The sequence below is a fragment of the Pithys albifrons genome, chromosome 1, assembly GCF_047495875.1.
Source record: "Pithys albifrons albifrons isolate INPA30051 chromosome 1, PitAlb_v1, whole genome shotgun sequence".
In the NCBI taxonomy this organism is placed as follows: domain Eukaryota; kingdom Metazoa; phylum Chordata; class Aves; order Passeriformes; family Thamnophilidae; genus Pithys; species Pithys albifrons.
Window position 1 is genome coordinate 89,814,811 of NC_092458.1, and position 140,953 is coordinate 89,955,763.

Sequence of the window (140,953 nt, forward strand, 5' to 3'; positions counted from 1 at the left end):
ACATCCTTTCAGGTAGTTGTAGAGAGTGATAAGGTCTCCCCTGAGTTTCCTCTTCTCCAGGCTAAACAACCCCAGGTAATTAACAAGAGAACTATATAACTTGTAGCCAACGAACACCAATTCCTTTGTTTGCTAAAATGTAGGAACGGTAAAAAGTTTTGATAGTTGCTGTGCTTGATTTGTGGAATATCACCGAGCATCCAGGCTTGCATGACTCTGAAACAGAAAATCCATGTCTCTCTTGAGTGTGCAATTATTGCCTTGTTGCACACAGGGTGACAAATCCGACGTTTGTGGATGTCACCACAAAGGACTGAGCCTCTGTTCTCTCCACTGCGCAAGCAGGAAAAAACATCTTAGGTGGCTGACCACAACTTCCATCATGGAGCCTGGCATGGAACAGAAATCCAGTCACTTATGGCTCTTGCTAGGACAGCGGTGGGTGCTGACACCCACTGTCCGCTCGGCTGCTGACACCAGTTTTCGCCCTCCTGACTGCTCCCTCCCTTCCTTTTTCTTTCTGGCTCGTTCAGTACCAAGCATCCCTGAAGCCTGTCACTTTGGGCCCGTTGGTGTTGCCATGGGGTGACAGCAGTGCCGCCGCAGGGGGAGTGCCCCAAACTCCATCTCCCAGGCTCCCAACTTCATCTCCCAGGCTCCCAGCTCCATCTCCCGGGCTCCTAACTCCATCATCCACCATGGCTGCGGGGGGAGTGCTCCCAACTCCATCTCTCAGGCTTGGAACACCAATCTCCCAGGCTCCCAACTACGTCTCCCAGGCTCCAACTTCATCATCTCCCAGTGCGACCTTGGGGGGAGTGCTCCCAACTCCATCTCCCGGGCTCCCAACTCCATCATTTCCCAGCACGGCTGCGGGAGAGCACTCCCAATTCTATCTCCCAGACTCCCAACTCCATGTCCCAGCTCGCCAGGGGGGGAGCGCTCCCAACTCCATCTCCCGGGCTCCGAACTCCATCTCCCAGGCTCCCAACTCCATCATCTCCCAGTGCGGCCGCGGGGGGGGCGCTCCCAACTCCATCTCCCAGGCTCGGAATTGCATGTCCCAGCGCGGCCGCGGGGGGGGGCGCTCCCAACTTCATCTACCCGCCTCCGAACTCCAACTCCCATCGCGCCTCGGGCCGGGAAGGGGCGGTCGGCGGGGAAGGAACCATCGCTTTGCCCGCTGGCCGAGACACCAGAGCCGCTCGCCATGTCGGCCGTGGCCGCAGCCAGCTGCGGCAGCGAGGGCGCGGGGGAGGCGCGGGCGGAGAAGAAGCCGCTGAAGCCTTGCTGTGCCTGCCCCGAGACCAAGAAGGCTCGGGACGCCTGGTGAGCTCCGAGCTCCGCGGGCAGGGGGGACTGGGAGCCGCCCCCACCCCGGGCACTGGTGCTGGAGCATCCCAGGGAGGAGGGAGAGTGCGGAGGAGAAGGAGGAGGGGAAAATGCCTTAAAAGCATAGTTTAGAAATGAAGAGGTTAATAACTCATAGCCCCGGTTTCAAAAAGGCCTCAGACAGCAGCTTTTAGTGCTGCTTTGCATATCTTGACTGCTGATGACTGACCCAAGCAACAAAGACCCGCAGGTGGTAACTTCCTTAATGCTAAATTCATTATAAATGATGGTCTCTTTTAAATAAAGCAAAACGCTTTGGTTTTTGGGTCTCAGAGGATGGCATTTATCACGGAAGTGCACAATCTGACAGTGACGTTTATAGCTGGTTTTGTAACTACAGACTTAGTCATGGTCACAGGACCTGCCAAAGAGCCTGAAACACACCTGTCACCTTTGGCTGTGACCGTGAATCCTGAAAGAACTTTAATCTGCTGACCAGATTGGGTTTTTTTTACCTCCCAGGTGATATAGATGGTGTTCAGTACGTGACATAATACTGAACACGGTATTTTTGCTAAAGTTAGGGGTGCATGTCCAGTTACCCGGTAGGGTGAAGTTGAGTCCAGGGCACCCTCAGAAAAGGATGGTATAAGGATGCATGTTTCTGGTCAAACAGAGTTGCCCTGGGCAACCAGGAGGCATGCCCATGCTCTTTGTAATAAAGCCTAAGGAGAAAATTAAAGATCAAGAAAATTACATATTTTAGTTATACACTACTTGGTAATTTCTTTCTTTGGCAGCAAGAGTAGTATAACATGGTAGATGAGGGTTGATCAGACCTGTGAACAGAAATGTTCAGCCAGTCAGTTAAAAAGAAAGTCTGAACTGCTTTTGCAGTATACATGATATACCAACAATGGTAGGCTCTTATTTGGAGGGGTGAGTAACATGAAAAGTTACCATATGCAATAAATACATTTTTAAACAGTAGCTAGACAGGGCGGGTGGGTGTTTGCTCCAGGTTCCTAAATATCAGCTGAAGTTGAACTTAAACATAATTTACTGGTCAGCCTATTCTGTATTGTCTGTTACTGGAGAAATTTTGTTGTTGCTTCCCTACTGAGTGAATTAAAACTGGTTACTGACAAGCTCAGCATATTCCATGAAGTGATGTGACAGCTTTGTGTTGTATAACAAATCCCCAGCTAGGCTTGCCCAGAATAGACCTTGGCCTGTTAATTGGAAGTTCTGCTGCATCTATTTATCAGAGTTCTAAGTGCACAGCTCCAGACTTAGGTAACTTTATAAGATAATTTTATACTTTACAAAACAGTGCCACCCTGGACAGGATAGGCAAAAAGAGCTATGGAGCCTAATAAGGACTCTTGGTTGTCCCTAACAGCTTTACTAACAGTAAGTAAACATTTTGTTGCTGAACCTTGGAAATCTTTTTATTTTGCAGCATCATTGAGAAGGGGGAAGAAAATTGTGCGCACCTAATTGAAGCTCACAAAGAGTGTATGAGAGCTCTGGGCTTCAAGATATGAGTGAGATGAGCAGGACTGTGAATGTGGTGAGTACAGCCTTCAGGACCTCTGCCTCTGAAGAGCCCTGGCACTTGAGCTGGTGCCACTGGAAGGCCCAGAGTACAGTTTGTGATGGCAAAGGTGTTATCCTTATGAGAGGGAAGGCAAAGTGATCCTCACTGACACTAGAGTGAGCACTGCTGTCCTTGTGAGGGTGGTGAAGCCTTTGGCAGTAAAGAATGGTGCTGCCTCTGTTGTTTTCTAATAGATCCAAACCTCAATTTAGCTTTCTGATGCTGGGGCAGTGTTGGGGTTGGTTTTTGTGGGTTTATGCTGGGGTTTTTTTGTTGATTGTTGAACTGTCCTTCAATATCCAGTGGAAATCCATGTTTTGTGAAGCTGTGTTTCCTCTCTCTTCTAGATGATGTCTGTGGTGTGACTGTTTCTGAAAAGCTGCAAAATAAATTATTTCTGCAAATTACTTCAAAGAACAAATAGAAACAAAGAATCTATTTATAAAGAGTCTCTAATGATAGACCATGCATCACATCTGTAGCTTTTCCACTGTTAGCTCTTGACCTCTGCTTTAGAAAATACATTTTTTTCTCTTAATAAAAGTCTGAAAATGAACAATGTTCCTGACTTCTATTTCTTTTTAAGTAAAGAAATGACAGTGCCTTTCTTATTTAAAAGTGTGCTGCAGGAATGGAGAGAATGAGAAAAGTCTGCCTGATCATTAACATGAGACCGTTGATTACTGTGGTGGTGTGCTTGAACAGAGAGGACTTTGGTGGCTTTTCCCACTGATGCAAATTGTGAAATCATGTTAGAAACGTTGCCCTCTTACTGCTTTCAGCAAAGTCATGCTGAAGCTTGTAGTGTAGTCAGTGACAGTAGTTGTAACTATGTACAAAGGTGACCACAATCATAAGAGATTAACTTTCCTTACAGTCAAAACTGTATTTGTTTTCTCCTATTAGAATTCTTCCAATGTTTTTGAATAGCTTTACCTGAGGATTCAAGCTTCATTTTTATAATGAGGAATTAAGTACTTCGCACATCAAACTCACTTGAGCCAGTAGTTCTTCAAGGGAGAGGGAGCAGAGGACTTGTGCGTACAGGCCACTTGCCTGAAAGAAAAGCCTTTTTTAATGCCCGATTTTTGTTGTGTTGGTCTTGTGCTAGGCACACATGGGCTTTTATTTTCTAGCTTCTTTTTTCACTTGTATGGCATGACAGTGGGAGGGTTGTTGTGGTCTTTGATTCCTTCTTACAATCTAGAGAATAAAAAGGTGCAGTTGGTAGCTTGTTACACATGTGGAAATTTTTTGAGCTTCATTACAATGTAATTGTGCAACCCTACCATTGTTGTTCTTCCTGTGATGAGTTAACTGCTGAAGGCAGTATCACTAATTGCTTCCTCTCCTGATGAGCTTTCTCTTCAGAAATTGAAGATACAAGATTTGTGCTTTGTCCTGATTCTTCTCTTGGCTTAGATCCCGCTGGAGGGGTGGGTGCAGTCATGATTGTTTCTCTGCCAGCAGTGCCCTGCATATCATGAGCTAACAGTGAACAGGTTGTGAACATGTAGTATGTGGCGCTTGGTGCTGCCTCTGCTTCGACTCAGAAGTTGTGGGAGGAGAGTTCAGACTCCCCTCTGGGAATGTTTTGGGAAGATCCTGTCCTGAGGCAAGAGTTGTGCCCGTGTTGGCTTTCAGCCTCAGAGAATGGAGACAAAGTGTATCTGTGGCAGAAATTCAAAACTGCCTGCAGCACTGTAGTTGTCTGAGGAGGAGGACCTGGTGATCCTCTTGGTGTTTATTGTTGTGTTGAGGTAGAAACTTGAATAAAGTCATTTATGTTATTATTGCATGTCAGACCTTGAATTGAAGAGAATGATAAAAGATGGATGAGCACCAGCTTTGTGTTGGCATGCTCGGTCTGGGTAAACTGTGGAAATGGTGCCACAGAATAAAGCAGGGCAGTGGTCAAGTGAGAATAGAAGTGCTGTTTATATCAGGCCAAGCAAAGAAAAAAAATGGACCTCTGCACAATGTTACACAAGTTCTATAAACATAAGAAATGGCACGTCTTGACCTCCCTGAGGGTAAAGGCATGGTAGGTATTTTAGAAAGTTTTTGGGAGGAAGATGATGAGTGGAACAGTGACATACCTGTGTGCAGCAGGCACAGAAAGGATACTGGACAACTCTATATTTAAAGCAACAATGGAAAAACCTTGTAGTCAAATCACATTTCTTTCTGAGCGACTTAATTTCTTGCTACAATATTCCTGTGGAGTGGATTCAGGGCTTGATTCAGGAAGTGGGAGTTCCTGTGTTACTGCTTACCAATAGTGCTGGTGACAATCACTGCCCTGCACAGGGTGTTTGGTGTCCATGTGACAGTGTGAAACATGACAGTAGCAGGAAGCTTGACTAAACTATATGGCAGCACAACTAGATACAGTACATGCCATCTTTCAGCATCTGTGATTTGCTGAGAGCTTGTCTGGAGCAGGCTTGAAACCTTTCCCAGTAGCTGGAAATAGAATGTGTATACTTTGGAGCTACAGGGTTTATTAGTGTGTAAGTAATAGTTTGGCAGACTAATGCCAGCAATCCACTATGTACCAAATCAAAAAGGAGATGTCTGATTATGCCCTCTCTGATTTTAAGCCCCCGAGGTCTTAGTGTCCTCAACACAGGTGATTGAACTAGTTTTCAGTTTATGGGATCAGTAGTGAATCTGTAAACTTCCTTAGAGTGGGCAAAACAACCAGTCATTCAGCTGCTGTGAGATTTGGGACTGATAATCTGTGTGCTGTGTGGTTCTCAAGGACAGAGGATTTATTTGCCAAACATAGTGCAGACTGCACCTGGATTGCATCATCGCCTGCCCCTAAATAGTAAGTGCTACTGGTGGGAAAATCAGTGGAGTACCTGTTTACATACTGCCCATTTCAGTGCTAAAAAGCTTGACATGTCTATTTTTCTTCTTCACAGACCCATTGTATTGTAATGCTTATGTATCTTCTTCCAGGGAAGGATCTTAATGCTGCTCCAGTGTTTTCTATGCACTTGCTGTCTTGATTCCAAATTGGTTTGGACTTTGGTATCTCCCTTTTAATGCTTGTGTGGCTTTCCCATTGAATCAGTATTGGCTTTTGAACTGTCTTCTTGAATGAACAAACATCCCTGGATGGAAGTCATGTAGTCTAATTCAAGGCAAGGCATGAAAATAAAATTTCTCTTTGGTAATAAGAGGTTTTTTAACTCTTGCTGTGTGGAATATTCAAAGTGCTGTGAAGATGATCTGTATGGCCATGGTACTGTCAAAGGAGAGAGGAAGATTTGAGCCTTGGTGGTTCACTCACTTTAGAAATCTTCCTTTTAAAATAAAGGTCTGGAAACATCTAAATTAATCTCTAGTATGTGCTTACCCTTGAAAAGGCTGTATCATTCTCTCTACAATGTCACATTGAGACTCAGCAGAAAAGTTGGATAGTTTCTAAAGAGAGCTTTGTGCTGTTAATGCTGTTGCTTGAAAGTTTCCTGTTTGTCTTCCACAGGGAAGTCATAACAGGTCACCCTCACCCACAGTGTTGTCCTTGGAATCACTGCAACACCACCGCTTATGTCCTGGAACATCCCAGAGGAAGGACCTTCTTTGTTCTAATTGCAGCCTAAAACTGACAAAAAAGCTTTCGAGACAATATTAGTATAAGTGGAGAGCAGTTCTTTAATGAAAGCTTTCAGGTGCATGGAGTACATAGATGCACATGCAGTATAGAGTGAAATTTATAACACTACTTAATTATCACATCTAATGGGCACATCCAACCCCAAAACCTTTTGCCACTAGTACCACCTTCAGAACTGCCCTGTTCGGGGCAGCCCAAGGGTTCGGGGCCTTCTGTCTTGTTTTGCCTACAATCTGTCTCGTGATTCTGGTCCAGGTGCATAAGTCCCATACCAGATGTCCCTGCTGCAATGTTGTCTGATGAAAAGACCTTTAAACAGAAATTCAGGAATGTGACACAAACAGTGAGAAACTATTAGAAACTGCTAGCTGCTGTCTCAAGTGTGAGAAACTGTACAGCTATATAAAAATCTACAAATATGTAAAATACTAAAATCTACAAATATGTAAAAATCCTAAGGCATCATAATGAATCATTGACATTGTGTTCCAGAGCATTTTCTAGCTCAGGAATTTACTGAAGAGTGAAATTAATAGCTTCATTTTTTCCACTTTCTTTGATGTTGCTGCAGAAGTTTTTTGGTAGAACAGAAGGGTGGGAGGAATTGCAGTGGTGCTTGTCAGAATGCTTCCTCTAATGTAGTTCTACATTTCTATTCATAGCAGTTCAGTTTTGTCTCATACATCTTATGTAAAGTATCTTTCTCCTAATTGTTCCCAATCTTGATATCCCAAATCCTCGTTATATCAAAATGACAGCTTATCTTGGAGAAAGGGCCTGTTATAATACAGATGTTTTTGCAGAGCCCTGAAGGTAGACAAGTTGTTGTTGGCATCATCTAACAAGTATATGGCAATGGTATAAAAAACAGAACCTGGATCCCAAGATTTTTATTGTAGTGCCTTGGCTATAAGATCATCCTTCCCTCTTTGCAGAGAATGTCAAGAGGCAAAGAGTTCTTAGATTCCCCATAACTCTTGCAAAAGTGCTTTGTTCTGCTTTGGTCAGTAGGATTTAATTCCTCACTTAATTAATGGGCCGCTGGAGACCAAGTTTCCTGTTTCGCTTTACCCTTAACAGAAAGCATCTTTCTGAGTGGATTGTACTTACCCTGTGCAAAGCTTAATTTGTCTTATTTCCTTTCCACGTGGCAACCTGTCAAGATGGTACAGCTCTTAGGAGCCATACAGCTCTGTACTGCACATGGCCTACTCATTGCAGACAAGAGATTGTCCTGTCCAAGGTCAGGATGAGTTCTTTAAGGTTGCCATAAGCGTTGCTTCGTCCTTGCCCAGCAGACAGTATTATTCCAGAGCACTTAGTGGAAGAGGTGATTAGTGTGTCTTTAAGTGAATGGTGCCAATGGGAATGGTATGTTAGGCAGGGCAGCTGCAAGCTCGGCCTGAAACACAACCACCCTCGAAACCCTATCTCTACTCCACTGACCCATGCAGGCTGACCTCATACTGTGTTGAGTGACCACGTGGGTTGCGTCAATGCCTGAAATGTAACTGCTTCCTGGCAGCAGGGCAGATCCTGCCTGTGTGACTGATAACGTGTGACTTGAAGCAGGGGAGAAATTGCATTTATGCATCTTTTCTGTATCTGGCCATGGAGGACTGAATTTGAAGGCTCCCTCTCTTGCCAGTGTCCTTTGTTACCTGAGTTGAAAGTGTTTGCTTTCCTCTTTGTGCTAAATGAAGGTCTGGAGTGGGTGATCCAGATAGGTGTTGAAAAAATGAAAATGTGAGATGTTGTTTTCCAAGGATGCTTCCAAACAGAGCCTGTTATCTGTGGGGTGCCAAAATCCTCCTTCAACTAGGATTTCCCAAAAAAACATGCTTCCAGGTGTTACGAAGTTTTTGGCAGGATAGTCTTCTCTTCATGACAGATTAAACTGAGCGCCAGAAGCTCTTTTAGTTTTATCCCTCGCAATCACAATTGCATGGCTGTGCAGAGGTTTACCTCGTGCCCCTTGATCTAAAATACCCCATGAGATGACGCTCCCTGGAGTAAGGGGAGACTGCTGTAGAGCCTGGAAAGCATTATTTGAGAGCCAGCATTCTTGTGCTAAGTCCCTGCCACTGCTACCAGCCGCAGTGGGAGAAGGGGGTGACCTTTTTTCCATTTTTGTGTTGGGTGAAAGTCACTCTCTTGCAAGAGCACAGTGGTTCAGAGCTTGCTGCGATAAGCTGGTTGTTTTCCTTTCTCCTTTCCCCTCCTCGCGCTGTGCTGGGCTTATCTGGACGTCTGAGTTATGTTAAGTAGCGGGTGCATGCTTGCTCTCTGTTCTCCTCTCTGCTTTTGCTCCTTGGATTTCAATTCCAAACATGGTTATCCATTTGGGGTCTCTCTCCGTTCCACTGCCAAGAGATACACATTCCACACTCAACACCAGCTCCCTCTGCTGCTCTCTCACAGTTGCTATTCCATTTGCTGAGGTGCAGGCAAAACAGGCAGTGCAACGAGATCTCTGTCCTGTCTGTGAGTTTTCCAGCTAATGGCCTCTACTCTATTCTTGACTGAGCTCTTTTGGCCTCACATTTGCCAGCTTCTTTTCTCATTGTTGTGGCGAAGAAGGGGGCCAGCCGACAGGTTGTGAGCCACAAAGAGGAGAAACGAGCCCTCTTGGAATTTTTGGGGAGCGAAAACGTTTGGCAGCACTTTAACATGTTGCTCTGAAGCGCTGCTGTGGGACCAGACGGTGCTCAAGAGGAGGAGGAGGAATAGCTACCCAGCAGCTCTGGTTTCAGACCTCTGCAGCACCCTTTGTGTATGACAATTCGTTTTGAGCGCAGGACGGCTGGGGAGGGTGGGGAGTGGGGAAGGATGAGCACAAGCAGCCTCTCTTGGGACCAGGCTCTTCTCCAGCCTCCGGTGTGTGATGCCTGGAAAGAGATTATGGAGGAAGCAGCATACCAGCTGGCCAGCTGCATCATCCTCCTGGGTTATATGGGGGGAAGTGGCATCTTCGGGTCCCTCTATATCTTTGGCCTCCTGGCCCCAGGCTACTTCTGCTATGCTCTGTGGGGCTGGCTGAGTGCTTGTGGGCTGGACATCTTCATCTGGAACATGCTGCTCGTCCTCATCTGCTTGCTCCAGCTGGCTCACCTGGCTTACCGGCTCCGCAGAAACACCATCCCACAAGAGTTTGACCTCCTCTACAAGACCATGTACCTGCCCTTGCAGGTGCCCCTGGAAGTCTACAAAGAAATTGTGAAGTGCTGTGAAGAGCATGTCCAGTTGCTAGTCAGAGACCAGAATTATGCAGTGGAGGGCAAGACGCCCATTGACCGCCTCTCGTTGCTGCTGTCTGGCAGGTAAAAGCTCCTCTGTTTCTCAACGAAGTCTGACAGCAAAGTGTTGTGGCTTATTATTTTATTTTCACCTTCTGTAAAAACTGGGGGGATTGTTTCCTTCCTCTGAAAGGGATTTGAGATATGCATCAGTTTGTTAGGGAAGGGGGAAATTTGGGTTTGGACATTGTTTTAGCTTTCTTTTATTTTTTCTAAATTACAAGTATTTCAGAGAAGTTTGCAGACTTGAGTTGTGTGCAATGAAGTCACCAGCTCAGTCTTGCCTGTGATACTGTTGGGGAATCCTTATCTATTTCTCCATCCTTTTGAAGTGATATTATTTTTGATAGGAGCAAGGCTGGCTGTGAGAAAGTGTTTCTCAAGGCAGGAGGGCAGTGTGTCTGGACCTGTGGTCTCTGGGGGTACCAGACTCACCTGTGTGATGTGAACTGCTGTGCATCGAGTACACTCAGTCCTCAGTTCACCTGTTCCTCCTGGCCAGTAGTGTTCAGGGAGAGGTCCTATCCCTGGTTCTAACACCCCAAAGCTCAGAGCTTTGGAATTTTTCACTTTGAGAGTCATTTCATCAAAAGAGATGGTGCTCTCCTGTGGTGGATCCTGCCTAATCAGGCCTCTTTCTTTCCCTGTGATGTCATGCATTCGCGATGTTCCTTCCTCTGGACCACCAAGGAGAACCTTGGGGACCTCTAGACAGTCACAATGGGGATCTGATTGAGTGGACTGTGCTGATCAGGTGCTGGCATTTGTTCCTGTGAGATCCTGTGGCATGCCAGCATATTCACTTAACAATTTGTAAAATCCAGCTGCATGCAAATAGTGATGGTGTTGGCTTCCCAGCTGCTATCAGGCATTTGGCACTAGTGTTAAGTGAGACTGGGAAAGGAAAAAGATCTGTAAATGTGTTGAGCTGCAGGAGGTGTGTCTCACAAGGATTTTCTTTTGGCATGCCAAACCCAGCATCACCTGGGGCTCATGTTTTATTGCAGTGGCCCACCCTCTCTGGAGAGGGAGTCTGCAAAGATGGGCTGACCTTCTGTTTTTTATGTTACTCTCTTTTCTAGGATGTGTTGAGAGCATCCTGGGACCATCAGGATGCTGAATGGCAAAGCACTGGAAGGAAATTTGGTATCTGTGTTTCCACTAGTGTTTTTCCATCTCTGTTGAGCTGTTCACTCTGAAATTTACTGTGTCTGCAGATAATGTTAATGGGGAAGAGTCTGTGCTATCTTGACCTGCACTGGATAATCAGATGCTACTCTTTGGGCATGAAAGTGTTGCAGCATACAGTAAGATGGTGCTGGTGGGGTAGTTGTTCTGCTCTGTTTTACAGTGGGAAGTATGCACTTTGGCTGGTACAGGATTCTCCGTGGAGTTGAGACTGGATTTGCATCTCCTGGTACTAACTCTATTGCTTTATGAGGTCTTGCTGGCCCAGCAGAGCATTGCTACTATTATAGTGCTCCCTCTTAAACTGAACAAGTGGGATCTTGGAAATGCAGAATATGCCTGGATCAGGAAACATGCCCTGCAACCCCTTATCTTTCCAGGCACACTCCCAGCTTTTGTAAAATCCAACAGTGAACTGAGTCTTGTAATTCCTGAAAACAAGAATTCACTTTGTGCAGCATGCAGTGGGGGTACGTGGTGACAGGGAGGCCAGAGGCTCCAAATCTGGTGATGCAGAGCTATGAACAGAATCCAGAGTACCCTGCCATTGCCCTTGCCTCAGGCCTGTGCAGGTCTTTCCCTGCTCCCACATCAGAGCTGAGTGCTTGCTTGACCTTGACACTGGCAGGCAATTGTAGCAAAAGTAGGGGAAAGTGATACTTAGGAGGCTAAGAGAAATTGAGAGGTAATGTGCAGCAAACTATGAGCTCACAGGGTAATCAGTCAGGAACCATGGCCAGCATGATTTTTCGGGGTTTCTGGGTTTAACAGCTTCCCAGCATGGAAGTAGGGAATGCCCTCATGCAACCCTGAGGACAGAAAGAAGTTACAAGTAAAAAGAGCCATGCGCTGGCTTAGAAGTACCTAGAAAGCTGCAGCAATCTTGTGGGCTGAGAAGTCCTGGTTTAGGACCAAGTATTGCACCTGTGAGGGCTGTCTTTGTAACAAGAAACAAAACAGATGGACTATGGGGAAGTGGCAGCAAATAGTTTCCCACACAGAAAGGAGGGATAGCCCCATGGAGCACGTGCAGCTGTCCCAGGAGGATTTGAGACATGCAGGAGACAAGAATTTCTTTCCTCCCTAGTGGGACACCCTGTGTGAGCTGATCAGGTTTTTGTGACATCTATTTTGTGGCCTAAACCCATGTACCTCACCTGTCCTCTCTGCAGGATTCGAGTGTGCCAGGACGGACAATTCCTTCACTATGTCTTTCCGTTCCAGTTCCTGGACTCTCCGGAATGGGAGTCACTGCGACCCTCTGAGGAAGGAACTTTTCAGGTAATCCCACACATCCCCACAGCAGCCCAGCTTCACTACTTGCTGCTTCATTGTGTGTCTGAGAAGGGAATGGAGAGGCCTCACTATAGCATTCAAAACAAACTGGGAATACTTTCTTCCCTTTCCTAGTGGTTTATCCAGCACAGGATGGTGTGATCAGCTGTGTTACATTATTTTCTACCTTCCTCTGAAGACCTCAGTGCGTGTTCCCACTACCAGCTGATATCAAGGAGAGGGGAGCATGGGTGCTCCTTCCAGTTTAGCAGGGAGCTGAGGTACTGGATTGCTGTCTCTCTTCCATTGTAGCATTCCCTAGTACCTGCATTGATACATGTTCCCTGAACATTGCTAACAGGGTGCATCCTCCTAGCATCAGGATGTCAGCCATGGCAATGTGCAGCAGTGATGTAAATCCATAAATATCCTGTTCCTCACAGAAGTTTCTGATGGTCATGTGTTTGGGGTGGAGAAGCAGAAAGGATGATTCATACCCGAATATGGTTCTTTCTGAGCAGAAGAATCCCTTGCTGAGGGGCCAGACCAATTCTTACTTGCAGCAACTAAGAGGATTTTGATCTTGCTGTCAACACTCCACAGTGGTTTTTTGGCTTTCCTTCTGGAGAAGCTTACGTAGGTCTACAACTCTCTGTCTTTAACTCACATCCCAAGACAGCCTGATACCTGTCAGGATGGCAATCTAAATTATGTCAATCAGGGCATATGAGGAGGGATTTTGCTAATCCCTTGAGAGCATGGGGCAGTCATGAGGGCACAATGATGCTTTCTTGTGAGGGCAGCCACAAACAGACTTGGTTAAACCAGTGTAGCTCTCCGAGTCCACTTTCCTAGGGCCTGAATTTTGCTCATGTGTGAAAGGGTCATGGCGATCACTCCTGAAAGCTGTGCCATCACCAGTGGTTATGGTCTTGAAAGTCAAACAGTTGCAGGAGATGGCTGATCGTGTGACTGTGGCACAGGGCTACAGCTTGTGAGCAGAAATAGGGATGTCAGGCCAAGGTAGTGAGTTACAGAAGGCAACAACAGAATGGCAGTGCTAGGGATGGTGGGATCTCATGTTTTGCACAGGTCTTCAGTCTGGCAGCAGACTGCTGCTAGCTCCTGGGCTGTATTCATCTAAGAGTCCAGCAGAGAGAATGATGGCTGCCCAGTACTCCAGGCAGGGAAATGGCCATCTGGATGGCACGCACCCGGCAAAGACATCTGAAGTGTTTTCTGAGCTATTTTCTGTGGAACTGAATGTTCCCACACCTCTGGAGGATCTTTATCTTGGGTGCATGGGACAGCTTTGGAGCAAGCTGGTGCCAGGCTGCACCAGCCCAGACAGCACAATCCTCTTGGCACCTGTCCTGCTCCGAAAGACAGGTTTGGTCAGGGATATCAGCTGTGCCTGGCACCAGGATGGGGAGGTAGAGTCCTGGGTGGGGAAGGGCTGCAGCTGAGTGCTGGAAATGCCTAAAACCCACAACTGGTTACTGAGAAGCGTGAAGAAGTAGCAGCCTGTGTGAGACCAGCATTCAGCAGGTGGGAGTTGACTAGTCTGTGTACCTGGCAGGACCTCACTCTTGATGACCCTGCTTAGCCATGGTGATATGCTGCTTTTGGCATCTGTTTAACCCACTAGTTCCTGTTACCTGAGCAGTGACCAAAATTATCTTTTACCTCAGCCTTACTTCTAACATCACAATAATTCTGTTTAAAAGTGCGTGCTTGACCCTGGAACTTTGCTGGAAAAGGGTATGAAAGGTTTTTATTGCCCAAGTTTTCCCCATTGCTCTCTGGATATAACAGTTTCAATCCTGAGCCCACCAAAAAATGGCAGAAGCATGACTTGGCCTACAAGGAGAATTGGTTTCCTCAAGCTTTAGGCTTTGGCAGTGTCTTCTTGCCACAGGGCTGCTGAGTCCCAGCACTAGAAGGAGTTACATTTCAAGGCTGGCACTTTCCCCCAGAAGGCTGAATTACAGGCTCTGCTGATGCTGGAGCACTTGTGTTGGGGAAGATTCATAAGTGAAATCTGTCTTGCTGTCCTGGGTGGTTGGCAGGTTTGCTTATTACATCTCACTTAATCCCTCACAAGAAGCAGAGGCTTTTGAATTGCTGTGCCAGAATTTGGTTAGGAAAATGAGATTCTAGTAATTTCAATTTCTGTGTGACCCTTCCTCGTGCTTGCCTGGCTTGGGAAAGTTCTCAGGTTTTATCTCCTATATTTCTTTCATAAGGCAGCTGTTTGCATGGCAATGGCATTAAATATCAAACCCAAGGACACACACATGCAGCCAAGCCATGTTCAGCTTCCCAGTGGCCCTCTGCCATGGCAGCTGACCAAGGAGACCCCTGGATACAGAATGAAAGGGAGCCCCCGAGATATTCTGGCTCTGGCACTTGTTCACATGCCAGTGTCTCCATTACACTCGGATGTTCTTCTTTGGCCCAGGGCAGTCTGACTCTTCCTGCATTTCTTGTCTTTATTATTATTATTATTATTTATTTTAATATACACTCACATATTGTATATTTTTTAATTGGAGTTAGTCTGGTCCTACAGCTAGAGGGGAAAAGGTCTCTGTTTACCTTGGCAAAACCCAAAGCAAAATGAAACGTTCTCTAAAATCAACACAATAAAACCTCTTGAGTTCTCTACAGATACACAAACACAATAAAACCTCTTTATTTTCTCTCTCACTGAGCAGTGCTGCAATGTCCTTCAAGGCCAATCAGCCCTACAGAGTCCAGCAGAGCTGGTGAGACAGGATGTCCCTCTCGTACAGGGTGACCAGGCAAGCCTTCCAGGTGGCCCTTCCAGCACTCAGGGCCTTCTTGGACTAACAGCTGTGCAACCCAGCAGCAGGATGTGTCAGCAGCCTGCCACAGGGCTACCTGCTGGCAGCTTGAACTGTCTGGGCATGCAAAAACATGTAGTGGGTCTGTAGAGGGATATGGATGTCTGTGCTACCCGATTCATCTCAGCTACATCATTCAGATGTCAAAAGGGAGCATGTCAAAAGGGAGCATGTCAAAAGGAGAGGCAAGAGGGTGAAACACAGCCAGCCATGTGAACTAGGTTAAACAAGGACATGCTACTAATGGCATTGGAAAATAGGGTCTTTGACTCCTTGGGGAGAGGAAACATTGGTGGGTAAGGATTTATCCAATTTGTCAGCTTGGATGATCTGGCTCTCCAACCCTGCTGTCTCCAAGGAGAACAGGCATCAAAGGGGCTGAGGGCTGTCCCTGGAGTGAAGCACATTGCCCCAAGGTGGTGGGACTTAACTCTACTGCCCCCTTGCCCCACAGGTCACGCTGACAGCTGAGACTGATTGCAGCTTCATCACCTGGCCGAGGAAGAAGCTGTATCTCCTCCTGAGGAAGGACCGCTACATTGCCAGGCTCTTCTCCTCCCACCTGGGCTATGATATCTCGGAGAAGCTCTACTCCCTCAACGAGAAGCTCTTTGCCAAGTTTGGCTGCCGCTTTGACATCCGCTTGCCCAGCCTCTACCACGTCCTTGGGCCAGCTTCCTCCGAGGGGGAGTCTGAGGACTGTGAGGAGCTGCTGCCTGCCTCTGGCCATGCCAGTGTCTCTGAGCCCCCTCCGCAGCCACCGCCGCCGCCACCACCGGCCCCACGCCCCTGGGCGTCACGCCCCGACAGTGAGCTGCTGGGTGAGGACTCCACCAGTCTTGTCTTGGAAGATTTTGCTGAGTTGCCGGGGTCTTTTATGGACTATGTGAGCGAAGGGGAGTATATGAAGTGAGGGCACTCCTGGCACGGGCACACCTCACCCTGTGTGGGACCCTCACGTAAGTACCCATTGCGGAAGCAAGTCTTTCCCGTGAAGCAACTGCCTGGGCAGAGCAGTGGCCTCCAGCCCCTCGCCCTCATTTGCCATGGGTTTGCTCCTCCGCAGTGTTTTTTTTTGCCTGTTGCCCCAAGGAATCCCCGAAGGTGGGTTCAAGCTGTGTGATTTTTTTTAAGGAGAAGCAGCAGTGTAGAGGCTTGACTCCAGACACTAACTGTACTCTGGAGAGAGGGGTCAGTAGTCTGGCCATAGGAAGCTCTTCCCTGCCCAGTTCTCTCCTCATCCCTCAGGAGAGGCAGGGAAACTGAAATGTGTCCAGGCTGGCAGCTGGTACATGAGTACTCACAGAGACCCCATAGGGCTCAGCCCACTTGCCATGAGGTAAAGCTGTGCCAGGAGATACTCCAGAATTGAGCTGAGGAAGACCTCTGCAGGTGAGAGAGTAGACATCCCAGGAGATGCTGACAGGGATAGAAACAGCTTCAAGTTTTCTGACAGATTGATACTGAGAAGTTGCTGTACACCCTGCCAAGTACTCAGTCTGGGCAAGGATGAGAAAGCTCAGAGTCCTTTCTCTCCCTGCCCACCCCTATCATCCCAGCATTTGCTCCATTCTCCTTGTTTCAGCTAAGCTTCATCTCTGCCAGATCAGTGAAGTATTGAAAAGTCTGCCCTATGTGGACTGACAGGCTAAACATTGTTTTACCTTGCCCCAAACTCTGCTTTCTGGTGAGGGGGGATGATGAGATGCCCTCTTCCAACATGACGGCTCCTTACTCTGCAATGGAAGAAAATTCCTGTGCCTGGTGGATATTGGGGCAGAGGAGCAATGCAGGTGAACAGAAATAAACAGGGGAGTGGCTCATGCTTGAAATTCAGATCCAAGTGGCCAAGAGAGAAATTCCACACTGAGCTCCTTTTAGCCAGTCACTGCATGCCAGCTGCTACACACCAGCTGCAGACCCCAAAATGTTATTCCTGCTGCTGCCCCATAATAATCCAGCTGCCAGACACCAGTCCTGCGACTAGGATTTCTGTCCTAGAAGTGACCACTCCATGTGTCCCAGTTGGATCTGCATGGCAGAGAGGCAGTTGCAGGACTGGGCTGGGGAGACTGTCTCCCACCAGTCAGCCTTGAACACAGTGCACTGTTGCGCCCTGGTCTCCTCTGAGCTTGCTTGGGTCTACTTCTTTTTGGGCTGTGGACTCGGTGTCAGGGAGCACAAAGCAGGGCCCATTGACTCCTGGCATGAGACCTGACAAGCCTGCAGTGTTCTTGTACTCTGCATGGAACATGTGTCCAGCTGAGACAGCACTTCCTACTTGCAGTAAGCCTCTGGTAGAAGAGGCCTTTTTTACTGTTTCTTCCAGTAGCTCTTAGTTTTTGAACAGTGGAACTGTTGGATTTCTCTGTTTTGTACAGTTCTGCTTTGAGTTCAGTCACATACCAGTTCCTGCACTACTTCCATGACTCCAAACTTAAAATCTGGGATATAGAAGTGGCCAGGGAAAGCACAAGTATATTTAATTTTGCCTGAATCAGTTAAAGAGTCAGTAAGAGTTTTGTTTAGGGTTTTTTTCTTGGGACTGTTTATTTGTTTGGTTTGTGTGGTTGATGGTTTTTTTTTAAGGAGGCACAGAGAGAAAAGTAAAAAAATCCTCATTTTTCCTAGGAATGAAGTCCCTGGTTTTGCTGGTAGGCTGCTGGAGGTACAAATTTGTTGCTTTTTCAGTTCTTACTTGGAGAGGCAGGAACATGGAACCTCTTATGAGACAGCCATCCTCCTATCTGTCAGGAATGTCTGTTGAACATATGCAATCACAAATGAAAACAGATAGTGTTGTAAACATGGTGAAGTCACTTTGCCTGTCCTTTGCTTGCATTTTGCCTTCTCAGAAGAAGGATATACATTCTCAGGTCATTGGTAGAATTCTCCTAGTTGATCAAGCTCGATAAAAATGGAATTTCAAATGCAATTTAAAAAGGAAGGCAGCAAGGAACACCATAGGTTTTTTTGAATGACTTCCACCTATTTTTGGCAATGAGTCAATACTGTAAACATACACACTAGAGGGGTGTGTGTTGAGGAAAGCTTGTGCAATACAACAGAAAGCTACTCTTTCTTTCACACAATCCTTTTAAAATATGTTGTAAGCTGAAAACTTTTGTCTTTCTAGGCCTTAGGACTAAGACAGTATCAAGGAGTGCTGATATTTGCAGCAGAGACCTGCAATAAAAGCCCACATTTTCAGAAGCTAGTATTTGGGGTGGAAGGGAGGGGTGATCTTCCTTGTATGTCAGTCTGGAAACAGTAGCCAGGGCGGTCTTTTAATTTTTGAGATAATTAGACAAGGAAACAGAAATGCTGTTTAGTGTGTTCGTAATGGTGGAATGAGCACTTCCCTGTTACTGTGCTCACCACTTGTGTATCCTGCTCCCATCACATCCCCCCAGCACAACAGCAATTTTCACATCTGGATGGTTTTCCACAGCAACTTGAGTGCATCACCACAAAAACTAGTGCTATAGAGGGAGTGCAGGTTTTCCCTCTGGCCAGGCACTTGTCACAGCTCAGCTAATGATCTTAGCAAATCAGCTGTGACTCACGGAAAGCACTTTCATAACTTTTCCCTTGGAAGTGGTGAAGCATCCATGATAAACAGGGGTATTCCCTGCACTGTCATTGTTCAAAGTAAGTGATAGCTGTAGTCCCTCATCTCAGAGCTTCTCTGGGGCTTTCCCCTGATCTGTAATTCATTTCCTTCCCCAGTAACGTCCAACATGAGTAATCACCTTTCAGCTCTCTAAATTTCCCATGCTGAAGTGCTTCTATGGGTCATGTTCCTTTTCTGTCACTGCAACAGCCACCTTGCAATACCACAGTGCAGGAGGGCAATTCTTGAATGCCCAAAGTGCTACAAAGGTCATACAGAAGAAAATCCTGGGAGATATATTAGCCTACTGTTCTTATCATTTAGTTCCTTGAAAGAGTTTCTAGTCTGCTTAAGAGTAAGATACAGCACATTCTTTCTCTGAGGAGGAGGTTGCCTGTTTAAAGGAGACAGTTTCAAAGGTTCTGTTAAAAACTTGCTTTAACAGTGTACTACTGTGTAGTGCAATACTCCAGAGTAAGCTAAGCTTCATTCCTTGCATGGAAATTCAAACAACCAAAAGCCTCCTGCTTTTTCCCCTGTTCATATTGCATTTGTTCTAGTTTGCTGCTACCAAGTGCTTGCAAGATGTGTGGCTGTTGCTGCCTGGTTTTAGACAATTACATCTTGGGGTTGCCTTTATATTTGTGGGAGAGGTGGATGGATGCAGGGATGCTTGATGGCCTGTAGCTTAGTATCTAAGTTAGTAAGAAGCATTTTAGACCTGCTTTGAGGCCACAATCAAAGAAGCTGTGGGCTTTGTTTCAGTGATATCACAGAAGGTGCTTTGGAGGGGTTTGTTTCTGAGGGGTAACAGTGGGTTCTGTGAAGTTGGTTTGAAAAAGTTTAGAAGTAAGATTTATTCCTGTAATAGTAATAGTGTTCTCTTTCTCTCTCTCTCTCTCTCTCTCTCTCCCCTCCCCACCCCTCTGTTCTCATTTTCCTCCCTCCTCCTCTGCTTTCCTTCTGCAGCCTCTGGAAACCTTCTCCGGAGTACTCCTCATCCTCTCTGCAAAGGACGAGCCCCTCTGGCTCCAACTCAGACTCCCGAACTCTAGGGAACAACAGGCTCTTTTGATCCCGAAGCCTGTCCAAGGGCACAGATGCTCACACAGGTTTTTGACCAGAGAGAGACACTCTTTAGCACACATAGATGTCTGCCAGCAGACATTTACACTCAGGAGCACATGAAGCACATGCTTAAGACTGCAGTGTGACACTCCAGCACCTCCCACCCCGTGGTTGTTCACCAGAGCTGCCTTCCCCAGTGTGCTTCCATGGTTTGTTTTTTAGTCCTGCCTCTCTGAGGTGTGTCGGCAGCTCTGTTACCAAGGTGCAGAATCTGTGTTCCCTTTGATTTAATGATTCCCATTAAAGTCAGAGATGAAACTATTGGTGTTTGAGGATTTGGAGAGGAAGGTAACTGCGGGAGGGAGGGAGGATTCGAAGAGGGAGATCTCTTGAGGTGATCTCCAGGCACAGAGTGGACAGGGTGAGGGAAAATGGGCTGCCTGATTGCTTTGTTAATGGGCTTGCAATGGAGAGTTTCTCATTTATGAAAAGTGCCACTTCTCAAAGAAGCTGATGAAAAAATGGCTTCTACTGAAAGGTGGTTTGTTTGGCTTGATTCATTTGGAATAAGAAAGGGAAGGAATTGGGACTGGGAACAGGTGTAAACAAGAAGGAAACACTTTTTTTTTGTGCTTGGTGGGGAATGACCTCAGGTTGCACACACACTGAGTGAAGAAAGGAATGAATACAAAACATCTGTGGAGAAAACAGCCATTGGTAGGAAGTACGATATCCTAATGAGAATAGTGTGGAGCTGGAAGGCCTCTTCCAGGTTCAGGTGCAACAGGATTTGTATTACGAGCTTTCCCAGCTATTTTTTCAGTCAGGGAACTGGAGATGGACGTATGAGGGGAGGACCAAGGTGCAACCAAACTGGACAGAGAGGAGCCTCTCCAGGGCAGATATTCAGGGAAAGAGCAAGGAGCGTCTGCCCATCTGTCAGCACAGGGTGCAGCATTCTTCAGTGCCTCTTGGCACAGACACACAAGGGCATGGCCATTCTGTGTGTGGGGCTGGCTCTTTGTTGGCCCTGAGCTGGTGGAGGCAGCCCCACCTGCCTTGCCCTGCTCACACGGGCTGTGACCCAGAGGCTGGTTTGCTGTGTCTTACAAGTCTCAGCTGGACAAAATCTGTGCCCTCTGGATCTGGCACTCCTGCCAAAGGCCTCTGGAGTGGTGGGTATGGGGGATCTGCAGCTCCTTGCACTGCTCGACTTTGCTGTCACACCAGGGCAGGGGAATGGGGCTGCCCCAGGCCAGGGGATCATCCTGCTGATGGTTGTAACCATGCTCTGTTGTTACATGCATGCTTCAGCCTGACCCCACTGCCCTTCACAGCTAGGAAATGTCTCCAGCAGATTGACATGAGAGCTGCTGGGCTCTCTTCTGCAAAGGAACTGAAATGTACAATGAAACTGGTGCCACCTGTTGTGGTGCTTTGTACACTTGCCTGAGGCAATAGACTGAAATTAGACACTGCTCTTCACAGCTGCCTGCTGAGTTTATATTACAGTCTTCAACATGAAGCTCCTTGGAAACTCTTCAATCATGGAATCAACTAACGTGGATCTCTGTCAGGTTGGCAAAGCCCAGCTCTATCCCTGAGCCTGTGTTGGAGATGGTGTTTTTTAGCTGGCCTTCCAAACAGCTACGTGCCAGGGCCCAAAAGCTTGGATGTGAGTTGAAAACAGGAGCTAATCCTGCTGTAACACTATCTAGTGAGGTAGTAGTGACAGCTCATGACAAATGACTTGAGGCTTCTTCGTGGCAGAGAAATGCCTTTAGGATGTCCCTCTCTCCTGATAATGGAGTTCATGGTGCCCTTTTCTATCACCCAGTGAAGCTGTACAGGGAACCGGAGAAAGTAGTTAATAGAAGGTGTGATTTGTTGACAGAAGTGATGAAAGACTTGTCATCTCTTTAATTTGCACACATATCAAGGTGTGGGAGGGTGAGGGCTGTTTCTATGCTCATGCATCTCATTGTAATCTTTCACCAATTATTTCCAGACCTCAACTACTTTTCCAGGTATAAAAGGCCATGCTGAGTTCCTGGGAATAATTTGTGTTAGGTGACCCCATAGCTACAATGCTCCATTTTCCTCTTAATACCTTCTATTCTATTCAGAGGGTCAAAGCAGTGCAAAATTGGATGCGAGAGCACTGTGGTCCTGGTCCTGGTGTCTGCTCCACTTCATCTGAGCTTCAGAGAGAACAAGCCAACCGCCAGAAGAGCTACTCCAGGAGATCCATTTTGATTACTTACTGGAGTGCTAACTTGAGATCAATAGGGTGTCACTCTGAAAGTGTCTTGTAGATGGGACTAGTCAGTTTCCCATTGCAGCACTGGCTAAGAATGACTCTTTCCTGTGCCAAACTTGAACCACACCTTTTCACTTTGCTGAGGAAAAATAATACCTCTCATCTTTAATATGAAGATTTCAAGACACTTTAATATAAAACACAAATGAATCATACCAATACTCCCACTGTAAAAAGAGTGATGTTATCTCTTCCTTCTTTCATACAGGTACAGACCTTGAGGATTAAATTACTTGCCTGTCTCACTTTCAGAGCTGGATACAGAACCTGTGAGATAAAAGGTCAATCCAGTCTTCTAACTGAGAGGTTTTACTATAACCAGTTAACCTTGTACTTGCTGATCTGTCACACACTTCTTTTTCTTGACATCCTGCCACTAATGCAGGGAGTAAAAACACATCCAGTGTTATGGTGAAAGTAGCATCTTGTGAGCAGGGAGCAGCAACAGGTTTAGGACTCTTTTCTGGTTTTGTGTATCCTGAAGGCACTGCTAGACACAAGCAGTGGGTAGGTCATAGGAGACGTCTGTTTTGCTGGGGAGGGTGAGGTTCCAGGGCAGGCATGACATTGTCCTGCTGTGAGAAGAGCACAGAGAAGTCAGGCTGGGCATTAGCAGGTGGAGGATGCTATCCTAACACAGAAGCAAGCAAGGTGCTTGTGGACCTTGTCCTGCTTTGCAAGGGTACAGTGAACAGGGTGCTGTGCCCTGGCTGGGATTAATTGGCTGGAACGGTGAGTATGGGATTGTGTCCTTCACCTTTCCACCTCCCCCTCATAGCACCATTGTTGTTCTGAGTGCTCCCAGTTTAGTGATAGGAGAACAGATTAAACCTGTGCAACTCTACAGCTTTCTGCCTCTATCAAAGCCAAGTGCAGTGCTTCCAGAGGTGCAGGTTAGCCCATACCTAAGGCAATATGCCAGCCATATATCTACACATCCATCCCAACTTTGGAGAGAAAAACATGCTAGTAAGGAATAGTCCTTATACCCAAGGAAAGGCCTCATATTTACATAGGAATGCCTTTTTTCCACCTATTTGGGCCTACTGGATATGTTTTTTTCTGCCTAGAGCTTGAGGTTCCTTACTGACTATCAAAACAGAATTTTAAGGTGAGGTCAACTTGGTTTCTGCTTCTGGTTTTCCTGGCTTTGAAGTATCCATGCTTCAGCCTGGATCCAGCATCTCAGAAGCAACGTGGACAGAGTGCAGTGTGTCAGTATAGACCCAGCCATTTTGTCCTGCCTGCAAGAAGTTTGGACATGCAAAATGCCTGGCAAGAATATTGTATTATGGAAAAGACCACTCTCTCTCTCAGAATGAAAAGGACTTGGCTGCATGTAGTCCAGAAAAGGTAACTGTGGCTGAAGGTACAGACTCTACAATGTCTGACCTAGAAGATGCCAAAATGGTTGGCTATAGCCTTAGGGCTTTTTAAACCTTGCTGTATAAGAAGCAGAAATATATTATTGGTTTTCTGTTGTCTCATCCTGAAAAACGTTCACCTGTTATGTTTCAGATGGGGACCCATTTTAGACAAGGGAAGATGGAGAGGGCAAGCAAGGACAAAAGGAACACATTTTAGTTAGTACAAGCTTTTGCTATGGATTGTGACTTAAGTATCTTCAAGGTGATGTGAACTGCAGCCATTTTCCTTCCATGGCACAATGCTTTTATCCTGGGGGAAGAATTTTAAAAAACTGCTAAAAAACTACCTTGTTAGCTTTTCTCTTTCATAGATAGAAAATTAGTTAAATAGGGACACAGAAGTGATAGGAAAAGCCTTTTCACTTGTTTATCTAAACAGGAAAAAGAATGCATTGTTTCGAACCACATCTCTAGCCTTAGTGTATCCCTGTAAGATATTCCTGTGACTTACCTGCTATTGAGAGGCAGTGGCACTACACAGAACTTGCCGACAATGGATGACTCATCCGTGCTCCAAAACCGATTTTTGGGGATAAACTTCAGTGCCACGCTGTTTATTTGGCAGAGGGGAACTTGGTGGCCCAGCAGCCGTTTGCCCATCTCCTGGTGTGTAGGTCTGCAAGATGGGGTGAGTGATGTGAGGGAGAATGTTCAGTCAACCTGCAGATGCAGGCCATGAGAAGATCCATAGAAACACTGGAGGAACCTGCAGTAGTATTGTGAAGCCCTCACAGAGTAAAATGGAGTGAGAAGACTCATCTGTCAAAACATGACCATCTTACTGGCTGTCTCTCCATGTTTTATCTCTGTACTCAGGAATATTTCTGTATAAATATCCTTCCTGCCATCACACAATTGCAACCACTCTTCTTGCTCTTGCATATAGATTGAAGCACTGCTCAGCTTGCTACAGAGAGGTAAGGGGTAGATAGGTCAACACCTGTGGAATCATGAGTGCCATAGATAGGGATCAGTTATTCAGTGTTTCTTCCAGTACATGAACTAAGGGTCATCAAAGAATGCTAAGAAGTGGTAGGTTCAAAAAGATTGCACACAGTATAGAGTACCTTTTAAGCTGTAAAAATCTTTGCTGTGGGATGTTGAGAAGGCTAGAAAGTTTACATGACTGTACAAGTCATGGAATGGGGACTTGAAAAGTTTGTGGAAGACAAAAGCTAGTAATGACAAAGATCTCACCTTTGGTTCTGAAAGTCCTTGAGATATAACTTAGACAATGGGAAACATTTTGGGGAAGTCTTGCTAAATGCTTACACTAACATTTTTTATACTCTTCTCTAGATATTTGCTTTTGATTATCTTGAAGGTGGGATGCTTGGATAGAGGGACCTTTGATGTCCCTATGCTCTTACCCAGGCAATATGAACTGAGAAATGACAGAGGTTTGATTAACAGCCAATGATCAGAGCCAAGTCAGCCATGTGCTACAGAAGTGTGATGTGCAGACATTTTAAGTCCTTTCTGTGAAGTCCATCCAGTGTGCCTTACACTTGATCTGCTTAGCACCTCTGAGAGACTGGAGATCATTGATTTCCTTGTGCCCATGAAGAGTAATATGTGTGTAGCTGACTTGGTGTGATCCCAGAAGCAACCTGGGTGACTGCCTGATTGTAAATGTGATGGTAGGGAAAGGGGAGAGATGAGAAAAGGTGGCTCCTGGGAGTGGGCTGACAGCTGCACTCACAGTGTCCTCCTAGGCCACAGCAGCTGAGCCACAGCAATACACCCAGCCCCTCCCTTAGACTGCAGTAGTAACTGCTGGGGGTTGTGTGTCTCTGACTGTGTCTGGTTGAAGCTGCTAAAAACAGGAAGCATAACAAAATTGTGGTTATAAAGGTGAATAACAGATAGCAAATGGAGGCCATCTCTCTATGTCTACTGTCCATGGGCAGGATGCAGCCCTGCCCCAGGACAGAGGAAGACAGGACAGAAAGTCACTCCTGAGACTGATACCTGCAGAACCTTTGGATGGATGTAAGTCTCTTGGCTGGCTTTGGAGGTATGTTTTCTTGGATATTGGGGATAATGTCGTATGATATGTAAGGAAACAGCAAATGCAATTGGGAAGTGTCCTGTGTAACAAGCTCCTTACGCAGGAGCCCCATGTCAGCTATTGAAGCTTGAGGACATGTCTCTTGGGGCACATGTGGGTTAACAGCATCCTGAAGAGTGAGATTGGAATTGATATTTGGGAGAGGAAAAGAGGAGGGCAATGTGAGAGAAGACACAACCATATGAGTTACTTGCTGAAGATTCAAGACTAGCTCAACACTCCCAAGTGAGTCCCTCTGCACTTCTGGGAAACTATAGGATGATACACATGTCAGATCATCTGAAATAAGTCAGTGATCGATCAGTGTCTGAACTGTGATGTGAGGATCTATGTTTAGATGCCCATTTGATACTCTCAGCTTGACTGCACTAGAAGGCTGAGCTTTGCCTAGAGTGGGGAAGTTTGCCCTTTGCTACTAGTGGAAGTTAAAAGGGGTATCTTCAGTTTTTTACTTTCAAAACTGTAGGTTTATTGCTGTAAGCAAGTTTTTCAGTTTAGCCTTGTACTCCTTAGGAAGGCATTTAAATGAAACACAGCTACTGTTCCCCCAGGGTATCTCTGTATAGGTTACTCTGCTGTAACTCCACTGCCTCATTAAAACTGGAGGGTACAGCAAAGCCTTGGGATTGCCTGCCTGGCTCACTTCCCCAGGCAGCCTTTCCCTCCGGTGTTCACATGCCTCCTGCTGGACACCCACCAAACCCTGTGTCCCATAACTGCAAAAGTGCTACAATGGGTCCTGACCTAACCTGGGCGTTACTATTTCCTCCCTTCTGCATCTGTGGGAAAGGCAGATTTGACTTCCAAGCCAGGAAGTAGTTGAACAGATTGAGTTTCACCAGGCTGGAGTACAAACTCCAAATTGCGGTGCCTGGATGAAAATCTGTGACTGAGCTTCTGTGTCACACTGGAGAGTTGCTCTAGAGTGTGGCTTCCCCTTCTCTATTTCTCACCTCTACTTCCTGGCATCACAGGACTGAAGCAGCAACATAGCTTCAGGTCACAATGTTTTGGCTTAACAGTAAGGACTGTGTGGGAGTCAGCACTGGAACCCCTCTGATCCCAGGAGAGCTGGCTAGGGCTCCTTAGCAGGCTGCTTTCCGCTTCCTGAGGCAGCCAGCAGCATGTGCCAGCTGCATTGTGGTTCCCAGTCCACAGCACTGTGCAAGAAGGTGTAGGAAGAAGTGAGGAAGACTTCTGGGGAACTTCTATGTGGTGGGGAGACGACCCACCCTGGGACAAAAGCTGTGGAACTGGAGTTTAGTCCTTTAATTCAGATACAGTTTGGAGGAGGGTGGGTGCTTTCCAGAGAGATTTTTCTGTCTACAGAGCGAGTCTTGGTCCCCTGCCCCCTGGACTTTTCCCTGCAAAGGGAGCCTAAGAGCATTGCTGCAGAAGCAACAAGCTACTGAGACATATCTGACTGTGCAGAGATGCACTTTCCTCTTTGCAACTTCTGTACTATCAGGCATCAAGAGAAATGTCTAAGCCACTAAGTCCATCAGTCTGGAACTTCTGGTGGAGGGGGTTTTGCTGTAGCCTTCTCTGTCAGGCAGACTAGGGCTAATAACAATCTGACAGTGATTGGGGTTTGAATTGGCACCAGGCAAAGGTATGGTGTAGAAAAGGAACCTGCATAGCCACACAGAAATGTGCAAGTCTGGGGATCCCAGAGTACTCCTACTGCTGTGTGCACTTGGGGAAGATGTGGACCTAGTCAAGGTTACTGACTAACCATAGTATGTGCGTGATTTTTGAGGGCATTTATGGTAAATGTGGAGGGACTCAAGAAGAAAGGTTGTGGTTCATTGCTCAGGGAAATAAGCTATTATTGTGCCTTTCTTGAACCAGGATAAATACCCTTACACATGGAGCTTAATAAAACAGGCCAGAAGCATGCACTGTCACTCACATGATGATCTTTGCTGTGTCCTTGGTGCTGTTGCTGAAGAAAGTGACCTCAATGCTGGTGACTCTGTTTCTTGTCTTCTGCAAGTGGAACTCAACCAGGCTGTGATAGACTGAGCAAAAAGCAAAGCATGTGGGAGTGAGGGCAGGTACTATCACTTGGACCTACCTGTGCCACAAGAGGAGCTCTAGCATTCATTCCCTGGCACCACTAGCAGAAAGAAGGTTAAACAGATACAAGAAAGAATCTAGTCTCTGTGCTATGTGAGGCACAGGGGGCATGTCTGTACAGTCCAGTGTCAACAGACAGGCATTTTCAATCCCCTTTACTTCAGCTCTGAAGCCATGTGGCTGTGTTAGCTCAGTGCAGTGCCTGCACTGATAAATCTGTGGCAAGGGCTTTATCATGGAGATGTGAATGGTTATTGCTCTTCAGCTATGTGTCTCACACTCTCTGGGCCACAGCAGATGACTCTAATGGAGACAGTGTATTATAACTACCTGAGCTTCCCAGAGGATCTGCCTCATTTGGTCAGCACCCTTCTGACTCATTTTTTCCTCAGACTACTCACCACAGAATGGGGCTGAAGAACTGGTCATTAAATAAACTTTCACTTCCTTGGGCAGCTTACTCATGTGGACACCTGCCTGCTCTAGCAGGCCTGTAGGAAGAAATAAAGCCAGTGCAGGGAAAGCCATGAATAACACAGAACAGAAATACAATTGGTCACCTCCACTCACCCTGCCCCACTCCCCTGTCTTGAACAACAGATCCCTTTTTTATTTCAGTACAAATCAGAGCAAGTAAAAGATTGTGGTGTCTGTCTGACAGGTTAAGGTTCCCTCAGAAAACCTATTCTGGCTACCCCTGTAATCATCACCAGAGAACACCTTGGTGGCTTTTTTCATTCTTCTGCTAACAAACTGTTATCAGTTGCATCTGTGCAAATGAGCAAGAATAAAGACTACCAAGTCAGGAAACTCAGTGCAGATAGAAATGACAGTACAAATGCAAGATGCTGGGAAATTTAATTCCTTGGTCAAGTGAGAATACCACTCTAACTTCAGGCCTGCACCATTGACTAGCTGGCAATATGGCTTGGTGAGATGGGGAAGGAGTGGCTGATCTGAGAGAATCTATACCAAAAGAGGCTTCTCTGTATGTTCCTCTGGTATCACACTGAAATTAGCACAGAGGACGCTTTCTGTCCTCATGGCACAGCCCAGTTTCAGAAGCCTAAAAAAGGTATCTATTACATTCTCCCAATCCAGGTGGTTCATCTTTGGGGTTACCAGGGCAGATATTTATGAAAGGAGGTGACTCAGCAACAATGAGTAGTGTAGAAGAATGGGACTTCAGTCTTGAGCTAATATTTCCAGCTGCTTCTCTAAACAAGACATATTTTTTAGCAAATTGCCTCCTTATTAGGCAGGCAATGCTGGAAACTCTCAACTTATATGTGGGCCTTATGAAATGTTTAAAAATCAGAAATGTTCAAGATTTTAGTCTTCTACAGGGCAATATATGAACTTTTATAATGTCTCTATAGAAGCCTGAAAATTAAACAGCTTCTCACTCTTTCCAAAGAAATGTAAAGCAAATCCTGCTCAGAGAAATGTGAACTGCATACTGTGCTCTGCACTGACACCCATCAGGAATGTATTGTCATCTGCTCCAGGAAGGTCATGGTGTTACTGTACCTATTCTGGGACAGGATGACAGGAAGGGTTCCACACAGTCCAGGCAATGACCATTTAAAAACTCCTGATGACTTGCACAGGGGAACCCAACGATTGGACAGGAATGTTTCAAGGCACTGATATAGAGATGTACTGCTCGCATGTGATCACAGATCAGGTAGTTATAGCCTGAAAAGAAAAATTTAACCAGTGAGAAGCAGCCATGAGCCTTTCTGTTGGCTTCAGTCTTTTTGCACATTCCCAAGGACCTGAGAGGGAAGGGACACTCCTACTGACTCTGCAGTGATCCCTTCCCATTAACAACATATTGCAGAGCATCTCTGTGACTACAAGCCGAGATCTCACTGCAAGAGAAGTTATGCAGAAAGTTAGAAGTGTATCTCCCAAGCTAACAGAGTCCCTCAAAAGAGGGGGACCACAAGTCTGCCATGTCTCCATCAGTGTCCCATCGATGTGGCCCCAAGCTCTCTGTAAGGAGGTACAGTAGCTTTGGCTCCCACATGCACTGGAACCCCAGCTATGGGAAGTGAGGTAACATAGGTGTTCTGTGTAACTTGACCCTCAATGAATGCAGCTGACTTGTATGAAACATTTGAATGTTGAATGAATCCACACCATTTGCTGTGTAAAGCTCTATTCTCTAGAAGGAGAGGGCAGTAATTGCACAAGCTAAGAGAGACACACCTTGCAGCATGAAAACAAAAAGAAGCTTTTTCTAATGGTACCTAAGAGCCTTTCTAGCAAAAGAGTCATCTCTACTGAAGTTTTTGGCTTATAGGGGAGCGTCACTAAAATCACATATCTTTACAGGGGTGCTGCCAAGATATTTGATCTGTGATTTTAATTTCAGCTGCTTTGTGTAATGCTGAGAAGAGATATGGGCTGTGAACACATTTGTCTCGCTTTGCTGTCTGCCTTGGCTGTAGCAGGAGCTGCTTGCCAAACAGCATTTTCACAGTGCTCTAAATGGACATGAAAGACCTTTCCTTGGCCAGAGAATGTTCTCACCTGCAGAGAGGAATCGGGGGCATCCTGGCTGATCTTTGCCTCCATTGACAAAGTAATCGATGTGGCCTACAGGAATCCGGATCCCGAAATCTGAAAGGAGATGAAATGCCACTTCATTCTCTGACTTGGCTCTTCTGCAGGCTTTACTCTACATATTTATGACAGGTCACAATAACTGGTTGAACATTAGCAGTGCTGGAGCCAGCTCCCGTGCTGGAGACATCAAGGCCAGATTTCCTGCTTCTACACACCTACATTGTGCAGGTTTGCTGCATGGATTAGAAAGTGCTCCAGGTCCTGCCTTAAAATGAGTGAGAACTGTGGCTTCACCACCACCTCAGAAACTGTTTCTTCATTCCACATAAAGGAAAACAAAACTGACCACAACCTTAATATGGGATTATGAAGTATAACTGAGAGTTATGTTGGTAGTGGCTTTTGTGATCTCCAGGCCAAAGGTGTGCCTCAAAGGCACCACATAATTCTTCAGCGTATGTTCTGTCTGTAAAGACCTTAAGTACTTAAGAGAAGTTACTTTGTTGTTGCACCAGCTGTTGGTTTGACTCTGTGACTTTCCAACAAATGCTTTTGGTGGTCCCTCTCATACATCATGTGGGAAAAAGCAAAGTAAGACTAGACATATAAATGCCTTTCAGGTAGTAAAAGTCATGCCAAGCCGGTTCTGCATAAACTCACTCTGCTGTAGCAATCTTCCTTGAAGTGCTGTGGGGCACAGTCATCATTAAAGCCTCTCTAAATAAGAAACTTCCTTATCGTGAGCCTGAACTCACGGTAATCTGGCAAAAAATGGACATTGACCGACAGACTCCTTAGGAATAATGACGTCAGGAGGAACAGAAGCCCAGGCCAAAGAAGATGGAAACCAGCTTACTGTCAGCATCAGTATGAATGGCTTCCACGAAGAGGGCATCCCCGGGATCCAGGCGTTCCTCAGGGCTGGCTCTGGTGTACTTAGGGCCTGCAGGATCCAGGGCTGTAACAAAACAAACACTTCAACAACAAGTACCCTTCAGCCCCTCTCTTTCTTATTTCTGGACTAGTTATTTTCTCCAAAACATTAAAAATGTAGCTAGGCAGAAGTAAAAAATTACTCCCAGGTCACGCTGATTATAGAATCATAGAATCATAGAATGTTAAGGGGTTGGAATGGACCTTAAAGACCATCTAATCCCATGCCCTCCATGCTCCAGTATAGTTTCTGCAACTGCTGCCTTCCACTACAGCTTCCTTGCCTTACCATCCACTATTCCACGCCTCTTTTGTAGTGTTACACCTCCAGTTTCTAGGCTGTAAAGCTGTGACTGAGCTTCAAATAGCTCTGACAGAGTGGTTACATAGTGTCTTTTGGATTTTTGGTGAAAGACAATCAAACTTTTAACACCTTCCCTAATTGTAATGTCATCTGTATTAGCACTACAGTCTGAGAAATGTCACTGAAGATCAGCACTTAGGTGATGAATTCAGCACCACAGGCATTAACAAATCCAAGCACTACCAAAGTTTCATACTATCAAACAATTTTAAAACAAAGAGGATTCTGAGCCCTCTATGCACAAAGAAAAATCTTTAGCAATCATCTGTATTTTGGCTCCTAGAGCAGCTGCTGGGGAGTCAAAGAAATACAGAAAATTATCCTTGGCAATACCAAGGAACAGGTTAATGATATTTTTTTGCTGAGGTTTATCCTATTGACTTTCTGTAGAAAAGTAACCTCACAAGATTTTTTTTTCCCTCCCCAGGCAAAAAGAGTTTAAGAAGCAGCTCTGCTGCACATGCCACTTAGCCTCAGGGCTGGTCTGTTTCCCTGCTTTGGACTCAGTCCAGTTAATTCTTTATGGAGAAGACAATACCAACAATATACAAACTGACACGTCTGCACTTTTGAGGGAGGAGGGAAGGAGGAAAAACACTTGTTTCCTATTCTTTCTATAAATAAAAACTAACAATGGGTCTTCAATGTTCATTAATCTTGATACATAGAAAAAGCTGAGAGGTTCCCCACCCACTTCTACGGAAAAAGTTTAGTTAAAAGTTTTAAAAGATACTGAAAAGTGTTATTTGGTATAGCTTAAAGTTATTCCTGAGAAGGGAGAAACATCTAACATAAATAGCAGACAATTCCAGCAGAGCTCCGGGACAAGCACCTTTCTATCCTCTATTCTCCATCCCAGCTTCCTCCAAGCACAAAACTGCATGAACTCCATTGAGATTTACGGCCTCAGCAGCTAAGAAAACTGGGCACTGAAGCTAAACAGTGTGCCAACAAATTCCTTAAGGCTTTTTAATTTCCTTTGAAATGAAACAAATTGCTCTGTTGAAACAAGTTGCTCTTTTCTGAGTGCTTCCTTTTGCATAAGAGCTGTTTGATGCCTGAATGGGTTTTTGATTTTTCATTTTATAGATTTTAAAAGTACTTGCAGCTGTAGCAAATGTAGATTTTTAGTATGCTAGTATTCTGGCAGCCTAAGTTCATTGTTTATATATCCTAATCCCTACCACAGATTAGTAGCTCAGATTCTTTTAGCTGTTTAGGCTGTCTTCAAGGCAGAAAAACTGAAGACTATCAGAAAGGCCTACAGAACAAGACCAAACAAAAACCAACAACCTTGAGTCTAAGAACGCTGGAAGAACTCCAAAGCCCAAGGAAGAGGAAAATGAAGAACAGAGGGTCTTGCCGACCCTAACCTCAATTCCAGGGGTCTTGGACCAGTGGTGGAACTGGGGCTGGACTGAGAAATGTGTAAAGTAATGATTGGAGGGATCATATTATAAGAGCCATGGAAACAAGTGTTCGGGGGGGAGGAGATGTCATCATGTATTCCTAAAAGCCCTAAGCCTGGGCATTAAAGAATGTACCTTTTTATCTTATCCCACATTAACTTGGCTCAGAGTCCTGTTTTTGGGGGCACTCACGGCATCATGTTTATTTCAGTTCCTATACAATTTGCTTTGTTGCACAGGGAGATACCCACTGAAACAGGCATAGGTTAAAGAAACTCACTTCACAAAACTAGTCTGTGCTCTAATTCCCAAGACTCACTCTGGTTTTGCTCCACACATCATTTTTTATTTGATCAAAAATACTTCAGCGAATTATGGCTCTGGGATCACATTCTGTGAGTGTATGCGTGCATGTGAGGAGGCAGGAGATGAGATCACACATATCTTGGATCTAATCCCACCTATCTTCAGGCTACTAAATTTGAACTGGAATCTGCAATGCTCAGTGGGTCTGTGAAATTGCAGGACAAGCAGGAATGAGAAAAATGGGTTGTATTATAGCAGAATTAAGAATTAATGGAAGAAATAAACCTACAGAGGTTTTATTGCCTGTAGATAACATAAAGGGAAAAAGTCTTTAACTTTGAAGTTAATTATCATGATTGCATGGGAACATATCTGCTTCTGCTTATCTAAGATGTTGCTGATCATAAAATCTTGGAGCAGGACAGTGGCTACTCCAATTTCCTCCTAATGTAAACTTTGATTCACACCTTAAAAAAGGGCCCAACATAAAACTCAGGTCCTCTTAAGAAATGCTGGTATTTCATGCAGCGTGAGTAGTTATGAAATGTGAAGGCTGAACCAACATTTCCCTGGACTGCTCTGTCAAGTGTGCAGTGAGACCCTTCTTGAAGACACCTCTGAGAGACAGACCAGGGCTGAGGCAAACTGGGAACTATGGTCACACTACTGGAGACATTATGTCCCTTCCTTCTTGGTGGCATTTTCCCTCCTATCAAAATGAATCTCTGTCCTTGGGTATTCCCAGAATTTAACAAAACCTTTAACAACCTAATATTACTTACAAGCCAGCTGTGCTTTGAGGAGGAGGGAGGCATGGTGGTGGTGTGTGGCCCAGAGACCCTCCAAGGTCACTTCTTACCTAAATATTCTGTGACTGTATTCATGCTCCATACCTAAAGGCTGACAAGGCCCTGAGTGGAGCAAAACCTCTAAATGACAGGATCAGCCTATAACCATCTTGCTCTCACTGCAATGTCTTCCTCACACCCAGGAGTCTGTCTCTGTGTTTAAGGTCAGCTCTGATTTGGTACAGTTGGGTGTCCTTAGACCAGACTACTGTGAAAAGAGCTGACTTGTGGGAGAAGCCTCATCTGGGCCCTCCTAGCATTGACTCAGGCTCTTGATTACAGAATCACAGACTATTCTGAGTTGGAAGGGACCCACAAGGATCATCAAGTCCAACTCTTAAGTCAATGGCCCACATAGGGGATTGAACCCATGACCTTGGCATTATTACAGCCAAGTTTTAACCAACTGAGCTAATCTCAGGGATTATGTTCCTTGGCTGAGCTGTGTTGGAGGGATGACATGCCAAGCCCTATGTCTTACTGGTCCTGCTTTTATCTTGATGGCTTGACTTTCCAGCTTCACCTTGGGCTTGTCTTATCACTACAAACTTGCCTAGCAATTGCTGAACTGTGGATGACCCTGGCTCATATCACTGGACTTGCTCTGCTTTTCTTATCTAGACATGACAGGACTGTGTCCCTTGTCAGTGAGGCCACTGTCACTGCCTACCTTGCTGTCCCCTTGGCTCTCACCTCATGTTTTCCTGTAGAGCAACTGACTCTTGCTGCTCCCCCCACAATGCATTGTGGGCTTTAATTTTAAGAACCACAGAGGTATATGTGCTGTAATCTGGAAGCAAAGCATGTGGATGTTGTGGGTTTTCATTAGTCATGAGGCCTCGTATTCTTCTAAGTTGGCACCAATTTGAAGAGTGGAGCAGAGCTGAAAGAAACCTTTGCCAAATACACACAATCTCTGGGCAGTGTGGAGGAGACCGACAACTGGAAAATCAGTCAGACTCTTCTGAATTTAGGAAGAAGCCCATAACCTTGGATCTAATGAGCCCATATGTAATTAAAAGACCACTGTGAATGGATCCTCCTTCCTTGCTCTTTCATTCTATCACTTAAAGAACATGTGAGGATCCAAGACTCAGTTTTATGATACCTGTTATCCGTCCCAGCTGACCACCATGGAAGTGCCCCACCAGGCCCCCGACGTGTGCACCAAGGCTTACCCCAATGATGTGTATAGATGTTCCTGAGACTCCCAGGGCCTGCAGATCAACAATAATACAAATTAAAGCTTCTGTAGCAGAAAGGTGAAATACCCTGTCCCAGACCACACAGCAGCTCTGTAATTCTTCTAATGAAGGATAGCTTTTGAGTTGTACAATGGAAAACCAAATAGGTAAGGGAATGATGAGTATTGCCTTTTCTGTTTTTCAGAGGCTTTGTTTGGGTCCACAGATGCAAACCCAACCCTAACCAGGTTGCTTGGATGCTCCTGTTCATAACTACACAGCCTGTAGCTTCTCTTTCCACATTTTGCTTCAGACTGTGCACAACGCGGTGCATATCCAGGACTCCTGTGCTATGCAGTCTGGGTCAACAGTGCAAATGTTCATGAAGTGTTTATGCATATCTGGTTAATATAAGGATTTATCACCCTCATTGCAGGAGTGTTGTTCAGCTGTGCTGTGCCCAAACAAACTGGGTGGGGCACATCTGGGTATTTCCAGCTATGGGGAAGTATAAAGCAAATATAATACAGCTTCAAACCTCATTCCTTCCAGCTTTCTGGACAAAAGTTCTGAGCAGAAGAAGACTGTGTAGTGAAGTATGGACCTGAGAAAACCTAAGGCATGCTTTAGGTTGATCTCAGGCTGGAGAGGCAGCTGACAACTGGGATTTTTTCCAGCAAATGTCAAAACTCAAGAGAAAGAAGCAGAACTGTCATGCTCAAGCCTGGACTGAGAGAGAGGAAAAAAAAAGAAAACTCTGAAATAAAAAGCCCACTTGTCCAGCTCCTGGAGACAGCAGGTTGGGAGCAGGTCTCTGGATCATTTGCATGAATGATGTTCTCTGGCCATGCTGCCCCACACTGGAAATGCATAGTAGCTTACCAGAAGCTTGCTGATGAATTGTGAGATGGAGAGGGCCAGTTGTGTGACATTTTCCACTGCAGAAGGGTAGGCTCCAGTAGACCCATAAACCCAGTCTACTGCAATCACATTGACCTGTCTTGTCTGCAGTATGGCTTGGACAAGACCTTCAACCCAGGAAGGTTTGGTACCCAAAGCCCTGTGGAGTCATCAGAAACAAGTATGTTAGATGTTTCCAAAGTTGGACACATGCCAGTACATTGTTCACTGGTGCTGGAGCTTCACGTGTCTCAGAGGAGGCTGACAGACAGTTGCTGAAAGTTGTTTCTTGTGCTAGACACCCACACCTGGAACTTTTTTTGCGGTGGTGTAATAACACTTTCAAGAATGCACTGATTCAGGAGGTAACCAGATATTTTAATGAACAAGATAACATTTGCAGCATTCAGGCTGAGATCGTGATTTTGCTGTGGTGCTTCATTCAGCCACCACAGAGCCCACACGGAGTAAGTGAGCTAAGAACACCTGGATCCTTCTCTGCCAGCAACTGGCAAGAAGTCCTTGGCCAAATCACCTAGTTTTTCATGGCTATAGTTCCTCATCTCCAGACAATTAAAAAAGTAACCTATACTGAAGAATTCAAGGAAAGCTGATGAAGCTTTTCCTAATACCGTCTTGTGAAAAGTGTGCTATGTCACATGGAGGCAACACTTGATTTTCTGAGAAGACCCTGCAGGAGACAACTGCTGTGGTTCCACCCTGGTCTTCTACGCACTTTCTATTCAGCCATTTGCATTTCAAAACAAATAATGGTATATGGTCCCACATGACTGAAAAATGGCACAGTAAAATAAACTTGCAGAATAACGGCAGTTTAAAAAAACTCTCCTAGTTCAGCAGGAGGGACCAGTTAACACTGTGTGGGGGTGATCAAAGCTGTGTATTCTACCCCCTCTATTCATTCCCCAAGGACAATGGACCATTAGCAGCAGCTGCCCAGGGAGCCATTATCACCTTCACACCCAGCCTGAGGGGGCGGAGTTGATAATGGGCCATCAACGGTTCAACAATACCCCCTGGCTCCCAGAGTTAATCACCCATTGTGTGAGTCCCCGCCCAGGGGGAGGGACTGGGTGCTCCCTGAGGGAACATAAGTGGTGGGTAAGAAGACCTCGGGAACTTTTCGTCAGATCCAGAGGAGTAGCAGGACCTCAACAGGAGGAGATCACCGCTCTCTACCAGACTATAGCCATCATCTGCACCAACAGGTTTCTCACTTCTTTTTGCTTTGGACTTGGGGGAAACCAGGCGGGTCTCAGCACCAGGGCTAACAAACCCCTTTGGGTTTGTGCCCCAGGGCACTGGGTTATACTGCTAGGTTTTGTGAGTGGAAAGCAATTTCTCTTTGTGTCACTGTATTTATTGTAATATTATTATTAAATTTTAGCCTCTGACTTATAATCTCTCTCGTGGTGAGTTCATTTTCCCTGCTGGTTCACCTTTAAACCAGGACAAAACCCCAGCTCCAATCCTTACAAGAACAGAGGTATGACGTGTCTGCCAGACCTAAATGGTTCATTAATCCAAGCTGTTGGACATGAACTCTGAGAACACAGTTTAAAGGAACAAGAATCTTGAAAAGACTTTGTAATTAAAAAGGTGGGAAAAGGAAAGAAATAGAGGTAAAGGAAGAGAGTGAGAGAATGAGAGTGAGACAGTGAGAGAAAGTGAAAGTAAGAGTGAATCCAAATTCTAACATTTTAGGCTCTAAAAAATGTGACGCACACACAAAATAGGCAAGTGGTCACAAAGAAAAGGACTTCAAGTAGTGTTGTAATGGGGGGTGTCAGCAGCATTTTCTAGGGCTCTGGCCGCAGCCCACCAACAGCCTCCCAGACAATCTCCAGGTCCAGTTTGGGGCTGAGCACCCCAGGCTCTGTTCCTAGCAGATGCTTTGCATGCAGCCACTCTGCTGGGGGAGATAAAGAAGGTCACATCAGGAGACTTCCATGCCAGCCCCACCCAGTGCTTGGGAATGCCCCAGCAGTGTTTAATTTACCAGTAAAAACTTAGTCACAGTGCTCTTCTTTCTCTTACCTGAAGCCATGGATTATGATCTTGGTTTCCAGGCTGCTGTTGAAGCTGCAGTTCTTGATGCCATCATCAGCTAAAATCAGCTCTCCACAGCTAGGGCTTGAGGAGGTGAACAGAAGAAACTGGACCTTGAGTTTACTGCCCCGTAGGAAATTAGCTGTCTGGAAGTCAGTGCAGTGATGCTCTGAGAGTCTGTCTGTATTCCATGGAACAAGAGGGAGTGAGTAGCATATTTAGGCTGTGTCTGTGTATTGGGAAAAAATGCACCTCATTCTAATTTATTAGGAAAATGAAGGTAACAAGCTCACTTCTAAAAACTTCCTAAAAAGTTAGAACATAAATTTAAATGAGCCTATTCTGGAAACTTTACCTGACTGATAAAGGTGTTCCTTTGCCCTTTGATGGAACTTCAGCACTGGCTGGGGAATATAACCATGGATCTCATGCTGGCTTTGACTTATGGGAAATGTGTTAGCAAGTGGTGAATGACATCCTGTTGAGTTTTTTGTTGCAAGTTGGCCACACACACCAGCTACTAAGTACATTTATAAGATGGCTATTAGATTTTTTAAAAAATGGTTGTCAACAGGTAGTCAGCATGGGGATGTTTCTGTTCAAATTTTGGTAGGCTTAGTAGAAGGTACAGGTCTAACTGACAGTTGTATCAAAAATCCAGAAATAAATGTGAGAATGCTGATGATAAAATATGGAAATGTTGATGAAAAAAAAGGGCCAGTGATATTTGCCAGTTTGATTCATTTACTGGATGAAAACGCTCTATGAGATGGACAAGGCACCTACTGGAAGGCACTTTGATCTAGATAAAACAAACAAACAAACAAAAACCACCCTCAAACCTGTAGTTAGTGAAAAAAAACCTGAGCAAATTTAGTCTAGAAAGCAAACATAGAAGTTTAGCAGTATGTATGACTAGCAGTATGTGTGTTGTTTTATGTGGCTTAGTTGCATCCTTCTGCAATGACAATGCATATACCTTCCCTTTTCTGGATTGGAGGAAGTGAAACAGCCTTAAATCTGCATATACAATAAAATATATAGTTATTTTTTAAAAATCAAACAACCAGCTTCCTAATTTCCCTTAGAAAATACTTTACACCAGCTAGGCAGAACATGGTCTAAGAGTCAGCACAAAAGGGTGAGATTCAACATTCAGATTCCACCTTGTGGGATGTGACTATCCCTCACTGTTGTTTATTTTGCTCTTCCTGTGGAGGCAAGGGAAAAAGAGAAGTTCTCAGACATCATCTTGGAAGAAATGTAGATCATGAGCCAACTTAACTGGCAAAGGCAGGTTCAGTGGAAGCATGGTGCATGTCAGAAATGTCATAAGATGAAGGGGATAGTAAAGGTCAGGCAGGGGGTGCACTGCAGCGAAGCTGCAGGTGATGGAGGACTGTAGTGGTGAGTTTCATTGATAGAAAAATTAGAGAGAAAAATGGAAGCATAGCATTTGTTTATTTCCTCTCAGCTAAGTTTTCAAAGCAGGAAATGCCCGTGCCAGAGGTCAAGTGGTCCCTCTTCTGCTTCCTCATACTTCAGGGTAAACCTGGATCATTCTTGTAAATCAGGTTAGTGGAATTAAATCACTGAGAATGATTGTCTCAAAGCATAGGAGAAGAAAGGACCAATTTTGCACTACCTTTTCTACGGCACCCAACAAGATTATTGCCAGAACCTCTTGACACACAGCTTGTTAAGGGAGAATTGAATTCAGATCCTTCTACATAAAACTTTTAATCCCTTGCCAGGAACTCACATTTTTCTTACCTGTTTGTGCTGAGCTGAGCAGCAAGAGGACAGCAAGAACAATGAGCAGTTGTCTCTTCAGATCCTCAACCATCTTCTAGTTAGTTCACGACGCATACAAGGATTGTACAGAAAATAAATAGCTATGGTGGGTTGCTTGATCAGCTTGACTCTGTTAATGATCAACGAGTCTGTGCTCTTTTGGGAAAAAAAGGGAACAGGCAATTACCTCTGCTCTTATCTAACCATAAGCCAAAGTCTGAAGCAGAGGCTTCACTGACTTTTTGGTTAAAAAAGATGTTGACACACTTTTCCTCCCTGCCTCCCCTTCCTCCAGGCAAAGTTTTGCTTCAGAAACCAGCTAGTGAAACCAGTCTCAGCAAGAGATAGAGTTACAGTGCTTTGTCCTTGCCACCTAGACCTTTCTGCCAAATTCTGACTGGGAATGCTGGTTTTTCACAAGGCTTCACAGTCAGTTCATGCCAGGAAGAATCATTCTAGCCTTGCATCTGTGTATTTCCCCGTTGCACAGAATCACAGAATAACAGACTATTCTGAGTTGGAAGGGACCCACAAGGATTATCGAGTCCAACTCTTAAATCAATGGCCCACACAGGGGACTGAGCCCATGACCTTGGCATTATTACAAACCAAGTTTTAACCAACTGAGCCAATCATTGCATTGTTGTCTCTCTCCCATATTTCTGATTTTGGTCAGATACCTATAACAGCCAAAAGAAGGGAAAGCAGTGGATTACTTCTAAAATGTAACTGGTGACCATATCACCATAACATGCCCAGACTGCACATTTCTTAGAGCGGGGACACTCTTCACTTTTCCTTTGTTTTGCATTTCAGGAATCACAGGAAATAAAAGAATGACCACAGTAATGCACCAGTATCAAAAACATGCAAATAGTTTTAAAAGGCCTTTGAACAAAAAACTTTAGTACTTTGATGTATACAGATGGAGAAGCATAAGTGCACAACCAAATGTGTAACCAGGAGTCTGTCACAGGACATCCATTATATGGTGTTACCATCTCCCTGGCTGTGACAGACTTTCAGGTAAGGACACACTTGTTTCCTAAGTCTCATCGATGTGTGTTGGTCCATCTTGCAGAACAAGACACATTTGCCCTTGATCGTGTTAAATGGCAGGAAGGGCAATGAGAAAAGGAACATTCCCTGTCCAGGCACTATTCTACAGTGGCTTTATTTGAACAACAAAATGAAGAAATTGCTTCAATGTGATCAGAAAGATGACCAAAAACATTTCAAAAAGCATCTTTACAGCTATTAGTGATAGCAGTAATTTCCTTACCCCAGTTTGCTCCAGCTGAAGGTTTGGGACTGTTTTAAGCAGAAGATAATTTTATTTCCAAGTATCTTGAGATAAATTTCTCCAGTTTTCACTGGGGAGTTAGGCATCAGCAGCTGCCTGGCCTGGAGGAATATTGTAGCCCTGCCTCATCTGCATCTTCCCAGAGATACATACACAGATACATTCTGATCCTGAAATACTTCACCCTGGGATCAAGCTGGCATATTGTCAGAGAATTAGGTCCTTAGTGTCCTTTGTCAATCACAAACCTGTGATTGAATTTATCAGCCAAATCAATATTCCAAGAGTGAAAACTGCAGTATGAACAGCCAGTGCCTGGCTTCCAGCCCACATTTCATCTTTCCATTCCGACAACTGGATGCACAAATTCTATGATAAAACCATGGAGACTCCAACAGGCCCACTCCTTTTTCATTATATCCACAAATTCCACTGATCTGGATAAAATCTCAATCAATAAAGAAGGAAATAACTTTGTGAAATCATACCATTGGCAGTGACATGTCCATAGAAGCCTTCAGAGCAACAGTGTAGTTGTGAAAATGACAAATTTCTTAAAACAAATTGGGGCACCTAAAGAAAACAAGCAAACATTTCTTTTTTTCTTTCTTTTTTTCTTAAATTTAAAATTATGGCAATAAGCACTACTCTTTGTTACAGGGTGCAAATATTAATCTTTGCCAAGTCCTATGGAAATTTTGAAATACCCCTTATAATATAAGGCAGGCACCAGTATTACAGTCGAATGAATTAAACAAAACTGCAGCCAAGATGTGCAGTTCTGGTTTAGTTTTATGTATTTGCAGAACTGTTAAACAGCTTCCTGGTATTTAAAATTTCTGCAAATACTGTTTTTTAAAAAGGAAATGTCTGCATGAAATTGAAAATTGTGTTTTCTAAGCAGGTGGGGTTTTTTTCTGTAATCTCAGATTTAGTAACTCCAGGAATTTTTTATTATTATTTCAGCACACTGTGGTGGTTCCTTATGCAAACAGCAAAAGCCATTTAGTTATTCTGTGCATAAAATGCTCTTACCAGGAAAAGTATTTTGATATGAAGGGTTTTCTTTTTATTTCTTGTGAATTTAATTACTGAGTAATTACAGTTACATTAGTTCAGAAACTTAATGCCACTTATAATCACTCCCATTGGGAAGTAAAATCCCAATGGGATCATTGTTGCAAAGACTTTCAAACCACTTTAGATTTCTTTTAACAGTCCCTTATAGCATACAAGCATGAAGCACAGTGTGATTTGCTTGAGAATGAATAAGGGATAATTAAAGCAAACAAATTTGATATTATGCACAAATTCTTTTAATTAAAATAAAAAATAAGAATTGCACTGTCTGCACATTCAAGCAAATGCTCAAAGTGCCCAACTCAGCTGAAAATATTGCCTCCCTACCCACAAAGCAACAGCTGGCAGAGGAATATAAGCACTGCAAATACCCAGTAGTCAAGAAGTCTGATCATGGGGAAATTCCCTTAGACTGGAAATCTGTTTGTTGATACTGGAAACAATGCAGTTGTGGTAGCAGTGTGGAACCTTGGGGGAAGCCAAGTGTAAGTTAAGCAAATGATGACTATTTAAAACCTTCCCCTGGGGCCTTTGCATTCGAGGTAGGGCATGAAATACACACAGAGCTCAGCCCACTGTCCATTAAGGCCTGGATCCACCTTATTGCTGGAATACTTGGTCTCACAGTATTTCTGTCCTTTGCTCATGGAGTAGAAACCAAGGCTCTGTGTTAAGTGTATAGGCTCCTGTATATTGTTGCCAAGATTGACAGAAGAATCAGGTTTAGAAATTCAAACTCCTGACTTTCATAAAAGTGTCATAACTATGTCAGAGCAGGAAGAAAATATTAAAGATTTTCTTGGGGACTGAGGAAAGGAAAACATGGGGAGATCTGATTGGGTACTCCTCAGTCAGGAAAGAAAGAAAACTAGTAATTTTCCTGTGTCTTTTTTGAGTACTTTATGGATCTTCTATCTGGTATGAAGGTATAAATAGACATAAGAAGGGAGAATATATCCTTGCATGTATTCCTGTAGTTTCCTGTAGAGGGGCCTAGGCAAGGCCTCCAGGCACCAGGTTCAAGTTTCTCTTTCACTTTCTCTGCCCCGTGAAGGCCTAATCATCCTCTACAACATGGAGTGAGCAGTACAATAGGAAGAACTTAGACCTGCTGTAAGTGCAGGTGGGGAACCTCCTGTGGGTTCCTCCCACCCTAAAATACTCTGTTTCAAAGTCTAAGTGTCTGTCTCTGCTTCAGATTTCTCTCTCCTAACCCCAAAGATTTCATAACCTAGAGGAAAGTTGTAATGTGCAAGCATCTTCCCAGCAACAAGATTCAAAGTCTCTGACATCTTGGGAGGGCATTTTACCTTACAAGAGGACTAGTCAGTAGTAAAGAACACGTGCTCCTGCTATGAGGATACTGCAGGAAGATGGCCACGTTATGTTTCTGGTGTAAATGCTCTGACTTGGAGCCTTTATCAGGGAGAGAGGTCCCTTTGACACTTGAGAATGATTGAGAACAGAGGGGGAAAGGAAAGAGAGGGACAGAAAACCTTGGTGTGGGTTTCTATCACTGAGCAAAAGGAATTTATAGGATGGGCCTGACACCATTTGTGAGTTATGTGTCACAATATTCCAACACAGCTATGGAAACTGGGTCAGTATTATTCTGTTTTTGTAGGAACTGAATGAGACAGCATTTCTCAGCCCAGGGTGCAGTGTCATTCCAGCTCATGCTGCAGCCTTCAGTGATGAGTTAGGGGAGCTTAAAGGGATTCCTAGAAGGAGTGGGGGAAAAAATCACTCAGCATGGGAACATATTAATTGTTCATTTTGGAAGGTCCTCTTGTTAGAGACCTCTGTGATTGCCAATTTTTTTTAATCTGTTGTGTGAAGAGCAAAGCTGAGGTCACTCAGTATGGGGGTGAATAGCCCAACACAGCTGCTCATCAGTAAGTGTGTGTGCCAAGTGCACTGGGAGAGAGCCAAGTGAGGGAAAAACCTGCAGTGAAAGCCCCACTGGACAGCAGTAGTGCTGTGCTTGTGTCCCCCAGGACAGGTACTCAAGCTCCTGGGAGCTGAGCAAGCTTTGAAGCTGTAAGGTTTGCAGCTGAACTCTTCTCAGCAAGGGTAATGCACCATGAGTGGGATACAGGCAAAGGAGGTTGCAGTAACCACTCGCAGCAACTCACTGCCATGGGACAAAAGCTGACTCCCAGCTGCTACTGGAGTGGTAGAGTAGCAATGTTTCAGCAGCTTCTGAATATTTATGTTTCCCAAACTGTTGTGGTATTTTCCCTTTCTTCCTCAAAACCACTTCACAATGTCAAGAGGCCAGTCATCCATGAAAGAGAATCTAAGTGTGTTTTACTTTTGTGAATGGGCTTCTGAGCAGCTGGTCTAGAAGGAAATCCCTAGAAGTCAGAGTTAGTTTCTGCTACACTTCTTTTCCTTCACGCTGGCAGAAGGGTCACCCTCACAGAGACCAACCTTGCCTTGGGAGGAACAGGTGAGCATGGCCAGGCTTAGCCTCGAGGCCTCAAAAGGAGATATTGTCAGGTGCTGCTCAAACAGAACAGTGGACATTTTTGGCAGCATGGGAGTCAAACACCAGGCTCCAGGGAGTACTAGGCATGGAAGGTGTCCCTCCCCATGGCAGGGGGGTTTGAAACTAAATCATCTGTAAGGTCCTTGAATCAGAGATTGCTATATTGCAACTTGCTTAGAGCAATTTGGAACTTTTTTTTAAGGAACCATCCTTAATCCTGTGAAAAGACAAACGTTTTCTGTCTGTCGTCTATCATGGATAAGCAGGAGATAAGAGTTTCTGAACAAATGGCAGTAAAACCATAAAACCACAAACCACAAATTTACTTAACCATGCTGAGCTTTAGACAAAACTTTGAAAAAGGTTAGTCCTGTAGTTATAAGACATAAATTAAAACACCTACCTATCCTAGAGACCTAAATCAGTAAACATTGCCTAGTTAGAAAAAATACATAGCCAAAAGATATGCAGCAATTAACTACAGAATGTACAGTGCCCTCAGCAAAATTCACTATATAAGCTGGCCGAAATTTTACTTCTATGAAGTAGCACTTGAAGGGTGCAGACCCCATGCACTTCCCACCGGTGTTAATAAAGGTACTTTGGCTTACAGTCCGGCTGTGTGTCGATTCCTTTGAATCCATCTTCTGACACAAACCATTCTGTCACCATTTTCTGAGGCACCAAGCTGCGTGCTACGTGCCGAAATTCATTCTTCCCCTAACCTGTGGGGTTATCACTCCACATTATACTGGTTTAATTTCAGCTTTTCCATTAGCACAGCTGATACCTCCCTGCTGTAAGAGCAACAAAATTTCTGCCGCCAGAAACATAACGGAAGCCCTCTGCTGAACCTCCGCCCCTTTGAACCAGAAACCCCCTTCGCAGCATCGCCTGGCACCCCAAGCCCCTCTATGGCAGCCGCAACCCACCGGGGCACAGCGGAGGCGGCCGCCGCGTCCAAAATCCCCTTCCCGACCAGCGGTGCGGACCTTCCCGAGGCGAATTACGTATGCAGCACCGCCCAGCCCCTCCTACCGGCAGGGCGGGGGCGCCGTCAGACACTTTTGGGGTTCCGCCCGCAGATCCGGCGGGCAGAGATGAGGCTGCTGCTGTCGTTTCTGTGCTTCGCGCCCCTCCTGGGTAAGCCGTGAAGGGGGGGGTGAGGACCCTTCCCGAGCCCTTCGCTTTCCTCCCTCCCTCCTTGGCGCCCGAGATACCATGAGCGGCGGGAGCGGGGCATCTTTGCCCGTCGCTCCCCAGGCGGCTGCCCGGGCACGTGCCTCGCCCCGAGCGGCGCGGAGGGGGCTGGGCAGCCGCCGGTGTATTGGGTGGGATCCGCCCTGAGAAGCTGCCACAGCCGCCCCTTCCCCGGGGGGTCGTGGCCGCCCCCGGGTCCCCGCCCGCCGCCTCCCCCTGCCCCCCCCCCTCCCCCCGCCGCCGCCTCCCCCTGCCCCCCCCCCCGCCCCCCCCGACGGGCGCGGCGACAGTGACTCCGTGCGCGGGGCTGGGCGGGACCGTACCTGCCGGTTTCCTGTCGTTCCAAGGGGCAGCAGCCAGGACCAAGGGGTTTCCTGTCGTTCCAAGGGGCAGCAGGTGCCTCCCTCCCGCATCTAACTTTAGAATTTCGAGTCAGCGGTCAGCACTCTTAGGAACTCTCCACCCCGCTCTTGCGTCCCATTTGTCTCAAACTTGTAAATGGGAAGGTTACGGTAGGAAGTGGGTGTGATGGTATGGCACTCGCTAGCGATGACTTAATTTCCTACTCCGTTCGGTTACCTTGCGCTGCGGCAGTAAGGTGCTCCTCAGCACAAGGGGCAGCCTCCTCGTCCTTCTCCTCCTCCTTTTCCTCGTGCCGGGGGCACCTTTGCCCCCGGTTCCTGAGGTGATAAGGAGCTCAGGAAACAAGCTTTTATTGCAGAAATATTCTTGTCATCCCTGTATATGAACGTGCTGTTTATTTTGTATTCTGTGTTCCTTCTAGCTCAGGGAATAATCGAAGTTCTCAATGGTTTTGTGTTGGGTTTGGGGTTCTTTTTAATAGTCAGCTTTTTTAAAATTGATAGTAACTGCTGGCAACATGCTAATCTAAGGTCTTCTTAGTTCAAGTTCCACCTGTATGTCCGAGGAGCATAACCCTCACACCCATAACCCTTGCACTGGGCTGTGAATATTACAAGCATAAACAAAACTCACTCATTTTTTGAAACTGAAGATGTATGTACAAACCTTCTCGTTGTCATCAGAGGTAGCTGCTATTGGTAGATGGGCCAAGAAGTGTGGTTTAAACTATGAATATCTTCTTATCATTCCTCTAGTCTAAGGGATTTCTTTTTTTTGCTTCAGGAGTTTCCTGGATGTGCCTAAAACGAGACTTGATGTATCCCTTTTTAAAAAAAGAACAGTCCCCCTCTTGCTTTTCCTGAAGGCTTTAAGCAGCTGGTTATGCTACTGAGTGTTCAGAGCAACTCTTTGGTATTTCCTCCCCATACTATTCTAGAAATCTTCAGCTTGTTTTGTTTCAAAGAGATTGTGACGTCCTATTCTGTAAGTGAGTGTTAGGATACCACTGGAGCAGCCAGGACACTGCATACCCTGTGTTCAGCCTTAGGTGCAATTTCCTTATCTCGTTTGCAGGGCTTTTGCAGATAGTTCTAAATGAATTTTACTAATGCATGATTTACTGAGTAGCCTCTTGAAACTTTTTCTGGGTGAAGCCACTTCATTAGCTTACACTACTTAACTTGGCATGCTACTGCTACTCTGAGCATCTGAGTCTGAATGCTATGGACTTATCCAGGAAACAAGATTTCAGGTTCCAAAGAACATACAGTATAAAGGGAGAGATAATGGTAATTGGACAACTGAGGAGGGTAATTGTGGCTGCAAGTATCACAATCACCTCCTTTAATGAAAAAAATAGCAAACTCTGCTGTCTTTTCTTCTGTATAAAACTTTCATTCTGAAGTGGTTGATTAGAGCAGGAAATCAGGAATGCGAGCTCTTTACTGTTGTTCACTAAATTAAAAAGGTGGTATTTTGTTCATTGTTTTTTTCCATGCTTGCATTATTGCTACTATGTGTGTGTTGACTATGTGTAAATGAGGATCCACCAGTAGCATCCTGGTGTTCACAACACCTGTTGTGAACACCAGGATGCTACTGGTGGATCCTCATCCTCTTTCAGTCTTCCCCTCCTGAATACTTGCCTTCTCCATCCAAATTCAAAGCACCGCACTTATCCCAGTTGTGTTGCTGAACGTCTGGAATGGGAGAGGGGTGATGTGCTTCTTCATTCCCCTGTGGGAACCTGTGACACACACAAGCTGCCTGGTAGCTTTGGTGTCTTCAGAATTTGTACTAGGCAGAAAGCGATTCCTACTCTTCACAATGCCCTGCCAGGTCAGGCTTTTGTCTGATAAAACCTTAGACTTGCAAATTAGAATGCAAAGCCTCACCTTGAGACTATGGAAGGACTTTGATTTTAGACCTACCAAGACCATGTTCCTTCTGTCCTTGGAAATTCAGGCCAAAGCTGTGCTCAGATTTTGGATCCTGGAGATTGTGTGTGGGTGGAAAAAAAAATCAATGTCGTATCTGTGGCCTAGTTTGTTGAGGGAACCCACAGAGAGGTCTTTGAATCCTCCCTGGATGAGGTGAATCACTAACACCACACCAGCAGGAGGATTGCAGAGCAAGCCACACTGGTGGGATGTTCTGATGCCCTGAAGACAGCAGCCAAACTTCTAGTAACTTTAGCAGAGTCAGGACTTCGCCCCAAAAGCAAAGGAGATATGGGAATTAAGCTGGATATGGTAACTAGAGCACCTAGAAACATTCTGTGTCTGTAGTGCTGCTCATCTGAAAGCCAGGCAACTCTTTCAAGGTTCTGAGCATCAACTCATTTTTATGCAGTATTATGGCGTTCTAGTTCTTGCATATTTTGCTGGGTTCCTTAATGCTTCATTTCCCAATTCAACTTATTTATAAACATGGAATTAAGCAGAGAAAACCTCGTTCACCTGAAAGAAGAGGTTACCATCTACAGTACTGAGCATAGACTGACAAATAATTTTTAGCAACTCTCAGGTTTTATTTCAGACTTCTTCTGAGTGATCAGCATAGAAACAAAATGTACCTCAATGTGGCTTTTTGTTTCTTTCTCATTAGGCTGTTTACCAGGTTTGGGCTGGCTTTTGTTTTTATTTTAAAATTTCCTCTCTTTTTAAATCTACACACAGAAATATATGTTCCTTTCTACATTTTTGTTGATCATAAAACCACTGGGATTGCTCAATATTTTTTCCTGTGTCTCTCAGGTCCATGGGAGTTGTTATGGGAACAACATTATAAGGCATTGGGATGAAGGGAGGAAAAACTGGACTTTTGACAAATTCATGTTGCTTGTAGAGTGTGGTTAGTTCACACATTGCAAATAGAAATGTTAAACACAGTTTTTAATGGTACGAATGGAAAAATCAGTCATCAGCTCTATGGAGCTGACACCCACTTTTATTGTCCTGTAACCTCACTCTTGAATCTTCCTGAATAAACAGAGGAATTTAGGAATGTCTCACAAAGGAAAAAAGATCAAAGCAAACCTCTGTCCTCTGCTTAAAAACTCTTGATAAGAGCTGAGGCTGTTGCATCACAGTAAAACAAAATAGAAACAAATTATTTTTACCATTGCTATTTAACACTATAGGATGAACACAGAGTGAAAAATGTTACAAATAGTTTCTTGGCTTAATGTAATTAATGGTCTTAGACCTTAGAAAGCCAGGATCATCTCTGAATTGCATACACAGACTCCTTTGATCTTGAGTGTGGTTAAGGGTGTTGGTCAAAAAAATAGTGTATGTAGATTTGTCTGTTTTCGGATTTTTATTCTTATGGCACTCCTGTCTGTTTACAGTCTATTGGCTGTGTTCAAGGTGGTGTGACTGTAGGCTGTTTGGGCAATACAGGGTTTGTAAGAGACGTAGGTTGTAGTTTGGAGTACATTTAAGCTGATGTTGCCACAGGACAAGAACAGTTCCTCTCTATGGCATTCATTTGTGCCATCCTTTGTAAATACAGAATTGCAAAGATGGTCTGATTGAAAATTAACTTGTTTGAAGGAAAAACATTACAGAGACAGATTATTTTCTCAGTCCCATTGACCACAGAATCTACAAAAAGACTGTACTAATACAGAATAGAAAGTGCTGCTATCTGGATGTTGGGAGTAAGTGACCAGAGGATTTAGAATCAAAGAATGGTTTGGGTTGTAAGGGACTTTAAAGATTATCTAGTTCCAAGCCTCCTGCTGTGGGCAGGGACACCTTCTACTAGACCAGTTTGCTCAAAGCCCCCTCCAACTTGGCCACAAACACTTTCAGGGATGGGGTATCTACAGCTTCTCTGGGCAACCTGTTCCAATGTATCTGGACTGCTTCTGAACTGCTGCTTTTTTTTTAATTTATTTTAAGTAGTTCAGAGTAGGCTTGAATGCAATTCAGCTCTGTCCCTAAGCAAAGCCTAGAGCACAGTGATCCTCCCTAACAGATCACCACTGCTAAAAGGGGTGATTCCCTGTCCTCTCTGTCCCTCCCTTGCCTCATGCTGCCACGTGTTGGTCTGGGCATTCACTGTATTTAGTGCATTACATTAATTGTCAAAAACTCCCAGCCGTATAAACTTAATGAACACTGTTGGCTCAGTCTGACAGATCAGGACTGTGAGACTGCAAAAAGGAGGGCAAAAGCAGGTGGAGGGGAGGGAAAGTGAGATGTCTGCACACACCCACCCATGTGTGGGATCTGGTATTTGCTTAATTGCCCTGAGCTAATCAGTTGTCCTGGGCAGGGGCCACAAGATTTTTAGAACAGGAGTTCTTGCATTGAGGCTCCCTCCGGAAGGGAGGGCTTTGTTGTTTATGTTCTTGGCAAGAGAACTAGGTAAGGTTAGGTTGCCTCAAAGTACAGGTAGTAATAGTTTAGTACATAAACCCTTCTGAAGCTGGAGTTAGGTGTTTAGGTTATCCTAAATTTGTCTATGCAGAGCATGTCATGTTACAGAACATACAAATATGTTTTTACATGCCCTCTTCCCATCAGTGCCCTATATAATGTCTCCACAGGAAAAGATTTGGATACCATGGCCCTGCAGTAACTTCTCCTCTGTATGGTGAATTCCCTGGAGTACTGCCCTGTTAGTGGACTCTGACTGTCGCAGAATACATGAAGTTTTCCAACTGTAGAACCATGTAAGAAAGACTCTTGTAAGGCAGAGATCAGTTTTCTTTTATAATAGGACCAATTAAATCGATGATCAGAATAATTTGTGACTGAATAATTATCAATAAAGTCATAATGCTGCTCAGAGGTAGTTTCTGGGGACTAAGAAGACAGAAGGAATATACAAAGCTAAAGTACTTGGGTTTTAAAGCTGCACTGATAGGTGAGTGATAGGAATGATGGGAATTCAGTTTTGTGCTAGATGGGTAGTAAGGAGCAGCCAGACAAAATGCATGTGGTTTGCTTAGCAAAAGTGAAACTGCTTAAACCAGGGTGATGATGAAAACTGGGTATAGGTGATGTTTGCTATTAATGTTGTATGTATCTAGACTGTTACATCAGAAATTTCCCCTTGCTGCTAACGGATTGTAATTTTGTGAAGGTTTTTCTCTTGCTGCTACCTTTAGTGTGGCCCTGGTGACTATGTACACATATCTTTATCCTGGTGTATGAACAGAGTTGCTAGAGATAGAATATTTTTGTTGATGTTTGTTTAGTATTGGATGAACAGACTTATCTGAAACTAACCTAAAGCAACACTTTGGAAAAAAGAAAACACCCGAATCAAGAAGGTGCCACAAAAATAAAAGCCCACACATTTACATTCAGAGAAAGGAATATCTTTTCCAGCTTGGAAATACAACCCACTGGGTACTTTTAACATTAAGTTTATTTAGAGGCATGTTCTTGATTTTATATTAAGAGCCAAAATTTTAAAGGTTAAGAAAATCTGCAAGAGCTGCACAATCAGTATCCACGTTGAGACGTGCACTGCACTCTTAGCTTCAGTTTCAGATCTTTGAAGAAGTAGACTTGAGCTGCAAAATTTTGGATTGGACAGATTCTGTCCTTAATTCAAAGGCAAAGATGTGTGGGTTTCAGTTGTGCTGTTGGGAACCAGATCCTCCTACTCACAGGAGAGTCAGAGGTGGGTAGATTCCTGGAAAGAAGTTGTGAAGCCAGACACAGGCACTCACTCCCACCCACCCTCAGCAGGATGGGGTAAAGAATGAGAAGGGCAAAACTAGGGAAAACTCACAGGTTGAGATAAAAACAGTTTAATAAGTGAAGGTGGAGGGAAACAAAGAGCAGGGGGCAACGAAGCGATGCAAAGGCATCACTCATCCCTTCCCATCAGTGAGCAATGGCTACTTCAGAAAACCTCACCCCATCATTTTTATTCCTGTGCATGACTTATGATATGAAATATCTCTTTGGTCAGTTGAGGTCAGCTGTCCTGGCTGTGTCCTCTTCCAACCTTTTGCCCATCTCCAGCCTACCCCTAGGACTGGGCAGAGTGAGAAAGAGAGAAGGCCTTGATGCTGTGCAAGCACTGTTCAGCAATAGCTAAAACATTGGTGTGTTATCAACACTGTTTTGGGCACAGATTTAAACCCCAGCACCATTGCTGGGGATGCTATGAAGAAAATTAACTCCATCCCAAGCAGACCTGGTACACAAGCCTGGGGCAGAAGGGAGCATGGAAAATAGTAGGAAGAATATGACTCGGCAAGTGATCTGAGGGCCAAGGGGAGCAGGAAAGACTTGAATAGGAACGAGAGTGGAGGAGCTAGAGAGATCTGTGAGGTTCAGCAAATGGAAGAGAAATGTAAGTGGGAACAGGACAGAGGAACTGAAAATTCTGGCTATTGTAAAAAACTTAAATATTTTTGGAATAAAACTTACAAAAGGTGTTGGAGATTTGCACTTTCCTCTCAGTTCTGGTGTCAGAGTCAGTTGTGTCTGACCTTGGTGGCACCTTTATTCCTGCATATCTGATGTTTTGGTCCTCTGCTTTCCCCATTCCTCAATTTCATTCCCTGGAATTACACAGGATTGCCTAATCCTTGTCATAGCCAAGCTTTTCTGGATCTTGATTCTATCTAAGTTCTGCTGGGATCCACTGAGTCCTTCTGAGCCTCATAGACTGAGGTTTTGATAACCATGGCCTTCACTGAGCTGTGCAGTGGAACATGGTCTTTTACTCTTCTCTTCAGGCTGTGCAGGTGTACAGTGTAGAGGGAGTTACAACATAGCTGGGACCAAGACGGTCTGGCCCAGTGTCTTCAAGGTACCGGTGAGAAGTTTTTAGACTCTTCAGTGGACAGTATATTTAATCTCTTTGATACAGAAAAATGTCTTGAACATGCGGCTTGTCTAGCGAGTTAAGGAGGAAAGGGAGACAGCATCTCCACCTCTGACAGCATTTTAGAAGACTTTACCTCTATCCTACAAAGGTTTAGGACTGTGGATGCTGAGTGGAGAGAGGCAAGTGCTCTCAGTGAAGTGTGTAAACATGGGGGAAAATAGCCCTTAAGATGCAGCTCAGTCCTCGTTATTTCCTGCTAGCTGTTTTAAGAAGCCTGCTCCATGGGGTGGGTGTGGTCACTGTGCTCTAAGCCGGCCTGTTGGCCAAGGGAATGCACTTCCTCGGTTCACTCACTTCTGATCCATCTCATGCATGAGCACTGGGGTTCCCACAGTAAGTCACATCTGGGAATTGCAGACCTTCTGTAGTGTTTTTGTTGTTTCCTGTGTTGGAGTGGGAGTGTGTGTCACTTTAACTTTTAGCAGATTGCACTCTCTGCATGACTATTTCATTGCAGGAACAGGAAGACAAAAAAAAGGGAGAGAGGGAGGAATGGATAAGTCATGTCCATGCTTTTGGTCAGCAGTGTAGTTTTAAAATTACTGGGTAAACCTTTGCATGGGAATGCTGCCTGTTATTAGGTCCTTGCTGAGGGATATGACTGAAGATAGGGGTTTTGTGGTAGGGAGGGACCCAGAACTGTTGGTGGTTGCCACTGTTGGGTCTTGCCTTTGCTGATGTGTAGAGTTCTGCAGATGTAGGTGGCCCTGTATTGTCCAGGGGTGGCAACACACATCTCTGTGAATGTGCTGCAGTAGGCAAGTGAAAAGCTCTGTTTCTTAAAGCTTGGTTGTAATAATGCCAAGGTCATGGGTTCAATCCCCTGTATGGGCCACTGACTTAAGAGTTGGACTCGATGATCCTTGAGGGTCCCTTCCAACTCAGAATAGTCTGTGCTTCTGTGATGCTACATGGGCTGCCCGGAGAGATGGTGGATGCACCATCCCTGGAGATTTTTAAACTGAGATTGGACGTGGCACTGAGTGCCATGATCTGGTAAACAGACTGGAGTTGGACCAAGGGTTGGACTTGATGATCTCGGAGGTCTTTTCCAACCCAATCCATTGATTCTATGTAGGATTTACAGTCATTCCTGCACGAATCTGATTTTATCTTGCAACAGCCTGGGTTGCTGCTACACCTTACTGCCATCTGTGCTCTCTCTCTCAGCTGGAGGTTTTGCCTGTGCTTTCACACCATGGCTCTAAGTGCTTTCCTGCTGGAGTTTGGGAAGTGGGTTGTGTTTATGGCCTGTGGGAGAATTAAGAGGAGTATTGGTCCTCTTACTGGTAAATATTCTGATAATCACTCTGAGCTAAACATTCATTTCAGGGTTTTTTGCACCTGGTGGTTTTGAGGGTTAGGAGGGAACTTCACTCTGCTGCTCACAGTTGCTGGGGGAATTCAGAGTTTTAAAAAAACCTAGGAAGGGAGTAGTTGGGAAGTTACAAAAAGTGTAAGAAATATCCACTATTTAAAAAGCCCGTCTCCTGAGGCAAACAGGTCTTTGCTACAAGCTAACCAGTAAGGACTTTTTTTCCACCCAACTTCAGCAGGTAGTGTGTTAATGTCTCATGGTACAGGGGACCCTAACTGCTGCTTGTATAGACCTAATATAGACATGTATGCATTTCAAACAGCTACTTGAGACAAATAAAACAAACAAAAGATAGTGTTAAAAATAAAAAGGCGAACTAACTTACAGATGTTCTTCAAAAGAACTAAGTCTTAGATCAGCTCCAAGAAAAGTAGTGAAGAAAGTCAAACTGGGTAGACAAATATAGTACTGAAGCATTTATTGCTGATAAATAGAGTATTAAATTCTACTTACTCAGTCTGAACAGAACATGGACACCTTTAGCCTGCTTAAATGAGTCAGAACTAGTCAGGTGAATATTAAAACTCAAGTACAGCACACTGGGTTGCATGGATCTGGCCGCTGGAGAAGTGGGAGCAGAAGATGATGTAGACAAGATGAGACACTGGATTTGCAGAAGAGGCTTTGACCATACAGTGTTGGCTTCTCTTTATCTGTGTCACTTCCATCATATGATTTGTTTGAAAGGAAAGAACAAAGGCTTGGCATAAGAAGGAACTTGAAGTGGGCTTTAGGAGATGCAGGATTAGGTGGATTGATGTTTCTGTAGAGGCTACTGGGGGTCTTAGCACAGCACTACTTTATTGTGTGAACTTTATCTTCAAATAATAGGATACAATAAGGAGAGAGGGAGAAAGCAGAGAAACATTCTTTTTTCTAGCCTTCCAAAAATAGTGTATGATATTTCCCCCTCTTTGCTCACAGCAGGGAAGCAAATGATGTAGAAAAGAGGGGAAAGGGTGCCTTGAAAATTCAGAACGCATGTCATGACACATACTTTCCTCAGAAGCTCAAAGATACGTGGTTGTGATTTTATGCAATATTTATGTATGATTTCCTTGGAAAAAAGGAAGCTGACGGCATTGAGGGGGAGTTTTCTTCACATTTTCACTAGTCCAGTGAAGCAGGGAAATAAAACCAGGAACTGGACATTTTTAGATGGGAGGAGGTGGCAGTTGTTCTGGAAAAGTAAACTTTCTATCGTCCTGTTTCTGAGAGCCTCAAGTTTCCTTAGGCAGGACCTCTTCAGCTACTTGCTGCCCAACATCCATCCGTCCGTCCATCGTTCCTTCCCCCCTTCGTTCCTTCCTTCTGTGAGAAATGCTCACATTTACCAATAAAATTTAGAGAGAACAAAGTCATCAAAGCAAAACTAAACTTTTATTTAACAAATTCAGCTGAATCAGGTGTGTCCCTCTGGCCTAGGAGACAGACCCCAAACAAAAAGAAACAACTTTTTATACTCTTTCCTGGCTGCAAAGGTTTCTGCCTCCCTTCCTATTGGTCAGTACTAGAAGGCTTACAGTCTGGCTACATGCCCAAGACCCCCTCCAAAGGCGCAAAAAACCTTTGGAAACTAAACTACCCCCTCGCCTATTCTCTTCTTTATCAATACAGTTCCTTTAGCTTCAGCAAACCTCTAATTCTGTTTCTAACACTTCTTTCCTTCTTTCCTTCCTTTCTTCATTCCTTCTTTCTTTCCTTCTCTCTTTCTCTATTCCTCCTTCCTTCCTTTTTTTTTCTCTTATGGTCTCCACACAAATGTTGGAGCTCATGTGTTCATGTCTTTTATGGAAATTGTTAATTGAGATTGGTGGAAAGAGATGCTCATACTGGAGCAGTGGGAGCAAGTGAGATGTCTAAATGGGTGTGAACAAGATAGAAGACAAAGAAAGCAGGTAGGTTGTGTTGTAAAGATGTGGGAGTGGTAGGTTAACTTGTTTGGTCTTAAGAGTTCCTGTGCCTGGAAAAGGCCACCTTGTAAGTGCAGACAAGAAGCAGCAGCAACTATAGTGGCACGAGAAGAGTGCTTTTATAGGTAAATTGTAAACAAACTGGTTATTCTGTAAAAAGTAAGGCATAGAGAAGACCTGTGTGTGCAGTTCTCTACCCAAGTGCACAGAACTGTTTCTCATTGCTTGTCTTCAGTGTCCTATCTGAGAAAGTCTCTTTGATGTGGCAGCAGGCAGGAGAGCTGGACACAGTACACTGACGAGCATTGCTCATTGGCAATGGGAAAGGAAGGCCTGGCTGACCTTCTATTTACTTTCTCACAGAAGGCATCTCCCTTCTGGGTATCTGGGCATGGAGCAAGATGGGTTTTATAGTTTGTATTCTGGACTTGTATACTGCAGCAAGTGACTTGGTGTGATAAGGCTGTATTGTTTGCATTGATTTGTGAACAGTAGTAAGTTTGCATACAATGGTGACATGAGAAGCAAGGGAAGCACAAAATGATACAGGAATTCGTGCATTCTTAATACTGTTTAGGAAAAAAAATCAAAACCAAAACAAACCCAAAACAGTAGCTGTCACTTGCAAACAGTTGGCTTGAGGAGTAGAAATATTTATGTTTTACCATGCACAGTTACTGTTTAAAGGGAAGTTTTACATGGTGCATGTTGGGAATGTTGCCTTAGTTGTAAGACCTCATTTATAAATGAATCATGCCCTTCCTTCAACTCAGTAGTAAAAAATTACCTGCTATCATGAAACTGTAGCCTCTGGAATAGAGTCTTTAATGCAAGTGTAACTTGAACTCAGTATCAACGTTTTTGGCTATGTCCACATAAATGTCTGCCATAACAGTAATTCTATGATTATTTTAGAGCTATTTGAAAGTAGGAGGTGATTGCTGAAGACAGAAGCAGGGACACAGAAATGTTAATGGTTAACATATCCCTTTCTGACAGCAAAATTTTGTCTGTTAGGTCAGTAGATTTTTTTTCTTGTAAATGTAGCTGGTTTTTGTAACACTTAGGGAAAGTCTCTGATGCCTCTTCTGTTCTTATGTGTTTATTTATATTGAATGTCTGGGTCTTTATAGCAGTTAAGGTTTTTGGACAGCTCCATTTCTTGCTGACAGCTCTGCTAGGTCTTAGAGGTTTGGATGCTATTTCACATATGTTGGCTGTGAAATAAACTTGCTTAAGTGACATTTTCAAGGGAAATCCCTTAGACCCCCATGATTTCAGAGCAGGTGCTTTGAAATGAGTAGCAATTTTGTGTCAGAAGCATCCTTTTTACTAACTGAATATTCATGCTGGAAAAATTATCTTATTTGCTCATCAGGAACTTCAGTCTGGATGTCCTGCAATAAGATGCTAAACCAGATTTTGCTGATGATCATTTCACCTTTTTTCACCAGACCATGGGCAGGAGACCTAATTAAAGTGAACAGATGGAAAGTACTAAGGATAGAGGGGCTTAGGATAGGGAATGTGCTGGTTTTAAGGTAAACCAGCAGGAGAGATGGACCCACCACAAGAGAGATTATAAGTCAGAGCTAGAATTAAATAATAATATTACAATAAATACACTGACACAAAGGGAAATTGCTTTCAACTCACAAAACCCAGCAGTATAACCCAGTGTCCTGGGGCACAAACCCAAAGGGGTTTGTTTGTCCTTGTGCTGAGACCCGCGTGGTTCCCACAAGTCCAAAGCAAAAGGAAGTGAAAAACCGGTTGGTGCAGGTGAGGGCTGTAATCTGGTTGAGAGTGGTGGTCTCCTCCTGTCGAGGTCCTGCTGCTCCTCTGGATCCAGTGAGGGGCTCCTGAGGTCTTCTTACCCACCACTTATGTACCCTCGGGGAGCACCCAGTTCCTCCCCCAGGACGGGGACTCACACAATGGGTGATTAACTCTGTGAGTCATGGGGTATCCCTGAACTGTTGATGGCCCATTAGCAGCTCCGCCCCCTCAGGCTGGGTGTGAAGGTGCTAATGACTCCCTGGGAAGCTGCTGCAAATGGTCTATTGTTCTTGGGAAATGAATAGAGGGGGTAGAATACAGCTTTGATCACCCCCACACAGTGATAACTGGTCCCACCTGCTGAACTAGGACAGGGAAGAAGATCAGGACAATGGTTCTACCTGGAACTGGAATGTAGGAACTGCATCCTGTTGCCGTGCTTGTCATATGATTGTGCCAACAGTGTGGTTTCGGGTCATACTTCACTAACATATGCTTTAGTTTGCAACATTGTGATGTGCTTTTAACCTAAATTTCAATGTGTCTTATATAGCTACAGTGTTAGTCAAACAGTATTTTATAAAACAATTGTTAAAGTGACTTTTTTTTTCTCTCCCTGTAGCACACATCCACTCTGAGGACCAGTTGTTTGGCATTGTGGGAGAAACTTTTACTTTTCCAGTAGAAATAAAGCAAAACATAGAGGAAATTACTTGGAAGAAAAACAAGGATAAAGTGGCTGAATGGGAGGGCCAAAACACACCGATATATTTTACTCCTCTCCGCAACAGGAGCACGCTTAAAAAGAATGGGCACTTGACTATATATAACTTGGAGAAAAATGATGCTGGCACATATGAGTTACACTACTGGGATTCTCAGAATGAGTATAATTTAAAATTCATTCTTGATGTATTAGGTAAGTAGAGGAAGAACTGCATAAAGAACGTGCACTACTTTATTCACTTTAAAAAGTCTAGCAAGGGGAATTGCTTAGTTCTTAAGGAAGCAAACAGAAACAGAGTGGGGCTGATCTTTGGCTCTGTTGTTAAGTTGTTCAGGCACTTTGAACAGATTTTTGAAGGTGGCATCTAATTTGTGTGCCAATCATTACTCACCTTGGAATGATTTTTAGTGTGCGTGTAGATGGTGGACTTTCAGGTGGACAGCCAAACTCTTTGAGCAAGCTGATGTAATTATCCCAGGCATTATGTGTCTATTAAAAATGCTCCTGCAGGCATGTAATATGTGCTTGAATATCTGTGGCATCATCCTGTACAGATCTACTCAGCTTCACTAGTAGTCTTTGGGAAATATATTAGAGCAGTGTACATACTAGCCCTATTGACAGTAAGCCATGAGAAGCCTTGCACTAGGCATGGAAGAACCACAAAGAGGTGGTTTGCAGGCCACTTTTAGAAACACATTTCTTTCTCATTCACATGTGCATGTGCACACACACACCTTACATGAACACTTTTGTCTGTGCATTCTCCTACTGCTTTTGTTGCTTCAGCCCTTGTCCTGTGCTAAAATTCAAGGCAGTTTATAACTAAACTGAATGTTTTCTCTCCTTTTAGATCCCCCTTCAGAACCTAAAATAAATTGGAACATTGAGGGTGATAATCTTGTGTTAAACTGTACGTCAGATTTCAAGATGCCTCTGAATTACACTTGGAAGCTCACTAACGATCCACAAAGTCACCAGAGTCAGGAATTTTCCATCCCTGTAAAGAATGTTGATGCTACCAAGAATGCTACATGTTTCATTACGTTCTCACAGACGGAAAAGAGCTCCGAAATCTCTTTGTTTGAATGCATTTCAGGTAAAAAAGGTAATGAATGTGTCAGATTGCAAACACAGGTCTGAGAGGCTTGGTTGGGAAGCAGCATGGACTTTGTAAGATTTCTCCTGACTTCCTGGGAAGTTGAATTTAAAGGGTGAAAAGCATCAGATGTGCTACAAGTGTGTATATGTGTGTAAGGTTGGTGAAAGGTATGAGATTGACAGTTTGATCCCCCTGAAAGATATTTTTGGCTGGGATCTCAAAAGAATAAAACCTTCAGCTGTGACTTGATTGAGTAATAAGAAAGAGGGAGACCAACTAAATCTCTTCTGAACTTTCTGACCTTGTGTTACTAATGCTAATAACTTGTGCTCTCCATGAATTGGAGTGAAACTGTTCAGTCATTTCAAGTGAGTCATCTTGCAGCCACTAGATAAAATAATGTTTCATCTTGCATGTGCATGAGTCAATGAGCATACTTACTTTCCTCCTTCACAGAGAGTTATAAAAAGTAGAAAGAAGAATTTTCCTCCTGTTGCTTATTGCTTTTGGGACAGCTATCAGCTTAAGGCTTACATTTTTTCTTTTTCAAACATGGAGTTAGAACACATTTGGAACATCTCGTTTGTATGGTGTGTAAGGCAGTCCCTAACTGGCAAAATTTATCATTTCTGTGCAGAAGCAATTTTCATGGTTTACTGGTAAAGAATTCTTCCTTCACTGGAGTTATATGTTAGAAACTTGTTAGAAATGAGGCATGTGGTGGGTTGACCTTGGTTGCTGTCCCAGACTCAACTTCACTCCCAATATCTCTAATTCCTCCTCCTGAGCAGCACAGGGGGATGGGGAATGCAGGTTGCAGTCAGCTTGTTACACGTTGTCTCTGCTGCTGCTTCCTCACGGGGGGAGGACTCCTCACACACTTCCCCTGCTCCATTTTGGTGTCCCTCCCACTGAAGGCAGTCCTCCATGAACTTCTCCAACATGAGTCCTTCCCAAAGGCTGCAGTTCTTCTCAAACTGCTTCAGCATGGGTCCCCCACAGGGTCACAAGTCCTGCCAGCAAACCTGCTCCAGTGTGGGCTCCTCTCTCCTTGGGACCACAGGTCCTGCCAGGACCCTGCTCCAGCATGGGCTTCCCATGGGGTCACAGCTTCCTTCAGGCATCCATGTGTTTCAGTATGGGGTCCTCCATGGCCTGCAGGTGGATCTGTGCATTCCTGTGGACCTCCAAGGGCTGAAGGGGTACAACCTGCCTCACCATGGCCTTCATCATGGGCTGCAGGTGAATCTCAGCTCTAGAATTTGGAGCACCTCCTCCCTCTCCTGCACTGAACTTGCTGTCTTCAGGACTGTTTCTGTCACATATTCTCACTGCTATAACTCCTTGCTGTTATTGTCCAGCAGTGTTCCCCCTTTCTTAGGTGTATTATTCCAGAGACACTACCACAGTCACTGATGGGCTCTGCCTTGACCAGCGACAGATCTGTCTTGGAGCCGGCTGGTGTTGGCTCTATTCAACATGGGGGCACCTTCTGTCATCTTCTCAAATAACCCATCAAAACCATGCCATGCAAACCAAATACAAGATTTTTACTGAAATTTCATTTGGCTGAAATCTGGCTCTGCCAAAAAATGTAATAGCCATTGCCTTTCAAGCAGTGATGTGCCTTCACTGAGCTGAGGTACTTAACACATAACTGTGCTGGAGCTGGCTTAGGGTTTTGCTAAAAACTGACTCTGATGCGTTAATTTATTGAGGCTACTTTTTAAAAAACAAATGGCTACAACACATACTTGAGGTTGTGTTTCTACTGAAGTGGTGCACCACACAGTTGCTTTTTAACTAACTAATCTTTTTTTTTTTAAGGATACAATTCTGACAAAAGAAACAGAATTCTTATTGTGATTCCTGTCTTCTTTATGCTAGCTGTAGGAGTCGTACTATTCCTATGGGTAAGAGGTATGTATAGCATTTCCTAATTGAGCTTTATGTGCTTCAGGATTGTGCTTATCTAAGATTGTGTGGAATGTATGAGGGTTTCTGACCATGGGATATTTTGTAAAAGCAGTAATAGAAACAAGTACAATTTAGGCAAAGACTAATAGATTTGAAGGAAATAATGTACTGAACTTTCTTACATTCTGACTCTGGGCTCTGAGTACTGGGAAACACTGCAGTTTGCATTTGCATATTTCTCCTTCAGACTGGATGTTTCATTTACTATATGTTTTTGCTTATCAAGTATTTGTAGCCTCTCCTGTTCCTACCTGAGTGTGTTTTGACATCCTTTTTTTGAAAGCATCATAAAGTTGTCCTCAGGATCAGATTTATTTTGGGACAGGCTTATACCAGGGCCTGTCGAATACCATATGCTAAGTCTAATCTGACAACTCAGTGTGGGCAACTGATAAATAGGGACTTGTGTGCCTCCTATCAGCCTGTATTGCCATCATCTTGCAATTCTGTATTTGTTTATTGATCCATCCCTACTCTGAATTCAAGTATCTTTTTTGCAAATCTGATTGCTTATTAACCTTTTTGGGTTAATGTGTCAGATTGTCTTCTGGTTTGAAAAAGGGGTGCACACCATCTCTTCTCTTTGTGTTTGAGAGAGTCCCAAACAGAAATACATTTCTTCATCCTATGCATGCTCTGCATGGAAAATTCCTGTTGGCTTCCAGATGGAATAACTGTAGGGTGAAGAGTATGGGATTTGTCTCCTATCTGGGAAGGACTAATTGATGATATTCTAGAGGGAGGCACTGATTGGAACATAGATAGTTTCATATTATTGCATGTGGACCTTATGCTTTCCTATTCATTGTCCATTTAGTTTCTGCTGGCATGGAATCATAAAATAAACTATGTTGTAAGATATCTCTCGAAGTTTCATCCAACTTTCTGCTCAAAGCATGACCAACTTCAAAGCTAGATCAGGCTGCTTAAGACCTTGCCCAGGCAAACTTTGAACAGTTCCAAGGATGGAAAATCCCCAGCCTCTTTCAGCATGTGTTTAAGCACTCATAACTGGCCATCAGATAGAAACCAAACAATCCAGTTACTTCCTTTGAAACAGTGAAGGTTTGAACATGCTAGAAAATAAACTTGTTATACCTCGGTAGGATAAGCACTGCACAGGTATAATCATACAACAGAAGAGAATTGCTGATTTAAGTACAAGACTCAGAATCACAAATTGTTAAGTTCTACCTTAGATTTGATTAGATGAGTTCTGACTTGTCGCAGGAGACCCATTTTCTTCATCTCTCACTGACTGTCTTTGCCCCAAAACAATATTTCTTTCTTTGTTCTTTCTCCAAGTCAAGTATTCAGTTGCACGTTTTCAGTGACTTTTTTTAAAATTTGATTTGTGGATGTGGGAGAGGGATGCAAAGGCACAAACCCTTTATTTCTGAGTAATTTCTCCAGGTATGCTATTTGTTTGGGTGCAGATGGAAATAAATGTGAAAGAGGATCGTGTGCCCAGAACAGTCCAGGCGTGCCCTTAGAAGCGCGTGGCTCAGGTAAGGTAGTGGCACAAATGTGTGGAAATCAGACAATTGCTTTCCTTTGATATGAGCTTGTCAGTTTTTATTCTATCTCAGTATAATCTTTTATGGGAAAGGTAAAGAAGTAAGTTTGCTTAGAGGGTACTTATTTTTTTCAGGTCAGTAGTATATACTTTCTAAAATAAATAAATTTCGTTATAGGAGAATGTGAGCAACTTTTCTCTAGGGACCACCAAGCACAGCTTGACTCAAACAGAGGTAAGAAACCTGTAAAACGGGGTATTAACATTTCCAAACATTCACTGTTGGTTGGAGCAGGAAGTCTGATTTGCTCTTTCTGTTTTTTCAGGGTCTAAGCTTTTGAATTGATTTTCAATGTTGGCGCATACAGACTGGAAGTCTCAGTTGAGGTCCAATGTTGGATAATTATAGGGACTTGCATTTAGTGGGATTGACAGATACTGACAGTGAATGGTCTGAGATTGTCCTGGTCAGCAGTTGTCTTTGGAGATGAATTGCCTTTCTAACAATGAAGAATTGAGGCTGGTCTCAAGACGAGGTCTGGAAAATGGCACACTGTAGGGCAATCTGTATTCTATAGGACTTACTCTTTATGAGTTTGGTTAGGGTTGGTTTATGTGCTGAAATGATGTTAATATTACCTGTCAATCTTACATGCTTGTGCAGTCTACAGCTTCCTGGTGAGAAGAAGAGGAGGGGCAGGCACTGATCTCTCTGTGGTGACCAGTGACAGGACCTGAGGGAACGCTCTGAAGTTGTGTCAGGGGAGGTTTAGGCTGGATATTAGAAAAAGTCTCTTCACCCAGAGAGTGGCTGGGCACTGGAACAGGCTCCCCAGGGCAGTGGTCACAGCACCAAGCCCAGCAGAGTTTGAGAAGCATTTGGACAATACTCTCAGACTCTTGGGGATGGTCCTGTGTGGGGTTAGATTCAATGATCCTTGTGTGTCCCTTCCAATGCAGCATATTCTGTGATTCTGTGATATAAAATTATTTGAGAAATTTGGTTAATTATTTTTCTAAACCCAGTATTCATATCAAGCGCTTAGGGTTGGATATGCATATAATACATTGCTTATTCCCAATATTGTCCATGGAAATTTCTTATCAAATGAGACTGGCAGGAGTTTGCTGTTGGTTTAGCTTGGTTATATCTTGCTAATTCATCCAAAAACTGAAGGAGTTAGGCACATTTCTAGTCTGGTGTGCAGAACTATGGTCTTTGCTTGTGGTCTATGATTCTGGAGCATGCTTGCATCCATTGGGTCAAGCTGCAATTGTCTCCTTTTCTTGCAGTTGTTTCAGAAAAAAGTCTGTTTGCAGTATGTTTTGATTCACTCTTACACCATTCACCATTTTGCAGGGCTGTCTTCTTGTAATAGCCAGGATAAGGGAAGGAGACAGTCAGAGAAGGAACTTCTCACTGTTTTCTGTTAGTTACCACTCTGTTCCCCACCCATGATTTCTTTCTGTGATGCTCTTCTGTAGGCAGTACAGATTCTCAGGGTGGTCTGCATTCCTGTCTTCCTGCCCAGATCTTCACTTGGGTTTCTGCTGTCCATTCTAATCTACGTTGGTTTTTTTCTTGGATTTTGCTTCCTGGATTTCTTTTGTTTGGGTGGATTTGGTTTTTTTTTCTTCTCTGCTTTGTCGCAAGATTGTTCTGTTCTCTGATTCTGGGTCTGTGTGTTGGGCTATGGAAATCCCTCTGTACGGTGAGCAGCAAAGGAAGAGGACAACTCCTTTTGACTGTGCTCCTTTCACAAGAGTGAATTGGGCTAATGTGCTCCAGCTTTAACATGTATGAGTGTTGTTGCCAGGACCACTGTTGTCTTTTTTTAGGAACCAAACCAAGTTAAATCCCAAGGCAGTTAAGCAGATTAGGGAGAACAGGGGAAGACTCTTGAAAAATACTTTGTTACCAGACCAAACACTGGTTTCAGTGGGGAACGGCCAAAGCTCCCACCATCAGGTGCAGGGTCAAGTGCCCTGTTGGAGTGTTCTGGTGCTAAACTGTGTCTTCATGTGGAATACTCAGTCTGGTATCTCACATGAGCATAAGGCTGGAGCCAGATGTTTCTTGAATTGCAAACTGCTGTGTCACTTTGCAGAGGTTTTCTTTATGTTTAATTTAATTTATTGAGTTGTTCTTTAATTTCTGAAGTTTTGTAATGTTTTTCTAGTTTTCGTAATTTCATAATTAAAACACATGATGGGCCTGGAAAAAGATGCCACAGATAGAGAGGTAGCACTATGAAAGCAAGAGCTTGGATTTTTTTGTTGTTGTTCGGTTTGTTTGGGATCTTTTCCCTCCCCTTCTATTCCACTTCACCCTCGGCATATCAGTCTTAAAAGGTTTTTATCAGGATTTTGAATAGAAAACTTCATTTGATACTTTCATACATTAGTTAAAGTTTTGGTTCTGAGATCACTAATGTCTAGAGACTATGGGCGAATCTGAAGGTTAAGAAAGGAAAAGGATGGGTAGAAAAAACACCCCAAACCCCTCATTTTAGTACTGCACTTAAATTTGCTTTAGAATGTTCCTATTAGAGGTTCTTTAAGTTCTACAAAGAGAAAGGGTTTAAAGTCACAGTGTTAGTGGGACACATAGGTGAAGCAAAAAAAGCAAATGTGTATTCTCTTCTCTCTGACTTTTTATGGGCACTCTGCAGCTTTATCACCTTAAGTAAACTGACTTCAGAAGGATTTTGTAAAGCTATAGGCATAGGTATAGACACTGTTGATCATGGTGTAGGACCTCAAGTGATTGCTGGAGGAAAGTTGAAATTAATTGTGAGTCCTTAAAGTAGCAAAACATACTAGTTCTCAGGAGTATCTGCTAAAAGTGTTATAATGAAGTTGTCACACTAAGGCTGAATTGCACATTTTGCAGACTACTGTGCTGTCTCCATACATATTTCTAAAAGGGATTTCTGTTTTCTTATAGCTTCATTTTCACAACCTGTTTGTTATAAGAATGAAAAGCCTGAAGCAGGTAATAAGTGAGATGGTGCCCTAGAACAGCAGAACATGGAGGGGATAAGTAATTCTGCATGTGCATGTTCTTCTGCATGTGCATGTGCATGTGCTTAATTACCATTCTCTTGGAAGGCCTAGAAGGATCTGTTGCCTTAGGAATAGTAAATGTTGATGGGTAGAACACTAGATGAGAAGTCAAGACGATCTGGAACCTTGTGTTTGGTAAACAGCACAAAGCAAGTACCTTCTTGGGGCTTCACCTTCCCTGTTGATATGATGAGAATAATGCTGGAGGCTGTGTTTGCAAACCACTTCACCATCTGTGAGAAGAAGAACTAAGCATTTATGAGGGAACCCATTTTTATAGTAAATAAGCAAATTATCCTTTTGTCTAATGTTACTTTTTATTTGCATGCAAAAGAGTGAAATGATATTTTTATATGATTTCATCATGAGTGAGTGATCTTTGCTTTCTGCTGCAAAGAATCCCTCAAACAGGACCTGAGACAATAAAATGCTGCAGTTTCAAAGCTTTGTATTGATGGCAAATAGATCTGAGCCTCAGCACACCAATTTAGAGATAGGATGCTTATAAGCTTGTAAATTTTTTGTTTGGGAGGTACAGCAGGCTTCTTTCTTAAGGCAAGCACCATTTTTGGATGCAGTATCTTTCCCTTGCTCTTCACACTCTAGGAAAGTCCTTTAACTGAATTAATCAGTCAGCTAAGCTAAGCTCCAGTTTAATTTTCTTAATACAGTCAGTGTAAATTCCAAAGAAATTTTGGGACCTGTATTTTTTCTGGAGGTTCTTTTTACTCTAAAGGGCTAATGAAATGGGTCATTGTTCAAGTCAGAAAAAAATGTGGAATTTTTCCCCAGTCTGTTGCACTAGTGATTCATTCACTCACTAACTCTTCTGCCATTTTTCACAAGTAGCTGATAATAAGGGGGCTGGAGAAGGCAGAATTTTTTCCTATTAGGGAAAAAATCACTAATGATTACAATAGGAAAAAGGAACCCCAGAAGCCTATGGATCTTGCTGCTTATTCTCCCTGCATGAATTATAATGGGTGTAGAACAGCTTTCTTCATCTGAAGAAACAGGGATTGTGTAGCTGGTGGTGAAGGTGAGGTGCACTGTGGCATTGTCTTATCACTTGTGTTAACTATTTCCACATAGATGTGGATACAGGGGAAGGAGGCTTATTTTATGTCTGTCCTAAAGTAGAAAGAAGGGAAACATACAGTTTAGGTGAAAGAGAATCCAGTCAGTAGGTAAAGGTTGTCAGACTGGACACTAGAGGAATAAAATGAAGTATTTTGTAGCATGATAGAGAGGGAACATCAGAAAAGGGAGTTGGTGCACCTCTGCACGGTGCTCCCTGCAGCACTTTGGTAACAGGTAGTCACTGCTCTGCTGATGGGAAACAGTAGGCAAGGCTATGATGTTCTCCGAAATGTGTGTACAAAGCAATTTTAAATAGAGCTTCTGCTGATAGCACAGCATTGCATAACTATTGCAGAGGAGAAGGTGAGCTGCTGTGCCCTGGGCAGCACAGAGCAATGTGATGGTGATGGGAAGAAGCAATGGAGTGTGCTCCTGAAGGACTGTAGCTATACTCTGATCTCTTTTCAGACAAGGACAACAGTGCCCTGAAAGGTGTCAAGTCAGTTAACAATGGTGTGAATCCGGAAGGTAAGTGCCTGTTCTATGGAGCAGTCACTGCTACTGACCCACCAGGCAGAGTGGCCAGGATCCCATCATAGAATCATAAAATATGCTGAGTTGGAAAGGACTCATCAGGGTCATCAAATCCAACTCCTGACCCTGCACAGGATACGCCAGGAGTCACACCATGTGTCTGAGAACGTTGTCCAAATGCTTTTTGAACTCAGACAGGTTTGATGCTGTGACCACTTCCCTGGGGAGCCTGTTCCAGTGCCCAACCTGATACCATTTTCCTGATAACAAACCTAAACCTCCCCTGACTCAGCTTCACACTGCTTCCTCGAGTCCTGTCACTGGTCACCAGAGTGAGGAGATCTGTACTTATCCCTCCTCTCCCCATCATGGGTAAGTTAGAGACTGCAATGAGATATCCCCTCAGTCTCATCTTCTCCAGGCTGAACAGACCAAGTGACCTGCTCCTCATACAACTTCTCCTCCAGTCCCTTCAGCATCCTCTTAGCCCTCCTTTAGATGCTCTCTAATAACTTGCTGTCTTATATTGTGGTGCCCAAAACTGCACACAGGACTCAAGGTGAGGCTGCACCAGTGCAGACAAGAGAGGGGCAGTCCCCTTCCTTGCCCAGCTGGTGATGCTGTGCCTGATGCCCCCTAGGACACGGTTGGCCCTCCTGGCTGCCAGGGCACCGCTGACTCATATTCAGCTTGCCATCAACCAGGACCCCCAGGTTCCTTTCCATGGCACTGCTTTCCAGCATCTCATTCCCTGGTCTGTACGAACATCCAGGTTTGCCCTGTCCCAGGTGCAGAATCCCTAGGACAGTCTACACAGAGTCATCATGGAATTACTACCCTTGGAGGTTTTTAAGACCTGACTGGAGAAAGTCTTCAGCAACCTGTCTAGAACTGAATGTTGACTTTTCATTGAGAATAGTGTCAGGTTAGAGAGCTCCTGAGCTCCCTCCCTGAGTGAACTTGAGTGTTTCCATTTGTCTTAGGACTTGTAGGTGGTGACTCATCTCTAAGCAGTAACTGACACCACTGTGAAGTTAAGCAGTGAGCAGGGAGGACTCTGGAGAACTGTAGCTCTACTGTGATCTCTTTTTCAGAACCCTCTGCCATGCAGAACAGCATCCAGACATCTGAGTGTGCAGGTGACCTTAGTATAACTGAGGAAGGTGAGTGCCTGCTCTGAAATGGGGAGCTGTCCTGGGGGAAAAGTGTTGGCTTTTTGGTGTTAGCTGATGGTGCTGGCAACATGTTGAGTTGTAACTCGGAACTCAGTCTTAGCTGATTGAGCCATAGCTTGAAGCAAGCAAGGCTTGCTTCAAGCAAGGGACTGTATTTGTCTTCTGATCTCTCTGCATACATCTTTAATGAGCACATTAGCATGCTGGCCTACCGTGCAGATGACTACGGCATAAATGAAGGAGGTAAGTGCCTGTGGAACAGTCTTCGTTCACTGTGACTTTTGCCTAATACTTCTTGATGTGAAGTTATGGGTGGAACCATAGGTGCTGAGTGCCTCCCGTGCTTCGCCTTTGCAGGGTCTGTAAGGGGTCATAAAGACAGCACAGAGTCAGGTATGGAGGTGAGAGGGTAGGTGCTTTATGGTGGTCCCATGGGGATGGGGGGTGTTGGCCAGGGTCATTACTGATGCCAAACAAATGGCCCCAATCTCAGTCAGATTATTCTTGATCCATCTGGGCCAGAGAGGCAGAGTTTTGTGAGATCCAAGATTGTCTGTGTACTGCCTTTGTCCTTGCAGAAGTGACCCAGGGTGCAGAAGGTGGACATGGGGAGCACCTGAACAACTGTCTCAAATGCAATACAGAAGGTATGCGAGGGTGAAGCTCGCTGGGTCTTGGAAGAATGTGCTGACTGGCACAGAGGTTGGGAGTGGCAATGGTGGGCCAGGCTGTGTATTACTGACCCCTTTCTACTCAGGTAGGAAACAGAAGTGAGAATTATTAGGAGGGAAGTGGCATATGTGTGGTGGGCATGTGCCTGTATGATGTGTGATAGGGAATCAGATGTTTATGATGGAAGTACACAGAAGACTGGCCAATTTAGCTAGTTTAGAATCACAGAATGGTTTGGTTTGGAAGGGACCTTAAAGATCACCTAGTGCCAGCCCCCCTGTTATGAGTGGGGAAATTCCTCTAGATGGGTTACTCAGAGCCACATCCAACCTGGCCTTGAACACTCCAGGGATGGGAAATCCATAACCTCCCTGGTCAACCTGTTCCAGTGCCTCATTACCCTCATAAGTAAAGAATTTCTTTCTAATATCTAATATAAACCTACCCTCTTTCATCTTAAGGCCATTCCCCCTTGTCCTATCACTCCAAGCTTCTGTGAAAAGTCCTCCAGCCTCCTTGTAAGCTGGAAGGTACTGGAATGCTTCTACAAGGTCTTCAGGCTGAACAATCACAACTCTCTCAGCCAGTCATCATAGGAGAGGTGTTCCAGCCCTTTGATCATCTTTGTGGCCCTTCTTTGGACTCACTCCAACAGGTCCAAGTTCTTTCCTGTGTTGCGGGGCCCCAGAGCTGGACACAGCTGAACACAGTTTAAAACTGTAGGATTGACTGTTACTAATATTCATTGATAACTCATCTCTTGCTTGTGCTTGCACTTTGACTTTATTCCATTGCCTTAACAGGTGATAAAGGCTTATAGTGGCTGAGGAGTCAATAAGGCAGTATGTTAATTGCTCTCAATAGATGGAGTCAAAGTTCAGCAATGGTTCTTAGTATCATCTTAGTCTGTGTAAGTTTTGCAGACACATCAGCAATCAGATAGTTTTATTACCTATTTATACACAGTTTTGCTTAGAATCATAAAATTGTTTGAGTTGGACTTCCGAAAAAAAGTTACGCAACTCTAGTGAAATTACTTTTAAGCAGATCATGCATTTCAACTGTATCCTTGGAAAACTGAGAAATTCACAATTATTGATGGCAAATGATTTCACTTCTCCATGCTACCACTGAGTCTTTTAGGCTGGGAAAACTACTTCTATGTTCACCATCTGGCAGTCACAAGGACCAGGGTCTTTGAGATATAACACCATGCTATACCTTCAGCTAATCTGTCTGGAAACTTCCTGTTTCACAGATAGGAATTTTAGATTCTGTACAGATAACTCTTCAGCGTGATTTTTTGCTACGCTACCAGGTGCTTTGGAAGCCAAATTTAGAGTGTAGTTATTGCTCTTTTAGTCATATGGTCTTATTTTAGGTAGTCCCAAGAGAAGCAGGGAGTTGGACTTGATGATCCTTACGGGTGCCTTCCAACTTCAGATTGGTTTTGTTTCCAAACTGATTAACAGAGACACCAGAAACTTCTTCTTCTGAATTTTTTATCTGACTTAAATGTTGGAAAAGAAGATTTGAGAAGTTTTTTAAAAGGTGTGCTATAAGCTAGTGTGTATCAAAGCATTTTTATTTGTTAAGAAATTAAGTTTGCAGATTGACTGTGAACAATTTTTGTTTCCTGGAAAGAAAAGGAAAATTGTTGTTTTGTCTGTCATATAGTCCTTATTTGAGTGGTGTAACTATAAGCATCTCATACTGGTTTCTGTTTTTTTGTGCTGTAGATCGGTGGCCCCCAAAATTTTTTGATTGTGCACCACATCAGTAAAATAGTTTGAACATATATACCCAATTTATGTATATTTATTTATAAATTATATATTGTTACTATAATACTTAAGTATTATATGCATTCTAAAACATGCACAAGAGTTAAAATTATAGGGATGAAGTAAACAGTATTTCTATTTTTTATATTTTATTAATGGTGCTATAGTATTTTTTTCCTGTACCACAATGTATTGCCTTATGCTCACCCAACGTGCACAGGAGTGTGGAAGCAAGTGGTGCCTTACTGCTGCAGAGTTTTTTGTTCTGTCAGGTTTGCTACTTCTGTTGAATCACCAGCCAAGCAATCACATTCTGACATTTGCTAAAGACAATGTTGAAAAAGGAAAAAAATCTCAGAATGTGAAGAAACATGAATGAGTGGAAAGGCGTGAGGGAGTTAGCACTGAATGTAAGAAAGCTGACTTTGATGCAGACAAAACAAGTGATGAAACTGTCATGAAACAAGGAGACAGACTTGAATCAGGGATGTATATCTGCAGAGGAAGCTGTGGTGGCTCTTAATAACTGAGTCAGATCCTGTTAGTTACTAAGGAATAACACTGAAAAACAAATGAACTAAGTCAGTGTATTTTTCCTGGCTTATATGATGTGCTGCTTTGCACAGGCTACATGCTTGGCTGAACTGTGCTCCTATGTCACACTTCAAGCTTTAACATCTGAAATGATTTTGCTGTTACAATGTGCCAAGACATCAGATATAGCTGCACTTGCTTTAGTGCTGTTTGCAAGCCATGTGAGAACAGAACACTTTGCATGTTTTGCGGGGAGTATGAACCCCGATGCTTATCACCACAGCTATAAAATGAGAGAACCCTTTTTCATCGTCAGACCCTCTCACTGCATAGACAAAAGGAAATAGTTCACACACACACACACCTGCCCAGCTGGCTTTTCGATTGTGTTCTTTAGTCTTGTCATCAAGCTGGCACAAGTGAGCTGTAGGTAAAGCAGTAAACCTGCATGGCTTTTAAATGTACAGATCACAAAAATACTTCAGAACCAAACTAGGGACATCTTTTTTTTTTCTCATTGTCCACAGAGATGAGTACCATATGTCACCATCTCCTGACACCTTATTCTAGGTTGGAGTGATTTAATGGAAGGAACTAGAGATTAGTGGAAGGAGCAGGTAGTGCTATCAAAATAGGAGCCTTTGCACACCTAGGTGGTTCCCCTTATTTAGTTGCTATGTGTGCAGCAAGGTGGAAACACCAATATAAGTGGGCTTCGATATAAGTAGGCTTGTGTATGCTTTATTAGAAATCAGCCTGGTTAGAGCTGTTCTATGTGGTGAATTAGGTTGGGCACATAGTCTTGAACTTGCTGGATTGTAAGTTCCTGCACTGTAAACTTCCCTTTGCCTTCAGTTTCCTTCTTGTCAAATAAGAACTGGATTTGCAATCCCAAAAAGTGAAAACTCCAAAAGCATCTGGCATATACTGTGTGGAAGAAATAGCAGCAGCATCACATACATGTGTGATGCACAGCTGATTCGGTGATTATAAGCATAAAACCTTTGCATAGAAGTGGTTTCAAAATTGCCTGGTTATGTGATCCAAAGTCACGGAGTCAGAACAGCTTCACAGGTTACCAGCTGCTTAGCAGGTGATTGGCAGTAAGTAATAAATGTTCTTAACATGCTCCAGTTGCAGAGGAACACATCTAATCATAAACAGACAACTTGGGTAAAACATCTAGTGGCTATCAGATACCATAGGTCACATAGATGCTCTAATTGTATTGTAAGTCATGTGACAGTGTCCTAATTAATCCTTATACCTTATTAGTATTTAAAGCCTGCAGTATTCTCATATAATAAGTTAAATTCCTAGGAGAAAAGACTGTTATTTACCTGTGTGCTTTCTTATTCTTTTGTTTCAGATCTTAAATGCTTCTCGGACCAAATGATGGAAGAGAGACTGTAAAATTCAGCAGTGAAGGAGCTGCTACCTTTTCACTTGAAGGTCTTCCCTGAGCAATGAAGTCTTCAGAGCTTCATAAAGAACCACTGTGAAAACTAGTCAAGCTGTTTCCAGTGCCTATTTTTCTTTGCTCAGAAGGGACAGGCTCCTTTTCCAGTGTTACTGTATGAAGATAAATAGGCCAAATCACAGCTAAAATCTTTTGAGTTGTTTTGTATTCAATTTTAACAAACAATGCTCTACTAACACAGAATACAAGAGCTAAGGCCTTTTTATAATTGATATTTAGACATTAAAGTTATATCCTTTTACATGAATGTGAACAAATCAAAAACTGCTCAGGTTTCTATGCAATTTTTGATAAGTACCTTTTACAGTCAGTAGAAAGACAGTTCATCCTTCAGCAGACCCAGAAGGATGGAAGTTTACATTTTCTAGTCTCAGTTCTCCAACAGGAACTCAGTGCTTCCGGCAAAACTATCTCCTGGAGCTGGCAGAAGCCTGGCAAACTAATCATTTCCTGACAGTGGTTCACTTTGTGATAAAACTACTTTTCACTTTGTTGTTGCACTGGAACAAAGTAGCCCTGCTATTTCCAATGGTTTTGTTTTTTTCCTAAAGCTATTTATATTTTTATGCATTTTTAGGGTTCTTTTTTATGTTTTATCCTCTGCTTCACGTTATTCTAAAGGAATGTCAACCTACTTATTTCTAAAATATAATTGTGTGTTTTAGGTTGCTTGTGACTCAAAGAAAACTTGATAACTGAGGTCATATATATAAGGAAACTCAAAAGGAATGAAAGACAAAAAACACCATGTATTAATGTTTTCAGAGCATCAGGCTATGGAGCATTTTTCATTACTTCTGCACGCTGAATGCCATTTCAGTTGATTTTGAACTTGATATGTGTAAAGAAGCATGAAGGTTTGACAATGGTAACCAGAGATCAGAAGCTGCCCTTTCATCTTTCTCCTTGTTTCAACTTATGCCCATTATCTCTCATTCCTCCACCAGGAACTAGTATCTCCATCTTCTTAATGATAAGCTTAATGGCCAGTAGGTGTGGGAAGGATGCTGTTAGGTACAGCCCAGCCTTCTCCAGGCTTGAACAAATGCCGTGCCTTCAGCTTCCCCTTCCTTGCAGTACAAGTCCTCTGACCATCATAGTAGCCCTTCACTGAACTTGCTCCAATTTTATTGACCTCTGCCGTCTTAAAGGGGTCCAAAACTGCATTAGTGTTCTTAATGCAGTCTAACTGATGTGTGCTGAGTAGAAGGGGATAATCACTACCCTCTATCTACTGGCTAAGCTCCTGTTGATACAGACCAGGATGCTGTTGGCCACCTTTGGTGCTAGGGGACACTGCTGGCTCATGTTCTACTTGCTGCTTATTGATATTCCTCTGGTTCTTTTCAGCAAAACTGCTACCCTGCCAGCAAGACCCTGGCTTGTATCATTGTGAGTTGTTCCTCTTTCCCAGAGTTCTTTTTTAATTTTACCCTGTCTAGGTCTCTCTGACAGCCCAGTCCTTTTGTATGTTGACTGTTTGTCCACAGTTTGGTGTCCTCTGCAAACTTGACTTATAGATGATCTGCCATGAGCAAGGACATCCTTCACTAGGCCAGGTTGCTCAAAGACCCATCCAACTTGACCTTGACTACTGCCAGTGATGGGGCATTCATAACTGCTTAGCCAAGCTGATCTTCTAATTTGCCTGCCTGTTTTCCTGACCATCAACATGGCCTGTGCTCATGCTTGGACAAAGTCCTCCTTAAAGGTTTGATGTCTCTCTTGAGCTCCTTTGCTCTTCAGAACTGTCTCCCACGAAATCCTGACTACTCTCTTCCTGAATAGGTGGAAGTCTGCTCACCATAAGGTCAGGGCCTATATTCTGATATTTACCTTCCTCACTCCTCTCTCAGTATCTGGACCTGTCCTCAGCCTGTCACCTGTTCTGTGTCAGAGCTCTGTTTGAGCTACTCTTTCACAGAGAGAGCTGCCTCTTTTCCTACCTCCTTATCTTTCCTGTAGAGCCGCTATGGTCCAGTCGTCCCAGCTACTACAACAATGTAGTTCTGTGAACTCGTGGAGGGCTGTAATTCTGCCTGCTTGCTTCCCATGCTGCATGCGTTTGTACATGTATCTTCATGCCTGCTTCTGCCATTTTATTTTTCTTTCTGAGGTCTATTTTGTTCCTGTCACCCTGTAGCCTTTGGACTTCTATCCTCTACTTCTTAACTAATAGTCTGAGAAGGATCATGGGCAGCTTCTGTCCTATTGTAGTAAGTACAGACCTGAGAGAAAACAAGCTCTTTCCTTATTGCTACACATATTGTTTAGACATTTTACAGGAACTACACTGCATATCCAAAGGACATTTTGGTAGGGCTAGATACCTTGCCTCTACTGCTGTATGTAAATACTTGTTTGTAATTTATTAAAAAATACTTAAGTTGTCAAAAACTTTGTCATATCTTTTTGTGATACATACATGCACTTCTTATTTAACCTTAGAAGTCACTAACAGATCCCAAATATATACACATATATATATAAAAACATCAATTCAGATTGTTTTGAAGTCAGTGTTCCTGGGCCAACTGTCCTCCATTGCTCCATCAATGAATTTATCAGGATAATGCTGTCTTGTTTAGTAACTTTTTAATAAATCTCCGTATAAAGATGCCCTTTGTCATGTGTATTGTGGTAAGAGTAAACCTGTAGCTTGTTTTCCTGTTTAGACAAAGGCTTGCTTTCTGTTACTAATATGAGAAATAATGGCAAAAAATGGATTCTGTTCTAGAGGAACTGTCTGAAATTGCTCCCAGAAATTATACCAGTTCATTTTAAGGTCTCCTTGCATCGTGTGCAATTTAATGCTAAACAGCATGCAAAAGTCTCACACAAAGTGGGGTTTTGAAAATTCCTTGATACCTGATATCACTGACATTGTTTCCAAAGCAAAAAGCAATGGCCTTCAAAAACAGTAAGAAGTTGTGGTTAATTAACTACAGTTGCTGGAAGTCTTCAGCATGATTAATGGAATTTTGGAGCTTTATCCAAAGTAGAAAAACCCACTTATCTGAGAGGCTGACATAAGACCAAAACTACAGGCTCTACAGTCTCTCACTGAATGCACATTCACTTGCACAGTGTCTGCTGTGCTCGAGAAATTTCTGGTAGAAGTGTAGACTTTGCAGGTTTCAAAGCAACAGTGAAGCTTTTCTCTATTAGTATTGTTGTTTCTTTGGGTTTTATGATGGGTAGATTTTGGTTTTTTTTTTCTGTAGGGTTGTGAAGTCAGACGTTTGGGACAATAAACTGACCTGACTTCATGTCAGCTTTGGTGACAGCATTTGCAGTGCCATTCCCCATGTCCCTGTCTCCAAATGTTTCCTGCACAACAACTGAAGAAGAATAAACTTTTCTTTTTGTAACCAACTTGTGTCTAGTCTTATCTTGCAGTGAATGTAAAAATAGGCAGTTTTCAGTAGCAGAAGCTCACTCCAGATGCAAAGAGTTATTTCTGGCCTGTTGCACAACTTGAATCCAGGAAATGCTGACTGTGTTCCAGGAAGTGAGCCTGCCTCCTGACATGCCTGAGTCCCAGCACATGCTGATGTTGAGACCTGATTTTTGTTAAAAGGAGAAACAGTGAGTAGAAGCTGCTGCTAAGTACTTATGCTCACAGTATGCATCCTGATTGACTCCTTGGTCCTGAATCTCTTTCCTCTATGCTAGCTTTAGCCTACTAAAGCAGTGTCTGCAGGAGATGTTGCTCTGCATTAATCCCAGAAAAAGTGAGATCAGAGCTCAATTGCTACTGTAGAACTGACTGTATGGATTTGGGGTATAAAACTCAAACCACAGTTGTGCAGATGGCTTTGTGTTGTGCTGATTTGCTTAGGATAGCTTTCAGTTGTTTGCAAACACCCTGTGATGGATTTAGCTGTGCTGGTTGTAAAGTTGCACCTTCCACACTTTGTCATTGACTGTGCAACACTTAGGAACAATCTCTAGCAGATTTCAGTATGAAAGCAGTCCTGTGAGTTGAAACAGCTTTCATCAGTGCCCAAGAGCTAACTTCATATGGAGCTACACAGGCAGAGTTGTAAGGACTGGCTTCCAGGAGCAGGACTGCAGCAAAAGCTAAGGACAGCAGGAGCACCAACAGGTGACATGGTTGTCTTTTGGACTTAGCTGCACTATAAAACCAGGGATTGATTACGCCTGGAAAACTGCAAGAAGGTGACTCACAGTCTGTGTCATGCTGCTGGTGCAACACAAGTTTGCAATGCTCTTCAAGCAGTAGCAGGTTAATTTACTGACATCCAAAGCAGCAGGGGGGAGGGGAAGTTGTGTGCCTGACCATCTTTGGGTGCAGTTTGAACTGTGGTGTAGTTACAAGGACAAGAAACATTTCTATGCAGGCTAATGAGAATGTGAACAAAATTCCAGGAAACTTTATTATAGAGTTGACCTCAAGGGAACTTTCCTCCTTAAAAGGTGGTAACTGGAGTTAACCATATTGGCCACTGTGGCTTAATTAGTCCTAGTTACAATGGCCAGAACCATTTTATCACTATTTTGGTATAACCAAAACTGAGTATTCTACACCCTCTTTATAATTTCTGTTTCTATCTTCACACCAGTGGCTCAGCTGTGATAACTCCCCTCCGGGGAGTCATTAGGACCTTAACACCCAGCTTAAGGGGTCATGTCTGCTAATGGGCATTAGGGACTGGCACAATAGGCAGTTGCAACGGCCGAGACCATCCAAGATTCCAAAAATATCCCATGATTCACAGAGTAAATTACCCATTGTGAAACTCCCTGCGCTGGGGGAGGTACTGGGCATTCCCCCTTGAACATGAACATAATATAATCTTCAGGTTTTGGGACTTCTGATACCACTAATCAGACCCAGAGGAGGACCAGAACCTCAACAGGACTGCAACTACCACTCTAAACAAGACTGAGACCATCATCCTCACCAAGAGGTTTTCCTTTCTCGTTACTTTGCCCTCAGAGGGACCACATGGCACTCAGCACAGGGGCTAATGAACACCATCCTGTTCGCATCCCAGGGTGCTGGGCTATACCTCTGTTTTTGTGCGTTAAAACCAGTTTTTCTCTGTATCACTGTATTTATTGTAATTTTTTCAGTAAATTGTAACTTTGACTTGTAATCTCTCTTGAGTTGGATTCATTTGTCCCCGCCAGTTTACTTTTAAACCAGCACGCTAGTGCAGTCATGGAAGAAATCAGTGTATCCTGTGCCTGAGGATGCATCCAAGTTTCTAATCTGTCAATTTTTATATGACCCAAGCATAAAACTTGAGCCAAAACTTGAGTATAATGCAGCTGCTTCTTCATCCCTATTGGATGTCTGAGGATACGCCTGTGATACCAAAACTTGTCAATTTTTTCTAGCAGCTGTGCTCCTCTACCTGGAAACAGTAGTTCCTAGTCTTAAAAATCACAAGTTTCTTTCCCATTTAGAATTCCTCTTCTATCATGTCCATTTGTGTTTGCTTACCATTCATCTTCCATGGGGAGAATCAGTGCACTTTGAATATGCATTTTGGTTCCTTGTTTGGTTCCTGGGGAATAGTGGGGAAAAGGGAGTATAGAGTTGGACCAGGAAGACAGAACAGAGGAGAACTGAGAGATGAATGGTGGGCAGGTAAGTGCAAAGAAAGTCCAGAAATTCTGTGCAGAGTACTACAGACTATTTTAGGGCTGCAAGGATAAATTAGTCCCAGAATAATCTTTTGAAATGCTTGCCTTATGCAGTGGGCTGTGTCTTGCAGTCCTGGCAACAGAGGAGTCCTGCTTTTCCATGGATATTAGCATTTCCCTGCTAGGTCTGATTGAGAAATGCATTTTCAGAAGTTTCACATACAGTTGCATGTTCTTAGTTTGAAGTGAATGTTACACTAAACTAAATAACTAATTTACCTAAACTAATCAAAAAAGTCCTTGGTGGTGATGGTGTCTGTCATTCAAGCCAGAGGACTGTCTCAGAGAAACAATACTTAAAAGAGGCAAGAAGCTTTAGATGCCAGAATGGCAACCTGAAACTCTGTGTGTCCAGGTGACATTGCTCTATTGGGGCAGGACTCAGGCTCAGCAGTGTAGGGAATTACTCCCAGGTTCTCTCTGCTGTGTGGAGTAGGAAGTTTTCCAAGGAAAGCCATTGATTCAGATGGAGAGAAAAAGGCTCCTGAAAATGCATCACCCACAGATTAGCTGTTTTGCAATTTTTGCATTAAGAGCTGTAAGTTGCCGACCACTTACTCAAACAAAGGGCATTTGGTGAGTGTGACAGTGGTTTGCCCTGTGCAATGATTTGTTGTAGATGCTTTCAAGGGCCAATATAATTAATTTTTTTTCAAAAGAAATTAGAAATTTGATAGGACATGTTACATCTTATCTTTAAGATATCAAAGAGGCCTGGATCCATGGGGGAAATGATGTCAGCAATCATTATGATTTAGAGTAATGCAAAGCCAGCAGGCAGGATGGCCAAAATTTGGACTAACTAAGGAAATTTTAAGGAAGTGGCTGGGAGATCTTTGATAGTGAAGGCCTTCATGGTTGAGGGCTGGTCCACAGGGGTGGGAGACTTGTTCACCGTAAAAGATGTTATGACTCAGGGTTGTTGCGGATCACATTACACATAGACTGATGGTGTCCTGTGCTTCTGTGCTGGGCTCCGAGGACCCTTCTATTCCCCATCTCCACTACTTTTCTTTTCCTCCATAAGGGCAGGAAGAGAAAATCTTTATCATGGCATTTTATTGCTCAATGTTCTTACACAGTTGCTAAATTACATCTACTCTGAAGAGTACCAGCATCCTGAGAAAAGATTCACTGTCATCCAATGGTGCGGACCTGATTGGTTTCTGTGGCCAACATAGTAGGCAAAAAGGTAATGGAAAATAACACCTAATTTGGGAGCACTGCTATATAAACAGATTAGTTCATGGAATGCAGCCAGACTACTGTTCTTAGTCTCTGTCATGGTTATGAATCTTGAGTTTTGCTCAACAGCATTGGTTAAATATGAATGTCCTCTACTCAACTCTGCTGTATATCAAGAAGAACTCACTTAATACACTTTTTCTGATCAGTATAGTATCACAGTGGGAACAAGTATATGGTGAATTGAAACATTGTAATCACTAGTAATGTGCCCCATAGTAATAATTATTTACCATCTGTTTGTTTTTCAATTCTCTCTGAAGCCAAATAAATTATGACAGAAGTTCATTGTAGCTGCAAAATCAAACACTGGAAGACTAGACATTGCTGAATTCAGTATTTTCTGCAGTCTTCCCTTATTCTCCCTATTGTGTAGACTATTCAGCAGATCCTGTTGCTGGTAGTAAATAGATCCTGCTCCAACATTTTGATTTTTCTGTACTGACTTTGTGTAGCCCCCTGGCGTTCTCTTTTGAGTATAACCCGAGAATGTACTTAAGTATTCAGTGTCTTTCAGGTGTTTTTTGAGTTACAATGTTCACACCATAACACTGGACCATTTCCCAAACAAATTTTCTGAGGTACAATCCCCGTATTACAGATGAGCAAACTGGCACTCAGTGAGGTTATGGCCAAGTCTGTCAGATGTGTTCACTGATTAGGGAACATTCAGGACCAAGCCTTGGATTTCCTGCATGTTTATGTAGTCTTGGGGCCTCCATAAGGCTAAGATAGAGCTCTGTTCACCCTCAGTTGCAGCTGCAATTTACTAGTAAGATCATTCATTGCACATATGGGGAAACAGGGAATGCACAAACTGCTTCAGTATGGCATTCCATGTATGAATTCTCTTTGGTGGAAACTCCATGTGTTTAGGCAGCACAGGAGATGGCGTTCCCTGTGCTCTTGTTCTCCCCTTCTGCTAGAAACAGTCCATTCAGGAGAAAAGCTACTTATAAATGAGAAGTACAAGCTTGTGCTTTGACTTGTTAGGTGAAGGCCAATGATATCTGGAAATCATGTTCTTCACGTATGTGCAAATATTTATTGAATCATAGAATTGATTGGGTTCGAAAAGACCTCTGATATCATCAAGTCCAACCCTTGGTCCAACTCCAGTCCCTTTACCAGATCATGGGACTCAGTGCCACGGCCAATCTCAGTTTAAAAACTTCCAGGGATGGTGAATTCACCACCTCTCTGGGCAGCCCATTCCAATGCCTGATTACTCTCTCTGGAAAGAATTTTTTTTTGATCTCCAACTTAAATTTGAGCCCATGCCCCCTTGTCCTATTGCTGAGTGCCTGTGAGAAGAGACCAACCCCCACCTCGCCAGAACTTCCCTTCAGGGAGTTCTAGACAGTGCTGAGGTCACCTCTGAGCCTCCTCTTCTCCAGGCTAAACAACCCCAGCTCCCTCAGCCTCTCCCCACAGGACTTGTGCTCCAGTCCCTTCACCAGCCTTGTTGCTCTTCTCTGGACCCGCTCCAGCCCCTCAATCTCTTTCCTGAACTGAGGGGCCCAGAACTGAACACAATACTCAAGGTGTGGCCTCACCAACGCAGAGTACAGGGGAAGGGTCACTGCCCTGGTCCTGCTGGCCATACTATTGTTGATCCAGGCCAGGATCCCATTGGCCTTCTTGGCCACCTGGGCACACTGTTGGCTCATGTTGAGCTTTCTGTCAGTTAGTACCCCCAGGTATGTTCTGCGTATGTGCATGAATGCATGTGTGCATCTCTGTATCATGCACTGCTCATACAGGGGCGGGAAGTATGTTGAAGAAGGAGATTATTAGTCTGTTTGTGTGCAGGAACTTTTAGAATAGAAATGGTTTAAGTTACTACAACATTTGCCGGGAGAACAGTCCTTGTGCTGGGCTGTGAACTGCTTGGGGTCCGTTTTATCTTGATGTAGCAGTTTCCACTGAGTTGTGCTGGTGTGGATATGGGGAGGGGGATTCTTTCATCTGCTGGAACCGTAGGATAGTTAAAATTTTTTGCAGCTGCTGCTTCAACACAGACATTTGGCTAGTGTCTACCTTAAATACATATTCAACTGAATATTTTGGTTTGTGTACAGCATGCGGGAGCTCAAACAGATGTACAGATAACATTCAGTTCTTCAGAAAGACATTTAAGAGCTTTACCATTGTTTTTGTCTGCCTGCCCACCTCCCACCTACATCTGCCTTGTTTATGCTGAGGACGTAAAATGTCAACCTGACAGTTCAAGTAGGGTCTCCCATGCCAGACAGGCCTCAGCTGAAGTGTGTCCACGGGCAGGATGGACTCGCTAGCCGTCTGGCAACCATCCTAGGAGAAGGACAACTCCAACCCCAAACCTGGGTAGATGGAGCTCGTTTAGCCCTGTAAGGCCATCCATCTAAGAGAAGGATAATCTAACCAAACCTACGTCCTGAGGTATTCGCTGTCACCGTCCAAGCTTGCTAGGCCGTGGCAGATGAACCTTAGGAGTAAAGGGTGGGGCCAGTTCTGCGCACGCTGTGCCTCACCTAAAAAATCCATTGTGCAGGCTTGAAGGGTTCTTCCACATTGCAAAGCCCTGTAGCGACAGGTGAGGGTCGAAAACGGCAGGTGATAGGAAGCAGCTGGAAGCCACAGACCCAACCCTGCATGCAGGCGGTTCAGGATATGGGTCATTAGAGACTTGACCCCAGAGATGACAGTCTCTTGCAGCAGCATCCTGAACGACCAAGCAGCCTTTTCTAGGGACAGCACTGCTTGCTCCACACGGAGAGGGGCCTACCAAAGGTGGCCTAAACAAAGCTCATCTCCACACCCGGTTGGATAACAAAGCTCATCTCCACAACCGGCATCTTCCATGTGGTGAAACAAAACCAAAGAGATTTCAAAGGCATACACCTCCCTGCAAAGGTGTGCTCAAACTAACACTCACATGTTGGCCGCTGTGCCTTTTGTGACCGGACCTGCCTATCCCGTATCGTCCTTTTTAGCCACCAGCACACTTGCAGCAAGCATGGGTAGTGCCCTTCTCAAATCTTCGTTCGCGAAGCCTAGCCATGATGATGATGATGATGATGATGATGATGATGATGATGATGATATCTCTGAAGATAATTTCTTTGTGATTTCATCTCTTTTGTATTCATCATTCTGTGAGCATGCAAGACACTGCTTCTGTGGTCAGAGCTGTTTCATCCATAACAACATCTTTTTCCCCAACACATCATAAGGACAGTACAAGAAGAGTGGTTTCGGCAGCCATTTCACCCAGCCTGCACAACAGTGGCAATGTTAGAATTTTGGGCATGTACCTCAAAGGTTTGTAAAATGTTGGACTTTACAAAAGTTTTAAGTGATTAGAGATGCCTTTTGTTCTTAGCATCCAATGTTAGGCAGGTTAAGGAGCTTGCTAAGAACACACTGTCGAGAAGCTGAACTTTCACAGGGAATTGCATTAAGACAGCATCAGTTATACCAAGGTAATGAAGTCATCATCTATTCCCTTGGAACTGGCTTAAAAAGTCATAAAACCTCAAAGAGTAAAGAAAGATGAGAAACAGCATGGGGTTGGACATCTGATAGAAATAAATACCACATTCACAAAACTAGGACAGCTTGTTCACAGCGGGTGGGAACTTGGATTGACAGTTCCCTGGCATAAACATGGCAGTGCTGGACATGCAGCTCTTCCCTTGAAATGTTTTCCTGAACTTCGATCTCTGTGGAAATATTTCCAAGTGCTTCTGATCTGACCGGCCAGCAGGCACCGCTCTAGGATCAGCAATAGCTTGGCTGCTGCGGGATCTGACTGCTTGCTCCTCCCTTCCAGCTCCCTTTTACGGGGCAATGGTGACGTTACAGCTCGAGGCAACCTCAAGGCACCAGTGTGGCCTGCAAAGTTTGGGTAGGGCCTGAAGTAGCTGTGAGCTGGGCAGTGAGTGTATTTACCTGCTTCCTGACACAGGGAAGGGGCTCCCACAAGATATACACTTGGTTACTGCAGGCAGTTCTTGCACTTCTCCTGGGTTTCAGGACACCTAGATATTGCAATGAAGTATTATTGGCAGGCAGCTGGACAGGAGAAAGGTAATTTTAACAGATTATTATTTAACATTCAGTGCATGGAGATTTCTGGAGAAGCTACCTGGGCGGATTTTCAAAGAATTAGGAAAACAGATTTCCTGAGGAAAGGCTTTTGCTTACTGAGTTGGATTTTAGCCATCAAAGGAACCCAGTAACTTGCAACCAAATGCCCTTGTGCAAACATGGTTTGTGTACCCCTCAGCCACATGTAGATACGACCTGTGCCCCCCTTGCTCCCCCCCCCCACCCTCCACCACCCTTCTCTCCACTCTCTGGTCATATAGGGTTTGATCCCAGCTATTAAAGAAGTGCAAAGCCTGCATATTGCAGACTAGGTGTAATTAAACCTCACAACCACTGAAGTAGTTTAAACAGGTACAGATGGAAACTACTGAAATTCTTTTTTTACTGCCTTCTGGTCTTAGATCAGAGCAAGGGTCCTGCTACCTCCCTGGAGCAGGTAGGAGAGGGATTTGTAAGAAGAGGGTAGAGAAGGGACAGCTTTGTCAGCTAGAAACCGACCAAGTGACCTTTCTGCCTTTTGGACTGAAATGGGACCTTTTCCTCTGTGTGCTGACATTTGCTCCAGCCCTGTCCCTCTGCTGCTTTCTTCACCTCCGCTTCACTTTGTAATTGCCTTTTGTTTTGTTGGTTTACTCCACCCATCTCCACTCTCCTTTCCTTCAGCATCTCCTCTCCAGGGATTCCTCTGCATGAATCTGGCCAACACAGGAGGCACAGAAAGGACAGCCACTACTCTGCTTTTGTTGCCCAGTCCTTCTCATCCCCTTAGGTTGAGTCGGTCTTATCTGAAATCTCATGCCGCTAATGGCTTCTGTTTGAGAAGAAGAAAAAGGTATGAGGATTTTTTTTTCTTTTCTTCCTGTGCAGATCTCCTGAAGTATTCAGAGGTTGACCTCTGTGGATTTTCACACCCTGACTGGAGCTGAGGGAAAATCAACTCCTGAATAGCACGTAATTTCTTACTGGCATTTTGTGCGTCATTTTGTTACTGTGTTTATGCGGTTGTTGCTTGCAAGCAGCACGTTGTGAGTTCGGCTCAATCTCCCCTCCTGTCTCCTCTCCTCCGACCTGTTCTTGCCCACTTTTCTTTGTTTGGTCCTGGTTTTGTTATGATCTAGACAGAGTGGAGACTTTAAGCTCCTGAAGACCTGCATTTCTAATGTAAGAAAACAAGCAAAAAAACGTAAACTTCTTCCATTGAACTGAAATCCTACAGGTTCCTTAATCTATTACAAAGGCACACAGAGGGCATAAGTGGTATTTCTTTTCCTCTGATGGTCATCTTTAAGGGAAGCAAGGGGTAGAGCAGAGACAATTCAGTTGATAAATCAAGAAATCAAGAGGTGGGATTCCTGATTTCTGCTCTTGGAAATCTTCTGCCACTTGTTGGTTGTCAAAGTTTACCTAACTGTTAAAGTATAGCTGCTGCACTTGCCTGCAGGAGGTAATTATGGAAAAGGTAACATTTCCCTTAACGGCTGACCTGCAGTTGATTTAATTTGCAATTTGTTATGAAATGGTAGGTATTGTTTTACCTTCCTTCATCCCTAGCCTGGGGAACGGGCACAGTGAGTTCCAGAGATAAACGGTGAGCTGAATAATTACAGCCTGGCTCCTAGGAATAGTTTGAGGATTAATGGCTGTTTGTACAGCACTTCAAGATGCTTAGGTGAAATGTGCTTTGAACTCTGGGGCATTTCAGGCTGCAGGTGATGGGTACCCCTGGGCTCTGGCAGAGGTCAGCACTCAGAAGATATCAGATCTTTTGAAGCAGACATGCAGCTCCAGGAATGTGGCTGGCCAGACTCATAGGGCAGGTTTATTTTAGACCTGAGAAGTGCTCCTATGTAGAATGGGAAGGTGATGAGGGAGAGCCTATCCCTTCAGGCTCATTGCTTTTAAACAGATATGGCTGTTTGAAAGAGACCAGAGGAATAATACATCCAGTGAATGCTTCACTAACCATTTTTCTGGTCTTTCTGTTGATGAGCAATAAGAAGTCAATGCTCAGCTGTCACAGATATGAGAAGAAAACACCTTGACCTGCCTTCTGATGCCAGCCACAGCTTCCTAGGCCTTTTCTCCTGAGGACCCTATGGGTGACCTCCATAGGTTTGCATTAAGCCAGAGCACTGCATTTCAAGTGTTTTAGGGTTAATATGCCATGTACAGCCACAGCTTCTCTGGGTTGGAACATTTGCTGTCATTATCATGAGTGAGAAAATTGTTCTTCTGGGTGCCTGCAAAGTGTTGAAGTCACAGCCTGGTTTTTACAGTCCTAGAAGGAAGTGCTGAGTGCATTGCTTTCTAATCTTGTTGCAGAGATTTTCAGAGAGGAGTCTGTGCTGTGGGAAGTAGTGTAAGATACAGAAGGATCCATCCAGCTTGCATTTGTTTGACTACTCAAGCAGCCATCAAGGGACAGACACTCAGGGAAAGTTCTTGCTGTCCTGTAGAGGAGCGCATGCATTTGGAATGATCCTTGAGTGCAGCATCCATGGATGGTGCAGGAGGGAAGAATCTCTCCCTGGTCTGAGGAGTCTCTTGGAGTGTTGCAGTTGGGGCAGTTGAATTCTCCCAACATTGTCCTAAGCAGCAGCTGGTGGTGCTGTGTGACAGGGCTTCCCTGGCACTGAGGTACAGTGACTGTCAGGGGTCAGACTGTTAGCCACTGCAGTGACCATGGGAAAATGGGACAGGACACATTATGGCTGGGGAGTCTGCACTGAACAGATGCAGTGAGTCCATTCCAAATCCTGTGCTACTCCTACCAAATACTTTGCTACTGTGGGGAAGGGAGAACACTTTATCTCCTCTCTGCTGCACAAGGTTTCAGAATGTCCAGCATTTTTGAGCTGCAGAACATCCTCCTTTCTTTTGTAGTCTTCCTGTAAGGGGCATGATTTAACCTCCTGTCTGCTCCCTTCTCAACCCACCACACAGAAGCAGCATAGGTATGACTCTTCATCTGGCAGGAGTGTGTTCCTGGTGCTGAATGTCCCCTCCTTAGTAATTTTGACCCTGCTTTCTCTCAGGTTTGGAGATGCCATTGATCCATGCCAGCGTGTATCTTGCTGAATCAGTCTTCTCTGTATTATGTCCAATATTTTCCTGCTAAAAGGTCCTTTAAAATGGCTGCTGGTAGTCAGGAACTTCACCAGTGTCAGTATTGTCCATCTCACTGGGGAGAATAATCTGGGGAACAGACCTGTCATCTGATCTTTGATAACCCTTTTTTTTTGTCTTTGAAGTTTTGAGTCCTGATTATGGGTAATGCAGATAAAAGTCTCCATTCCCACCACCCTTGTCTCTGGAGAGCAGAACACAGAAGAGGAATGAAGGGCTGTGGAAATACTAAGCATCATTTTCTTATGACCTTTATGAAGACAGTGGGAGAATGGAGGAGGAACACCAGGAAGACACTATGTTAAAACCACACAGACAGTGCTTAAGGTGGAGAGAATAAACCCAAAGAAACTTCCAGAGCCAAACAGATGGGAGAAGAGGAAGAAAGATGAAAACAGGAGACTGAGCAAGACAGGCAAGGAATGGCAGAGCCACCTTCTTCCAGTTTATCCAGGGAGCAGCAGGAGCAGACCTGAGGCTCTCCATCCATGAAAAAACAGCCTTCTGCACACCATTCTCCTGTTTTCCTGAAATCTCTGCTTTTGCTCCTCCAGGCAACCATTAATCTAATATTAAGCCCCTTAACCTCTCTAATTGTTCTCTTTCAGTGTCAGCTGGTTTCCTATTAACCTTTCAATCTCTCAGTAATGCAGTTACTTCTGACTCCAGCCAGACCTAGCTCTAAAGCTTTACCTCCGGCAGTGAATTTTCCAAGCTTTCACTTTTTTTTTCTTTTTCTTTTCGGTAATGATTATTACTGCTGTTAAGGAGCCAGTTTGAACCAGCCTCTAAGTGCACAGGGCCGAACCAGTTGGAGTCTATAAATAGCCCTTCAGTAACCTTGTGCTTTATTTCATTAAGTTGATTGGCTTCCCTCTTTCCACTTCGTTGCATCTCTGTCTCTCTCTCCCCTCTCCATTATTGATGTTGGTTCTTCTGTTGCACTCTGCGACACCTGCTTGTTGATAGCAGGGTAGATCAGCCCTAGGTTTTTCCCTCCTGCACAAAATAGTTGTTGCTGGGGAAGCATCTCTAGAGTTTCATAACAGGGGGAAAGCAGAGGGTGAGGCAGGTCTGAGACAGCAAGGGGGGAAATATCCATGCTGTGCAATAGGAAATTGTATGGCTGAGCACCAGTCACAGTGACAGAACTTGCCACTCATAGGCTGGGTTTCTCCTGTGGCACTTGCTGGGATTATACTTGAATGCAGTCTCTTGTGCAAACCTCATTTTGCTATATCAAAGCCAAGGCATCTGTCCAAGGACAAATGGCACTGCAGTTCAAATTAAGCAGACATACAGTACCCGGAACGCAATGTGAACTGTCTGCTGTATCTGAGACCAGCCTTCTGGCAACTTTGCCATCACTGATCAATATACTACTGCTACCTGACCCTGCAACTTAGCAGAGCATAGTTTGCTTCGCCGACCATCACTGTGTCAGCTCAACAGCGTTTTCATGCTGTGCCTCTTCTGATTTACCTGCTTCTTTTAGTGCTGATGCAGTTCCTGAGCTCTGCTCAACACTGGTGCCTCTCCCCAGCACCTGCAAACTACTGCTTTTTTTTTTTTGTAAAGTACAATGAATGTTCGCAGCAAAGACTGATTTGAGCAGTTGCATAAGCTGACCTGAAATCTCTGAGGTCAGTGTAAATCACAAATCACAGCTCAACATCACAAGGCTGTGTCTGAGTGGCACTTGCAAACTGCTCGTGTGCAGCGATGCAGCGGGGCAGAGCATCTGCCAGTGCTTCACAAGTGGTGGGGTGCTATTGCAGTAGCATAACAGGCTTTGTTTGATGGATTCAGCAGCAGTAATGGCTTCTACAGGGGAAGCACCATCTCATTGTAGAAGAGCTGGGATCAGGGATTCAGTCATGCCTCTGTTTTGTTCCCTGAGGAGGGGTAAGTTCTTTTCCCAGGAAGCCTCATTTTTCACCAAAGAGAGAGACTCAGAGGGAACTTTTCCAATATGTGCTTAGGCTGACGTTTACAGCCCTTTGCTTCAGCTCAGAAGGATTTGTGTGTGTGAAAGCTCTTCTGTTTTTTTCTAGCCGTATCATTTGTCTAACACCAGCTGTTACCTTTCCCTGAGAGTCCTGCCTCAAAGTCAACAGCAACTTACTAAAATAATAGGAGCTATTCTCTTCTGCTCTCTGTACAGCTCTGTGTGTCCCTACTTGCTCACTTACTACTATTCCTTGTTGTTGGAAGGGCAGATTCTGGCAGCAACAAGCCTTTGTCTTATTTTCTGGCAAACAACCTCGGTCTGGAACAAGGCAGGAAAGACAAACAGTGAAGAAATGAGAGCTGGTAAAGCTGGGGTTAGAGGAGAAGGTTAACTTCTGGTGGCTTTTTTTTTAACTGCCGAGTTTGACAGGGGGAAACATTTTGTATAAGCACTGAATGTTTGGAAAGCACACCTCTTTCACCCGCTCCAGGGCAGGTGGCAGCTGGCATTTGCATCTGTTTAATAATACAGGTTCTCCAGGATGCGGTGCACTCACTTTCCATCGCTCACAGTTTCCTTGCCTTCCTGTTTATCCTTTTAAATCCTCAGGCCTCACCTTTGCTCCCCAGGCACCAAGGTCTCAGCAGGACAAAGGAGCCTCCTTGGATGCTGCATTGGGACAGTCATCACTGGGTGGCCACTGGGTGGTCACTGAAACAGTGCCTCCCTCCTGCCTGCCCCTCAACTCCCCCAGTGACCACTTTGGTTGCTACGAGTTATGGAAGGAGCTCTGGGTTGGTGGCTGAGCCAGACCCTGGCCCTGCTTGTGAAGGCTGGGCTCAAACTCAGGATGTTGCCCATCATTTGTGATAGGAAGAGAAGGCCCCAAGGCCTCTCTGGTCCCTGCTGAACAGGAACAAAGTCCTTGAGACCAGTCAGCACCTTCCTAACAGAGGCCCAGCAGAGCAAGGGTTCTTAGCTCAGCTTGGCCATAGAGGAGAACGTGGGGTTTGAGTCAAGCTGAGTACCACTCCCCCACACACCATTCACACACTGCCATGGTTTGGGGGCTGCTCAGAGCCCCTTCAAAACTTCCTGGCACACCTGCCCTTCATAGAGGTTCTCATGCTGCCTACGGGAAATCCAAAGCCCACGGAAAGCCCATCTGACCCACTGATGAGCACGCTGCCCTTCTGTGGTGGGCACCGTGCTGTCCATAGCTGCTGGCAGAGGGCAGCAGCACTGACCTGTGCAGACTGGTGGCAAGTGGTTGCAAAGTGACATGGACTGTCTGCTGAAAATGCTGCCTTTCACTGAGGGTGATCCAGGGTCCTGTGGAGCAGAACTCAGAGGGGAAGCTGACGTGAGATGTAACTCCCTTTGCGAAACTACTACTGCTTTTTTGATCTGTGTTATGACAGGCAAATGGTATCAAACCCTTCATTAGATACATCCCAGTTGCCTGTTTTTTCCTGGCTTCTATGGCCAGTGCCATCTATTCTCCTTCCCTTGGGAAGCTTCCTACATATTTATCCCAGTGATCAATCATATGACCCACTGTAGCAATGTGATACAGCTTTAGTTGTGCTAATCAGCTTAGCTTGGGCCCCTGACCCCCGTCAACTTATTTTAGGAAAAAACTTTACACAGTGCCTGGTAAGGGCTGTTCAGTCCAGAGGATTTAAATCTAAAGTGAAAAATAGCAACACAGACTTTTGCTTTTTTATTTAGTAGCCAGAACTCAGTATACCATTATTCTGATTTGTCATTTCTTCAGGAGGAGTTGAGCTTTGAATACTACACAGAGGTTTCAATTGCGTGGTAAAATACTTGACTCTTGTGACTGTTAAGAAAAAAACACCCCAAATAGTAAATATTGAGTGCTTTGACTGAAGAACTTAAGAGATGTTCAGTCATCCAAATGGACTTGGACACTGAATCACTTCCCTCCTTTCTCCTCTGAACTCTAAATGAGGTCCTTTCAAACAAAATGGGCTGTAGAGAAAAGAATAGTGTCTAGTGCAGGAGACTGGAAACATTTTCCTTGAACCTCTGGGAGTTTTGTGGGGGAGACATCAGAAGAGAGGTGGACTTAAAGAGACATGTATTCTTGGAGTATTTTTTTTCTCCACAGAGAGACATCTCTACTCCAAAACACCAGCAAACGTCAGAGATGAACGAGCAGCCAAGACCCCAGCTCATCAGCTGGTCAGCCAGTCCTGCTGTTGGTAGAAATTATACCAATAGCTAAGTCTCTTTCCAGAGCTCCAGGAGTGCAGTGTGAGCCCTACAGACATTATATGAAAATGTGAACTATGTCATGTCTGGAGGAATTTCCTTTATTATAGAGATGAGTACTAACAACATCTCTCCACTGCATCATCTTTGAAGGGAACAGACTGGCTTTGTAAGGGAGACAGATGAAGGCAAATTAACCATACCAAGGGCAAATTAACTATACTGGGGTAAAAGAACAACTGGAAATATGTTGCTGTGTAAGAGGAGGATCTAGCAGAAACAGAGCATTTTCTGAAGCCTGAGAACTACTACCAATGGCAACTTCTGTCATCAGCCCTGCCAGTGAACACCCAGTGGGCTGCCAGGGCAGGGAACATCTCCAGACCTGCCTGAGGACTTTTCCCAGCCCAGCTGCTGCAGCAGCCTCATCTCCCAAGTTTCTGAAGCACCATCTGGATGCAACAGGAAGATCTTCAAACTCTGTTTGCTGTATGTCCAACCGTTTCCCCTCCCTGCGAAGCACTTCTGAGTCAGTTAATCATCCTGCCTTCTCTGCAGATGAAAGGATCCCTGCTTTTAGCATCCCAGGGAAGACATGGCAACTGCCCAGGTGTAGTAGCAGACTTTGAACATTCTGAAGGTCCTGAACTTGTATTGTCCTCTTGACACCCATGACTTGAATGTAGTTTGGAACTGATTAACTTGGCTCCTTCAACCTCTGGAAGGGAATGTTCTTTCTGCAGTTAAATATTTACTCATCATTGCACATAGACCGGGCATTACAGTAGCCTGGGCAGCATTTGTATTTTCGCTCCATAAATTGAAATTAAAAGGAGCATTCTCTCATATTTTAGTGCTGCCACTTCCACCTTTCATGGTAGTCCAGTCATGCCCTGTTCAACTTAGCTATTCTGTTAGCAACATTTCTAAACCATGAGATTTGAAGCCCACACCACAGGGAGTCCACTTTGCACATCCAACAGATTCCTTTGTTCCAAAGTACATCCTCAGTCAATGCCATGAATCCCGTTTCTGAAAATCACATGTCTCTAGCACTTATAAATGCCTTTGCATGACATTGGGAGAAGCTGAGTTCCCCCCCCTTCCAGACTTCCACTGGCAGAAGTTTTATGGCAAAAGTAATTTCTATTTTAGGTAGCACTACAATGAAGTGGATAAAATGAGAAAATCTGAAGTATTGGTAGGGCCTTTTAGAAACTCTGGAATACCCCCATTTTCCCACCATTACTATCTGCTGTAAATGCTGGTGTGTGTACCTCTGTCATACCAATATATCCAACAGGTACATATCATCCCTCTCCACTGCTGCCCAGCATCAGACTGCTCCATCCTGACCATGGCAGGCCAGAGAGAACTGTCTACAGCCCCAGGACTGGGTCTGGCCCCCAGGACATCAGTAGGTTGGCACTGCTGCATCTGTGGCAGGGAGTGAAGAGAAGCTGGAACGTGTTTGGGCTCTGCTCAGGACTGAGTAAACACTGCAGCTTTTGCCTGGTGATAGGTGCAGTCCCTGACCACGGTATTGATGACAGTGACCTCCCTGTTGCTCCTCCTGGCAGAAGGAGTCTCCTGCTTCCTCTGACTCAGGCAGGCACTCCTTTTCCTTTTTTTTTTCCCCACCCCCATGGCACCCGGCTGTTACCATACCATTTCAGTCACCAATGACAGCAATCAAAAAATAATACTACTGTACTCAGTTAATCCATAGGAAAATCCCACATCGGTAAACAAAAGGTGGTGATGGTGCTCGCACATTTTCCCCTAAGGGCCTTAGGCAATGGAAATTTTCTCAAGCTCCATTCATTAACAAAATAGATGAGCAGTTATGTAAGGTCACGTGAGGAAAGCGGTTGGTCTTTGGTCAATGAAAAAGTTAGTCACACATCATCGAACTGGATGGCCCTGGGAGGAAATGTGGAGCCACCCTTTGCCTGTTCAAGGACTGAAGAGGGAGAACTTTAGCCATAATTCCTCACTACCCCCTGAGCTTAAGCACCACCTTTATAAAATAGGCATTGCAGGAGGCATGTGATAGTGCTAAGCAAAAAAATAGGGAGTTGAAGTTTGTTGAGATCCTCCCCACCTTCCTCTTCCTAAATCAGTCAACCCTCCTCTGAAGGAATTAAGTAACCTCCCCCAGCCAATCTCCTCTGGAAGCATTTAGAGGGTAAGTAAAAGAACATAACAAAACTCAGTGGTGGCAAGGAAGATAAAAATCTGTATTAGGGCTTTCAGGAACTACTAGGACATTCAGCTGGAGGAGGATTTTTAAGGATCCCTTCTGAAACTTGCCCATCACCATACTGATGTGGACTGTTGTCTCTCCCACTTCGAATCAAAGATGATGCATCATACAGAATTTCGCTGGGACTGACTGTAGGAGAGAAGATCAGGCACTGATTGGGATGTGCACTTCAGTACTCAGTTAGACGTGGTCTGGAACAATATTTTACCACTTATCACTGGCTCTCATCCTCTCCCCTCATAACCCAGTCAGAAGTCCTCCAGTCCTGCAAATTTAGGTTAACTTGGCCCCCTGGCTCTTCTTAGCTTCTGCTTTCGGGCTTCCAGGTCTGGCTTAGACAATGATGTCTTGCAGAAGACAATGAAATTAGCTTTTGTTGCTCTTGTTTGCTCTAATCCCTGGATGCTGAATAACCAGCTTCAACCTGCTTGTGTACTTTCACCTTGCAGCCAGTCTCTTGAAGGTCATTTCAGACCATTGGACTAGCAGGGCAGCAAAGCTTGGCAGGTAGCCTTCACGGGACATGGAGCAGCAATCACCTGGCACAGGCTATCAGCAGGACTCAAGGCTGATGAGTGCAGAGGAGGCCTGGAAGGCAAACTCATGTGGGGCAGGTAAGGGAGGATGTGGCTGTCAGGTTGTACCTCAACCATAGTTAGATGCCTGAGGGCTGATAATAAGTTGTAATTGTGTAAACCAAAGTCCCTTCCACATTTGCTGATCTGCCCCAAGTGCTGAGATTGTGAAACCCTGGAAACCTGCTACGGAGAGGACACCCTAACCCACCCAAAACCACAGAAACATGCCGCGAAGAGGGCACCCTAGCCCAGTTGGGTGGGGCTGTGGTGCAGGATACAGACTCAGTCCTCAGTAAAATCCCAGCTGTCTCCCTGAGCAGATGGTTTCCAGGAAGAGCCACATTCCTGACTGTGAGGAGTTGAAAGGACCATGTATGGAACATGCCTTAAAATAGACAGAGATATAGGAACAGAGTTCAGGTTCCAGGCAGAAAACAGACATCTCAGGCGTTTGTTCAGAAAGGGAAGTGCTGTTAAAACTACAGCTGTTTCAGTCTTGGCTGCAAGTGTCTCTGGTAAACCCTAGGGTTGTTTTCACTTAAGGAAAGGATTCTGGTTGAACTTTTTTTTCCATACAAGTTCCTTTCTGCTTTACCGTTTTCTGTTTCTCTAAAAGCTGAGATAAGAGGGAAATAGAGTCCCCCTCTCCCAAAGTTTTGAATATTGTAGAAAGACAGGTATCCTGAATTTGGAGAAAAAGTTAAAATCTCTACCTTTTAAAGAATTGATATTTTGCTAGAGGGAAAAAAGCTCTTATTGAAATATTTTATTTCCATAACCTTAAAGTGGTCTATTTAGAACCATTTCAATATATCTAGCCCCCTGTGTGGTGAACTTGTTTTTCTTTTAAAAAATGTCTAAATGTTATCATACTTAGAAAAGAAATCCCGTCAGCAGTATTTCAAGCTGACAAGTTCTTTGAAAGCATCTCTTCCCCATAGATTCTTTGGTTGTGAGGAACCGGCACTAATATTTGTGAAAAGTTTGGTGAAAAGTTGCCAGCGAATTCCCCTAAAACCTGTATCTTTGCATTGTAAAGAAATTTCTGGTCATCTGCAAAACAGAGTGACGGCTTGCAAGATGAAGCTTCTTGTTGGTAGCTGGAGAACTTAGTGAGATGAATTTTGGCTTTAATTCTTATTCTTGCTACATAGTTTGGCTTTGCTCTTTGAAATGGTTGCTATATGGCCCCCTTGAAAATAATATACCACAGTGTCAGTTGTTTTGGTAAAATATGCAGAGTGCAGAGTCTGCAGAGTTTGAAAATCTGTTACCACGGGTAAGAAGACCCTAGCACTGGTCAGGGCACAACATCAGTGAGCAGAAGGAGAAATCAGTTTTCCTTACTGCCCACCTGCTGCTTAGCTCTCCAGCCGGCACAGCCTGACTTGACAGCATCTGCTGGAACGAGTAGCACCAGGAGAACATGTGAGTTAATTATTAAACAGAATAGAGTCATTATGCCCTGTGTCACTGCTGTTCCTCACATAAATCTGCTGAACGATAGGAAAACAATCCTGTGCAATGAGAACAAAGAAACCTTTTCAGGATGAACACATTTTCCTCTGCTGGAGACCCACTCTCACTTCACCTGCCTGTAGCTAGAATAGTGATGCACTTGGTCTCCATAAAGGTAGGGGGTTTAGAAAAGACAAATGAAAATGATACAGAGCCTCAGGGCACTGATTTCCATGAATAATATCCCCAGCTGTTAGACTAGGTTCGGAGCCATTTCCTTTTGGAAAATACATTTCTACTACCAACATTTCAGAGTCCGGAAGGAAATATTTAAAAGTTACCTTTGGCATTTCAAGGCTAGCACAATTTCCCCTAAGCTTCCCTTGAACATCTAGATAAAATATTAACTCCTGGATGAGGTACAGAGACCCTGCAGGCTGTCAAACAGCAGCACAATTAAGGACACAGACTCTGGGACAGAGATGGTGAGATAACATCCAGTACTTTACAAACCATCTGTGATTAGTTTCATTTGACTGACACACAGGAGAAAATGGAGACTTGCAAGTGAGATCCAGAGATGCCAACAGCCCAAGAAAGAGTTCCCTTAGGTGAAATAGCTGGTCACCTCAGCTTTGGAAGAGGATGGCAGAGAGCCAGTCTGGTTGCTCTGCTGTGAAGCTTCTCTGAAGTTCCTTTTCTTATGCAGAGGGGGAAGGGTCTCTGTCCGCTGTGCCTGGTAGGCACGGGAGGCCCGGGAAGAGCATGTGCTGTGGTAAAAAGAGTGCATGGGCTGAGTTCCCAGCAGAGCTCCAACATGTCCACAGGCTGCAGGAGGGCCTGGGCTGAGGGGTAGGAGTAGCAATGCTGGTAACCGGATGGGTCAGGCCAAGGGACACATATATCTTAGATGTTTGGCTTGTGTCCATAATGTGGCTTTCAGGTACTGTGCAGAGACAGATGCCCGAGTGTCTGCCTTTCACCACTTGGCCTAATGGCCCTCTGGAGGCACAGCAGTGCAGGGTGTGTGGTAGGAAACAGATGGCCAACACTGACCGTTTCTATGGGGATTTAATTGCTGAGGATCTGTGCTCCTGCACTTTTGCAGGCAGCCTCTGTACTTGACCTAAGGCATTATGTTGTCCCTCTTTTTGCTAACCAGTGCCAAGCTGAGCTGGTCCTTTGCTGCTCTTTTCAAAGAGGGCAGACGTTTTGGAAGGAGTTCTTCCCATTTGCCACATGCTGTAATAGCAGGGAAACAAAAACATAGAAGTCCTGGAGCTTAGGCAAAGCCAAAAAGCAAAGGGACTGACAAAGCTGACCATAGCAGCCAGAACTCCTGCCTCCTGGGAGACAGCCACTGGCTTACAATATTACTTCTCTGAATGTTGTTTAAAGGGACAACACAGAACACACGCTTGCTCCTGCTGAGCTCAGTCAGCTGTGTTTGTGGTGGCTCTCGATTTTCTTCAAGAGTTTACCTTGGCTTTTTCCCTACTGCTTCACTTGCACCCTGTGAAAGGACTGCAGTGACCCTTGTCCCCTGGATGCAGGAGTGCCTAGATTAGACTGAGGAGTCAAGAACTGTGCAGGCTCCAGGGCTGGCTAGCTGTGCTTGCAGACCCGCTGACACCCGGCTGTGGCTGGATGTGAGGCATGCAGTGAGGTCCTGTCCCACTCCTTTCACACACCACACATCTTAACAGTGCTGTGCTGTGGCCACCTCCCTCATCTGTGACCCCATGGGCTGCCCAGCCTGCCTGGTCACCTCTTGGCCACGATGTTGTGCTTCATCCCCTGTATGGTGCTGTATGCCAGATGTATCTATCCCTTGGATGAGGCACCTGCTTCACTGACCTCTCACACCTACAGAGCCACCTGGCCATACACTGCCTTTGCTTCAGGTGCTGTGTCAGAGCTCTGTAGTAACCAGCAAAGAACATTCAATGGGCTGCTAAGGAAAAGGAAAGTTGGTGAGAAAAGGAGTTGACATGTGTCACTCCAAGGCTGTGTGGTCCATTTTATCACCGATTCTCCATCACTCTGCTCCCCTGCCCCCTTCTCCAGACAGCATCACAGGGAGATGGTATGAAGAGGTCCATATCTGCAAAGACTTGGGAAAGACTGGACATGAATAAAAGGCATAGCTGAAAGCCTGGCCTGCCTGAGGGTCACTGAGCTCTTTAATTCCTCCCTGAAACAAGGAAGGGCATATCCCTTCACAGTTTGGTGGGCAAAGCCTGCTTTCTTGCCTGAGCCCTGAGTTGGCTGAATGTGAAAAACTCCAGTTTAGGGGAGGCAGAAGCACAAAAGACATGTCACTGAGTTGGACCCTGCATCTTGGTATCTCTAATCCACTTGCTTTCCAATTCCATATGTTTAGTGCCAGCGTGAACCATAAAGGAGCTCTCCTCTTTTTTTTCCTCTCTTTGTCTCTCTTTGAACAACTCAGAGGCCATGTGTCACTAACTGGGTGTGGACAAGAGTTAATTGCAAAATGTGTGAAATGATTGTTAGTCCTCTATTACCAAAATGGCTGACCCAGAAATTTGCAAATACATACAGGAAAATCCCCTCTAGTGCCTTCTCCATTGGGATTTCTTGAGAGTTCAGCTGGCCAAGGATATGAGGGCAGGCTAGTTGCTCTCAGGTTCTTCTAGACTGGTCCCCAGTGACCCCCTGAGCTGTGCTTCTCCCCTCCCTCCCTGCTTGTCAGAGTCTTGGTCTAACCCTAGCAGAGGGAGAAACACCCCTTTGTAACCAGAGAGCCCGTCTTCCCTGCCTAGAACCAGGACCTTCCAACTCAGTGCTTTGTGGACTCTCAGCATGTCCACTACATCATGGCATATAAGAATGCAAGCACCTTCTCAGGACAGCTCTGCATAAAATACTCGGCATCCCAGCAGAATCATGTCATATCACTTAAGTTCTGCTTAGCCAAAAGACACTGTTAACAGTTGTATTATTCTTAATTAGAAATGCAAGTGAATCTAGTTCATGGATAGGGTCAAGTTGTAAAGAAAATACACAGATGTCATGCTGAATTTGGATAACTCTCTGCAGAAAGACGTGCCTTCAGGTGCTCAGAATCTTGGCTAACTCATGAGTCTGACTTGTGTGTGCCCTAAGTCAGGACTAAAGTGCCAAGAAAGGTCATCTTTCCTGTTTCTGGTGCTAAACGTGAGTGAGGAGACAGCAGGGCTCTGGATAGTGTCTGTGGGCAGCCAGCACCTTCTTCCTCCTAAAAGGGACTGGACAAGCCTTCTTGACTTGCCCTCTGTAAACCTTAGCTTCTTTAGCCATTATAATGGGAAAACACATAGAATTAAGTAATATTGTCTTCTGTCCTTCCCAAAGAACTTTTATTTATTGTTTCTACTTTACACCTTGACTTCAGGGTGTTATCCTGATTCTGAATGTTTAACTGTTTTCCCATGTATGCAGTTCTCTGTAACCATACAAGCTAGAGAGCAGTAGATACGTATCACAGCAGGGGATCTGGCACAGTGTATGTCTTTCTTCCTCTGCTTGGAAAGAGCAGGAACAAATATTAGTTTGAGATGAAAGAGAATGTCTTCACTTTGTTAGGAACAGGGCACTGATAATGGCTCTGCCTCACATGCTTGGCTAGCCTTGTGCCATACCCTGGGAGGCTGCCAAGCTTGAGTTCAGCTGATCCCTTGCTATCTGCGAGGGAGGGCAGAGCCAATGCCCACTCAACGAGACTTTGTCCTCCTGATGGCAGGCAGCTTATGAAACGTCAGACTGTGCGTGTGCTGGCATGGCAGAAAGACTCTGGCCCTCACAATAGCAGTGCTCTCTGTGGGCTCAGCTGGGAGAGGCTCACACAAAGTTAAACCTGAGCACAGGCAGCAAGAACTCATCAGTTATTGGCAGTGCCCAAGGCAACAACTGCACACTGAATAGGCTTTCCACAGCCAGAGCCCATGTACAATGGTGTGTGCATGCACATATATGACTACACTAGCATGCAAGTTCTGTACATGTAGGTTAAAAGCCACAGACTCTAAGAGCTGTTAACCATTCTCCACATTTCATACACGCTGTGGATGGGTCTCTGGGAAAGGCTGGTCTTGTCCTGTGGAGGACCATAGTATCCAGACACTGTGGCTTGAGCAGTTGCTATCAGAGCACTCTGTGTGTTGCTGCAGAGACCTGTTAGCATAAAGCACATCTTTGCCAATGCCATTAACTCTTTCATGTTCGGAGATGCTTTCAAACTGTGAGAAAATCCTGGGTTTACTTCTGTAATCATTTCAAAGGGTGGGTTAACTATTCCATTAATGTCTTCATGTTCAAATCTGCTGCTGGCAGGATTAGGTGCATCTTCTGAGAACACATTGGCCCTGTGGCTACTTAAAAGTAAGAGTTAATAAGGAGGTGGGGCTCTAAGGAGTGTAGTCTTGTTCCATACAAGGTTTGAGCTGGGAGACTCACCTCTGAGATTCATTTTTACTAGCTGCTTGCAGAGGAAACGCTGCCATCAACCTGGTTTGAGACAGCAGGACAGCAGGCTTGAGAGAGCTCTCTCTGACTAGGAGGAAAGTAATTCACCGGTGTGACTGTGGTTTCCCAAGCAATCTACTCTTTTGTTGGAAATCACACGAGCTGTCACAGGCGATGGGGAATGTTTGTTCAGTTTGAGATCACAGGCTCTTGTTTTGAAAGCTCAGTTCTATCATCAGTCCTAACTTCTCTCTCCATACAGCATTAATCACTTGTCTGGGAACAGAGGATTTGAACCATCTCCAGAGCTGTACAAGCAGATTTGGTGGCTGTCAGTAGTACTCTGTAAATAAGTCCCAGCAGGCAACTGTGTAAGTAAACAGCTTCTTTGTGAGCACCAGTGCCTTTCTCCACAGTTTACATAGTGCAACGGAAGGGCTCTGTTAGCTTTTGTAGAGATGGGCTAAGCACCACACACAACTGGCAGAGACGATCTGCAGCTTCCAATTGACAGCTTTGCCACCCGCTTCACTGCAGCTCAGGAAGAGCAGGATTTGTATCAGGGAGCCAGGAAACCAGCTGTGTTGCAGAAACAGCTGTGCCATGACATCATCTTTGTCCCTTGGTGTGTATGTGTTTCAACACAGGCTTAATTACACAAGCATGAACTCACCTACAGGGTCAGGTTTCTTACAAAGCAGTTTGGACCTGCCAGAGGAAAGACATGGTTTTAGGATGAATGACTGAGGGACAAATTCTCTTTTAATGCTTCATGGCAGGCTTCTGAAGAAGGGCATTCTGATGCAACTGAGAGTAATGCATACCCTGAGACTTCAACAATTTTTTGAGTATTCCCCTTAGGAAATAATGTTTTTATGACCATTTACATAGACTATTTCTGATATATTTTATGTGTGCAGATGTGTGTGATTAAAAATGTAGAGAAAAGTAATGCATTTTCCTTTAAATGTGTTCATTTCCATTAAAAGGCTATTTTTCTGCTAAGTAATACCTGTTGTGTTGGATTTTTTTTCCAGCTGCACAACGCTGCCTAGCCCTCAGGGACCTGATACTATCAGGCAAGACTCAAATTATTGAGCCACCAAAGATATAAATAAATGCTGCTAAATGGCTTAGCTCAGTGGCCTTTGCCCTTCCTGGGGGATGGAGATCATCTTCCATCAATATGATTAGCAGAGGAGATTGTGTATTGATTAATTGTCCAGACTCATTTCTCATTAGCTGGCGGTAGTCTCTGATGCATGACCTTTTCCACTGAAGTAAAAGCATCACATTTTACAAAGTCAAAGCAGCACATTTTACCCTTTAGTGATTGGGTGCCCAAAACCTTCAACCTCTGGGGTCCATGCTAACAGATTTGATAGTTGTCTCATTGAGGCTGAACAACCTCACATCCTCCTTCAAGATGCCCCCGGCCAGAGCTAAAACTGCCTGGAAGGTAGGGGGGAACTACCCTGCTACTCCCTTGTCTCTCTGACAGAAAGCATCCCTAACTGCAGAACTTGGTGAAAAAGAAGCCCAAAATACAGCCTGGGGCCGGGGGTGTGCTGCATGGGGCACACACAGATCACTCGTGGGACCTTGCATCGCTGAATGGGCTTAATCACTGTATTGAGGCATTGTCCATAAAGTCAGCCTTTTCCTGCCGGGGCTGGGCATTGCTGCTTTCCCAGGGAGGAACTCGGAGTCCCACAGGCAAGGGAATGCTGGTGCAGCTTGATGGGGCCCCAGCATTTCCAGCACGTGTCCCCAGGTCTCCAGCTTCCAGAGCTGGCACCTCTTGCTGCTTATTATGTGTGTGCCGGGGGTTTTGGCACGAGTGTTAACCTGTTCTTGATCTGCACAACACCAGGGCACCACTGCTGCTCTTGGATGCATAATGCTTTTCCCCAGCTGGGCCTGGCCCTGGGTCAAGTGGGATAAGGAGGTGGAATTCACAAGCTCTATTCCTGTTGCTGCCATGCAGCATGACCTTGAGCAAGGCTGACACGAGGTGAGGGGAGATGGTCCTGTGAAAACAATGTCCTTTGCTGTGCTGTGACAGTTTGCTTCTTAACCCAGCAAGAGGGAGCATCATGTCAGTCACGCTGGACAACACAACTCTATCTGGGATGGAAAGTTAAATGGAGGAAACACATGTTTTCCACCTGAGCAATGCTACCCACTGGTGCTGTGCTGAACAGTCCAGTATCCAAGATGTGGACAGTACTGTGGTTCAGATGTTAGCAAAGGAGAGCAGGAGATAATGACACTTGGACGAAGATGCTGAAGCTATGTCCATCATCTGCTTCCACCTGTGCTGTCTAAAGGATTCTAGGCAACAGCATCAGGTGGAGACATGTACAATAGAGGCACATTGCCTGAGTCCTCCACCTCCCTGGCAGCTCTCACCCAGTGCCAAGGGGCTGGCAATATCAGTGTCTAAAGCTGTCTTCTAGTTGTCAATAACAACAAGCATCTTACTTAACCTCTGTCTGTCACTGTGATGTATGATATGAGGAGTAGTAGCTGCCTACCTCCTGGGGAAATGAGATTCTCAACTCACCTGTAATGAGAACTGATGTCTTGAGGTAAAGGCTGTTGTGTGGTCCGGCCTTGTGCTGCTGCAGTGTGCTTTGCTGCTTTAAATCATCAGGCCACTTCAGAGCTGGGATCAGGGTAAACTTCGATTAGGATTATGTTTTCTGCACTGCTGAAGTCTCACAGTCCTTTTCATGAGTTCAGGTTTTCAGTGTAGAGAGGAATGCACTCAGGTCATCCCTACCATACCTTCTGAGCAAGCACCAGAACAGGGCTTGTCAGGCACATGAAAGTTCTTTCCTGCTACTGCTTTATTTGAAGTTCAAGAAAATCCTTGTGATGGGGAATGGGAAGGGAAAACAACAAGGAAAAAAAAAAGAAAAAGTGAACACAGCAGAGAATGAAGAGATGGGGATGGCTTGAGGTCAGAGACCAGGAAAGCATGAGTCCAGGAACCTGAAAAGGAGAAGAGGCTGTAGGAAGCACTGCAAAGGGCAAAGGAAAGGGACAAAATGAGGCTGGAGACAATGAGGAGAAGCACCAGAAAAGATAGGTCTGTGTGAGTGGGAACACTTTAAGACAATTCCTGTTATAAAAGGGGATCTGGAATTGAAAATGTATCTGACAGGAAAAAAGAATAATTCTGTGATTCCTCTCATGCTGAGACAAATGAGGGAGCTAAATTCCCATTGAAATAGAAGGATGACTGCAGATACTGCTCAAGGCACTTTACATACCTCAGTGAAACATGTCCTAAGAGAAGGGCAAATCCATGGCCCAGGCATTACAGATTCCTTGAGAACTCCTGCCAGCAGTGTGTTGTCTCTTTGAAGGCATCCAGAGAAAGAGGACTGTCCTTGGCAGCTTGAGTGTGAGTGTGGAAGAACACAGCCTGTCAGGAGTGAGACACCTGAGACAGGCTTTAGACTAAGACATGGGGTTTTGTGTGAGCTTTTTAGTTGGGACTTTTGTGGTTTCCGCACTGGTTTTTGATGTGTAGTTGAAGGAAGAGAATAGATATTAACATACTACAATGACTGAAGGAACATAAGAGAGCAGGAGTGTAACAGTAATTAGAACAGGAAACTGAAACTCCACCCAAGATTATATAGCCACTATATATGGGAAACTAGGAAAAACAATGGAAGAGCTGGAACGCTAAGACAAGGACCTCATGAAGAAGACTTGTATGCCAGGACTTTTGAAGGCAGGATGGATAGTTGGTATGGCTGGACCACTGAGACTGAAAGATTTGTGCTGCTCAGAGGAGCAAAGACAAGTGGGGTGTGTGGTGGTATTGCCTGTGCATGACTTTCTTGAGTGTGAAGAAACAAGCACGAGCAGAGGTGATAAAGCAGATCATGTTTGTGTTCAAGTCACCTTGAGGAAAGACAGCTGTGGTTCTGTTGCAGTTATCCAAGGTTGTGTCTGGATATTGACGATGGTCTTCTATGTTTTAGAATGATATGCAGAACCAGGGATTGTCATTACTGCAGGTTTTAACTTCTTACATGGAGAAAAAGGTGCTACTAGCACCTAGGCTGGGCCCAGGTATTCCAGGATGCATTGTCTGACATTACTTCACTAAAGAGGCAGATAGCTAACCACAGCTGCCATTGTGTTTGATCCGGTCTTGGTAACCCCTGAGACATGTAAGAACAATTTGGCACAAGATAACTTTTAACCTTGACTGTGCACAGGCTGATTCTGTTTAAATTAAATGGAAAAGTAAATATCATTAGGCCACAGCTAAGATTTTTCAGCCTCAAAACATTAATGGTGAGAGAAGTTATGGGACTGAAGTGATGAAGCAATGTGAGTTAAAATCCTTAAATATTTATATGTGGAATGCATTCAGACTCAACATGGTAACAGCTATCTTACTTTTCCAAACCAAGAGTAGAGGGAGAGCATATAGAAATGTGGCATACTGGTGAAAAAAATTCCTCCTGTAGAGATGCGAGTGGTCAGCAAAGAAATCTACATTGCAGAGGTCACAAAGTTTAGAGGAAAAGACATGTCAGTCACCAGAAATAAGGGTGAGATAGATCACACAGAGTTGCTGAATACAGTTCTTTGTCGAGGTGAAAGAACAGGGCAAGACATAAGACCTCTGTGCAGTGCAGCAAGATCAAGGCATGCTTCAGAAACCAGAAATTTTGTCTCATTTTGCATGAAAGATGATATTGAAAGGGATTACAAGTTGATGGCTGAAAGTGTCTGGAAATAGAAACAAACCCATCAGAGGTCAAGGCAAAACTTGCAAGGTTTATTCAGATCAGAAGGTGCCTGGAGACAGATCAAGCAGTAAATCCAACAGCATTGATATACAATCAACCTGTGCAAACGAGGTTGGGTGGGGACCAGAGAGTTGCCTAGTATCAACAATTTTACCCATATTTAATTAAGGAACAAACAAGAGATGTGGTTATTTACAGATCCACGAGCTTAGAACAACTCTTCTTTTTATTCTAGAACAAAATAGGAATAATTAAAAACATGGAAAAGCATAGACAATGAGACAAAAATCATTGTGACTGTATGAAAGGGTTTTTTTATTTTTTTTATATTTGGGGAGGAGAATAAATATTTTTTTAAACATTGGTTATGTGGTATGTGAAAGAAACCTGGGTTTCACAGAAGGTGGTTGGGAAGCTGTGACAGCAGGGGAGTGCAGGGATTCAAACTTGAACCAAAAGGTGGGTAACAAATTGCTTAATAAAGAGACCCTGAAACATAAAGTAGTAGGCATTTGCTAATGAAATTACTTAGGGACTTGTTTTGGCAGCAGATAATTTCATATCTTCACTGATGACCTTGGAGAAAAAATGTAAATATTAGCTGAAGAGGCAAAACAAGGATGCATTGCCAGTATGGAGAAGGAGAAAAGTATCTTCCTGAAGAGAGGAAGAGAAAAGTATCTTCCTGAGAAAATTCTAACAAGTGGAAAGAATGGCACTAGAGTGATCTGGACAAAAAGTGAGAGATGATGGTAGAAGTCTAGATGGTCTTTGCTTTTTTTAGCCTAGCAAAAGGAATGTTAAGAGGGCATATGATTACTGACTATTAATACATCAATGGGTAAACCCCAATGAAAGAGAACTGCTATTTCAGCCAAAAGACTGAAGAGTACTGGCATGAAAACATATATGCATCACCTGCTTAAAATAGAGGCTAGATACTAAGAGGTCATTTCAACCACGATAACAAAGAGGCCTCCTTCTAGCCACATGTAAGCTGTTTTCAGATATATGCCATAAAAAACAACTCTGGAGGTAAGTTCTCTCACTCCCTTGTACAAACAAGCTTAAGCCCTACTCCCTGGTCTGTTGTGGGAAATGTTAGCTAAGCCATGCTGTAGGCAACTCATAATTCCTGCTGCAGGTCAACCCCGTCCTCCACCCCCTCCCCAGATGTCAGAGATTCAAGGTCATGGTTTTGTTCCCCGCTTCACTTGAGCTACCAATTACAGTCCCTGGTCTCATTACTCCTGGGATCTGGGTGCATGGGTGGCTGCTATTAGCACAAAGAAACTTCTTAGCTGATCTTCCCCAAAAAGTGCATATGTGCACAGCTTTTGCTGCTGTGTGCCCTCTGATACAAGTGGACATGTTACCACAGCCTCTCATGGGGACCTGGGCAGTATTACATGGGGTGAGGGAAATAAACACATCATAAGATGTCTTGTACCCCAAAGCATCTTTTATCTTCCTTTTCCAGTTTTCTCTTTAACTTTTCTACCTATATGAGGAGTCATCTGGCTCATCCCTACTGCAAAAAAAAAAAAAAAGATCCAGGACTGAAGCTCCAGAGGACAATCTGAGCTGTGTTCCTGGGCTGCCTGTGCAGGCCTCATGAGAAAGATGTGTTGCCTGGCATCAGACACAGCCGTATGGGGAAAAATTAGCTCCAAGGAAGCATAAGGAGAGAGGAGGATGGTGTTGGTCACGAGCCCCTTGTTGTGACTGATGTGCTCAGCTCCACCTGTTTTAGGATGTTTAGCTTCCATTCAGAAGTCTTCATGTTTCGTTCAAGGAAGACCACTCCGAGTAGCTGTGCTAGCCTGTGCAAATGTGACCTGGAGACACAACTTCCAAAGACACATTTGAGATCACTTGACTGCAGGCACCTCCCAGTGATGTATCCTGTGTGCAGACATGTGATGTTCCTGCTGAGGTCCTTTCATGCATCAGAACTGTGGCAGAGCAGTGGCTCCTCTGTTGACTCCTCGAAACACTGATATTTGATGCTTTTGGAGGTTGAAAATTATTTCCCTGTTTTCTGAAAAAAACCCACTGAAACATCAATTTCTAACCTAATGTACTATGATGGCTGCCCCAGGTTCCCTTAGAAGACAGTGACACTTAAGATATCTTGTAGAGCTCTAGAAGATGTCTGCCTGTCATTGTCTCCATGTACTGTTCCACTTATCCATGTAAGATCACAGAATCGTTTTGCAAGTGGGTCTCTGAATGTGTCTTTTTTGTATGTTAGGACCTGTGTGCATGAGGGTATGGGCCCTATTTTCTGTCTCTGTAAGTCTCTGTGCAGGTTCAACCCCCTGCACTAAGAACATGAGAAATGTAAGGAAAGTGAAGTCCTTATGCTGCCAAGTTAAAGAGCACTAGAAACGTGGCTGATTCTGCCACTCTGCCAGCTCAGACAAGAACTGTTAAGAGTGCACAGACTGGGAACACTGGGACAATATCAAATGGTGTTGAAGGTGCACTCTTGGGTTTTCAGATATTGCCCCGTTGTGCATGCTCTCCATTTGCAACATGCAGATGCTGGGAGAGGAGACATTCACTGCCTGGCAGTGGGGTGGCAGAAAGCCTATCAGTCAGAGGACAGCTGAATGTAGGAATTGTGTCTTCCAGCTGAGTCCCTTGTCTGGAAGAGCTCTGCCACCCACCACAATGCCCTGCAAACTTTCTTCTTCTCCCAGATACTGGGCACAGTTGTTTGCCAAAAGTCACTGGCTAAGATACTACTTCTTCTTGGTAAAGCATGCACCACAGGCTGGGATTATACCATCAGCAGTAACTTGCCCCTTCTCAGGCACTGGCCAAACCTTCTGAAGTCTTCTTCTGTGAGAAAGGAGAAAGAGGTCACTCTGATGATGCCAGCTGAGTCTCATCAACACCAGTGCCCTCTCCCCTGCACTCATCTGCCAAGAGAGATAGAAAGCAGAGTGCCCAAGTGACAAGTTTAGGAGGGACTGAGGGTAACCACACAGGTGAACAAGAAAATGACAGGAGCAGTGTCCATGCTCCTGATATCCTGTGGACCCTCTGGCTCAGGGTGTGTGGTCATGTTTACCACCAACAGACTCCCAGGAGCATACAGCTCCACCAGGCAATCAGGGAATGAGACTTCTATGCACTCCATGGAGGGCACCAGTGCATGAGAGGGACACCTCCCAGGGGGTAGGGATGGCAGCGGTCCTGATGGGAGCCGGCCAGGGCACGTCACCCATAGCTGATATAGTCTTAAAACATGCACTGCTCCAACATGCCTATGAACAAGTTGAGGGAGATGAAGGAAAGAAGGGAGCCCTTTGTTATCACTCTGGGAACAAAGACTGGTCTGTGAGACCGGGAGTAATACTGACCCAACCAGCATCAGCTGCCGTTGTTTCTTCCGTCACACGGACAATGCACACTTGCAGGGTTTCTTTCCCTGTGAGGAGAATGGGATTTAGTGATACTGTAAGTTAGTGAAACAGCAGCCAAGATATCAATTCAAGTCCTGTTCAATGGATGCAGCGTTTGCTTTGTGCTGTTTTACTCCCACTTCCTGTATTTTGCACTAAGGCTCATTTCCTCTCCCTTTTTCTCTGTGGCACAAGCACTACAAATGCACACACATTTTCACCCTTCACGCTTCCATTTACCTCCTATTTTGGAGGAAGCAGCTGGTATTTATATTGCTAGGGATATCAAATGTTTTTGCCAAGACAGCCCTCAGAGAAGTAAACAGTATTAACTACCAAAATCAGCATTGGTGCACACCAGCAGTGTCATGTCCACCCAAAAGAGTGTGACACTGCACCTTGCTCTTTCAGGCTGCCTTTGCCAGGATCTTTGGTAGACAATGGATCAGGGTTTTCCAGGAAGTTTCCTCTGAGTTTGGGAGAGAGGCCACAGCCAGGCCCTGCTGGGATCTAGTCTCAGCTGGGAATACAGGTAAGGAAGCAAAGCTGGGGAGTGATGTAGTTTGGCTGCTGGCTGATGACACTGTGTTGTCATTAGATAATCCATGGAACAAGAGCCAACTGGGAGCTCTGTGTGCAGCAGCCAGCCTAGGTGAGCTGTCCGGGCCCTCACCACCCACCCTGGGCAAAAGGCTGCCTTCCCCCATCTGCTGATAAGGGAATTCCTGACCATGTGGCTTGCACTCACAGGGTCCCATGCAATTGGTGTAGAGTGAGGGAGAGGGGACAGGTCACAGAGTCATATGACTGCTGGTGGCCTTACACTTTGTGACATCTACACCAATGCACACTTGGTGCCCAGAAGCAGATGCTGAGCCACAGCTTCCCTTCCGTCTTGAGTTGTGATCCAGGTACAAAGAGAACTCTCTAAAGTTTCCTCCTCCATCACAGATGTATTTATCATCTGCATGGTCAGGAAGAAGGCATGCTGTTTGGCTAGACTTTGTCTTTGTCTGCAAGCCACTTGCTTAACTGCTCCCCATTGCTACATATTCCTGTAAAATCAGGACAATTCTGTCTGATTCTCTGAAGTGCTAGAGGTCAGCCACAGACAGAGAGACTGGTTGGGATGTGTATGAATTGACCTGGGAAACCTCTCAAGGAACTCTTTGATGTGTCTTGTTCATGAATTGAAGGGTAAGTCAGTGTCCAGATTGAGGCCGGGAAAGAATCTTTGTTCTGGTCAGGTAGGGAAGAATTGTGAGCATCTGATTTCATCTGGCAGATATAGTCCTGCTATTGCAAGAAGCTGGGAGCTGGCAGTCCTGGGATTACAGGCTTTTGTTTGGAGAGGTTCCCATCAGTTATAGGTGCTGGGAAGCATTTCTTGGGACAGAAAAGGGGCAGAGTTTGCATATAATAAACAGAAAGAAGCCTCCTTATTGACCACAGGCAGGCCTCTGTCCTGCCAATTAATACCTGAATTATTGAGTAATCTTTAATGGTCACACAGTGCCAGATATATTTAGAAAAGAACAGAGCAGAAGGATGGAGCACTTAAAGCTCCACTAGAGCTCCGGGGCCATGGGAAGCAGGAGAGGAAGGTCAAAGACTGTTTCACTCAGTGCCTGCACAAGGTGTGAGCAAATAAGATCTTGAGAAACAGTCCTACTTCTTTCACTGGCTGGCTCCAATGTACTTGATAGGTTTGGTAGTTTTAGGGGAGGAGAAAGGAAAAGAGGAACTTAGCCAACTCCCTTAGAGGAGACCAGCCCATGGCTGGAACTGAAAACAAGACTGCTGGAGAGCCAGAACTAACCCTGGCTGTGCCAAGCAACACAGCACATCCCCTTCAAAGGCATGGTTGTGGCTGGGTGAATAGTGTCCTGAAAAGTTTTGCAGAGCTGGGAATCCACAGCACTGGAAGAAAAGAAGTGAGGACCGGCAGTGTGTGGGTAAAGGATGACTGCATATAGACCTGTGTGCCCTAGGCAAGCCATGCAAGCCTCAAAAATCTTAACATGGCTGGAGACAGCTGATGCCATAATATGATAGCAGATGAGACTGACTAGAGTTCTGTGGGTCTGTGGTAGAGCAGTCTGCACAAACAAGATTCAGACTGATGGCTGCTGATGGCTATCATTGCCAGTACAATGGAGGAATGCAAAAAAATGGAAAATTATCCTGCTTATTCTGAAAAAGACCTCTAAAAGGGCCTAAACTGGCTGAGGAACTAGCCACAGAGCCAATCTCACAGAAAGCCTGCTATCACAGTTTCAAGAACCCTTCCATTGCAAAGTGCTGCAGAAACACTAGTGATATGCCAGTATAGTGCCATGTGTGTAAAAACAGAGATAGATTACAGAGGTATACGTATATCTGGGTAAACGTGTATGTTTGTATATGTATGTATGCCATGCAGAAATCTCTTGCAAAGAGCCTGAGGCTCCAAACAGCTCTGGACTTCCCGACAGCCTGAGAAGGGACATGTGAGGGCACAGCACAAGGGGAGCCCCTGACACATGCAACCAAGGGCAAAGCAGCCCAAGGTAAATTGAAGCCAGCACTGCCTGGCCAAAACTAACATGCTCCTTGTTGCCTAATCTGTGAGGACTCATCCCAGAGTCCTGAAAAAGTCTCAAGCTGTGGTGCACACATGTGGGAGGGCAGAGCAGCACCTTGCTTGCATGAACAATATCATCACGTGTTAACCTGGGCAAGGGCATGCTTTTATCACCGTTATCACCAGGGTGTGAGTGCTTACTGGAAAGCTTTCTTATCCTGGAGTACAGAATCTAAAGGGAAGCAGTTGGATTGCTTCCTCAGCTCGCCTGGCTTTGGCACACATAACTGAGCTCCCCAAATATTGCTTTAGCAGAGAGTTGGACACAAAGCAGAACAAGGAGGGTGTCTCTCTTGCACGGTGCTGAGCCACCAAGCCCAGTTGCACATTGTTCAGCATAAAGGAGGAACAGCAGCAAAACCATCCTTGAGATATGGGCAAAATCTGTTTGAGAGGGAAATTCAGCTGCCCATTCTGCTGGGATATTAGGCCAGCATGCTCAAGATCAGATTTCTGTCAGAGGTGGCTCTGTTGGCTGCAAGGAGGTTCCCACATTAATCTTATGTAGTGGTGGGCAACTGATGCACCTCCACCTTGTCCAGCACTGTCAACACCGTGGAATTTTTCCTTATGGAAACTATAAACCTGGGAACATTCTTGAGTGTGGAAATGGCTTTCTTCATTGGAGAGGGTGGACAGGGCATTCTCTTGCTATGGAGAGTTGGAGAGCCTGGAGTAAAGCATGGCCTCTCCTGCTGCCACGTTTGTCCCTGATGGCAGCCTTGCTCCAGTTGTGCCCTCCTGCCCCAGCTCTGAGTCTGCATCCTGTCCATACTGTCCCTGCAATTTAAGGTTGGTTTAGCCAGGAAGGAACAGCCAGAGTGTGCTCAATCTTAAACATAAGTCTGTGTTGTTTATAGAAGAGGAGGTCATACTGGATCCAAAGAGTGGAGGGAAGATCTGGTCTTAGGTTCACAACCTTCATGTAACTCAGGGTCAGTCAGAGCCACGAATGTGCAGGGCAGAGGTTAAGTGAGGAAGAGTGGAAAAGTAAAGCCACAAATATCCCCATATGAAGGCCAGGAAGGGAACATTCTGCTCAGCTGTCTAGGCAGAGGTTTATGATTGTTTCCTATGCAGCTCAGTGGCGTTATCCACTATGAAAAATCATTGGCCGTGGAGATATCTGATAAGAACTGAGCTGGCATCAGTTTGGAGAACAAAATGTCAAGAATGCATCAGGCTGCACCCCCACTTTTACCAGCAGGCAGGACATCAGTCTGGGAACACTGTGTTGCTTGCCCTTATCTCTGATTGTCCTGCTTGCTTAGCTTCTTTACTGCCTCTTAATGAGTGCAAATATAATGTTTTGAGATTTGATCTTTTCCTAAGAACTGCTTTTTACCCCCCGTTCTGTGTTTCCTAATGTATGGCCTTTGATGGTGATGGAAATTTTAGGGAGCTGGGAATGATGTGACTACTGAGGAACACCTCTGATTTGGCTAGCTTTGCACTCCTTTGTCAAGGGTGACATAGTTTTCCCCGCAGAGCATCAAAAATTTATAGCAAAATCTATCTGCTCCAAATGCTTTACAATGAAGGAAAGCAAAAATCCCCTTTCTCACTTATTTTGGCAAGCAAGAGGATGCAAGCTGTGGGTTGCTCAACAGTCTCAGTCTACACCATGACTGTTCAGGATACACCAGTGGTGTTCAATGACCTGTCAGGGATAGGCACCAGAAAGAGGAACAGCTTAAAGAGGAACCAGTGGACTAAGGTGAGTCACACTGTACAGGGCTCAAGGGCTTTTCTCCTGCTCATGCCACATCCCCTTCCATCAAATCTACTCCTCTGACTGTGCCCTCCTGGGAACGTGTGACTCTCACCTCACCTCTGTGAGACTGCAGAGTTGTGTTACCAATATAGTCAGTGGGTGTAGAAACTCATCCCATGGACCTCTGAAGAACTGTTCATGTAACAGTAGCACAACACATGGCAATCTGAGGACACTTTTGTTCTGCAGCAAGGTGGGATAGGCCTTGTTGGGGTAGGATCACAGATGTTAGCCTGAAATTCAGGGAGGAGTGACCTCCCTTTTCCTGCTCAGTGTCTGATACGAGTGAAGCTGTGAAAGAAAATACTTTACTCCTTCCTTCCTCAAGCTTGACACTAGCAGGATGTCTTTCTCAAGGCTGGCTTGGGAAGCTTTGCTTCCCTCATCCCTTGTGAAACATCGCATACTTATGGCCCACAAGGCATGTCCTAAATTGCTCCCCAGGTCTGCTGGCAATTCAGTTAGTTTTCATAAAACCTTCGGCAAAATACTTGCCTCTCCCTCTGCTGTTCAGCACATGGTACAAGCCCTGTCCCTGGGGGCTGCAGCACCCTTCCCAGGCTGCTGCTGCAGAACATCCAGAGACAGCTCCCTACTCTCCTTTAGGGCACAGCTGGGATGCTGAAGTACCGGGGCTTAAGCCCCAGAAACACCCTGGGAGCAATAGCATTGCTGACCTCTCCCTAGACAGCAGAACAAGCCTATTCAAGCCTGAAAGGTGGTCAGGCAAAAGAGTATTTATGTAGCCTATTTATATAGTCTTATAGCTGTAGCTGTAAGACATCTGCAGTCATATATTTAAACAACTAGATCTTGCCTGATTGTTCAGATGTTAATATTCAACTGATATGAGTGAAGACAGGACAATCCTTAAGGATAATATGAAGAGAGAAGCCTTAACATGGTTGTTACATAACACATGTATGTGTTTTGAGGAGGTGGGTTTGTACATGTTGGCTGAGGATCCAGCAACTATGTGCATGCATCAGTTTGAATGGAGAGCTTCCTGTGAGGGGGTAACTCAAAGATAAGACATAGAGAGGAGGAAGAGTTTCTTAGTGCTTCCAAATTTGGTAGTAATTTGGGGATTTCACATGCAGGCACGAGAAGGCACCCTGCTGACACCAGTGCAAGTTCCTTGATTCCAGTAATGATTTATGGTGTTTAAAGATGTTGATGACTTCAGACAGCTGATTACAAAAACACACTGAAATCTAGAATGAAAAAGAGGAAGGATTGGGCAAACTGTAGCTATCTGACTGTGCCCAGAGGAGGTAGTGAGGATCCTGCTCTGACTGCGCTGTGACAAAAATAGACCTTCCCCAGCAGATCCTGAGGGTGCTCATCCCAGTATTAAGTTTTCTTTCCTATCATACCTTCATTATTTCCAGGTGATCACACTGTTTCCACTAACTTGCGCTGGATGCCAGCAGTGCAGCTGAGCTGTTCCTGACCCCGGTCTATGGTAACAAGAAGACTTTGCCGGAAGCCTTCAAGTGGCATCTGTTGCTTTGTGAGCGATTCATCCAAGGTGGTCAATTTTCACTGCAGAGGAGAAAGAAGGTCATTTGGAAATGTTCTCTCCAAGGAAAAACACTCTTCATGTCTATTTTAATCTCTCTGGGGATTAATTGCCTCCTAAAAAAACCCTGGAAGAGCAGAGAATTAAGAGCATGTAGGCAAGCACGTGTGAAATGAAGGAGGCTGGGGACAACCATGTTTCAGACTGGCTGTTGCACTGATTTTCTTTTAGAAAGCATTTTTTAAAAGGAAAAAAACCCAAAACAAACCAGAAAGAACAGAAAAAACATTCCTGGATAATAAGCTGTAGTTACAATTGAAAACAACAGGGGAAAATATCCTAACTGGAGAGAAAAACTCCCACTACCTGCTAAGCATCCCCTTCCCCCTCTCCTCTACCCATAGGCTCAGCTTTGTCCTCTGGGGCAGCACTGAGCTGTGGGGAGATTATTCCCAGCCGTTTCAGGTTGTAGCTTGATGTGTGGTAAACCCATCAGATCAAACACACCCTGGCCATGCCATACTCAGGGCAGGTAAGTATAAAGTTGTTCGTTCAAAATATTTAGTGCATTTTTCAGACAATAATTCATGCGCAGCCAGGCTTCATGCCTGTGTTGCTCTGGTTTTTTTCCGAATCTGTTGCTGCCCATCCTCCCGACATGTGGGACGAAGCCATCACGAGCTCCATGAGGTGCTCTAGCTCGTTCAACAGAAATGAGCTCTGTTACTGTTCCTCAGCCAGACCAGAGTTATACATATAGGTAATGCAGGTGGGCATTGGTTGGACAAAAATAATCAGATTCTCACTGCTGAATACATATCACCAAAGATATGCATGGATAGAATGGCTGGTGTTGTATGAAAGAAGGGTTTCAGGAGGTTATTTGAAAGCCAAGTCACGAAGGGGCATCACGACTTAGCTGGGTCAGTTTGTCCATCCGGGCAAGGGTCACAACCAGAAGCTTCTTTGGCCAGTGCTGTTACTGAGTTGTGTGGAGCTGCATCCTCCATAACAGTGCTCCTGTTGACTTCTTGGCTTTCTCCCCATCAGGCCCAGATCTGTTTTGTTGTGAAATCTGAGAGTAGTATCCTATGTCCAGCAGGTATGAAGACCAAAGTAAATAAGCCTCAGTAGAAAGCACACTTGCTGGGGAGAGAACAGGTGTTAGATTTCATAATTCACCTTGGGACTCATTCACCAAAGACAGCTTTGAGCCCATTAGCACTAACATTTATTTTTAGTCCTGATTCCTGTCAGCTGCAGGTCCTGCATGTGACATGTTATCAAGAATCCCTTTTTTTTCCCCTTAACATTTAAAAAAATTACAGTGAGGTTTTCTTCTGCTGACTGTTCAATCTCCTCTCTGCAGCTGTAAGGGGAAAAGCTGAGCTGCTCTGCCTGCAGAGAGGTTCCCATTCCTTATGATTGACAATTTTCTAACCATCCCTCGCTTTCTGGCTTGTTTCTGTGCATCAGTGATCCAGTTCAGCGAGTGCACAGGACAGAGGGGTGCTGGCTGGGCAAACCTCTGGGAGGTGACACCAACCCTCCCAAGCATGCTTAAGAAGCACATCTGTGCTGGCATTTCACTGGAGAGTTTTTCAGTATCTCCTTCCTGATCAGACCTCTCCTCTGGGCTGTTTGAACCAGCCGTTTGCCTGACAGCAGCACACGCCACCCAGAAGCAGAGGGAATTTTTTGTGTACCATGTGGGAAATCTGTGCCCTTCTGAAGTGAAAGGAAGCTCAGAAATGCAGGGTCTTATGGCTGCTGTTACCAGAGCTGGACAAACCAGCTATTTCCCCGACTTCTGAAGAGTCAGAGGGCTCTAAGGTTAACACAAGTGAAGGCGTTACTGTGCTTGGGAAGCCAGATGAAAGAAGCAGGGAGACATATGATCTCATGGGAGGAAAGATGAGTATGATGAGATGGATTTCTGTCATTCCATATAGGAAGAAAAACTTTCCATAGATATGGACTCTCTGCCATATTTTTCATCAGCAAAACTCAGGAGTCCAGAGGTTCTTGGGATGGCACATGAAATGTTTGGGAAAGAGAAGGAAGACAGCTGCAGAGACTGGAGGTGAGGGAAAGGATGAGAGAGATGAACACAGCAACACCTGAAGCAAGTGCAGACAGGATCTGAGAAATCCTGTGGCAGGGAACTGTGGGAGAGCACAGAAGGGGCCCCAAGAACTGGCACAGTTTAGGAGTTGATGGAGTATGAAGCTGTGAGTGTAAGCTATGGAAGGTTCCTGGGAGGTATGTTCAAAGCCAGGCTCCTGGGGAGCCTATCCAAAAGGCTTTACTGAATATATTTGTTTCTAGATTTCCACCTAATTGGGGTTAATCTGCTTTCTGCTTTGGCTAATCGGGTGGTTCAGAGGCCTAATGGGTTGGAGGGGGATGTCTTGCCCTCCTCCTGTTTTCAGGCCATGGAGTCAGAGGCAAGTGAGCACTGTGGAGGGGCTTAGAACTGCCTGCTGTCAAGTCTGGCAGAAAAGTGCTTTATCCCTTGAGAAACAGTGCTGGGGAACAGGTCACCAGGAGGGACTAGTGCCCTTTTTCTTGCTAATTGGTGCATCTCACAAAAATAAAGGATTACTGGGGAAAAAAACACCTCTGCAAGAGTGTAGCACTAAGCAAGGTAACTGCTCTGTATAGGTCTGCTGAGGCTCCCAAATCCTGGTGGGTACCAGCCCCAGCTGGGCCTATGTCCTGCCCTTATCCTTCTGACCAGGGTCCCCACCTCCAACAAAGGATATATATGAGTCGGGAACGTCTAGTGTCCATCCATCCCCTGTGAACTTTGTCTTCTGGGAGCTCTTCTGTGCCCACCTGCTCAGGGACTGCTATTTCAGGTCCCTTTGCTGGCCACATGGAGGTGAGTCATGGGCACCTCATGCAAAATCTTGTAACTTTAGATTAAAGGAGGCGCTGTTGCCACCAGCACATCCTGCCCTTTGAGGATGGAAAAAAAGTCAGGATGACCTCAGCCATGTGACAAGAGCTCATTGCACTAAGGGGAACCTGCTGTAAATGCTGTCTCCAATTACTGCATATTAGCCTGTGAATATTAAACATCTAGGGCCAATATTTAACATCGTGTTGCCTTCACCACCTCCCCAGCCCTTGTTACCTGCTCCCTCCCTAAGCATCAGAGACCCAGTCACCTGTCTCAGCTCCCTCAGTCCCTTATCCAAAGATATCTAAGCTGTCAGGAGTAGGGTGAAGCTTTCCTTTAACATTAGCCAGTGCTTGCTCCAGACTTGGCTTGAGTATGGACTGATGAGTCACAGCATGAAATAAAAGAAACGCTCCTGGACTGGTGTGAGATGTCCAGGTGAGGTATCACTCCCTCACAGCAACCATAGCCAAAAACCTGTTCCTGGAAGATGTGGTTGGACGTGGCTGCAAAGGAGCCTCAGCTACACTACAGCACAGGGACAGCTCAGCCAGGAGTGCTGTGAACTCACAGAGTATGGGTTCAGCTCTGGCACAGAGGCTCAGAGACATGCAACCGCAGTCCTCCCTGCCAAAATTCAGGTCTCAGCAAAACCAGGCCATCAGCAACCTGACCATGCTTTGAAAATGGCTGCATTCTGAGTAGGCAGCTGGACCTTGAGGGGTCTCTCCTAACCTGTCTTTTATACTAGCAAGAAGCCCCTTGCTAAGGCTGTTTAAAACTGAAATGACAGGGACAACAGGGCCCCTTTTTTCTTCCTGTGTCAGACAAGCAACACTGATTTTGCAACTTCATTGCACTGGGACTCACGCACTAATGAAAAAGTTCAAGGAAGGGTCATGCCTGGGTAAAGGAAGTGTAACGCCTGAGTGGACTGAGCGGCATTTCTCTATCACTCCTCCTCAGTCATCATGAGATCCAGTAGAATTCATCCCACCTTCTTCCTCTCTTCCTTAGTGCAGCTCCTTATTTCCCCTTCCCAACTAGGACCACCTCGAGCCCAGTTGTATCAACTCAACTGTTCGCATGGGCAGACTCCAACACTTGGAAAACTTTATTATTATTTTTAATTATCTTCAACTGGAGGTTCCATATTAAAGTATCCAAGACAGAACAGTTGCCACCTTCAGCCTGTTTTTTTTTCCCCTTCCTCGTGCTTTCTTTGCTATTTGAGTTTATATTGTTCAGGAGCTGAGGTAAGTGACCCAGCTTTCCAACAGCACCTTAAAAAAACAAAAGGTAATGAGTAAGGAGGGATGACAACACGGAGTTTTAATTGCAGAGCCTTTCAGTGCTGTGGTTTACTGCTCCTTTGCAGAGGTAGACACGTATCTAAGAGGGAGAGTAGTTCAGGAATAGGACCAAGGGCTTGAAGCATCTCCAGGTATCTTTAGCCACAAGAGCAGTAGGAGCAATGAATAGTTTGGACTTCATTGTGACTCTTCAAATGCAAAAGGCCAGCTCTCTCACCAAGCTCTCACAGAAGCAAGCCATAGAAGCATTAACAGTAAATTAAAACATACAGAAAATGGTTAGATATTCAGAGGGAAGCAGCATGACTCACTTCAGCCAAGACAGCTTGGACCCCAGACAACAGCACTGCCTTCCTCAAAAGCAGAGGATGTAGACTCCTATGATCAGGCTCTGCCCTCACTCCACAGGAGACACAAGCCATTACCAGGATGCAAGTGCCTTGCTGGAACAAGTATGTGCACACACAGAGGACACCAGGAAACACTATCCCTTGCTTGGCATAACAAGCAGGAAAATCAGTGTCAGAATTTTAAGAACAATTCTGTTTTGATTCAAGTGCCATTCATTGGAAGCCTGTTCTCATTCGGAAACCAACAAGTCACAGCCTCCTAAAGCAGGCCTCCTATCCACTCAATGCTACATTCGCACAAAGTAGCCAAGTGGCAGTTAGAGGCCCAAAGTATTCTAAGCTCTAGGCTTTGAGATGCAAGTCCTTGCAAGCAGTAGGTCACATTAAGCACTGAGTTACAGTGGAAGATGCACTTTTACACATGCTGTTGTCTGCAGGTCAAGCAACTCTGCTTCTGTGCTACAAAAATGGGAAGCCAGGGACTAACGCTTGCACTCACCACCACACCCTAAGCTAGGGGGGGAGGCTGCCCTGAACCAGTTTTTGCCTTGAGAAAAACATCCACCTAAGACCATGTGGGGGCATCCTCTTATAATCCATCTTTATTTGTAAAAATCCACATATAAAATCTTCAGTTTCCTTTTACAAAAACATAAAGGCACATAAAACTACTCGAACTCTCAACCCCCTGGACTGATGGTCAGACACTCCCCCCACCCCAACCTCCCCCTTGCTTTCTCCTCCAGTCCATGTTTCTTCGTGTTTCCTTTAGTTTCAGCTCACTCATGCCCAGGCACAGTTCTGCTCTTGCAAAGATGAAGTATGCACACAGGGGAGATGGTGGAGAGGTGGCATGGGCTGTGCGTGGAATGTTTTACAGGCGCTTTTTAGTAGTAGGTCTCTCTTTCCACCCAGCCTAAAGGAAAAGGAGGGAGAAAGCAGAGTTAGTCTTAAGGCAGACCAAGTACCAGGTTCAGGAGAGCTGCTTTTGGGCTCTTAAAACTTGCACTGTAGCACCTGACCTAGTAAGTGACCTATCACAATGGAAAAAGCTTGTCAAATTGTTGCTGTTCTCCAGCTTTCAGGACCTCACCCAGCTTTCTAGAACTACCCAAGGATTAATCAGTCTTTTCCACATACTTCAGTGGGTTGGGACTTTCATAGACTGGGAGAGAATGCAGGAACAGCAAAAAGTCCTTAATTTCAACTAATTGCACTATTGATGTTGAGAAAGGGAAAACAGCAAAATACACTTCAGAACAGTGCTCAGGCTCCTTGAGCTTTGTCAAGGCTCCTAGAGAACACAGCAGCAGCATGAAGAGGTGGGGAAGGAAATACATAGATGAGGAGCATATTCTTACCACCAGGGTTGCGTCTGATAATGAGCTTTCTGACTTCATCATATACAAATATGAGAAGGGAGTATGGGAAAGCGCAGAACCACCAAGTTGGCCTGTTTGAGAAAGAAGACAGTGAGAATATAGTCTGCAGAGATGCTCTTTGCCTAGCAGAGCTCTGACCTGATGGCACATACAAGCACAGAAAGGCTGGCACGTCCCAGCTTGCCAGTGTGACAGCTCCCACACAGCTGTGGTTCGTTCAAGAACCTACCAAGACAAGAATTACCACCAGGTTTTCTGTTGCAATAGGTTTTCTGTTGCACTTTTGGATATTAATTCCAGCATAAGGTGTGTTCATACCACCTTTGCTCATCTCTGTACCAGCCCCTCCCCACCTATTAATCTGGCAATATTTTCTCTAAGTACACATAACCTTTGTGCCCACAGCCTTGCTCACTGGAATGGAATTGTTTCCCTTATGTTTTACAGGTGCTAATATCCAGCTACTGCAAGCACTGGTCAGAGGCCAGCTTTCTTGTCAGGAAATGCTCACACTTCAGCATCAAACTCCAGACAACACCTCTAAACGGAACACAAGGTGAACCAGGATTTTTTTGCCATAAAAATTTCATGACACTTAAACCAGAGGAATAGTCAAAGTTTAGGACTAAACCCCACCATGAAATTTTGCAATACTGTTGAGCAAGCTTGAAGAAATGTTGGCATCTTCCCAACTGTTAGAAAAGCTATTATACATCAACTGGTCATCAGCATCTACACAGCATCTTTCGAAAGACGGCTACTTGGGCTGTTTCTGAGAATGGTAGGAAAAGGCTCAAGATGTCATCAGCAGTTCTTTAATACAGAAGAGTTCAGCCGGCTGTTTTTGGAGGTGCAGCCCCCATAAAAACACTCCATGAAATTAAGTACAAGAGGCAGCTGTGCTAGAGCACACTGGTACTGTATTGCTAATTTTTAGTGGGGCACTGAACTGTGGGCTCCGCATAAACATCCCATACAGAGTGAAGAAAACCCTTCAGCAAAGGATCACTCACACCCTCCAGCAGTCTGAGCTCTTCTGGGTTAAGACCAGGTTTCATCCTCCACAAGCTCAGAACCACTTTTAACCATCTCCCCACCTAAGTACTACTCTTCTGTGGTAGTCTGCTGCACAAAAAGCATAATGCAACTTACTTCAAAGGATACATCCTTAGAGCAACATCCATCCCAGGGCAGTAGGATAAGAAGGCAGCCAGAGCAGTCTCCTCAAAGAGACCAAATATCAAGATCTTGTTCCTAGAAGAAACAGCAAAGCACTCAGGGACAAAGTTACCTTCAGAGATGAGATTCTAAAAAACCCCTAGTTGCCATGTGGGGGTGAATGGAAACAGACATTCTAGTCTAGCCCAGAAGTTTATCAGGTGGGGACTATCAGGCCATGCAAGGTGACCGCACAGTTGTCATGGGGGTCTTTATGTCTCTAGAGAGAGAGATACATCAGTTCACAACTAAGTCAACCAGCAATTGCTTTCATCACAAATTCAGAAGGAGGCTGGAGTTCATGCCTCCACATCACTTGATGTATGAGATCAGGCGATCAAGGTTGCATGCTGGGGGATGTCAATATCCTTTGAGGTGGGCTAGACTCCACAGACAATGCCAGCACAAGCCAGCACTTCTCTTTATCTTAACCTGATGGTTGTATCAAGTACTAAAAGAAAAAGAGCACCCTGTCCTTTTTTATCTATTACCAAGGCACCAGACTGTTCAAGACTTATGATGTCCAGACACTGCTGGGATGAAGAACTAGAATGTTATGTGCTGGAGAACACACAGAGTCCAATTTTAAATGTTCCATGGACACCCTGACTTACTTCATCCCCTGCTGGAAGACGGAGTTTCTTCGGGTCTTACAAATAATCAAATCTGCCCACTGCACAACCACGATGCTGACAAAGAAGGCTGTATGACAAGTGAACTCCACTATTTTCCTCTGTTCATAGGTCTAGGAAGCAAAGCAGAGAGCATTCATTCAGACATGCTGCCTTTGCTCTCTGGTGCTCACACCAAGTTCAGCAGGCATTAGTATTTTGGCTGCCAGCCTCCAAGCTGTGCCTCAAAACTTACCCACTGCTGCCCATAGCTGTCTTCCACATCGTTAATCCATCGGTCATCCCACTGAACTCTGAGCCCTAGCAAGCCAGAAGGCCACCAGCCATTCTCTGCCATGATTACAAAATAGGTGAAGAAACCTCCAAGGGCCTGGATCATACCTAAACAGATAAGAAAGGATGATAAAAATGATGAAGCTACTGCGGAGATCAATTATAACAGAGCAGTTTGCAGGAAATCCCAACTACCTTAAAAATTACTCCTCATGAGGCTCAGTGACCCAAGCAATAGCTATAGAAGTAATTCACATTAACATCAAACTCAGCTGCAACCCTCTTGCTAAGTAGCTTCTGCTCCCAACTTTGTACAGAGTTACTTCTGTTCTGCCCTGTGCTGTGATGGCACCATACTCAAGGACACAAGATAAAACTCCCTTTGTATTCTCATTAAGCCTTGCCCACCCCCAACCCTTACAAAATACAGTCAAGAAGGTTCCCAAGGTCTGCTGCAATTAAGCATGAGCTCCCATCCTGTGAACTGGGCACATCTCTGTAGCTGCCTTTAATCAAGGCTCCTAATACTGTGTGTTTAGGGATATGCTGGAGAGAATCCTTTACTTCTAATTAAACTAACAATGGGATCTATGTTCTTGCTGAACAAGTCTGAACCAGAGGAGAGCTGGTTGTCAGCCAGTTCCTTTAGAGCACTGTGCAATTAAACAAAATTACTGTGAAAGCGATTCAATGGATGAAGCGGCACAAGCCACCACTATAAGCCATAGGGGAAGAATCATGGCAAGTTCTTAATAGCCTGAGGTTCTGGTTTAAACACCCCAAACCTCAACCCTACCAAAATAAGCAGAGCAGTCAGTGACTCAGGATGGTGTACAACCCCTGCAACCACGGACTTCAAACTGGTGCCAGAAAAAACAGAACAACTTACCAATCTGCCCATAGGCCATACTGATCAGCCGTTCATTCACCAGCTTGTCTGTTTTGGGATTTCTGGGCTGTCTCTTCATGATGTCACTTTCTGCTTGCTCATAGGCCAGGGAGATTGCAGGGACCTTTGGAGGTGGCAGGACTGCTGTTAGAACCATTTCAATTTTCCACTGTATAGTGTTCCCTGTCCCGTGTTTTCAGTTTGAGAAACAGCACTGCCCAAAAGCTTTAGCATTCAGAACTGATCTTACCTTCCCCATCCCCAGTTTGTCCTTATACGGAACTGAAGGATCCTCAGACTCAAGAGAGCCATGAGATGGGGAGTGTGGATTAAGAGAATATCAGATGGTTGCTTATTTTAAATGTGAACACTAGAAAAAACTGTATTTAAGCATTTTCTTTCCATTTTTCCTTTCTTTAGGGCACCTAAGAACACCCACATTTTTTCTTTTTTGAGACAAAAAACAGGACATTCACCATGTCAGTGCCCAAGTCAATGCAGAGGATGGTGACTGTTCCCAGTGGAAGGGGTATGTTTGCAATGATGAAGATCAGGAACGGCGTGATTTCAGGAATGTTACTGGTCAAGGTGTAAGCAATAGACTTCTTCAGGTTATCAAAGATCAGACGCCCTGGGGCAAGGAAGAGAGAACAAGGTAACTCTCACTTAGCAGAAGGCAGCCAAATAGTTCAGAGGCAGCTTCAGTGGTAACACTGGAAAGCAAAATACTAGTACAGTAAATGAAGGAGCTCTCTTGCATGTAAGGGTGAGACTGTGTGCTCTGTACATAGCATCACCTCAAGACAGTAACATTTTTAGTCAAAGCAATCAGTGCTCACTGCATACAGCAGGATACTAAGCTCTGATTGCTGGAGATCAAGAGTGCCTGGAGGTACCCTCTATTCTGCTCCTCTTTGAGAGCTAGTTCTCCATCAGGGAGGAAAGTAAGTCAGACTCAGCTGGCAAAGATGACTGTAGGGTCACGTGTTAGACAAAAGGACAAAGCAGCTTTTGTTACACAGCTTCTCCCGACTATTATCTTTCCCAAAGAGTCATGCTAAACCCATGGAAAGGAATAAGAATTTGAAGTGAAGAGGAAAGCGCTGCTCTCCGTGAAAACACTTGTCACAGAGAGAAGCTCAAATAGAAGAGAGCCCTCCACATGCCACTATTTCAGAGGGAATCAATAAGTAACACTGCTGAAGCATGTTCATCATCATGGCTAGGCTTCACAAACCAAGATTTGGGAAGAGCTCTACCCACAGGGGTGTGCCCTTCGAGCCTGCACAGCGTGCATGAAACTGGCCACAGTCTAACTCCTAAGGTTCATCTGCCACAGCCGAGCAAGCTCAGACAGTGACAGTGAAGTCCTCAGGACCAGAACCTACAGCACCCCGTATTCCCAGGAGGTCTCCCATCCAGGTACTAACCGGGCCTGACCCTGCTTAGCTTCTGAGATCTGACGGGATTATGTGTCAGGGTGGCATGGCAATAATTGAATCATGTTACTTCATCACCATTGCACTCAAGTTAAAAACTCACCTTCTTCAACCCCAGTGACAATGGAGGCAAAATTGTCATCCAGCAGAATCATGTCAGCTGCCTGCTTGGAGACATCTGAGCCAGCAATACCCATAGCAACACCAATGTCAGCCTTCTTCAGGGCAGGGGAATCATTCACACCATCACCTGTGACTGCTACAATGGCACCCTAGTCACAGAGAGGAACAGCAAGACTGAAATCATCATGTGAGATGTTTTGAGCAGAAAAGCTTTCTCCTGTCTTTCAGGAGATGAAGCAACAAACACTATTCCAACGCTGCTGTAAAGGGACCTCAGTTCCTCCTTGTCTCCCCCTCACCCTTTCCCTGTTCTGATCAGGCTCACCAGAGAACCATGCTGCTCTCTCAAAAGGAGATGCTGGACAACATATAAACATGTTGAATCCTCCCCTCCCAAGCACATACAGACCACTTAGGAATTAAGTGTGCTAACACACATCCAAGGATCAGAAGAAAGCCTCAGTACAAACTGAAGACGTTTTTCTGCCAGACTCTTCTATTTATGTATTGTAGAGAAGCCTGATATCACCTGAAGGCTTTTCACAGACTGAGATATAGTCGAGTCCCTTACATGAGTTCACTGAGAAAACTAAGCCCTGCCACTTCAGAAGCAGAACTGGATGGTAGTTCATGTATGTGTCTGAGGATTTATCCAGTATGACATCCCTTTCTTTACCTGTCGCTGACAGCCTTCCACAATTATAAGCTTCTGCTGAGGAGATGTCCTGGCAAAGACAATTTCTGTATGATGAAGAAGGATATCATCCAGTTGCTCACTAGTCATGTCCTTCAAATCTGAGCCGTGAACAACACAAGCTTTGGCATCCCTGCAAACAAGAGACATTATGTTTTACTTTACAAGAAGTTTCTCATTAGCTGTATTTGCCCCATAGAACTACGGCTCTTCTGTGCTCTTGGGAAAGACCATCTCCTGCTGGGACTAAACACTAATCCAGTCAGCCTCTCTGCAGAAGTTTCATGCTTGAAATTTAAAAAGTAGATGGGGAACACAAAAAAAAGACAAGATGAGAGAGCCGGATTAACTGACAAAAAGCCTCACAAGCAAACCAATTCTTTCTGTAGCTTTCTAAAGTGCATCAAGGGAAAGACCAGTTGTTTCCATAGCTCTTGGCCTCTCTGCAAAAAAAGGAACCCCAGTTAGCTTCCAGCATCGCAAGAGATGCTGCAGGCAATCCTTTTTGCAATAGACTGACAATCTACACGTGGCCTTTCACAGTGCTTACACTATGCCAGTTCAGACTAATTTACACCCTTTGGCAACAAAAGTACACAATGTTATATTTAGACTGGTTTGGTACCCTGCATGCTACAGCAAAATACCATCTCTCTTATCCAGCATACCATCCCTTATAGGTCTAGGAGACTATCCACACAGCTCTTGACATCACCCAGTTTAGACATGGAAATTCCTTCCCCACCCTAGCCAGCTCCTGAGCTGGCTAGTCACACAGCCCAGCGATTCCCAGCCCACATTGCTAGGTTGTGAGTTACCCTCAAATTAAAAAAAAAAAGGAATTCAGTCACAGTACTTGTCTTTCCCAAGCAATTTCATTTCACAGGGTGTCTCTATTCACAGTTCATAAGCTACATGGCTACCCTCCAGCCCAAACACAGGCTGGGTCAAGCTAAGCAATGCAGACAGGCCAGCCATTCTGCAAACAGCACACTTATGCCAAAGAACATTTTCTGAGGATGCCTCATTTCTGCACTAGGCTATGAAGGCAAACATTAACCCGTCAGAGGAAGGGGTTCCATTTTTACATTTATTCTGCTTATAGGTATGGACTAGTGTCAACTCCACCTGGCCCAAGTTGTGCTCCCTTTGCCCATCTACAGTCTTACTCTTAACTACTTCCCACACACAGGAGATGCACATGTAAGACAGCCTTGTGCATTCTTCACATAATTTAAGATCACTAAAAAGCCACAATATGCTGAGCTAAGCAACTGCTAAGCTTTTCATGTCCAGGGAGAGATACTGAGGAAATATCCAAGGCAAGGAGAGAGGCAAATACGTAATTCTTTGAACAGCTCTGGCTTTTCCCACCAGTCATTACCTAGGGTTGACCTGACTGACAGGAATGTTGAGTCGAGCAGCAATATCTTCTACTGTTTCATTGCCTTCAGAGATGATGCCGACACCCTTGGCAATGGCTTTGGCTGTGATTGGATGATCTCCAGTAACCATGATAACCTGAAATGCAAACAGACTGCCATGAAAGTCTTGCCTGTACTGCAAAGCAACACTGCCCAAAAGGTAGTGTCCCTTAGGCCAAAAAGGCCAATGTGGCACTTGTTCTACTAGTGAGCCTTGGCACAGAGCAAGTCCAAGGTATAGACAGTAAACTACTAACAGTATGCAAGAAGTGAGGTGGATGGAAGATAAAGAAAAGTGTTAATCGTGAGTCAATGGAGCCGGTTCTGTTTCCAGCCTGTGCTTTGTCCCCTTGTCTTAGTACTGTCGGACAAGCAGAACACACCCTGAGCCAAATCACATGCTTTGGGACACCACACTGTCAGCACCTGTCAGTGCCCTAGCAGTTTGGAGTTTAACTCATTTTTCACTCCATTAACATACAATCATTTGTATTTAAGTTAGAAATTAAGCCTGAAGTAGTACTAGTGAAATCCTGATTGATGCTTAATCCACTCACATGACAGCAACATATAGAGTAAAGGAAGTCCTTTATATGCCAAGCAATCGAGTGAGGCAATTTTCAATCCAGAAATAAACTACCTTGATTCCAGCACTTCTGCATTTGCCAACAGCATCTGGCACAGCAGCACGAGGAGGGTCAATCATAGACATCAGTCCTACAAAGCAGAGTTTGTCTACTGGAAAGTTCAGGTCGTCTGTATCAAACTGGAAGCCTTCAGGGAACTGATCATCAGGCAGAGCCAAGTGACAGAATCCTGTAACACATAAACCCCACATTTACTCTGTGGCCGCCTATCAGGAGGGAGAAAGAGTAAGCACTTATTGCTTCTGCAAACAGCTATGCAAGAATAACAGGGCAGCATCAGAGATTTAGCCAGGGCAGGAGTCATGCTCATATTCTGATAATTAATAGCTGTTGCTAGGTGCATAGACACAGCTTGGTTCACATGCAGTGGAGCAAATCTAATATCATGTGGTCCGTGGAGACTGAAGGTCCCAAATGCTTTGCTGCATGTTGATCCTGCCAACCCAGATGCTAGGCGTGACAAGACCCTGCAGGCTGCCTTTTAGATTAAAGTTTAAAGGCAGGACTTTTCCTACACAAATTGCTAAAGTGACCTTGACTCGACACTACAGTTACACTGCAGGAACAGAATAACCCTCCACTTAATCTGTGGGGACCACGTAGGAACACGAGGGACAAATTTTTTCCAATGTATTAAGGCTGGTCTGCCTTACCTAACACTCTCTCCCCGAGGCCTCCCAATTCAAGGTAGGCATTCTGAAAAGCATCTTTCATTTCCTCATCCAGTGGTTGCTCTTTGCCATGAATAAGAATTGTGCTGCAGCGATCCAAGATCCTCTCTGGAGCTCCCTTCATCACCAGCAAATAACGGGATTCTGATGGATTTGCATTTTTGTGGATAGACAGCTATGGGTGGAAGAAATGAAACTGTTTGCAGACATCTACTGTGAAGGTCACGAGTAATCAACAGCACTGTTTTGCGACTACAGTAGCTCAGAACTCTGTGATATTCTGCTCTATTTTCATTCACCCACACTTTAAAGAGGTTCATTAACCAAGGAATCTATGTATTCTTTAATGCTAACATATAATTGCAGTGGCCTTTTTGTATCCAAGCTGCACCTTTTAAGGTCATTTCCCAGCAGTTCATTCCTATTCCCACATTTAAGTCATTCCTCTCTCCATGCACTACTGCTACACAGGTCAGAAGCATGTCTGGTCTTTCGTTAGGAGCTGACATCTCAGTGTCAGTGCAGCTCCAGAAGCTCTTACACAGTATAACTAAGCATGGTCTGCTAACTTAGATTTATAGACTTGAGCAGTCTTCAGACAACTAAGAGCTAGACAAGTTTTTGGTGCCAAAACAAGTTTTGAGGCCCACTGTGCAAATTTTCACAAGTGCTTCACACAGCAGCACTCTTTCAAAAGAACACATGCTTACCTGGTACTTGTTGGTAGAGTTAAATGGTATTTCCACCACTTTGGGATTCCTTTCTCTCATGTCCTTGACAGAACCACAGCACAATTCAATGCATTTCAGAAGTGCGGACTCAGAGGCATCTCCTGCCACTGCTCTCTAGGGAAAGAGACAACTATCAAAACATGCATCCCAGTGGACTCACCACTGAAGATCAGATATGTAAAACAAAAAAAGGATATTCATTTCAGCCCAGTCCTACATAACATGATACAAAAGCAAAGCATAAATAATTCTATTATCTAGTACTGACAAATACTGCATTTCAGGATGCCAGGCGTCCCAGCCTGAGAGAGCAGCAGTCCTTTGGTGCCAAAGTCAAGGAGCCCTTTTAAGGGGTAGAGAACATCAGATAACCAGGTACAGTCAGCCTAAGTGGGGCTAGAGGGTAAACTTTCAGAAGACCTGCTTTAAGTTGCTTGCTGTAAAGAACAGCAAATGTGAGATGAAGACTGATGACATGAAAACAGGAACACTTGCATGTGCTTTACCACTCCAATACCCGATCAGCTAATTGAGCCTCTGGCAGAGGTTTGATCTGTCCATGCTTCCCTTCCCCATAAGGTTAGCACTGGTAGAGACTGAAGATTGGGGTTCTCAGCCCTGGACATCTGTGTGTGCTTCATGTCCTGTTGGAGTTTCCTTTGCTGCAACTGAAACCAAAGTATTTCTTGCCCTTCTGGTGTCTTTGTCTATGAGAATTTTTTTTTTCATTTCTATGCTGCTTTTTGGCATCTAAAGACTTCTTGAAACTCCTTCCCTCCCCAGGCCTTCCTTGGGACAGGAAAAACTCCTGCCCTTTAATTTCAGGTCATGTTTTACAGACCTAAGATATAGTCAGAGGAGCGCCGGAGAAAAATAGTTTTTTCCATCACCTCTATTACCACAGCACCAGAACACCCTTGGGAAGAAGTTTACTAAGCAACATGACGAATATTTGACAGATTATACGCACTGTATGATTAATTTCAGCCCTGGCTCGGTCACAGTTCAGAAGCAGGAATGTGAACTGGTGTTATGCCAGCACTTGCACCAGCACTGAACCAGCAAAAGCTTAAAAAGACTTGCTAGTGAGAACAGACTGGTAAGAGACACACTCCCACAAATGCTGCTCTCCCAGGTCTGATGTCTACTGCTCCCAATATCAGGCAGTTGTAGCTTTAAGTACACAAATGCCAGAGATAGTGATTCTTGGAACAGCCAGATATTGGGAAATGCCTAAGAAAGCTTTCTGGTCTTTCCTAGCCCTGTCTGAAGTTCCTGACCTCCCAAAGAGAGTGCATATGCCAGCGGACGGCAGGCAATCTGCTGCAGGAGAAATGTCTTCCCAGTCTCATCTCCACTGCCCATAGCACACCTCATCTAAAAGTGCTAGAAAAGACTAAAAGTGGCAGGAACTACTTAGCAGGACCCTGTAACCCACAGGATATAATCTCACAACCATTATGACAGAGTGGTGGTGAGGAGCAGAACATAAAATTTCTTTTAGGAACTCACCTTAAGAATTGGTACATTTTCCTGGTTGGCCTGAAACACAGCACGATTACAGAGACCTGCAATTCTGGACAAAGCACCCCAAGTGGCTGAGCTCTTGTCAAAGGAAGCACCTGAAAGCAGAGGAAGAATGTCAAAAATCTCCCCCAGCAAAAAAAAAAAAAATCACGTAAGTGCAAAATCCCACACACTTAAGAGCAAGAAGCCTTTTCCTCAGGAACAGGAAACACCTACAGCATGTTAACACAGTGCACCTCTTTCATTCCTTCTCTCTTCCCAGATACTTGATGAACAGCTGATTATTTTAAGAACAGAGGGTGAAATAGCAACACAATGCAAGACAACACCTTTGCTTTCAAGATTCTAGTAAATGGCTATATCGAGCAGCAGCAGATGACTTGCTGATAAAGCTACCAAATTCTGGACAGGTAACATTCATTGTGAGAGGCTTGAGTAAGGAATGCTGGGTTCTACCTCCAGGTTGTGTCCCTTTATCTACCAATCCAAGAGCTGGATGAAATAATTCCCAAAGGAACAATGCTTAAATAAAGATACTGCTCCTCTCATGCTGTCTCTGAAGTTGGTTTCAAGTGAGATGAAGTTATCAGGTAACTGATAAGCCAATGTACTTTCCACAAAGAGAAATCTTCTAGGTTTATTCAACCACTGCCAGTCTGAGGGTTTCCAAAAAGCTATTTATAGCTTATTGCTTTGCACTAGTGTAAGTAAAGCAGCTTTTTTAAGCAGTTCAGACAAGCACAGTGTTTTGGAGTGGCTAGGACAAGGTGCAGCAGGCACCACTGGGAAAATGTTTATGCCAATAACAGATCACAAGCACAATGTTTCACAAGGTAGATGACAGCTAGGAAACTCCTGAGTTTGTTAGTATTGAACAGTTCTGGAGAGGTAAGTAACTTTCCCAGTTGCACAGCACACTGAGATTTCAGATTCTTATCAATATCTAGGAGGCACTTCCTGCTAAAGTCTTATATTCATTGCTAATGCTCTGCAGACACAATCTGGATGTTTCGGGAAATCCCCTGTTCAAAGGCAGCCATCTAGTTCCACATGGGAAATCTTTTATTTTTGTCCAGCCTCAAGAAATTATCACGGCTAACAGCCCTGCTGTCTACATTTTCAACAGACTTCAGACTGAGCAGTTTAATCAGATACATTTTGGCAAAGATAAGCAGGTACTTCGTAAATCTTTCTATGTACAGAACAATCATACAGGACTGAACATTCAGGAGGCTCATATTCCAATGGTGTAATTTTGCACAGAAAACAGGCTACATGGAGTTTAAGGATTAAACAGAACTGTGGTACAGTGAAAAGCTTTCTATGTGTCATGCCAATGTTTTTTTACGCTCATTGTAGGTCATATGTTAGAAGTCCTTGCATTGTGAACTTCACTTAACTGGAGAGCTACAGACATGAGTTCTTACAAGCACCAGTGCATGGGAAGCTCCAGAAAAAGCCTTTTTTTAATGAAATGCCTCAAGCACAAGGAGATGGCCTTACCACTCTGATTCTCTGTAGTATCAGCCTCGTGAATCTGATTGTCAAACCACATGTGTGCAACTGTCATGCGGTTCTGTGTCAGAGTGCCTGTTTTGTCAGAGCAGATAGTGGATGTGGAACCCAGGGTTTCCACAGCTTCAAGGTTCTTCACCAAGCAGTTCTTACGAGCCATACGCTTGGCTGTCAGTGTCAGACATACCTGGAGACAAGAAAGAAATGACAAGTTAGACGTACTTGTGCAGTAATGACACTGCTATCCAACTCAACATGTGCATGGAATGACAGCCAGCTCACTTGCCTTGCAGTGATTCCCTAACCCCCTGCTCACCCTACCACTGCAAAATGAACAGCAACATTTAGGACCAGGTGGTAGGTTTAAATGACACATTTTCCTCATCATGAAACCTTCAAAAAAGGACTCACAAGGCTTCAGTCTCGTGCTTCTCGGTGCATTAGGAAGAAAATTATAAGCCCCAGACTAACATTTCAGTTTACGTTGCCACCTCCTAAACACAGGAACTCTCAAAATAGGTGAAGGCAAGCCATATATATGACCCAAAATAGCTCTGGTGATAGGGCTGCAACTTACTGGTAGAGGAAGTGAGTAGCTCCAGCTACCCTTTCTTGCCAGAGGCTCTTATCTGCTTCCAGCTCCCAACTGTTCATTCCCTGGTTCAGTTGTTGTTCTGCTTCCTAAAGCTGCATGGAAGCCTCTAGGCATGTCCACCATCACTCTCTATACACCTACACACACCTAAACACTCTAACAATCTCTTTAGGAAACCAAACCTGTGACAGGTCCCAGATCAAAAGCTGGGACTAGAATGAAACTTGTTGGATGCTTTGCCAGCCCTTAAGGGTTGAAAGGGCTGGTGTGCATGTAGGTATAGAAACCTTGACAGTTGTAACAAGAAGGCCCCTTCTTGCCACAGAAAAAGGCAAGGCAAGTCCAGAACTTCTGGTCTTGCTTACTTCAGCTCTACAATGCCAAGACACTCTGCAGGTCTGACTTGGGATCCATCTTTATCGGGTAAACTGCTGCAGAACTTGACATTGATTCAGGCAACCAGTCCAAATACACTGAACTTAAAAAGCCCAGCCCTACGCACTCATGGAAGGCACAGAGTGCCTTCTGTTACCTTAGTGTTTATCTCTGTGAATGCACACTGAGCATGAAGCACTCCGCTTCCTTAAGAATCATATATATAACAAATCCAATCTATTTTCCAATTTAACTCACCGTAACCGTGGCAAGCAGCCCCTCAGGAACATTGGCAACAATGATCCCAATGAGGAAGATGACAGCCTCCAGCCACGTGTACTCAAGAATGAGTGAAAGGATGAAGAAGGAAACACCCAGGAACACAGCCACTCCAGTGATAAGGTGGATAAAGTGCTCGATCTCCATGGCAATTGGTGTTTTGCCCCCTTCCAGTCCAGAAGCCAGACTGGCAATACGGCCCATCACAGTGCGATCCCCAGTGCTAATGACAATGCCACGGGCAGTGCCTACAAGAGAGACAGGTTTCAGGAAACAAAACCAGTCACAGCTGATACCCCATAGGTGTGGAAGAGATGCTCTGGGTGGGCTTCAGCACAAAGACTGCCTATCACCATTCTCAGAGCTGAAACAAAAAGTTCTACCAAGTATGTCTGAAGTTTCTGCTTTCTGGGGCAGTTTTGTATTTCTTACAGCTCTGCCTAACCATTCTGGTTCACATTATGTTATCTGCACTTTAACACAGCTGTATAAAAGCAGGTAGGCCCGAAGACACACCACATAACTGTTCCTCTAGGAGAAGCAAGACAGAAAAAAACAGTAGTACTGTGGAGTCTTCTTTGCCCATTCTACCGTATTGCAGTTGGAATGGGCTAAGACTTTGCTAGGAACTTCCAGCCTGCTTTTGTATGGTAGAAGTAGGCTACCAACTAATACACTGAACTCACGGTGTATTTGCATTGCTTACATATGCAGTTCAATCTCTACCATTGCCAATACATCAGGGAAGTAGGAGAGACATACCTTCCACACAGTTGGTGGAAAAGAACGCAATGTTCCTGGTCTCCAGTGGATTCTCATGGGAGAAGTCTGGAGACCTGGTCTGAGGCTCTGATTCACCAGTAAGTGAGGAGTTATCCACCTACATAAGAGAGTACTTTGTCATATACAAGCAGGCAGATGCCTTCAGCAGTGAAAGTAGATAAAATACTAGGCACTTCCCCCACCCTTCTCTTCCACTCCAGCACCCATTCACTGCATAAAAGACATTCTATGACATTTCAAAGCCAGACAAATTCATCTTCCTTCAGAATGAACTTTGCAGACAGCCTGTGTTATGGGTTTAGCTAGCTGAACTTTTAAACCTAAGTTTAGGCCCACCTGGCTAAACCCATAACAGCCTGTCATTGCTGTACCTTGCAACCATGTGCAGATATGATCCGAAGGTCAGCTGGAATTCTGTCTCCTCCCTTCACCTCCACTAGATCTCCAACTACAACACCTTCAGCATTTATGCTCATCTTCTCACCATTTCTGACTACAAGTGCTTGCTGAAAGACAGTGAAGAAAAAAACTATGTCAAAAGCAAGTCTTAAGAAAGGGCTCAAAAGATCTGAGTATCTTAAAACAGTTATCATTCTACAACATTTCTACTTGTACTAAGATGTTTATATCTGATATGTATGCAGTTTAAGAAAAATAGCTATTTTGTTTTCTTGATATGAAAGCTCCTTGTTCCCCAGGTGACCATATGATAGTTAAGTATGTTACAGACTGTCCATGAAGGAATCCAAATATTAGTGTTTATAACACCAGTTACTGAACTCCCCAGACTATCAAGAAAGTGTCCTATGATTTTTAATAAGCTGGTGAAACACACAGGGTTTCAGAAACTACTTGGCCAAGTGTAATTACTTGGAACATGAAGAGGAAGGGGTCTCACAGACCCTTCAAAATTTAAAGCTAGTAACGCACACTAACAGCCTCACCTTTTGCAACTGAAGCCGATGTTTAAAATCTTTAATAACCTTGAGCAATCTATGGTTTGGCAGACCTCAAGGAAATGAGCTATTCCATACCTGAGGCACCAAGTTCTTGAAGGACTCCATGATCTTGGAACTTTTTGCTTCTTGGTAATAAGAGAAACAGCCAGTAATGATAACCACAGCTGCCAACACAACACCCAGGTACAGCTACAAAGAGCAGAGAAAGTGAGTCAGAGGACGATTTGCCTGAAAGGCTTCCAAGTTTGTCCAGATAAATTGCTTGGCATTTAAGTGCCCCATTACAAGCATGAAGGTACTTGCAGTCTCTGTACATTTTGTACACCAAGGCCATCTACAAGCTAGTGTTGTTAACACAACACAAAGGAAGTTGGCTGTTCATTTCATTATGTTCAAGCCCTCCAAGACATATTAAGCTCACACACTGAATTTCCCGTGCTTATGGGAAAAGCTTCTGCGCTGAATGCTTAGAGGAAGTTAATCAGCTTTGAGCCAAACAGGCTGCCAAGTGTGCCTTTGAGGTAAAACAGACATTTGTACTTACATTATCATTGTTGGCCTCCTCCTCCATCAAACTTTGTATGCCATAAGCCAGAAAACATAGAATAGCACCAATCCACAACAGGAGCGAGAATCCTCCGAAGAGCTGCCGACAGAACTTTACCCATTCAGGAGTGGTGGGTGGGGGTGTGAGGGCATTTGGGCCATCACGAGCCAAAATCTCAGCTGCACGTGCAGAAGTCAAACCCTATAAGAAAGGTTCTGTTTTAGGTATTGGGGCAAGACCAACTGCAGAAGGTATTTGCTCGAGGTCTACCACAGCAACAAAGAGCTGCTAACAGTCGTTCACAGCTGTCAGGGTTCCACAACACAAGTGCAGGATACGAAATCTGAATGCCAAAAGAAGAGCTACAGGATGCTGAATGCTACTTGAGGAGCCTGCAGGCCATGAGACTACAACAATGAAGAAGGGAAAGACAAGGAGGCTACAGCAGCAGACTTTGAGCTCTGAGGAACAGCACAGTGCAACCCATCCTATCAAATTACAGAACAAGTGAAAGCTGGGGGCCACAGACGACAACACTTCGGAACAACCTTCAAGGAAGTTCAGCTTTCAGAACCAAGGTCTTTGACACAAAAATGCAAATCTCTGTGCTGTTGTAAAGAGGTCTTGATGCTGTATGCACTCATGCAAAAAATGCATTAAGCAAAGCAAACAACAGCAAGGGTTTAGAACCACTGCAGTGCTTCTGCGCCAGACTCAGAGGCAGCCTAGGATATCTGGACACTTCTTACCACAGGAACACAAAATTTTAACTGCTACTAGCTATCATTAAGTCTCTGGGCATGTGTTAGCTCACTAGACTACATTTGCAACATAAACATTTGTCTTCATTACATGCTCCTGAGGAAAAAAAGATAAATCCAAGAATCAACTTGACCTTGAACAATGCAGTTAGAAGCAAAGTCACTGAAGTATTGCAGTCAAGTTATACCGTGGGAGGATGAAGAGAATTATTTGTGAATTCAACAGTTCTGGGAAAGCTGGGAAACTTAACTGGAGGAGGAGAGATTAAACAGAAAAAAAAACAAACGCCACACCACCACACCGAAACCAGACCACCCAGATCTCCTTTTGTGAAATGCTCTGAGCTGAGAATACTTCTTTTCAGGAGGGCAAGGGGGGGGAGCAGGAAAACAATGTCTACGTACTCGACTCAAGTCTGTTCCATATTTACGATGAAGTTCATCAAGGCTCAGCTTGTGGTCATCCTGAAAGACAAGAAATAGTTGAGAGAGATCAGTCCCTGCAGGCTCATCAGCAAGAGCTCAGCACTTCCACCCCCCACCCCTATCTGTAACAGCATAGGGAGATACATAGGGAGATAGCAGGACTTCAGCTCATCTCCTCTGTGAAGGGAATCTCAAACTTATTCCGCAACTCAGTACAGTCTCATCTTTAGTGTTCTTGTGACTATTTGGGTACAACATGATAGCTTTTTAAAAAAAAGTCTGACTATATCTCAGTGGAGTCTTTACACCCTCAGCAGATTCTGTGAAGCCTCAGTGGGTGGAGTTTTTTTTAGAGGGGAAAGAAAAAGAGTTGACAAGAAAGGTAGGATGCACAGAGGATGAAGCCTGTAATTTCACACATTTTTACGTAATGCTGCCAGATTAAACACTACTTTGGGAGAATTATGTTGTCTCCTAAAGAGGTTTCTTTTCGCAGAAAGGCTATTTTGCACTTGGATCAAGTTGGTGCAGAGCAGTGCCTCACCTACAAGGTTGTACTGGAGGAGTAGATGCTTTAAGTTCATATCACCATTGAAAAAAAAATCTCATCCTGGAGCAATCTTTAGTATCCCCCTTTTCCTAGGAGAGGGGCCAAAAATGTGCAAGGCCAGTCTCAAATCAACAGACAGAAACAAAACCTGCATCACCTTCAAGGAGTGCAGATCTAAGCCAGATGATGCTCATAGACAGATTTACAGCATCATCCAGCATTCACAGACGGGGATGGGAGACACTCTCTACAGCCTCAAATCTGATTAGAAGGAATAATACTGAGGTCAGTCTGAGCAGAGGCCAGCAGTAAATGGAGCTGTACAGTCTCAACTCCTCAGCTGGAATGAAAACAGCAGTCCCACTCACATGACAGCACAATAAAGCCTGTAATGCTGCTATCCAGCGAGCGCTTGCCTGGGTGAGGAAATACAACTATACTGTGCTACAGGCAATACAGACAAGCAGAAACTTAGGTTCTGTGTAAAGTGTCTTTTGAGAAGTGATATTTCCAGGGTCTCCTGTGTGGTCATTTTGTTGCTCAAACACTTGCAGCACGTATGGCTTGGGGACAGAGGGGATGGGAGGAAAAGACAGATCAGTGCCTTCAGTCACACCATGCTGTCAGCACACCAACTCCTTTCTTTTGGTCACATAAGGCACAGGGCTCTGGGTGAAGCAAACATTCCTAAACCTGCTCATTTTTTGCTCTATGCTCTTACCATTGCAACTTCCTTTTTAAGCTCATCCATGTCCCTCTCCTTCTTCCCCTTCTTCTTTCCGCCATGCTCTGATGTAGGAGTGGGCTCATACTTGTCTCTTCCAGCCTACAAGAGAAGACACAGCATCATTAGAAACATCTTACAGTTAAACTCTGCAGCAGTAGACATGAGCTGTGCACACAAGACTGCCAGGCAGACAAAATTATTACAGTTTACAGAAGTTGTCGACCTAAACTTCAGTAAAGCCTTTGACCAGTTTCCTACAACATTCTCTTGAGGAAACAGACTGCTTGTGGCTTGGACAGGTGCACTGTTTGCTGAGTACAAAATCAGCTGGATGGCCAATGGCATCCTGGCCTGTATCAGAAATAGTTTGGCCAGATGGACCAGGGCGGTGACTGTCCCTCTATACTTGGCACTGGTGAGGTGGCACTGCATATCCCCTGTTCAGTTTTGGGCCCCTCACTACAAGAAAGACGTTGAGGTGCTGGAGCCTGTACAGAGGTGGACAATGAAGCTGGTGAAGGTTCCAGAGCACAAGTTCTACAAGGAGCAGCTGAGGGAGCTGGGGGTGTTTAGCCAGGAGAAAGAGAAGCTCAGGGGGGACCTTATTGCTCTTAACAACTATCTGAAAGGAGGTTGCAGCCAATAGCCAGGGGTTCGGTCTCTTCTTCAAAGTAAGAAGTGACAGGCAAAGAGTAAATGGCCTCAAGTTGTCTCAGGGGAGGTTTAGATCGAGTATTGGGAAAAATTTCTTCATGGAAAAGGCTGTCAAACCCTGAACAGGGTGCCCAGGGAAGTGGTTGAGTCACCACCCCTGGCAGTATTTAAAGGATGTGCAGGTGTGGCACTCAGAGGTTTAGTACTGGACTTAGCAGTGATGGGTTAACACCTGGACTCAAATTACTCCAATGGTCTTTTCTAGCCTAAATGATTCTATAAAAGTTATGCCACTTCAGTAAGTAAAAAAAAAATGACCTAGTGAGCAGACAAGTCTGCTCAACATCATCCCCAATACACAGATTATAGCCAGACATTGTGCAAGTCCAGCTACGAGGAAAGTAACCTATTCAGGCCTTGATAAGCAAGCCCCAGCTCAAGCTGAAAAAGTGATGAAGAGCAGAAGAAACCAATTCCTGAGTGAATACGTATGTTCCCTCCAGGACATTAATTTTTCCTCCCCCCTCAGAGTCCTCCACATCCCCTGGTGAGGAGGAGCAGCCTATCAACTGAAGATAAGTAAGAGCTGGTATCTCTGGCTGGTGGAATCTGGAGGCGAAGTCCCAACACTTTCCTTCTCAGTTTGGCACACTAACTGGCTGGTTACGCAACAAATCTGCTTTCAATTTATGGCAGTTTGACCAGCAAGAATGGTATACAAAGCAGCAGCACACTTTTGTAGATTCAGTCTGTGCTCAGTCCTGCTCACACTTCACAGAACAGATGATTCGCTTACACACCTTTATTCAGTAGGATTTTCATTCACTTTTATTATGGTTAATTCTACATGAAATCATGCAAAGATTTAGATCTTGTAATAATGAAGTAAACAAGTTCTGAAGACAAACAATTCCTGACTTAGTTCACATAAACATCACTTAAAAAGACAACCCTCTCTTCTGTGTAGGATCTATTACACCACTACACACTGCCAAGTTTTAGGTGATGAGATTTTCACCCAGTAAGATCCCTGAGAACTTTGAGATGAAATAGCAGTTAGTGGCACCAGAGTCAAACCTTTAATAACATTAAGAAAAGGTTTCCAAAGCATTGCCTTGCTCAATTTTTGCATGAGCACCTCAAACTGTGAGCTGGATTCCTGAGAGCAATCTGGACACAGGAACTATTGT

At 44.6% G+C, this 140,953-nt stretch overlaps 5 protein-coding genes, 2 long non-coding RNA genes and 1 pseudogene across 21 annotated transcripts in view; 4 read left to right on the top strand and 4 right to left on the bottom strand.

Annotated features, from left to right (window-relative positions):
- Positions 1-1,128: 1,128 nt before the first annotated feature.
- Positions 1,129-3,493, top strand: COX17 (cytochrome c oxidase copper chaperone COX17). Its single transcript, XM_071572134.1, has 3 exons — positions 1,129-1,329; positions 2,795-2,905; positions 3,280-3,493. Exons 1-2 carry the CDS (start codon positions 1,211-1,213, stop codon positions 2,877-2,879), a joined length of 204 nt encoding a protein of 67 aa, XP_071428235.1. The 5' UTR covers positions 1,129-1,210; the 3' UTR covers positions 2,880-2,905; positions 3,280-3,493.
- A 5,716-nt stretch (positions 3,494-9,209) lies between these two features.
- On the top strand, positions 9,210-37,078 carry POPDC2 (popeye domain cAMP effector 2). 3 transcript variants are annotated; one of them, XM_071560115.1, is made up of 4 exons: positions 9,210-9,880; positions 12,217-12,325; positions 15,641-16,145; positions 35,935-37,078. In XM_071560115.1, exons 1-3 carry the CDS (start codon positions 9,336-9,338, stop codon positions 16,097-16,099), a joined length of 1,113 nt encoding a protein of 370 aa, XP_071416216.1. In that variant the 5' UTR covers positions 9,210-9,335; the 3' UTR covers positions 16,100-16,145; positions 35,935-37,078. The 3 variants fall into 3 exon arrangements, with proteins under 3 accessions (XP_071416216.1, XP_071416225.1, XP_071416208.1); XM_071560124.1 differs by lacking the exon at positions 35,935-37,078 and adding an exon at positions 35,588-35,601; XM_071560107.1 differs by lacking the exon at positions 35,935-37,078 and adding an exon at positions 19,769-19,858.
- Positions 22,299-46,717, bottom strand: PLA1A (phospholipase A1 member A). Of its 7 annotated transcripts, none has more exons than XM_071560063.1 (14): positions 46,544-46,717; positions 45,632-45,745; positions 41,938-42,022; positions 40,126-40,302; positions 38,341-38,533; positions 36,265-36,442; positions 35,307-35,415; positions 31,195-31,296; positions 30,303-30,392; positions 29,295-29,462; positions 28,166-28,255; positions 27,598-27,706; positions 24,066-24,230; positions 22,299-22,762 (listed from the first exon to the last, which is right to left on the bottom strand). In XM_071560063.1, the coding sequence occupies exons 4-14, from the start codon at positions 40,196-40,198 to the stop codon at positions 22,678-22,680; spliced, it is 1,362 nt and encodes a 453-aa protein (XP_071416164.1). In that variant the 5' UTR covers positions 40,199-40,302; positions 41,938-42,022; positions 45,632-45,745; positions 46,544-46,717; the 3' UTR covers positions 22,299-22,677. The 7 variants fall into 7 exon arrangements, with proteins under 7 accessions (XP_071416164.1, XP_071416197.1, XP_071416144.1 ...); XM_071560096.1 differs by lacking the exon at positions 46,544-46,717 and adding an exon at positions 45,953-46,032 and having other exon boundaries at positions 22,299-22,759; XM_071560043.1 differs by lacking the exon at positions 46,544-46,717 and adding an exon at positions 45,953-46,032.
- CD58 (CD58 molecule) lies at positions 46,089-76,782 on the top strand. Of its 7 annotated transcripts, none has more exons than XM_071560139.1 (11): positions 46,089-46,163; positions 59,140-59,436; positions 60,098-60,352; positions 62,174-62,266; positions 63,760-63,831; positions 64,018-64,074; positions 66,787-66,834; positions 68,454-68,513; positions 69,614-69,682; positions 70,273-70,341; positions 74,054-76,782. In XM_071560139.1, exons 1-11 carry the CDS (start codon positions 46,121-46,123, stop codon positions 74,095-74,097), a joined length of 1,107 nt encoding a protein of 368 aa, XP_071416240.1. In that variant the 5' UTR covers positions 46,089-46,120; the 3' UTR covers positions 74,098-76,782. The 7 variants fall into 7 exon arrangements, with proteins under 7 accessions (XP_071416240.1, XP_071416264.1, XP_071416249.1 ...); XM_071560163.1 differs by having other exon boundaries at positions 62,234-62,266; XM_071560148.1 differs by having other exon boundaries at positions 60,098-60,343.
- A 13,056-nt stretch (positions 76,783-89,838) lies between these two features.
- Positions 89,839-115,342, top strand: LOC139674071 (uncharacterized). Its single transcript, XR_011698266.1, has 3 exons — positions 89,839-90,208; positions 92,389-94,680; positions 115,244-115,342. It is a non-coding gene; the product is annotated as an uncharacterized lncRNA (long non-coding RNA).
- On the bottom strand, positions 108,824-115,306 carry LOC139674077 (uncharacterized). The gene is made up of 3 exons (XR_011698270.1): positions 115,229-115,306; positions 109,414-109,481; positions 108,824-108,889 (listed from the first exon to the last, which is right to left on the bottom strand). It is a non-coding gene; the product is annotated as an uncharacterized lncRNA (long non-coding RNA).
- A 5,176-nt stretch (positions 115,343-120,518) lies between the features above and the next one.
- Positions 120,519-140,953, bottom strand: part of ATP1A1 (ATPase Na+/K+ transporting subunit alpha 1) — a 26,178-nt gene continuing 5,743 nt past the window's right edge. The window contains exons 2-23 of the mRNA XM_071560211.1: positions 139,104-139,208; positions 137,812-137,871; positions 136,643-136,846; positions 136,174-136,287; positions 135,511-135,645; positions 135,119-135,236; positions 134,336-134,604; positions 133,096-133,294; positions 131,578-131,687; positions 130,045-130,179; positions 129,317-129,509; positions 128,657-128,832; positions 127,977-128,113; positions 126,575-126,725; positions 125,879-126,047; positions 124,813-124,967; positions 124,337-124,460; positions 123,410-123,555; positions 123,157-123,287; positions 122,477-122,578; positions 121,304-121,395; positions 120,519-120,858 (exon numbers count right to left, since the gene is read on the bottom strand). Of these exons, the coding sequence (XP_071416312.1) occupies positions 120,830-120,858; positions 121,304-121,395; positions 122,477-122,578; positions 123,157-123,287; positions 123,410-123,555; positions 124,337-124,460; positions 124,813-124,967; positions 125,879-126,047; positions 126,575-126,725; positions 127,977-128,113; positions 128,657-128,832; positions 129,317-129,509; positions 130,045-130,179; positions 131,578-131,687; positions 133,096-133,294; positions 134,336-134,604; positions 135,119-135,236; positions 135,511-135,645; positions 136,174-136,287; positions 136,643-136,846; positions 137,812-137,871; positions 139,104-139,208 (3,054 nt within the window). The 3' untranslated portion in view covers positions 120,519-120,829. The remainder of the gene's footprint in view (positions 120,859-121,303; positions 121,396-122,476; positions 122,579-123,156; positions 123,288-123,409; positions 123,556-124,336; positions 124,461-124,812; positions 124,968-125,878; positions 126,048-126,574; positions 126,726-127,976; positions 128,114-128,656; positions 128,833-129,316; positions 129,510-130,044; positions 130,180-131,577; positions 131,688-133,095; positions 133,295-134,335; positions 134,605-135,118; positions 135,237-135,510; positions 135,646-136,173; positions 136,288-136,642; positions 136,847-137,811; positions 137,872-139,103; positions 139,209-140,953) is intronic.
- Positions 125,718-125,833, bottom strand: LOC139681162 (5S ribosomal RNA; annotated as a pseudogene).

Coding starts and splice junctions, on each gene's coding strand:
- COX17 (XM_071572134.1), top strand. CDS start 1,211: ATGTCGGCCGTGGCCGCAGCCAGCTGCGGCAGCGAGGGCGCGGGGGAG. Junction 1,330..2,794: donor AAGAAGGCTCGGGACGCCTG/GTGAGCTCCGAG, acceptor TTTATTTTGCAG/CATCATTGAGAAGGGGGAAG.
- POPDC2 (XM_071560115.1), top strand. CDS start 9,336: ATGACAATTCGTTTTGAGCGCAGGACGGCTGGGGAGGGTGGGGAGTGG. Junction 9,881..12,216: donor TCGTTGCTGCTGTCTGGCAG/GTAAAAGCTCCT, acceptor TCCTCTCTGCAG/GATTCGAGTGTGCCAGGACG. Junction 12,326..15,640: donor CTGAGGAAGGAACTTTTCAG/GTAATCCCACAC, acceptor CTTGCCCCACAG/GTCACGCTGACAGCTGAGAC.
- PLA1A (XM_071560088.1), bottom strand. CDS start 40,198: ATGGTTGAGGATCTGAAGAGACAACTGCTCATTGTTCTTGCTGTCCTC. Junction 38,534..40,125: donor GCTCAGCTCAGCACAAACAG/GTAAGAAAAATG, acceptor CATGGAATACAG/ACAGACTCTCAGAGCATCAC. Junction 27,707..28,165: donor TTCTTCAGCCCCATTCTGTG/GTGAGTAGTCTG, acceptor CTTTTTGCTCAG/TCTATCACAGCCTGGTTGAG.
- CD58 (XM_071560139.1), top strand. CDS start 46,121: ATGAGGCTGCTGCTGTCGTTTCTGTGCTTCGCGCCCCTCCTGG. Junction 64,075..66,786: donor ACAGCTTGACTCAAACAGAG/GTAAGAAACCTG, acceptor GTTTTCTTATAG/CTTCATTTTCACAACCTGTT. Junction 70,342..74,053: donor TCTCAAATGCAATACAGAAG/GTATGCGAGGGT, acceptor CTTTTGTTTCAG/ATCTTAAATGCTTCTCGGAC.